Source organism: Diospyros lotus, chromosome 8 (assembly GCF_014633365.1).
Source record: "Diospyros lotus cultivar Yz01 chromosome 8, ASM1463336v1, whole genome shotgun sequence".
Taxonomy (NCBI): Eukaryota; Viridiplantae; Streptophyta; class Magnoliopsida; order Ericales; family Ebenaceae; genus Diospyros; species Diospyros lotus.
Genome location: NC_068345.1, coordinates 34696711 through 34821740, shown reverse-complemented (window position 1 = coordinate 34821740; position 125030 = coordinate 34696711). Strand labels below are relative to the sequence as shown.

Sequence of the window (125030 nt, the reverse complement as noted above, 5' to 3'; positions counted from 1 at the left end):
ATGTTAAATAGATCATATATTGCTATTTTCTCTACCTAATACCTCCTTAAATGAGAATATAATATATGATTGATCACACCATCATCAATTATTATCTTTTTTTTCTTATTAATTTCAAAGTAAATCCATTTAACATTTGAAATCTTAATTTTGTCATTGATCAAGCTTCCTATATATATTATGCATGAAGCATTGGGTGGAGACTGGATGGCCTAAGCACCTTTTGTCCAATAAGGAAGAAAAAGAGGTAATAAAAGGCAATCTTTAATTAATGTTCATACATAGTTATGAATCTTTTTTTTTTTTCCCATTTGGACTTTGTTAAATTTGCTCCTAAAAATGATAAAAAAAAAATTAGAAAATTTATTTTAATATAACTGACAAGTTTGATTTACATTAACAAATCGATCTTATTATTCTATTTGACAATAACTAGTTATTCAACGGGGTTCAATTAACTATATCAATTTGCGTGCATTAAGAATAAAAATATAAATAATTAAATATATTTTTTATTGTCTTTATTTATCATTTATTCATATTATCTTGCAACAATTTTTTAACTTTTTTAAAATTAAAATTAAAAAAACCATCAAATGCATACAAATTGTAATTTTCATCTGTACATAATATAAATGTCGAAATAATACATTTGACTTCATTTTAAAATTTTAATTAAAAATGTTAAATGTAAAATATTGTATGTAGCAAATTATTGTATATAAATTTTTTTATTTTATTTTTATGTGAAATATTTTGTGGAGAAAAAAACAAATATTAGACGACTTGACATTATTTTCTATTTATGCGTGAGTTTATTGTAAAAATAATAAAATTAATTTTTGTCTCAATATGAAAAAATGTTTAATATAATTTGATAGGCAAGTTACATTTTTCATTTTCATGTCGTTTTCCTATTAAACATGAAATAAATATTTATTACAAATTTGTATATCAAAACAAATGATGTCGTAATTATAAGTGACCAAATCCTGATCGAAAACTAGCCAAACCTCGATCCATCTATTGGGTTTAATTGGTTTTTATTACGGGTATTTTTTGCACCACTTCTTATGGATTGAACTCGACCTAGTAAACCGGTCCAATAGGCCTAAGGTCGAGTTTGTCGTTGAGACCGGAGCTCAGACTGTGGAACCAAGCGAGCTCCCAGCGATGCTCTTAACTCGCTAGCCCTGACCAAGTGAACTCTCAGCGATACTTTCAACTCGTTGGCCTAATCGCTTAGCTCCCATAGCAACAAAGACTGCGAAACACCTAAAGACGATGATCCACCTACTTTATTTAAGGCAAATCAAATCATTGGTAATATGGAACCCACTTCTAGTTTTACATAATTGATAAGAACATCTTACTTCCATGATATCATCATTTCACTTTTAAATTTTATGTAATTATAAACACCTCTCACTATAAAGATGGGTAAAAAACACCATTGTAAAGGGGGATAAAAATAATGATATATTGTTACTCTGTCGAAATAATCATAGAACAGTGGTGGAGTAGGTATCGTTCTGACCGAACCATATTAAAATTCCCTATGCGTAACTTATTATCTATTCTATTTTATTTCTCCTTTTGACCTTTGGACTCATTATTTCATTGCGGGCCTACGAATCACAATCGACTAATTATGAATATTGACAATTTTCGATTTCATCCAATTTAAAACTAGTTCTAGATCGAAAATTAGTTGTAAATAATAAAATATTATTATTTGTTAATAATATTTATATAATATATTTCAAAATTTAAAATATAAATATCACATAATATGTGCATTTTTAAATTTTATATATTAAAAATGAAAAAATATATTAAAGACCATATCAAATTAAATCAATCAATTACATCTTATTCCAACCAAGTTAAACATACCATATTTATAATGTCAATTTATTTTTAGAAATTACATTAATAATATGAATATAGATAAAAGATTAATATGAAAAGAATCATACATCAAATGCCCCCCTACCCAGTAATGGGTAAATGAAGAGACAAAATTTTAACACTATATACAGTCACTTTAAAAAGTTTGATGAGATGACAATAAATAAATATGAGTGTCACTTATGAAAAATAGCAACAGACCATTTACTTTTCACCTTAACATCGAACAAAAAGGAAAATTTTAACCATTTTATTTATTTTTTTCACTGTTTTGGAAGTCGCAAACATAACCTTATACAGCAGACATTCGTCTTAACTCTTCTAGCCAAAAATAGTAGAAATTTGACCAAAAATAGTTGCAAATTCCATTGAATGAAGTGGCTTTCAGTATGGCAATTCCCAGACCATAGATATAGCAACTGAAGCATGAATCTATAGAGAAATGGCAAAAGTTCAAAGGGGCATTGGATTTGACAAGAGTACATAGATGTGTATGGGGATAGACGGTGCAGCATAGAAAAGAAAGAGGGAGAGAGAGAGAGAGAGAGAGAGAGAGAGAAAAAGGCTGCAAATTTGAGAAGAGAAAAAGCAGTCTCCCATCATCAAAACCAAACCCAGTGTGGCGGAATCCATGATCATGGGGACTGCTGGGTGATGTGATGATGAAGTTTGTGGGAGAGAGAATTTTCTCGCTCTCTCTCGCCCTTTCTCTTCTTCGCATATGGGAATGGGAGGTGGATGAGAAAAAGGAAAAGGGAGAAGAAAATTTTGGGGAAGTGCGAGGGAAGAGGGGACATGCGTCCGGAAGATCCACGTGGCGCGCGGCGAGTGGCTGTGAGCTTTTGGCTTCCCACAACAACACCAACTCCTGCTGCCTTATGTCAGTGCTACGCCCGGTCCTATGACCCCGGCGAATCCGTATCGTATGCGCTCTCTCTCTCTCTCTCTCTAACTTTCTCTCTCTACAACTCTCTATTTATTTCTTTTGTCTCCTCTCGTCTCTCTCTCTCTCTCTATTCTCGCGTCTCTCTCATCGACATACTTTCTGTGCCCTAATCTATTATCCCCTCTCCACACTCTCTGCGTATCTCAATCCGATGGCGTGTATGAATTGATTGTTTCCTCCTATTTCTTATATCCTGATCCCTGGAACAGATTGGTATGCTTATTTCTCCATCTGGGAGCTCCTTCTTTTGTGTGTGTTTTACTCTTCCGTTGCTGGGTTTTGATTTTCCATGCAATTTCAGCTGATTCTTGTGTGGTTTGGCGTGGGTTGTGATGCAAATGTTGCTTGATCCCCGTGTTTGCTGTGCTATTTGTTTCAAAATTTGGTTCTTTGTTAGTTTGTGTGGGAATTGGGTTTTGGAGCTTCTTGTATTATGATTTGAGGTTTTGCCTTCAGTGGAAGTTGAATGTGCTTGATTGCTTGAGTTATTGTATTTTCTTTTGTAAATTTTACGTGATGGTGCGAAACAAATTCAGTGACTCAATGTCGTGGTGTTTTATCCTGCTATTTAGCTTGTGGCTTTGCATGCTTAAAATGTCTCTCCATCTTCAATTAGAGCTGGGAATGCCAACATTATTTTATACTCCTTCAATTGGCCTTAGGTATTTCTCATTGATTTAGACTTGTGGGATTGTTGGATCACTGCCACAAATTATGTTTCGCTTAGGGAAAATGAAACCTTCCAACGAAATATGGTTCAAACTTCAATAGGTAATTAGGTATGTTTGTATGTGTTACCTTAGGGGTCTGGCTACCCTCTTAAGTAGTATAATGAGAAGTTAACGAGCTAAAATGAACTAGAATTTTGTATTCTGGTAAGTGGTTTTACTTTTGGCTACGTCTCTATAAATGTATATGTTTTGGCTTTGACTTCGTTTTCCATTATGGTAAAACTTATAGCCTGCTATAAACGAAATGGATCTAGTGGCTGTGTTAAACTGGTTTTTCCTGCTTTATGAATGCTTCTATCTGTGGAGGCACTTTCTTCTTAGTGTTCCCATGGATAGCATTAATTGACTTTTATTCTGGTTTTCATCGAGTTTGAGTCTGTATGGTTTTACAAATGCTTTTGTAACATAGTACTTCTTCAGACAATCTTACTTGTATAATTATTGTCTAAGTACTTTATCTTTATTTAAGTGGGTGGACACTTTGAGCTATCATGTGACTTGTGACTGGTCTCATGGTATCATACTAATTGAATTCCTCTAACATTTTTTTTTTGTTTGGGGCAAAGCAGCCAAATTTTCTTAAAGAGAAAATATCAATTTTTTAAAAACGTATTGCAGCAATAAACTGCATCCCTTTTTCTTTGTTAACATGTGGTCACATTTATTTTTGACTAATTTCCTTTCTTTTATCTGGTTAGGGTGGCGATCTCGTCTATCACCCTTTTTTAACCAAAAGGGTTTGCTGATCGTCACCAGAAACCTTAGTCATTAAAATGATGCCTTTTTTGACCAGGGACTTCCAAATTCTTGGCTTCAGCATCAGTAACATGTGCTCCCTCTGACATTTTTGTTTCGTTGTCAGTTTATAGAGACAACTTATTTGCAAAGCAAAGGTAAGGCTATGGACAAAAACTATCCTCTCAATCATTGCAAGGTGGTGGGCCTTACTTTCAAATGCTATCTCTAGATACCTGATGCAGGATGCTTTCGATCAATTACTGCAATAGTTATTTTCAAGATCTTCATTATGAACTGAAATTTAGTTGTTAACCCAAATTAAATCTGAAATCTCTAGAATACAAGATTCTCATGCAATTCCCAGCCATGTTATTTCTGCTGCTAATGGAGAACTCGTGTTAATCTTTCCTTGTTCTACTTCATAAGCATCTGGTTCCATGACACTGCTTTTGTTTCAATGCTGTGTATTGATGTCTTCTTCTATGTTGTTGACTATGTTTTCATTTGCTATGTTTTGCATGACTTGGATTTTGTTGTTTTCGGATTTTGTATAGGGTTAATTCCATGCAACCCTGTTGCTCGATATACTTGCTGCACAAGCACACAAAATCAAATAGAGAAGGTTTGCCTCAAATTTTTATTTTGATTTTTTTTTTTTGTAATTTGCTATAGGAAATGTATACGCTTAGTTTTTTTAGTCAAGAAAATACATGCTATGTTTTCAAGATCTGGTATTATTAATGTGCTGATATTTTGCCTAGATCATTTTTTGATGTGCCTTTTCTAGAAGTGGCCTCTCTTGTCTTGTATCTTCCAAAATTTGAAGTATAGAAACAGAATTTAGAGGATTTGATGCGTGAACTTCTCCACTGACTCACGAATCTTCCTATATGGTAGGTTAATGCAAGACCCAGGTTCCAAATATGAAGGAGGGCAGTTCAACAACAAGTAAAATGATTAACCGGAACTGGGTCTCGAAGCGCAAAAGAAGAAAGCTTCCGTACAGTGTGGATACACCCAACATCAAAGAAGACAGTCATGTGGCCTTGGAATCCCCAACAAGTGTTTCTCCACCGAAACGCAGGTTGAAGAATGAAACAAACTCTGATCATTCTCCTGGCAAGAAAAAAGGAAATGATGGAGTGAGTTATATTCTTTTTCTATCCTTCATTCATTTTTTTCTTCTTATTCTCCTCTTCCTCCTATAATGAACAAGATAAGGAGATGCATGAAAGGAAACTGCAAAGGCATGTAGAACTGCAATGGCGATCCTATAGCTCCTTCTGCCATCAATTCTGATCCTTATAATTGTAATTATTTTTTACTTGTCTATCAATTTTTAAGTACGAGTAGGTATTTCCATCGCTATATAGTTTCCCTAATGTGGGTGGCATGTGCCTGTGACAGTTTGGCAGTATTCTGCCCTATTATGCATGTTGACCGAGTTGTAAGCATTTTAAACTGCATGTTACTTTTTTTCCCTCCCCCTGACAATTAAACTACTTGTGACTCTGATGATTGTTCCTGTTGTTGTGCAGTACTATTATGAATGTGTGATCTGTGATCTTGGTGGGAACTTGCTTTGTTGTGATAACTGTCCTAGGACGTATCACCTTCAATGCCTTAATCCTCCCCTTAAGGTATGCCCAATAAGTTAACATTGTAGGGGATGTGTTTCTACTTTTGGTTAATGCGTAATACTTAATGCTAATTATCACCTTTCTCTTTCTTTAACTTGTGCCTCAAGCGGATCCCAACCGGAAAGTGGCAATGCCCAATTTGCTGTCAGAAAAGCAATTCAAATGGTGCCACAAATCATTTAGATCCCACCTCAAAATCAATGTCGACCAAAATTATTATTGGAAAATCGAAAATTGCAATTAAACCTTCTGCAACTGACAATGTCTCCCACATATTTGGAAGCTCTATTCATGGAAAGAAAAGATCGACAAGCAAAAGAAAATCTTCCTTATCTCAAGGTGTACAGTTTGAAAAGCATATGAATGCATCTGCTGAACCTAGTGATCTATTGTGTACTGAGTCTGTGGAAGGTAACTTATCATCCATGATTGAGGACAATGTGAGAAAACCTGAGCCTTCTCCAGTAGATAAATCGTTAGAAGAGAAGTCAATATCTCGCGTGGCGGAAGTTTCAACTGTTTCAAAGACTGCAGATTTGAAATCAAATGATGAAACTCCCGAAAGCAAACCTGATATTTCTGAGGATAATAAATCACCAAGAAAAAAAGTTATTTGTGTTTCTGGTACAGCTAATAGGAAGGACAAGAAAAGAAAGCGCAAGGGTCATATCAGTGACATTCAAAAGAAGCCTTGTACTGATGAAGATAAATGCAGTAAGAATGCTTCTTGTAAGCATAGTTCAAAAACAAGTTCTTCGCTGCCCAAATCACAACGGAAACGTAGCAATGCTGACAATGGGGCTTCTACATTTGGGTCAAAGGAGGACATTCAGACCAAGAGTGTGGATGTTCAGCTAAAAGATGAGGTATTTTCTCTTCACATTTCTTTGTGTTATCTTGTGGTGATGATTACGTTTAGATGTTGTTTCTTTGCTGATTAATTTCACTTTTTGATTCAACTATATGCAGCAAGTATCAAAGCTTCCTATCTAACTAATTACTTTTTTCATGGACTTCAAAAAGATGTATTGTGAATCACTCTCTCTCTCTCTCTCTCTATATATATATATATATATAGGAAAATATATCAAAGAAAAATTAGTCCTGGAGTGACTTAAAGAAAGGTAGCAATCCTTGAGTGTTAGTTAATGTAGCATTATGTTTGCATTTTTAATTCCCTTAGTTGTTCTGGATTTCTCCTTGATCTTAGTTTTATGTTGGAAGTCATTGATTAAAATTTGAGGGGTGGGCTTACACACATGGATGATTTATCATACCTTCTAAGGTAATTTTTTTTTTCTATAGATTCCATTTGATACCAGGTCAAGTTTGGTTATCATGAATGCTTATGTATGCATAAAAATTTGGGGGGTTTTACATGCAAGGCCTGTGATTTTGGGTCTTTGATATACTTCATGTTTGGAGTGCTTTTCCAGCAATGTAGGATTAACTGCTTGGAGTTTACTATTTTGAAGTTCAATAATTTTAATAAATAATATACAATTTTAATAATTTTATCACATTGTTGAAGATTGTCTCGAGTTAGTGATAGGATTTTGTGCAGTTGTTTATATGTGGTTAAATGGTTAGTTGATAGACGTTGGGTCTCAAGTGTAATTAGTTCAAAGTTTGGGGGTCAAACTGTAAATATCAATTATGTGCCTAGGAAATTTCACTGTTGTCTATAAATAGGGAAGTGAGGGCTAGGGGTTAAGAGGCCGCATGTTCTCTTCCTGTTTTTCATGAGAGCTTTGAGAGTGGAAGGCTATATGTGTGTGTAAGTAGTCTTTGTACATTCTTGGGAGAGGCTTGTATCGTGAGAGAGAAAGAGCGGAGTTGCTGTACTGATTATCTATCAAATAAAGAGGCTGTGCTCGGGTTTGAAGGCTGGATGTAGGGCTGATTCAAGTCGGCCTGAACCACGATAATCTTTGTCTCCTTGTGTGGTTTGATGTTTTCATTTCTTGTTCTGTTCTTGCATTAAATTTCTGTTCTTTAGTATATGGTTGTGTTGTGGTATGTTGGCTGGGTGAGCTGTGAGTGTGTTGTGAGGTGTTTGAGTGGTTTCTTGGGTGATTAAAGGCTGCCAGTGTTCCCAATTTCTAACACACACCATTAATAGTTTAAACAAATGGTATATGAATCATTGTTTCCTTAGCAGAGAAAGAATGAGTTTATGGAAATATATTTTCTTTTGGGACAAGGTTATAAGCAATTTATGTCTATAATTTTAAATGCACTTGCCCCTAGTTACACGATAAGATGAGAGAATATTCAAAACTTGATAATCCTCCTTGAAATATGGAAAAAAACAATAACTATTGTTTAAGTTGTGACCCAGCAAAGCAAGACTTGCAAGTCTTACATCCTTGATATTCAGCCTAGGACCTTAAAAACCTGTTGACAGGATACTTTGTGAAAAGCAGACCTTGGAATGCCAACCCTACATGTCTAGGTATTGAAATTCCATGGTGAAGAGGGCAAGCCTGAATATAGGTCAAACCTGGTCTTGAATTTCTGCCTAGCTGTTGAAGGAAGAGTTTAACATATTAAGAATAGTAGCTTATAGGTGTTATACTTCAGTACTATAGTGCTGATGTGTACTTGTACCTAGAATTAGTTAGAAGTCTTCCATGTATATATACTCACATTACTGAATAGAATACTCATTTGGTTTTCCCTCATCCCTGGTCTCTCTCTCTCTCTCTCTCAATTTCTTCATGGTATTAGAGCTAAATCATAGAGAAGCTTCAAATTCTGCCAGATTAGGGTGCTTTCCAGTAGAGAATTTGCCTTTTGAGATTGATCGGTGTTTTGTCGGATTTGACGTAGTATCTTGGTTGACTGATTTGGTGATTGAATTTTGCAAGATAGGGTTTTCAATTTTCTCTGTTGGAGATTGTGATTGTGCTGACAGTGATGACTGAGTGTTGTGCCTAGGGTTTCATTTTCCAGTTGCAATTGCAACTGAGTTCTGTATGAAGATTGGAGGTTTTTCTGGATTCCAGTTCACGTTTGCTAGGGTGGCTTGTGATTATCAAAGCTTGTGACTGCTAGGGCTTGCAATTGCTAGGGTTTTTTTCCCTTCAATTGGAGATTGCAAATGCTGGAGGGATTAGCAACTGCTGGTGTTTGCTTCAATTCATGCGTGATTACTCCAGCCTTTTCTTCCAGTTCTGAGGTTGTTCATTCAGTCTCTGCAGTTACTATTTCATTCTTTCTGGAACTCCAGTGATTACTACAGAGAAATTAAGTGGTAAAAAGTATTTGTCATGGTCTTCTTCTGTTAAGATGTGGTTTAGATGCCATGGGGTAAGTGATCGTCTTTCTAAACATCTCTCTGATATACTTGAAGCTGATAGAAATATATGGGATAGAGTAGATGCACAGCTGGTCACCCTATTGTGGCAGTCCGTTGAGGCAGATTTGGTTCCTTTGTTTCATGTCTATGAGAATTGTGCAGACATTTGCTCTCATGCTCAGTGCCTATATACTAATGATATAGTATGCTTATACACTAGCACTAGTACCCTTTTTAATATTCGAAAGGGTAATTCAGATATGGCGACATTTTTAGGGAAGGTTCAGTCTGCAGTTACTAGTTTTAATATCATGCTACATCACAGTAATGTTACTAAGCAACAGACAAAGAAGGATAGACTTTTTATTTTACTGACCTTGCTGGTCTTGGAGCTGATATGGAGGCCGTTTTGACTTAGATTCTGAGTAGTTTGACTATTCCTACTATGGGGGAGGTGTTTGCTCGGCTTCTTCATAAGGACATAGACTTTTTCAGACTGTTCCATTGGAGAGAAGTCTATCCTAGCTTCCCAAACTTATACTCCCTCATTTGATATTCAGTCTAGAGTGTCATGTACCTAGGGTTTAGCCTAGGGTTGGATTGGCAATCGGAAGGATCCGATTGAATATAATTGAGAACATAATGATTGGAGAGGGAAATGGGGGAATAAATTAGAGGGAAATGAGGGAGAATTGCCAAAGGGAACAAGAGGGAGAATGGAGATAATTCTAGAGAGAAAAATAAGAGTTTCATATATCAATTCTAGCATGAGAAATCCCATCCGTTTACAACAGCCTTATATAGTCATATCTGACTCCTAACAACATACACAACTCACTCATGTGCTCCTAACCAATTGTTAAAATATTTCCTAACAACTATTATTAGCCTATTACCATATTGCCCCTTTATTGTTCCTTGGGTCATGACAATTCCCCCCTTCTTGAGAGAGTTATTGTCCCCAAGAACTTGCAACACATAGCTTTGGCTCGTCATCCAATGCCCACTTTGTCAATCTATTTCATTCCTCTTTCCATCTTGCTCCAAGTCTCTTTCTTCTTCATTCTTAGGTTCCTAGGATCAATTCCAGGCCTAAGCTTCCCCAAAACTTCCATAGGAGAAACTTTTATCGAATTCAAGCCCAATACAACCATCCCTTGTAATAGCTTTCCCATCAAGTTTGACCTCCAATCTGAGGACATGATCAACAACTTTCGGATAGACATATTTAGTAGCTGAAACTTGGAGTCTAACGTAAAGACTATTTGTGTTCATGACTTCTGTTAGCAATTCATTACCGTCCAATACAAGTAAAGGTGGCAGATCTACATCCACAGTTGCAGTTATTGTCTTCCCTTTCAATCGTCGACAACCATGCTTTGTTGTAAAAATATCAGCAACATCCTGGAATTGCAACAATAGAGAATTGTAGACTTGCTGTCGATACTCAGACCAAGACTGTCTGTGAGCATTAGAATTAGGAGCTGTTGCAACTTCAATCCCAGCCAATGGTTCCTCAATGGTTGCCATATAGCCCCCATCCCGATCATCTTTCCCAACTTGATTTACAACTTTCTTATCAACTGAATCCTCAACGTTGTTCGGGATCAAAAGCAATAGAACAATGTCCTTAAGAACTCCAATATCCGTATAGATTGATGGTCCTTCAGTCTGATTTTCTTGATCCAATGTTGTTCCATTTCTCGCAAACTTCCGATCCGGAACACCACCAAATCCTTTAGCCCATGCACTAGCCACCGGGGCTAACAAGTTGGCCTTGGTTTCCTCTGTCACTTCCTCAAATGTTTCCCCATTATTCCCTTGCAACCTTTCAGTAGGTGCATCTTGAGAGGTTATTTTTTCTTCTAACTTCTCCATCTCAGCAAGAGAATTCCTTTCCAATTCCAAAAACTCCTTGCTGCCTCGTGTTATCCCTGTCATCCGACTGGTTACATGATTCAACTCTAGTTTAGGACTTCCATGATTATTATTTGGAACATCCTCATCAAGAACTTCTTTTCCAGAGGGATCAGTGTGTTCCTTTAATTCTCCTTTTGCCCACACACCCTAGACCAAACCCTTGGGATTTCTGCGGTTGCTGCCAGCACTATCCTTACAGTCACCTTGTTAATTCTGCCTAAACTAGTATACTTCTTCCACTCCACATTGGAGATAAGCAGTGAATCAGTTTCTCGCCACCTTTACTTCTCCTTCAGCTGCTCCATTTTAAGAAATTCCTCTTTGTTAAAACTTCTGCGATAATCATCAAAGAATTTCGTGGGAAAGCTGTAATGATATTTTTTAGTTAGTATCATCGCAAACTCCTGCAACTGCTTGTGTAACATATGGCCAAATTCCTTGCATTGTACATGTATCCCACTGCTTGTTCCCCTGTTAATTTGGCTAGACTCATTATCCAACCTTTTCCATCCCTGATTCTTCTGGCTAAACTACTCATGATTCCTGTTGTTGCCGATTGAAAATGCAGCCTTTTTCTGCTACCATTGAGGCTCCAATTGCCTTATGCGTGCACTACTTCCCATGGCTTCATGAGCAAGACATCCCATTGAAAATGCAACATCCCTCTGTTGCAATTGAGACTCCGTTGGTCTCATACGTGCACTACTCATCTTGGACGAAATCTCACGGGCAGGAAAAGCAATAGGCCAAGAAATCGAAGCTCTTTCCATCCTAATTCCCACACTTCCCTACTATGACTACCTCACAACAGTCACCTTTGAAATTGATCCAGTAAGTGGCAAATTGCTGTCACTTTTGAAATTAGCCGTCGAGGGTCACTTGTTGGAACTTCCAATTCCATTGAATCTGCCACTGGATCACCTGAGTCGCCGGAAACACCGCCCGGCCAAGTCGCCTTAAGCTTTCTCAATCTGGGCCAGAACTGCTCGTCCACCTCCTACCACCCAATCAATCTTGCAATCTTGGAATTTCACCTCTTGTAATTTGGCTGAGACCTCACAGAATTTAGCGGCAATAAGAGGAATCAAAAGCCCAGAACTAATTGCGTTTGTAAACCTAATCCTCACTTGAAGTCGCCCACCACTGGAATCGCAAATTAACAGCGGTTAGGAGGAGTCGCAAGCCCAGAGCTGCTTCGTCCTTCAATTCCGACTCCAGATTGCCTTACTCCACCACGTGTAGGACTTAATCGGCCCTTGACACCATCGTTGTCCTTGCTTCAGAATCGCGCCTTAAGATCGCCTGGAATTGAATCACCCAATCATCGATGTGGCTGAAGAACCCTAGCTCTGTTGCAATCTTCTTGGAGCCACTGTCAGAACTCTCTTGGCCTGCTTCACCTTCAGGATTAGAACAAGAATTGCCCGAGTTTTGGCCTTCGAACGTTGCTTCATCTTTCAATTTCAAACCGCTTAGGATTAAATGATGTAGTTGGCGAGAACTACTTTGCTCTTTCTCGGTCACTATCGATCTTAATTCTATTATTGTGCAGGGCAAGGGTATTGGGCAAATGATTAGCACCCGATATGAGTGTGAGTGTCTTTATCATCTTGCTCTACCATCCTCTTTAGCAACAACTTGTGTTACTATGACAACATTACCTCTTCATGTTCATTGTTAACTTGGTCATCCTTGCCCGTGCTAAATAAGATGGTTCCTTCTTTGTTATCTCTAGATTCATTAGAGTGAGTCTTACCAGTTTGGAAAGCATATCCATACATCTTTTCCTAATTATATTAATAAACGAGTTGATGCTCTTTTTTCCCTTGTACATTCATACATCTAGGGTCCCAGTAGAGTAAAGTCCAAATAGGGTTTTTCCTATTTTGTTACGTTCATCGATGACTACTCTCGTTGTACTTGGCTCTACTTAATAAAAAATCATATTGAATTATTGCCTCGTTTCATTACTTTTTGTAATGAATTTACTACTCAATCTGATTGTTTTGTTTGTATTCTCTGTAGTGATAATGCTAAAGAATATTGTTCCATTGCTTACCAAACTTTCTTATTTGGTATTGTTCACTAAACATCTTGTACTTATACTTCACAATAAAATGGGGTAGTAGAACATAAAAATTGCCACCTCATTGAGACGGCTAACACTCTTCCACTACATATACATGTTCCTACTTCATTTTGGGGTGTTGCTATTCTTACCTCATGCTATTTGATCAATTCTATGCCTTCTGTTGTTCTCAATGGTTCTATTCCACATTATTTTTCATGAACCTAAATATCTTGTTCCACCTTGTATCTTTGGTTGCACTTGTTTTGTTCATCTTCTCTTACCTAGTTGTGATAAATTTGCTCCCTTGGTCCATTAAGTGTGTTTTGTTGGGTTATTCTCATCTTCAAAAGGGATGTAAGTCTTTTTTTCTCTTGATCTTAATGGATACCTTCTCTCTTTTGATGTTACCTTATTTGAATCTACTCCTTTTTTCTCCTCCTCTTATGTTTCCTTCCCATTTTGATATTGTTCTTCTTGGTCCATCTTCCTTCTCTCCTATGCCAGATTCTTCTATTGTTCTTGTTTACCCTCTCCAAACTTATCATTGTCACCATCAACCACCTACTAATACTACTGTAGTAGATCTAGCGCCTTTTCTTATGGATGATATTGTCCCTTCCAACTCATTTCTTCCTCTAGATGGTGTAGTTGTTTTGCCTTACTTTGGACTTGTCCATGGTTTAGTTCATCGAAGTACTTGTTCCACTCTGAATCCTCATCCCATTTATATTTTTTTTTAAGGTATCATTGCTTGTCATCTATCTATTATGCGTTTGTCTCTACTCTTTCTTTTGTTTCTATTCCTAAAAGAGTTGTTGATGCTCTTTATCATCCTGGGTGGCGTCATGCTATGGATGAGGAGATGTCTGCCTTGCTTGCTAATGAGACGCAGGTTCTTGTTCCTCTAAGGAAATCCTTGGTTGGTTGTAGATGGGTGTTCATCGTTAAGGTTGGTCTTGATGGCTTTATTGATTGTTTGGGGGCTCGTTTGATTGCTAAGGCTTATACTTAAATATTTGGCCTCGATTATGGTGACACCTTCTCCCTGGTTGCTAAGATTGCTTTAGTTCGTTTATTTCTCTCCATTGCTGCTTTTTGTTGATGGCCTCTTTACCAGCTTGATATAAAAAAATACCTTCATAGTGATCTATAGGAAGAGGTTTATATGGAGCAACCTCCTAGGTCTGTTGCTTTTTTTTTTTTTTTTTTGGGGGGGGGGGGGGGGGGGTCTACAGTAGTTTTTCAACTTCAGAAGTCATTATATGGTCTAAAGCCATCTCCTCGATGTTGGTTTGGTTGCTTCAGTTCTGTTGTCCATTCTTTTGGCATGACTACGTTAAGCTAATCCCTATGTTTTTTGTTTGCCATTCTATTGGTGGAGTTATATACCTAGTTGTCTATGTTGATGATATTGTGATTATAGGTGATGACGAGCTTGGTATTTCACAGTTGAAGGTCCCCTTGCATTCTCATTTTTAAACCAAGGATTTGGGCTAGTTGAGGTATTTCCTTGGTACTGAGGTAGCTCAATTGATGCATGCTGCAAGCATATCTCAATGCAAATATGCATTGGATATCTTGGAGGAGACTGGCTTGCTTGATTCTGGGCCTATAGATACTCCTTTGGATCCTAATGTGATGCTACTTCCTGGTTAGGGAGAGCTTAGATCATATCCTGGGAGTTATAGGCGATTGGTGGGGAAGTTTAATTACCTCACTGTTGTTTGCCTCTTTTGTTGTTAGTGTGGTTAGCCAGTTTTTAGATACACCATGTGAAGCAAGCTTATCCCCCCCCAACCCCCCCCCCCAAAAAAAAGGAAGGACCTTAGTGCTAGTGCTTCACATTTTTTCTATTCCATCCCTTTCCATTTTGAGTAGGCGGCAAATACTAATATAATAAGTGTAATAGTCATCACCTAACTAGGACACTAGACCACTCGTGCCCACCCATTTTGTCTCACCCTAAATGGAATGGCTCTCTTAGTTACGTTGCTTGCAACCCAAGAAGTTGGCTTTGCCAACACAACATACATTAGGGTCGTCCCCTTCATTCTATGCTAACCCAAGCCCAGGTTGGCTTTTTGGGAAGCCCGTTCCCACTACGCTCATGGCCTGTCAGCGGTAGTGGGAATTCTCTTGTTCCCTGGTTAAAGACTTGGTTGGATGCAGGATCTACTCCACAAGAAGCGATACAAACATAGATGACATCATCACAACCTCTCTTCTCGTACCGCTAGGGATGCTTAACCCCACTTTGCCAATTGGTGTTTACATAGTCATTGGCATGCCTTAGTTTGCATTTTGAGATATATTAAGAGCTCTCCTAGTAGAGGTTTGTTATTTGAGAATCGTGGTTACAAGCAAATAAGTGGATATACGGATGCAAACTGAAGGTAGTCCTTAAGATAGATGCTCTACTTCAGGTTATTGTATTCTGGTTGGAGGTAATTTGGTTTCATGGAAGAGCAATAAACAAATGTTGTGGCAAGATCTAGTGCAGAAGTGGAGTATTGGACTATGGCTCTAGATACATATTAGCTTATCTGGCTTAAGCAACTCCTCATGGAGTTGAGATTTGGAAATTCAGGACAAATGCAACTTATATGTAATAATCAGACAACTCTTCATCTTGCGTCCAATACAGTTTTTCATAAGTGGACTACACCCATTGAGATAGACTGCCATTTTGTGAGGGAGAAGCTGATTTCTGGAAAACTTAATGCTTCTTTGTTAGTTCTAATGATCGGTTGGTTGATTTGCTTATTAAGGCGCTTTGAGGTCCGAGGATTGACTATATATGTACCTTGGTGCATCTGATATGTTTGTGCCTCCTTGAGGAGGGGGAGTGTTAAGAATAGTAGTTTATAGGTGTTGTACTTCAGTGTAATATAGTGCTGATATGTACTTAAACCTAGAATTATTTGGAACTCTTCCATGCATATAACTCAAAATAATAGAATACTGATTCGGTTTTTCCTCATTCCTAGTTCTTTCTCTTGACTTCTCTCTCTCTCTCAAATTTCTTCGTAAGGATTTGATAACTGTAATGTTTTTTTGAGAGACGTGCATCACAAATGATGGGCGCATAGTGAGGAGGCCTTGACTGGAAAGGACATTCAAGAATACTTCAATGACTTAAAAACAGTAAGCATTCTTAGCAACAATTCATAGTAGGTCTCTTTTGTTTTTGATATTGGCTACTAATCTATTGATCATGGGATTCAGATGTTTAGTACTGAAACATAGGAGGAATGTAGGAGTATTCATTGTTGTTAGTGATCCTTGATGAGTATTTAGGAATTTGATGAACACTGTTGCATAAGTTACTTTCTGCTGACAAATGAGTTAAATCCGTCTTGACAGCCTTTTCTGCTTCCCACTCATGGTAGAGTATTTGAGCAAGTCATGAGTAACCATGATCATTTGAAAGCAAAATGAGTAACTACCAAATATTAGGGCATCCTGTCATGTACTGGGACCACTTTCCTCAATGTTTTAACTGCATCTTGTTTAGGGCAGGCCAAGATTGTTAATTGTTACTAACTGGAAGTTGGATTATTTACCATGTCAGAGGTAAGTGGTTATGGACTAATTTACTGTCTTGAATAGTTCAAGTATAGAAGCTTCCAGGAGGTTCAAAAATATTGTACACTTTTGACAGCTATAGTTTAAACTTATTATCTCCAAAGACTCGATTGTTTCTTATTTATATGATTGTGTAGAGAAGGGCACCTCCCAAGCTTCGGGGTCACACGTTTCCTTTTCTGTTTCTTTTCTTTTTTTATACTTCTTTTTTGGGGTTAGGAGGCAGAGAGCATTCCAGGCGTATGGAAGTCAAGAGAAGCTCACTTGCCTAGCTAATGAAGATTAGTAGGTAGAGAATATGACTATAGTGTGAAGGTAGTTTTTTATTGCTGACAATTGCTACAGATACAGTTGTTAAATGATAGAAGATTTGAAATTTCAAAACTTTGAAATAAGTGGCTCTAATGCCAGTCTAACTGCCCTCTTGATAGTACTTTTTTTCCCCCTAAATTCATTTACTTGTTTATTGATATTGCAGTAGGGATGGCATGCCCGCACTAGTAATACCTTACCATTAAAAGAATAAATTGTTTTAGCAAAAATGAAAGAAAGAAATTATTGTAAATCTAAAGGAAATAAAAGGGTAAACACATATGATCTTGTTGTACTTTTGTGCCATGGGTTATAGATATTGGGTTTTAGTGACATTTATAGTATTTTCATTTTTATATCTCAAAAAAGGGGAAATATATCTTCTCTTATTGTATTACTGCTATAATATATTGAATCTGGTTGGAATCCTAACTAGTAACTATCCACTTATAAGAGGATTGTCTTTCTTGAATTCTAAGTCAAGCCATAGAAAACATCGCTTTCAATTGGATATTATCTGCAACATGGCTAGAGGGTGGCCGTAGACAACATTGCCTTTGGTTAGATATTAGTAGCAACACAGCTTGAGGTTTGATTGGGGATCAAAATGGCTTGTGATTTTGATTTTATCTTGTAATTCTTAGTTCTTGCATTTCACAGATATATGTTCTTGAATTTTTGTATTCTTATTCCTCGTATCTCTGTATTTCTTAATCAAAATTTTTCCCTGAAATTTCTGCTTCTTCTCTTATGTAGTAATCCGTGCTATGTGTTTCACTGGACTCAAATTCATGGCTTCCTCATAAATTATGGCAAGACTGCTGTGGCCTGTTTGGTATAGGGATAGAATTTGGGCAATCGAGTGTGTGGTCAATACGATATTCTGGACAAAAGGATTTATGGGATTAGCTAATACCGGGATTATTTTATCCCAAAGGGGTGGGACAAAGTTCCCCCCCCCCCGGGCCACCGATATAATTTAAGTCAGGCGTGGGGATTAGCTTGCAATTTTTGTTGTGGACAAATTTACCCCTTCATATATAAATGGATGCCCTTGTCTCTCTCTTCATTTATTACATCTCTCATCCTTTCTCATCATCTCTCTTTGCTACCCTTTCACCACCGCCACCGCCTCTACCATCACCAACCACCGCCACCGCCTCTACCATCACCAACCACCGCCACCATTTCTGCCATCACCAGCGACCGCCACTGCCACCATCTCTTCCTCTCTGTGGTGATCTAACCAGCGGTGCTGACAGCCTTATTCATCGATGTTTGCCACCGCCATCGACAACTACCGCTCCTCTCTTCTCTGTTACTGCAACCGAAAGACACTGGCTACTGTCCCACACCTCTCCGTCGCTATTCCCCTCCTCTGCCACCACTGGCTTTTCATATTCTGCATCCCTTCACCGCATCGCCTCGTTTAGCTGTTACTGTTGCCAATCTCTCCCTTTCATCTTTGGTTTTTCCAGAATCCGGATCTTCCTTTGATCTTCAATTTCCCCAATCTCCCTATCGTTTTTGATTTTTCCAGATCTGGGCAAATAGGTAAGCGTACTTCATCTTCGATTTTTCCAGATCATTATTGAATTTGGCAAATTGGTATGCTAGGTGTTGACAGGTGCAGTATATGGTAAATTAAGAATTAATTGTAGGCAATACCCTGTTCACAATTTCACATACCAAACATGTTATAGTTATAACCTCAGATGATGCCTCATTTACCAAACGTGGGGCAGTTTTATTTAATATCCCTAACTTTATCCCATCACCATTCAATCCATATACTAAACAGGCCGCTAGAATTCGAGCACTTTTTTCCTCATCTGAGATATATATATATTTCTGGTTGTGTTGTCATGCCATTTTGAATCTGTTCAACTACCATGTTTACATCTTAACTTGCTTCCATGCTTAACTGGTAATTTTGTCAATCAGTTATTTTTTTCTTTTTGATATTTTGATGTCACTGATCTAATTGAGATCTGTTATTATCTTTATAGCATACACCTGTTACTGTTCTGTTATTTTTAGTTTAGATTATTATTATTACTATTTTTTTCAATAATGCAGTACATTGGTGAGGAAGTAGGAGACATACCACTTCAATTGCAAGAAGCAGGAAAGGCTGCAGATGGAACAGTGACATGTAAAGGCCATGTTCCTGGTAATCTTCCACAGGTAAAAATTGAAATTTTAAAGTTAGATGTTAAGTATAATTGTACTGTGTTATTATGTAGAAGGCCTTTTTTTTTTGTTGCCATTTATTTATTTCTGTAGGTTTATCTTGAGAGAACAAAATGGGCATCCTTCTTTTTATCTTACTTCATATTCATTTATATTACAGGTTGACCGGGTCCTGGGGTGCCGTGTGCTAGGTGATAACAAGGACTCCTGTCCAACATCGATGATGGTTACAGGTGACTTGCCTTTGGAGAATTTGTCACTTATGGACAACCAAAGTAGACTTGCAGAGGAAAATCCCAAAAGTGATAAGGCTGGAGATGGGGTCACTGTTGAAAAGCTCACCGAGGGCTGTCAGAATGTCATGAGCCAGTGTGATGGTGAAAAAAGCTTAAAAAATGATACCAGAGTAGCAAAGTTACATGTATACAGAAGATTGGTGACAAAAGAATGCAGAGAAGGGAAGGCCATGGATTCAGCAAGGAGACAGATGAATGGTTCCAGTTCTACAGGCGTAGATAATAAAAGTGAAGACGGCTCAACTGTGAATGCAGATGCCATGGAGAAAACAACTGAGAATATTTCCACTGGAGAGGAAACTAATGTTTGTTTAAGAGATCACGGTGACAATGAGGTTTCAAAAATTTGTCAAGAGCCTGTTTCCCATGAAATCAAAGATACTGAGGAGGCAAATATAGAAATGAGAACAAACAGCAATGCCGACATCACAAAACAGACATCTAGTTTGGTTGAATTGGCAACCTCTGATAGAGCAACAGTTTCACATGAATTTTTAGTCAAGTGGGCCGGAAAATCTCACATACACAACAGTTGGGTACCTGAATTGCAGCTGAAAGTTCTTGCAAAGAGAAAACTAGATAATTACAAGGCAAAATATGGGACAGCAGCAATAAATATCTGCGAGGAACGATGGAAGCAGCCTCAGCGGGTGATTGCTCTTCGTACCTCTGAAGATGGTGTAGCTGAAGCTTTAGTAAAGTGGACTGGTCTTGCTTATGATGACTGCACTTGGGAAAGAATAGATGAACCTGTAATTGAGAAAATGTCTCATCTGATTGATTTATTTAATTGGTTTGAGCACCAGACATTGGAAAAAGATGCTATGAAGAATGAGAAGCTGAGAGGAAAGGGTGATTGTCAATTTAGTGAGATAGTGACTCTTACTGAGCAACCTAAGGAGCTGGAAGGAGGTGTACTGTTTCCGCATCAGCTAGAAGCGCTGAATTGGTTGCGGAAGTGCTGGCATAAATCCAAAAATGTTATTCTTGCTGATGAGATGGGTCTTGGGAAGACAGTATCAGCCTGCGCTTTTATATCATCATTGTATTTTGAGTTCAAAGCTACATTACCTTGTCTAGTTTTGGTCCCTCTTTCTACAATGCCTAACTGGATGGCTGAGTTTGCATCATGGGCTCCTAAACTTAATGTTGTGGAGTATCATGGGTGTGCAAAAGCAAGAGCGATAATTCGCCAGCATGAATGGCACGCTGTTGATCCAAGTGGGTTGAACAAGAAAACAGTCTCTTATAAATTCAATGTCCTTTTAACTACTTATGAAATGATTCTCGCTGATTCCTCTCATCTACGAGTAGTTCCTTGGGAAGTTCTTATTGTTGATGAAGGACACAGGCTGAAGAATGCAGGCAGTAAGCTTTTCAGTTTGCTCAATACATTTTCTTTCCAGCACCGTGTATTGTTGACTGGTACTCCTCTACAAAACAACATAGGCGAGTTGTATAACTTGCTAAATTTCTTGCAACCTGCTTCATTTCCTTCTCTATCATCATTCGAGGAGAAGTTCAATGATCTTTCCACTGCCGAAAAAGTGGAGGAGCTGAAGAAACTTGTTGCTCCACATATGCTTCGCAGGCTTAAAAAAGATGCAATGCAGAATATACCCCCCAAGACTGAACGTATGGTCCCTGTCGAGTTGTCATCTATTCAAGCTGAATATTACCGTGCAATGCTAACTAAGAACTATCAGATTCTACGAAACATAGGTAAAGGAGTTGCCCAGCAGTCAATGCTGAACATTGTTATGCAGTTAAGAAAGGTTTGCAACCATCCGTATCTTATACCAGGTACTGAACCTGATTCTGGGTCAGTAGAGTTCCTTCATGAGATGCGGATAAAAGCCTCTGCAAAGCTGACTGTGCTGCATTCAATGCTTAAGCTGTTACATAGAGATGGTCATAGAGTCCTCCTATTTTCACAGATGACAAAACTTCTTGATATCCTTGAAGACTATTTGACCATTGAATATGGGCCCAAAACATTTGAGAGAGTGGATGGCTCTGTTTCCGTGTCTGATCGTCAAGCAGCAATTGCACGTTTTAACCAAGACAAAAGTAAATTTGTCTTCCTCTTATCAACACGCTCATGTGGTTTGGGGATCAATTTAGCAACGGCTGATACTGTCATCATATACGATTCTGATTTCAACCCACATGCAGATATCCAAGCAATGAACCGGGCACATCGAATTGGTCAATCAAATAGACTTTTGGTGTACCGGCTTGTTGTTCGTGCTAGTGTTGAGGAACGCATCTTGCAGCTGGCAAAGAAGAAGCTGATGCTTGATCAGCTTTTTGTGAACAAGTCTGGATCACAAAAGGAGGTGGAAGATATCCTGCGATGGGGAACTGAAGAGCTTTTCAATGATTCTTCAGGTGTTGGTGCAAAAGATGGTGAAAACAATAACAGGAGGGATGAAGCAGCTGTAGATATACAATACAAGCATAAGAGGAGAGGTGGTGGTCTGGGGGATATGTACAAAGATAAATGTACAGATGGCAGTGGCAAAATTGTTTGGGATGAAAGTGCAATCTTGAAGTTGCTTGACCGTTCAAATCTTCAGTTTGGCTCACCTGATAATCCTGAAGGAGATTTAGAGAATGATATGCTTGGCTCAGTAAAGGTAAATTACTGCACTTTATCTTATCTATTTTTCTGTTCTTCAAAACGGAGATTTGATGTGCTTGCCTTAAATTACTCATTTTGATGAAAATGGATAGCAAATGCATTCTCATTTTGCCAGGATTTTCTAATGAATTGAAGCATTTGAACTTTATTTGGGTAGTTTTGGATGAAACAGATGCTTAGGCCTGCTATTTTGGAGGATATCTTAGCTGAACCAATATGCATATATCAACTGTTTTCTTTTTTATTCTTTCCCTTCCTAAATTATGTATTTTTGTGTTTCTGATGTCAAAGTTATTGGGTCCCAATTGGTCAATTTGTAAGTTCAAATAACACATTAAGGAACATTTCTTATGTAAATATTCAGGATCTCTGTCTCATTGCAATTTGAGGTCTTCTTATCTGAAAGGCCATGTTCTCTTTTAGGAGTCTTCATTTGCCTAGTTTGCTTACAATTTGATAACACTAGGAGAAAAATGGAACTTGATTCTGAGTGCAATTGCAAGGAAGTTAGATGATTTCCTGATATCTTTTATTCTTTTCTTTTCCAGTTCATATCCCTGAATGAGGAAGTAGTGGAACCATGAAAAATGGCTGAAATTACCCCCCCCCCCCCCCCCCCCCAAAAAAAAAAAAAAAAAAAGAAGAAAGGGGATGATGAGATCTGATGCAAATTCTTGAAATCAACCCTTCGGGTTTGATCAACTGATAAATAGATTCCTTTTCACAATTGCAATCAGACCATAGATCCCTATCTGCTCTCTCTTCCAACCCCCCTTTTTTCCTTTTTGTTTTTCATTCCTCTTTTTCATCATTTTCTTCTTTTACTTTTTTCCCCTGGTTTATACATGATTCCCAAGTATACTAGATGTTTCCTAGTGTTCTTCCATTTTATTGTTAGTGAGATAGCTTGCTAAATGGTCACTTGCTTGCTTGCATTGCCTAGGAAGGTTGCTTCGCTCCTGACTTTCTGCTCTTAGTTAAAAATTATTCATCCTCTGTTCTCTTATTCTTTTGGTTCTGTTATGCATTTAGTTTTGTTCTTGTTTTTGGGTTGTGTTTGAAAGTAATATTTGTTGAATGATTATTAGCATTTTGCTTTTGTCCTTTTTTTTTTGGCTGCCATGACCAGGTTGCTTTAGTAAAAAAGTTGTTTTAGTGGTTTTCTATTCTTAGTTTTATAAGGTTGATATTTTTTTAAGGGCTTGGACCACTTGGTACTCTCATCCATAGTTGTGATTTCCAGACTGTATTAGCTGGCACATATTATATGAGATGAATAATAGTATAAAATTAAGCATATTACATATCGGCTTGCAAAGTTTGTATCAGTTTGTGGGCCATACAAACCAACAGAAATCCATTTTCAGGCCCGTCATTGGATATTTATGATTTCTTATCAAATTTTCTATTTTTATTAAAAGTTGGATTTATAGCATGTCAATTAAAAATTTGACTCCCTTGCAAAAGTATTTTATATTATCATCCCTTTATATATATATATATGTAGAGTCCTGCTACTTGTACATCACTTTTGTACATCTTGGGCTACATAAAGGGGTATTATGACTAAAATACCCCTCGCCTCCACGCGCCTCATGAGTGACTTTTTTTATCATTGGTACATCTTTGTGTAGCCCAAGGTGTACACAAAGGTGTACCAATAATATTTTTCATATATGTATGCTTATTTTTTGACATAAAATTAACCTTTTTAAATTTATTTAATTGTTAGAAATATAATTGTTTTACCATTCTTAGAAGTGAACCAAAATTTCACAAAGTCTCTTACATCACATGTTTAAGTCAATAAGATTAATTAATAAATAACAAAGAGGAATATTTAAAAGATATTATTTGTATTTTGTATTTGTATAGTTAATTATATAAACTTTAAATTGTTTTATCTATATATTTGATAATGCAATTCTATTATTGTGAAATAACTTAAATCAATATTAAAAATAGGTGATATTATATTAAATGGGTTAAATTTTATGAATACAATCATACATCTTTCAAAAATATAGTGGATATAGCAACAAATCCTAAATGGTGCACTGAAATATACCATCATGGGTACATTCCATACCTATAAGAAAAACATTATGCTGTCTGATTTAGGATTGAAAGCTATGCTGTCAAGTATACAACTTCATGGACTATCAAGAAAATCTAATATGCAGGATTTATGATACCCCATTCATATATTGTACCTGGGGATTATTCCCTTCTGCCTCAAAATTGTTCTTGGTGCACATTGATTGTTATTTTCATTTCTCACAATTCTTGGGTAAAATATTAGCTCTTTGTATCCCATGCCATTTTTTGTATCGTCCAGGTAGCTCAATGTCAGTTATGTCATGCTCTCCTTTATATTTGTGACTGTACTGCAGTGCCAAAGTTTGAATTCTGTGGATTGCTACATAATCATAGGACAGAATATTAACTATATTTTCCTATATTGATGTTTCCACATTTGCCTTTTCAAGCAGTCCTTGGAATGGAATGATGAACCATTGGAAGAACATGGGGGATTGGAATCACCTCCCATCCTCGCTGATGATCCCTGTGAACAAAATCCCAAAAAGAAAGAAGATACTCCGGTTAACAGTACAGAAGAAAATGAATGGGACAGACTTTTGCGAGTGAGGTAAGTGCTAATGTTCTCTTCAGTGCATTATGTAATCACCATCTTTCTTTGAGAGATTTTCATATGGTTTCTGATGTTCTTAATTAACTCCTGCTAAGATCAGTTGATTGTCAATTCCTTTCTGGATATTTTTTGTCAATTGTTATACTAAACTAGAGGAGGTAATTGTATATGATTTATGTAGAGATCCCCATATGCCTAATCAAATTGATCGGTGTGACCTGACCTAATTATATACTCTTAGTGAGCTATAATATAAAGCAAATAAAGATTGGATTCTTTTCCTTACTTTTCTTTAAATTAGGTTTCCAACATGCATGAGTTGGTTGCCTTTAGTTGTAGAAAGACCATGGGGGCTGAACATCATCAGGACACCCTCATAGGCTGGTTGTTCATGTGGCTGTTAGTTTTAAGGTGTCTGAATTTTCTATAGAATGGGGCTTGCACACGACAGTGTTATTGTTTCTCTACTTATTTGTATAAGCACATTGATAGTATGCTAGTAAGAAATTACTCTTCTTTTTCCAAATGTCAGGAGAATTAGGAGAAGCCCTAAGATCTATTTTAGAAAAGTCTAGTCACAATCAAGTTGGCAAATGCACTGTTTTTATATTCTATCAGTTCTCTCTGTTTTTTTTTCTAAATTTATTTTTGGTCTCTTTTAAAACTTGTAAAGTAGTTCTAATTTCTTAATAGATGTATATATGATCCCATTATGGAGACATGAATAACCTTCAAGTGTCAAAAAAGTGTTTCTGAGAACATAAACATACTAGTAAACTAAAGAATATTAGGACGATTTTGACAAGTGTATGTGTATATATATATGAAAATTCCCTATAAGTATTGGTATTTGGCATGGTGTTCAACATGGCAGGTTATGTTGCAATCTCACTCCCAAATCATGGAGGAGCATACAAGTACTAGACTGCCCCAGTTCTAAGATAAATTGAGGACCAGAGTTAAAAATTTCAAATGATCAATTTCTCAAAATAAGCAAAATGTCTCAGATCCAAAACCATACTAGATTGCCCCAAAGTTTTGCATGACAAATTCTTAATTCTATTCTTGTTTGAGTTCTCAACCTTACCCTAGTTGCCTGAAAAGCCTGATGTGAGCTAATGACTCTTTGAGATACTTCACACCTTCCACAATAAATCAAATAGTTCAATAAATTAATAAATCTAAAATCTAGTGATTCTGATCATGCCACAAGTCATGATAACAAAACAATAGTTCAAGCACAACTTTCAAGATGGTGAAAAATGTCAAATTAAGTGAACACATTACTAGAGGTCTGATTCTATTCTCACTGTAGCGTGCTCATGTACATAAAGTAATCATATAAATATTTGCAAAAATCCACTTAATTGGTAACCAAAAGCAGCTTTTTTGTAAATGTGTTTAAGTTTTTGAAACAATGGATGCTTGTATGCATTATGTAAGCATAAAATTTTCTCGGTTTACAATGCACATTTTTTTACTCGTTTGGAGGGAACTCAAATTCAGTAAAGTGAACTGTGACGTGTTTCTTTTACATTATTTCATTATTTATTGATACTGTAGGTGGGAAAAATATCAGAATGAAGAAGAAGCAGCTCTTGGTAGAGGAAAACGCCAGAGAAAAGCTGTTTCTTATAGGGAAGCATATGCTCCACACACTAGTGAAGCATTAAGTGAGGTACTGCTATTCTTCAATCTATCCTTGTAATATATGTCCATCGGAAAAGAATCTCTATCTATGTAATATAGCCTTGAAAATTTGTGATCCCTATTTTCTGTTATCCAGGATATGCAGATGTGTGTGTGCATTAGAAGAATTGAATCTTTTTATTAAAGAAGCTTTTGGCATTAATATGTGATTTCTTTAATTTCTTCCAGAGATAGGACAGGATAGCTTTCTTTAATTAAATTGCTTACAAATAATTTTCTTTTGATAAGTGAAAATATTGATGTACCATAAGAGCTTCAAGGTGATGCCATCTGCTTACAATAGCAAGGAGAACAAAGAATAAAAGTATCCCTACACACCTTCATGACCTACATGAGAACCCAACCCTCCCAAAGCAGAGAGCATCATTCATTAGGGATGCTTTACCTTTGCCTTACTAAGAGGCCATTTCTAGAACTCGAACCCATGATCTTCCATTCACATGAAGTCCAAAAGTTAAGGGTAAGTTCCACCCACACCCTTTTGTTTTGGGTTCATTTTCATGGACACCCCATGTGGTTTAAATTTAGCATTTAGGTCCGTGTGTGTGTGTGTCTTAAACAACCCGTTTCTTTAGTTTAGAGTTTAACACCGTTAACAAACTTATCAAATGATGTTTATAATAAGTTTCAAATATTAAATTAAGCCACGTGGGGACTCTGTAAAACTAAACCTAAACCACTGGGGTTCTCTATAAAACTAAGCCTGAACCATAGGGCATATATGTGGAATTTACCCAATTCTTTTTCAACACCGTTGGTAGCTTGACCTAATGGACGGGGTGGTTTACCAACCAAAAAAAAAAAAACCCGCAAGGACCTCAAATGCTAAATTCAAACCATAGGTTTACCCTAAAATTAGCTAAGGTTAGAGAGAACCTAGTCCAGTGATCCATGAAAGATATGTGAAGAAAAGGCCCTTTAACTTGTGCAGTAGTTAGTAGTTGCTCAAACTGGGGAAATACCTTCCTTTTTTTGTTAGGTATTCTGTATTCAATGATTTTTATACGAACCCTGGACTTGGAAGAATCCTATATTTTGCTGAGGAATGTGCAACACTCATCCAAATCTAATTGTTAGATGTCCAAAGTAGCACCTTCGGCCAATGCAAAAATCCATTCATTTATTGATTTTCATCATCCCAAGATGACTTCCATGTTATACCCTCTTTGTTATGTAAGAATTCTAGGAAGAGCAGTCCAATGTGAATTTCCAGGATTATTCCAAAGACCTTCAAAGACACTGATTCCTTTGTCTTTAGCCTTTGTTTCTTTCCACCATCACTATTTCAGTTGTCTTTTAGAGGAAATTTGTTTCCAAAGGAACCAGCATGAGCAGATTCAATAACAGAGTGAGGAGCAGGAGATTCTAGGTTCAAAACTCTTTATGCTTTGCTGGTCATAGAATATCCAACAACTACACAACTAGTATAATGAGGTCTCATCTTTGGTTTTGGCACAATTGGTGTAATAACACGTGCAAGATAGCTTCTTTCCTTTCCCAATTTAATATGGAGGGAAAGAGGCCTGCATAGAAGAAGTAACTAGTACTGCCCAAAGAGTTGTATGTTTTTGTTTGTGAATTAGAATTCGAACATGGGAATAACAGAATCTGGAGCAGTACATGTATTTCGAGCTATAAGGCCGTGTCAAGTTCGTGAAATCTTAAACATTATGGGAATCCAGCTAGAAAATTTTGGCAGCAGCATATTAACTTGAAATGTGCAACCACACACTGACTTCTTAGGTTCCCAAGTTTAGCTATCCAAATAAATAAATATTATAAAATATAAAAATTGATAAATAAGTGGGATAAAGGCTGGATATGTTGTTGTTTATAAAAATTGATAAATAAACCCCTACAAGAAGATAAAGTCCCACATTGGCTGCTATGATGCTTTGCCTTAGCCAAAACATTTGTGGTTACTTTTGTGATTTTATATGAAAATAGAAAAGGGCTTCTCAAAGGAAGACATTTTTTTTAGCTGCATGTTTGTATTTTAGGTGATATTCTGCAAATCCTTCTCTTTGAAGGAGAGGGCATAAGGGCCTCAGGGAATTTCTGGTTCATGAAAATCTGATTGGCCACATCCAAACAGTGTCCAATATAACTTTTCATTATGTTTGAGCATGGAAGGAGAACTTATCTTAGGAAGATTCCATTATGACTCATTGTTTTTACAGGTTTATGTAATATTATATTCTATTCTGAAACGCCTTTGATGCTAGGAGGCTTGGACTTTGAGATAAATGAAGGGGTAAATTAGATTGTTAGTCCTTGAACTTTGCACTTCATAACAAACTGTGATTTTTGTTAAGACATAGTCCTTCTCTTGATTTCTTGTCAAATTCTATTAACGAAAATTGACGTAGCATAAACTAATATAAACCCTAAAATTACTTTTTCACGGGTTTTAGGTTAATTTTAGCATCAAGTAATTTTGATGTTTATATTAATATGCCACGTCAACTTTTGATAACAAAATTTGATAAAAAAAAAAATCAAAAAATGGACTAAATTTTTACAAAAATCAAAGTTTTGTGGTTGTGGTGACAAAAATTATTTCTATAGTGACCAATTTGTTGTGAACAAAGTTCAGGGATGAGCAATGTAATTTGCCCATAAATGAAGTCATAAAATTCGATTTTATGTCATGCCTCTACTGCCAAGGAAGAATGGGAGGTAGCCATTGCCCATTGATTTAATGCATTTGCCAAAACTGTGAATGATCAAATAGAAAACATGTGATGTACTATACCTAAGTATTGAATGTATGTGCTCATGCATTCGTTCCTAAAGTTACTGCATGTTTTAGTCCTGTTTCTTAAATAGTATATGCTTTGTCAAATGTTCTTTGTTATATATTGCTCCGTGTTTATTTATGTCTCTTCAAACTCCTCTTATGGAGCATAGGAGTTCAGTTTTTTGTTACTCTGTTTCTTTGAATATACATGCGGTGCCTCTAAATTAAGTTTGTGAATTTTGAAGTTAAAGGAACTTCACTTCTTGCATCTATTGCAAACTGCACCTGGCTTAGCCTTGCTGTGTAATTTTATTTTCTTTAAAGCAGAGTGGTCCTGAAGAGGAGCCAGAACCTGAACCAGAGCCACAAAGAGAGTACACAGCAGCAGGAAGAGCTCTAAAGGCAAAATTGTAAATTCTCATTTCTTAACATGCATATCTCTATCCCACTTTGCTTTGGTTAAGATTCTGGCAAATGAGTGATTTGAGATTATTTGAACTTAATATGGATATGAATTATGGATATGGCAATTAAATGAGAGTCCAGGCCTCCAACATCTGACATTTGGTTGGCCTTTAACATGGTCTGGCTTAAACCATATATTGACTTGATATCCTAAAAACATAAGACTGAAATGTTAGGACATGCCATTATTCTATCTTAAATTATGCACCTCATAAGAATAATAATGAAATGAACTATCCAAGTTGCTGTATCTAAATGGAAAATTGTATGATAGAGCTCTAAGAATACTGACAGGCATCAGACAGAGAACAATAAGACACGAACATGTTGGTACAAGAATTCTAAAATATTTTAGACATCATATGTCAAGGACATGACTAGAAATGGTTATATGTATTCTATAGTTATAAAAATTTCCCCACTTGGAGGTATTAAGGCTTGTTGATCGATTGATTGATATAGATAAAGAAATTTACTAAAATTTCATTTGTTACATCAGTTATGCACAAAGAGATATGGACACTTCATTTTGAGTATTGTACTTGTATTCAATACATCAATCAAAGTCATCAGACACGGGTGCATATTCAGAATCTTCCTTGTGCCAAAATAGCGTGTCATAATTCATTGTTATTATTTTTATTTTGGACACAAACTTGACATGGTAAGAACATGACTAAATAAAAAATTTCGAAAATCTTGAACAGTGTCAGCAAAGACATGCTAATTAACAAATTGATGACTTCATGTGTGTGTTTTTGAGAATAACATGAAGAAAGTAACTATATTATACATCTGTATTTGTAACTGCAGATTGTTATGATATTTGTATATAACAAATATTATTGAGGCCTTCTGTCTTAAATCTTTATTTTTTGGCTGGGAGTTGTCGTACCATCTTACTTTTCCTTCTCTTTATATATCACTTCCATTTCCTGTACCCACATAGTATTGACAATCTTTAGTGTCTTATGTAGAGATGTTTTGGGCTCATTTAGTGTGTGTCATTCAGACTGTTAAGAATGTTGGCTCTCACTCATTATTAAGGAAGTCACATTAATCTGGATGCATATGGCTATGTGTTATATTGATAGGGCAGGCTTGAGACTCCCGTTTGTGTGTTTTAATGGGGTTGAACAAAATAAATCGGTCTCAAGAAATTAGATCAATGAAATAACTATATATCTATAATAAGTTTTCAAAGAATAGACCCTAAGAAAGTTATTTGTTCATGCATGTTTAGGGCTCAATGAAATAATCCATTGTCTCTTCTAGTTCTACCTTATCTATATACATAAAAGAATAACAAGAAGAAGCCTTAGTCTAATTGAGTGGAGACTATTACATAATTTTAGTTTGTTAATCATCTCTATCTGTGACAGTATCTTCTATAAGGTCATTATGCCCCATGTATTTCACCAAGTTTTCTTTAGGTTTTCTCTACCATATTTGTGGAAACTTGTTCCATCCATCTACTCTTCTCATGTGTTTGTTACACTTTCTCATATGTCAAACCATTTTAATCACATCTTCCATTACAAGGGAATATTTGGATTTGAGTCTCACTTAAAATGGCTCTTTGAATGTTGCAATTTACTATATATTTTTTGTTGTCTAAATAGTGCCAGGCTTCGGGCTAGACAAAAAGATCGCTTGGCTCAGAGAAATGTAAAGGAAACACCTGCTCCTATTGATGCTGTGCCTGGTCCTGTATCACTTCCTCAAATCTCTTTATTCAATTCCAAGGACAGGGCACAAGTGGTGAAATTAGTTCAACTTGTTGAAGAGAAGCCTCCAATGATTGACTTGGAGGATGACACGTGTGGTCAGGGATTGGAGGGACCTAACAGCAAGACCAACTCTCCCTTGAGACTTGGCAAAATTTCTAAACATAAACTGAGTGGTCATCCAGATCTTCCTGTTAGCTCTCTTAGTCATCGTCCTCCTGATATTTTCCTGCCAAGTGACCAATTACCAGGTCCCAGCTGTACAGACTCCATTCCCAGCAGCAATTTATTACCAGTTCTTGGACTTTGTGCTCCAAATGCTAGTCAACTAGAGTCATCCAAGAGGAATTTCTCAAAATCATACAGCAGGCAAAGCAGGCAAGCAATGAGGCCAGAGTTCCCATTCAATATAGGTCCTAGCTCTGTGACTCCAAATGAGATGGACATTAGGGGTCGTGAGACTGCTTTGGACAAATTTAAACTGCCAGATGCATCAATGGAAGCTTTTCCTCTGTGGCTGAAAAATAGCAACCCTAATAATTGTCTCCCAATTAGCACAGTAATCTCTCTCTCTCTCTCTCTCTCTCTCTCTCTTTATGTGTGTGTCTACATGTATTACGCCCTCCTACATCTGCACATTGCCTGCAATGTGCATTTTGCTTTCAAAACAATTTGCTCCACAGGGATCTCATTATAATTCTTGTTTTATTTGCAGCACCCTCCGGCTATTCCCCCACGAAGGGGTTGTGATCGTATTGAGAATTCAGGATCTAGTTTCTCTGAATTTCAAGAAAAGATGGCCCTGCCTAGATTACCCTTTGATGAAAAGTTCCTACCCAGATTTCCATTTCCAGCCAGAAATTTGCCCCACTCCCACCCTGACTTGATACCTAATCTCTCATTGGGAACACGATTTGAAGATTCAAGCAACCCCATTCAAGAACTTCCCACAATGCCGTTGTTTCCAAATTTGAAGTTCCCACAAGACGCATCAAAGCATGTTCAGCAAGAGAGAGAGTTGGCTCCCATGTTGGGTTTGGGCCAGACAACCCCTGTATATTCAACCTTCCCTGAAAACCACCGGAAGGTTCTTGAAAACATAATGATGAGGGCTGGGTCTGGATCGAGCAGCCTGCCGAAAAAGAAATCAAAATTGGATATCTGGTCTGAAGATGAACTTGATTTCCTCTGGATTGGAGTTAGGAGACATGGACGGGGCAATTGGGATGCCATGCTTCGGGACCCAAAATTAAGATTCTCAAAATTTAAAACTGCAGAAGATTTGTCTGCACGATGGGAGGATGAACAGCTCAAGATCATGGATGGACCAGCTTTTCCAGTGCCAAAGCTTCCCAAGCTCACAAAATCTGGCAAGCCATCCTTGTTTCCATCAATCTCTGATGAAATGATGGCCCGAGCATTACATGGAAGCAGATTTGGTGGGGCCCTGAAATTTCAAAGCCACCTGACAGAAATGAAGTTGGGCTGTGGTGATCTTGCATCAAGCTCAACGCATGCGGAGCCATATGATCAACTTGGATTGCGCAACGATCATTTTGGACTTTCTACGACCTGGGGTGCTGACAAATTCAGGAGTGTCCCTGGAGACTCATCAGCTGGGCCCTCTGACAGACCAGGGACGTCTTCAAATGTGCAGATTGAGCAGCAATTTCTGTCTAATTCATTTCGAACTGGTAGTTTTAGTTCCCTTGGTTTGAATTGCTCAAGCAGTTTTGATATACAGCGGAAGGATGAAATGCAGGCGGTAGGTAAGTTTGGGAAGTTGCCAAGTCTTCTTGATAGATCCCTAAATCTTTTGCGGGATTCCAGTATGGGTATGGGAAGTGAACTTCTTAGTTCAGGATTGCTGCCTGATTTTAAAAAAGTGCCTAATGTTTCTGATTTCAAGGGAAAAGAAGAGGTAGCTGGAAGTAGTTCTTCAAAGAACAAGCTGCCTCATTGGCTTAGGGAAGCAGTAGCGGCTCCCTCAAAACCCCCAGATCCTGAACTACCGCCAACCGTATCGGCAGTGGCACAATCAGTCCGCCTGTTATATGGAGAAGAGAACTCAACTATTCCTCCTTTTGTGATTCCAGGTCCACCGCCTTCCCATCCAAAGGATCCACGGAGAGCTTTGAAGAAGAAGAAAAGGAAGCGGAGGGCGCATATGGTCAGACAATTTCGACCAGATATTGCAGGAACCAGCCATAACCTCCATGGTGGTCTTGACAGTAACAGTGCTCTCTCAATCTCGGTTCCTTTGGCACCGACATTTCCTCCAGTCACAAAACCAGCGATGGGAACTCCCGGACTTACTTTGGTTGAACCTAACCTCAATATGCCTCCTCCCCCAAATCTGAATATGATGAATCCATCATCCTCATCTGTATTTCCAGATCCCCAGATGAAAATGGCCACTGGATTGCACCCCTCTCCTGAGGTGCTTCAAATGGTGGCAACCTGCCCTGCCCCAGGTCCTCCTGGCATGACAAGCTCGAACTTCTTTGAAAGCAAGGTCCCTCTTCCTACTAAATCTGTTGTTCAAGTCGGATTGCCGGGGTCATCGGATGCATATGGGAAACAGAAGGCTAAGCAGAGCTCACCACTGGGGTTTTCGGGTCCAACTTCTGACAAGAAACCCGCGCAGACTGAGAGCGGGGATTCGAGCAAGACCCAGTCAGATCCTACTCGTCCTGAACAGCTCGATGTAGAGGACATATCATCTGAGGGGACTGTCTCAGATCATCATGCAAGTGACCATGAACCATAGCTGCGCTATGGTATTCATTGGTTAAGGGACAAATAAAAAAAAAAAGAAAAAAAGAAAGCATATATTTTCTCCATGTTGGTAAATCTTCTGGTTGCTGCTTATGGACTTGGTTGAAATTTTGTAGTCATGATGCGATTAGACTAGCAAATATAGAAACATTTAAGTGATCTATTGTGTAAAAAAGTAAAAAGTCTTAGTAAGAGAAAATGGAGTATATAGATTGTTCCTTCTGTAATTGCTTGGTTTGCTGTGCCTTGCGAAATTTGTAATTGTCTCATCTTCTCAGTGGTGTGGTGGCTTCTGATTCATATCCGTCTCCCAGATTGGTACTTGAATGGTTTTGTGCACAGAACAGTAGGGTTTGCTGCTCATCAGGTGGAGTCAAGGTAAGTGAAGGTTCCTGCCCCATTGTAGAATGGTGTGGCGAAATAATGGCATCAAGTTGCGGGTAAGGCAAGTTTAGGTTTAGAACTCTAATTGCCTGACCTCAAGATCTCTACTCTCTCTGTTCGAACTCTTCTAAGTATATTTGTTCTGACCGACCGATCGATCGATCGAACGCCACCAGCAAGTCCATTGGGATGACACTGTTCAAACGCCCTTTGATTCCGTTCCAGATTTTAGTAATGATTTTCTGTTTGAAGTTACGACAGATCATATCAAATTTATTTTAACCCAGCTGGTGTGAGCCAGCTGTATTTATTTTAACTCGTTAATCGACCAGCTAGCTGTCGTAGCCTGTAAATATATAAGAGGAGGAACACTGAATAATCATTATTATTATTATTATGCTAGTCGTGTCCACAAACGAAATGTCTTTTAATTGGCTTTGTTACAAGACTTTTATAATTTTCAAAATCCTTAAAAATAGTGCTTTTTTTGGGTAATTATTATACCCCTAAAAACCATTTTGACCAGCTCCCATAATAAATATATGCTTTAAATAAAATAAAATAATCGTTAATTGTTACTATTGTCTTTTTCTACAAGAAAAAAAGAAAGAAAGAAAGAAAGATAATTGCACTCGTATTACCATACCATTCTCTTTGTTTCTTCCAGACTTCATCGCAACTTCTTGCCTTTGCACGGGTGGGGGCGCGTGATTTAGCAATATTAAGGAAACGCTTTTAATTTGCTAAAGAAGACGAAAAATTACCCATTTTCTTATATATATATATATATTTATCTTTTTTTATTCTAGGGAGATTATGCGCCGCGCAGCGAAACAAATTGATTAATGTTCCAGTCTCCCGCCAACACTTCACGCGTTGCTGCAACTTACTAATATTCGTAGTAGGTCTTCGTCGGAGATTGATCTACTTCATCGGAACACAATATCGATGATCGTCCATTGGAACGACTATCTAAGGTATGTATGTCACCTCTCCTCTTCTTATATTTTCTGCTATTATTTATGGAAGACAGATTTGATTTTGTTGATTGAAAACTAATCCGCTTCGGGAGTGATCAAAATCACGCCGATCAGCTTCGCTAGCCGATCATCCATGGCAACCAGAATCCCAAGTATGCCGTCTTCTCCTCTTTTCAGATAGCTTGTGCATGGAGGCTAATTCATAAATCAAAATTTCTGCTTATGATTTTGGTTCTCTCTCTTAATTCCGTTTAATATTAAGATGAATGATTTGCAGTAGAGTAGAATTCAGATTATATATGTATATATACGTATGGAACAATTAGGTTTTGTGTGTGTGTTGGGGAGGGGGGGGCTTGTTCTTTTGCGGAACGTTCGAATAGAGGGACTAGTTCTTCAAGGAAAAAGCCGGTGAAGGGGCTTGGTTGTAGACTGAAAGACTGGTTCACTGCACTCGCAGAACCAAATTCTCCACAATTTCACTTGAAACACTTTTGCAAATAATAACACCTGGCAAATAGATTACTTCTCCAAAATTCCTATAACAATCAACAAAGGAATTGCCCACAGACCCAACACATTTAATTTAAGGTCTATTTCAAATTGAAAAGAATTTTTATTCTTTTCAAGTAGAAAGTAATTTCAAGTTAACAGGCATATACATTCTGAGCATCTAACTAGAAATAATTAAAGTTGAAACTTGAAACGAAACATGAAGAGACCCTTGCTATATAAGAGAAAATAACATCATGATCGTGAAAACTAGTTTAAAAAACGACTATTAGATTATAACCTACCTTTTAGATTGGTCCAAAAGTTGTCCTAATTTGACATCATGGATTAAAATTGGAACCCAGGGTTCTGATTGTGAATAGGTATCGACTCTGGCATACATTAGGATGATTTCATAACTTCCACATTAAAGGTATTGGCTAGCCCAAGACCTGTCAAATTAGTAGCACTCTGGCATACATTAGATATGCTAGCCACATGATATATGTGTTTGTTATAAACTTGCTTTGTAAAAAAGGAATAAAAAGAGACTTATTTTGTGTAGATGCATTAAAAAACGCTTCAAAAAAGTGGGAAAATCTGGTCATCGAGATAGACCAACTAGGGTCTATGAATAATCAGCAACATTTGATTCCACCCGTGATTCTCATCTTCTTACATCTCCACTATGCATGACATCAATAATCTTTAATCAATCAAAGCATCTCGGTTTTTATTCCATACATATAGTGGATAATGCTAAACACAAATAGGATGAAGAGAACAAATAGAACATGATAAAACTGCAATGACAGGCGAAAACAGGACACAACAAAAGATAAGTGCTGCACAGATTTAACCCAGATATAAAGCCTGAATTTAGTAGTAACGATCAGTAAAGAGGACAGGATAGGGGCCCCATGATGTAGAGTTGTAAAACCCTGATAACAAAAATTAAATAACAGGTCTTCTATAGCAGACAGAACAATCCATAGAGGCAAAGACCAATCAAACAAGACGAGACACAACAATTTTATCATTCTAGTAGTCAAGACCAAAATATCAAAAAAACATAATCAACTTCTAAGGTGCTAAATAAAAATTTCATACATGGCAATTAGAGTATACTCACAGGACATATGACGTTTATCTAAGTAGAGATGCTACAAATTCATAGTAAGTTAATTTCTGAGAACTCCTTATGAATAAAAACAACACACACTCACTCTGACACCTGTCTTTTGCATCAATCATTGAAAACCCAAAACATGATTTACCCGAGCAGAACCCTATTGCTCTGATGACTTCATTGCTTCCAATACTACTTTTGTTTGCTCGCGGAGTAAATCCAGCTGCTTCAAATAATGCTCAACTTCATGCACTATAACTTTCTTACTCTTTTCCTCCAATTCTAACTTCTTAGGACCAGTAATCAGCCTCAACCCATTCTTTACCATTTTCTCCTCCAAACTTAACTCATCATTGGTTCTAGACCACGGCTTCATTGCATTTTGCTCACTCTCTGCCTTTGTTCCTTCCTTCACATGATCTGGTGATGCAAGCTCATCAACATTCGCCAAGGCCACAGCAGCTATTTGATCTTTGCTCTTCCTTGCTTTCCCATTAACCTTTGTGCTATCCACTCCTACACCATTAACTGTATCACCCCATATCTTTTTTGACAATTCATAAGATTTTTGCTCATGGGCCTTCGCAAAAGTTCGGTCTTGGCCATTTTTACCTTTGTTTGCATTGTTCTTATACTTCTTTTTCAATCTCCGGATTTTATCCAACAATTGAGTCTTGCTCACATCAACATGCAGCGATTTTTTGATAAAATCATGAAAAGCATTCTGGTCAGCCACCGGGTCAGCCCCTTTCTTTGTCATATACTCAATCATACCATTTAAAATGGCAATCTCATCATCTTCGCTCCACACCCTTTGAAACAACTGTTTTTTTGATTCATCGGGAATCTTCTTTTCTTTGTCATCTTTAACACTTCCATCCACATCTGTCAGTTTCCTTTTCACCCTCTTCAACTCTTGCTTGTTCGTAGTCTCACTGCCCACCTGTCGTTTTGCAGGGGTGGTGCCCAACTTCAACTCTGGACTGCCCAAACTAGGCTTAGACCTGGGCTTTTTGGTTGCCTTAGGTGGCTCTTCCATGGGCCTTGAAGCAGCAGGCTTGATATTTGGGCCCGCTGGGGTAATACTTTTGGACGGAGAATCAAGGTCAGAATCAGATTCGGCCTCAGAGTCATCAGAGGATGAGGATTGGGGATGTGCAGAGATCTGACTGGTCCGTGATTTTGTTTGAGCCAAGGGCTTCTTTGGCGAAGGTGACAACGCCACACCTTCAGATTCAGATTCTTCTTGCTCTTCATTTTCTTCTGATGATTCTTCCTCCTCAGAGGAAGAGTCAGCCTGTGCTTCTGCTTGGGGTCGACGATTCTGTGGCATTTCTGCTGAGAGGGAAAGATTTCCCAAAGAAAGTAAGTCAGTGGCAGCTTGCCCAGTTAAGTTGTATACGACTAGTCTCAAACAGGTACCTCAATTAGTACCTACCTAGAACGAATGCCTGTGAGACAATGACCTTGGAAGTTGTCTTTAAAATTATCAACCAAACAGGTGCACAAATGCAAGTGCAAGGTTGTTTGTTACCATTATGGGAACTACTGTCCTACAAGGCATTTCGTCAAGCACACAAAGACCATTAAGAGGGGGAGGAGGAACGCATGAACGGACTCCACAAACACTTACAAACTTCGGTCTCAAACATAAAAAAGACAGACGCACAGAGAACCGGTTGCAATACAATCAAATGACTAAAGGAGCCACGGGATCGAGAAGATAAACCCTAGAAGTACCAAAATTTACCAGATCCAAACCTATTTTCAAACCAAAAAAATAAAAAGTGGAAAAACAGCAAAAAATTGCAACGGTTTCCCAAATCCGTAAAACGAACAACCAGTCCCCTTAAATCTTTACGTATGCGAGTGTGAGTGACTGTGTGTGTGTGTGTGTGTAAAGACAAAGAGGGAGAGAATCAAAGAGTAAAGATTTACCAGATGCCGATCGGAGAAGGGGGCAGGAAAAGCAGGGGAGAAAGAAAGAAAAGAGGAATTTTAGGGCTTGCAACAGTGAGAGAAAGAGGGGCGTGTCCTGGAATTGGGACTTCTTTCTCGAACTTTTTAAAGGTGTAATAAATAACCAATCTGGTGCCGCAGATATCTCTCACTTGGCTCTCCGCTCCGCTTAACCCACCGTCAGTTTTGTTATTATTATGAGTGGGAATTTAAATTTAATTAAAATTAAGATTTTTTATTTTATCGTGATTTTAAATATGACTATAATTAAAATTTTATCAAATATTTAATTTTAATTAAAATTTATCTCATATACAAAACATATCTTCATGAATTATTTTTTGATTAAGATAAAATTTTATATATATATCTATAAATAATTTTAAATTTATAAATAAATGTCTAATATTTTAAAATTAGTTATTGTTATATTATTTTTTTATAATAATATTTATTTAGTAATATTTTGATATGATATTATCATTTTTATAATATCAATTATTTACTTAGTGATATCTTATTTTTTATGTAAATAATTTTTTTATTTTTAATTTCTTACATAAAATTTTTTATTTATATGTGTGATTGATAGTTTGATTATAATTTATATTCAATTTAAATCAATATTCTCTTAGCCCGTTGTGTTTACAAATTAACGTCCAATTACAAAAATTTTAATTATTAATTAGCTTGAACTATTCCTAGATAAGACGCTTCCATACAATTTTTTAAATTAATTTTGAGAAAAAAATTAAGATATCACGTGCATAAAATATAAAAAATGTTATTTCAACATTTAATTGTAATAGTCACACACACATAAAAATATATAGTTTTTTTCACACCATATTAACCTTTTGGCCAACGTTGCTCACGGCGTTTGTTGTTTACTCGCACGACAGAGAGTGGTGATTGTACCCATCTAGCCCCCAGCAAAGGTGTCGAGGCTTCTCTGACCGATTACAGCTTCAAGAGAACTTGGGTATCTGAGCTCTGGAGCAAAGACGACTCCAAATCGAAGAGATTGAAATCACAGGAGAAAATTCTGTTCTCGTCCACGAAGAATATAGGGTTTTCGGCCAAGGAAGGATTGCAGGGAATGTAGCAATGGTTGAAGATGGGAATCAAAAAGGGTGCTAGCGATTTTGAGCGCTTTTTCGAGGTCGAATAGTCTCAGGCCCCAAGCCTTGGACAAGAGAGCATTGCGCGTGATGTGGAACGAGATGGTAGCGATTGGCATCTCGATGGAAGCGCGGAGGTAGAGCCGAGCAGAGCCAGAAGACTGCCAGTTGGGGAACCCTGGCTCAACAAGCAAGCCAACGAAGAGTACGGCCCTGAGTTTAGGAAGGAATGTGAATTTGAACTTTGCTTCAGCTAACGCGAACTCAGTGTTGGACAAGCTGGACTGGGCCTGGATTTTCAAGCTCTTTAGGTGGGTGATAACTGTGTCTGCGAGTAGCAAATGAAAGCAGCCAGTTCTTAACAGGGAGCAGCGTTGAACGTGGTTGAACGACGGTGGCTTTGGTTGATAGCCGGCGGAGGCCGGTTATGTGGGTTGGGTTTAGACTGTTCATTCTCTGTTAGGCACGTGAGCGACAAACTTCGTGAGCAACTCCAGTCAAGGGTTAATATGGTATGAAAATAACTAGTTGGAAAATTCTATTTGTGGCCAAATCTACTCTGCGCATCCACATTTTAAAATTGCTCTTTGCAGCCATTCATAATTATTCTTTGTACCCGTTAGTTTTTTAAAAATACCCTTTAGTGTATACAACCACTTGCTCTTCACACACATCATCATCGCACCCGAACATCATCATCAACGATCATGTTGTGGTCACCATCATCGCAAAACTCCCATTAGCGATAGTGAAAAATGCAACCATTATCATAGCAAAGCCCCTATTGACAACCATCCATCACCATTATTTTTTCCCATCCATCCATTTACACCTCCATGACTTTGGATTTGCATTTCTTGAAAACCTTAAATTCACAACACCAAACATTGCAAAAACATTCAACCAACAACCCCAAAATAAAAAAAAAAAGAAAAAAAAAGAAACAATGAAAAGATCTCGAGAACTAACAAGTGAAAAGGCAAATTAAGATTGAGATTATTGTTGGATTGAGATGTAAGAGATGGAGGATTTGGAAATGGAAAGAAAAAGCTCATGCAACATAGGCATAACGCAAATTAAGATTGAGATTACTATTGGATTGAGATGCAAGATATGGGGATTTGGAAATAGAAAGAAGGAGCTTAGGCGGCACAGGCATGGCGTTGAACTTTTGGGTTTGGGGCACCTTCATGGCCTCTGAACCACTGGGTTTTGGAGTTATGAAAGGCAGTTGTTGCTAATCGGTATAACTGCTATCGCCGACCTTATTCTCCAACCGTTTCGCCAGCAATCTCTTATTTTTCAATTGTGTGTATATATATGTGTGTGTTTGTGTATATATATATATACATATATATGTATGTGTCTATGTATGTATATATATATGTGTGTGTCTTCTTATACTTGAGAAAACAACTTGGAACGTTTTTTTTTACAGGAGCTCGAATCTCGAACCCTAGGGTTCGGGGCATTTTCATGACACCCTGAAATGCTGGGTTTAGGCCGTCTTCATGGCTGTTGAACCCCTGGGTTCGAGGGGCCATGAAGGGCAATCGTCATTGGCCAGTATAGTCATTGCCATGGCTAACCCTCTTCTCCAATCATTTCCCTATCAATATTTGATTCTCTAATTGTGCATGTGTGTATATATATATGTGTGTGTGTGCACGAATGTATGTATATATGTGTGTGTGTGTCTATGTATACGTTCGGATGTATTGCCATTGTTCTTCTACTTTATGGTTGTATTTTCATCCATTTTTTATCTTCACCGCATTGTTTCCAACATGAATTGGTGTGTATGGCAGATTGCGAATAGATTATTGAAGAAGAAAATGGCTGCAATAGTAAGAGTAAATATGAGTTTTTAAATTAAGATATTTCAGGTATATTGAAAAGTGATTATAGAGAAAACTAGGTGATTGTAAATAAAATTTTCCTAACTCGTTTAAATGTGTAAATGGATCTAAGTAAAATTAAGGGTGCCACAATAAAAAAAAAAAGAATTAAAAATTTAGGTGTATATTTATGTATTTGGCCTATATATTAATGTGTTATATTTTTTTTTATCATATTAATATAAATTTAAAAATATCACATAATATTCAAATAACATTTCTATATAAAATTACTTCGCCTTTCCCTGAATTATTTGTCTCCATCATGGCACTAGATGGTGTATCTCTCTTCTCTTTCTTTTTAAAATAATTCGTCAAGTGAGAAATAATTAATAAAGATTGACACTCCCTTTTACTTTTGTAGTCAGATTAAAAATTCCCTAAATTAAAATTTGTATATCTTAGAAGAAGAATTATCATTCTTAAAGATATATTTATTTACTTGTCAAAAAATGTAATTATTTATTAATAAAGATGAGCCGTGCCCAGCCCCCCGCCCGAGATCATAAAATAAAAATTATAAACTTACAATTTAAATGTAGAAAATTAAAATATTATACTGAAATAATGCATGTATTAGATAATATATTAAATTATTTTATTATCAGAAAATAAAATATTGAGAAATGAAATAATAAACATAATTTCATATTTGTATAGTCTCACGTATGATGTTATTCCAATTTATTATTTTTACTTCTTTTACCAAGTGGCCCAACCCGGTCATGAGGGCCCTTCAAAAGCCCAATTGCAATAGCCTGAACACGAATGGGACCCTACAGAACTTATGGAGCCGAGCCCTCGAGATGTTGAATTCACTCACAGCCCACTAGGCCTCCAGACCCATATTAAAGTGGTCACACACGATCTGCCTAGCCCCTTTAACAACTCTAGCCACATTCTTAGAATTTTTTGTTTTGCTACCAGCTACTATTAGGGGAAAGAGGTAATGAATTGATGAAATGTATACCTATCCCCTTGACTTCCTAGATTTTTAGAATATCCCAAAAAGAAAAAGATGCTAACATTTGGGAGTTCATCATAACTTTTGCACAAGTTCAAAGCTCCATTTCAGTCCCTGACCAGCCTGTAGATAAAAAGGACAAATAAACAATTAATGGCTACCTAAAATACCCAAAACAAAAAGAAAGAACAACTAATAGCTACCACTATTCAGGAAGTTGATTACATTCGGGAACACTTGCTAACACGAAAAGCTTAATTCATCAAAAACCATGCACCAAATCTAGGGATAAAACACGCACTCAACCTTCTCATCGATAGCCCCAAAAAAGGAAAAGGCGATCGTCCTTGTTCAATCGTTTTCCCTCGGGTCGAATCACAGCCAGCGCATGCAGAATATTCCTTCTCGAGATCCAACCCAACAACCCAACCCAAGGTCCTGGCCATAGCTGTAATATCTGCAGTTATCCCTTGCCACAGTCGGAGGTTCTGTTGAGAAGAGTATTATCATCGACGAGATAAACGGAAAATTTTAAGTTAGAAACTAAGTAATGAAGGTCAGTGGAGTACGCATGCGCCGGCACATAGTTGAGGGAACAGTGTTCATGAATTTTTCCTCAAATAGCAGGTGACCAGACTTGATACTCCATAACCGTATCTTACAGTCCTCTCCACCTGTAGCGTAACATATCAGTACTGTCCAAAAAGTTCAAATTCCCGATAAATGGGGGAGGAAGACAGGAGAAGAGAACTAACCCGACATCAAAATTCTCTCATCCGGATCAACTGCAAGTTGTATCCGAGTGTGTGTGTTCACGTTCCCTTCATAACATTGTACGGGGCCTCTCTGGATGATACGGTGATCATAAAGCCTGATCTGCATAAATGTGAATAACCGAGCATTAGCTTTACGCCTGTTGCTAACTTCCATCTAAGAAAACGAAGTGTACAAAACTAATAACAATGAACGAACTCAAACTCAATCATGGCATGAAATATTGGGGCTTCTGAAATACGTGGATGCAAATAAACGACATGGCGTTTCAGCAAGAGATTTGATGTGCAAGGAAGATTGAGGAGTTAACATGGTTCAAGAGACCCCAGGAAATCATCCAATCAAAACCCACATCATATATTTTATAGAACTAGAAAAGATCTGTCTTGTTAATATTTTGAAACAATTTATTCTACTATCTAAAAAAACTTTTTTCCGTTTGTCAAAGAAAATATCAGAATATACATGTAAAACCTTTCTGGAAACAAAAACCAAAAACTACACAAATCTTCACACAAAATTCAATAATTATAAATAGTTTGAAGTTCATAACTCCTTTTACACAAGGGCACAAATAGTGCTTGTCTGATCCAATTGCATATCATCACACGGTATTTCTCCAGACATTTTGGGTTTCCACATCTATCTCTAACTACCTGCTGTCTTGTTATACTTTATTATACTTCATATTTACGCCCTCCATTGTATTTAAAACATATCCAAAGCCATACCATTTCATCTAGAGTACCATTTTTCACAAACAGGCAATCACTAATTTACTAGGCAATCCAACTTCAAACCATAAGATAGCATAATTCAATATCAGAACTAACAGCCATGCTAGATCCTCATGAAATCCAACTTTAAAATGGCTTCCAAATTTGTTGCCACAATTTCTCATAAAAAACCCACAGAAAATAATTGACAATGTTCTTGAGAACCAGGAGTATAACATAATTGAATGGACTATCCCCCCCCCCCCCAAAAAAAAAAAAAGGAATAACCGCTCCCTAAAACTGGGATGTAGGAAAGATTTTGAAACGATATTACTAGCATTTGATTTATACAATGAGGAAACATGTTTCTGAATGAATTTGCATGATGCACTGAAGGAAGCAACAAGACTTACTGAACCATCCATGGAGCTAGCCAGGAAGTACTGATCATACATCTGAAGTGATGCCAAACTACAATTTCAGAAAAACACCTTCTTATGACAAAGGACTAAAAAAGATACCAAATGAATTAATAAATGGAATGTAAAGTAGGAGAGCTTAAGATGGTGCTGAAACCCGCTAACCAGGAAATAGATGAAGGCATGGATATGATGTGAGAGTGTAGTATGTTGCCTTTCAGCTGCGTGAGGTAAAATTCAGGATAATCAATGGTAAGAAGAGATTCAACAAAAAGACTGATCAGCAATTACTATTTGTTTGAACATTAAAAATTCTAGAAATGGTCTGAAGGAAAAACGAAAATATAAGAACATTTTGTAAATGTAGTGGCATATAGGAAAACTATTGTGTAAAAAGGTTATCACTAAAAGCTCATGATCAAACATGTAAAAGCAAAGAACAAATTAGTAAGCTAGAGTAGAGTCAGAATGCCCAACTAAACATCGCGTCAATAAGCTATTTACATGCATAGTGGTAAATTTTATTTTGGTATAAATCCAAAGGTAATCCTGGTTGGTTATCTAGCATTTGCTCGTTCTTGTTCTGCATAAGGTTTGTATTGTATCTAGAATGTTGACTGTCAAAACTATTTGTACTTGTCATAATAACATGCATTCATGGTCTCTATAAATTCCATGGTTGGATCATGTTGCAATGATCTAGTACATACTTCAGTACTGCACCAAAGTAGCATGTAAAGCACTGGCCTGGATTTGTGGGGTTCACCCGCTTCAGCAATACAACAGGTGAAGCCTGGATCACTGGGTATTCATCATGGGAACTCACATACATCCTGTCTGTCCGTGATTAAAACTTGCCAATAACTATGACTGTCTGTTGACATTCTAACCAAATTCTGAAACCATTACTGGGACAAAAGACTGTTTTATGCGCTATACGAAAAGAACAATATGAATTTAGTGCTTCGTGTGCTTTAATCTATGAGTACTTGTGTTGGAGAAGATAAAGGAAAAGAAAAATTGATTCAAAGCTGTGAATGAGTAGATAAGGAGATGAGGTTGTTATGAGAAAAGATAAAGCAATGTTTCAAAAACAGATGAGGGAATCCAAGTTCAAATTTATTCTAATCTGTAATATATTATTATTTAAACTTGTTGTAATCTATTCCTGTAATTTAAGAGAGTTTTTAGAATATTTTGTGTATATATAGTTCACCCTACGGATCAATGAAGTGTGAGGAAGAATGTTTTATTTCTCAACTTGATTTCCAATTGTATGAACTTACTGCCTTGGGAGTCTTTTAATTACCATTCCAAGAGATTTCCCATCCAAGAAGACCATAGAATCCCCAATTTCTATTTACACCTCCACAGCTGACAACTTCAGAACTTAACTGTACTAACTATTTAAAATGATGTTAAACATTGCAGTATCTCTAATGTGCTAAAGAACATCATCATCTCATTGAGAGAACCCTTAACAAAGATCAAACACAACTTGATATGTGGATTCAAGAGAATGCACACACAGTAAATCTAATATTGAACTTGATGGAACCTCATATTGCAGATGCACTCTCCTATATAGTATATACGAATAAAGGATATGCAATTATGCTAAATTGTAAATTCTAATTCCCTAGTGATACAATCAATGTGTATAAATCTTATTCTACAATATTTTTGGATACAGCAATGAGATTGGTTTCTTATAAATATTCTGATAATCTTAAATGGGGTTACATGAATAGTTGAATATACTCCAACTAGCAATGGCAAACATTCATGAAATGTTTGCACAATGAGAGTACACAGTGGTTCTTTTCTTTTGGCTAGAAGAAAAGGTCATAATGTCAAATAAATGAATAATCCCCATTGCAACCATCTAAACATTGCAGTTTAGGATTACATTATAGTAAATATGTTCTGGTCCTATTTTAGCATCACAACTTTGAGCTTTTTTACATAAACATTACCAGGAAAACTAAAAAAGGGAATAAGATAGAACTAGATAGAGGTACCTCAAACCATTGTTTACTAGAATTTTGAGGGGTTCTTGAAGATTTGGGAATTTCATGAGATTGATGAGAAATTCGATGTCTAGTGAGTCTATCAGAACGTCCGTCTGATCTTTGGCGAGTATCAACCGTCACAATAGCTCCATTTCTGAGGCCACACAAAACAACCTGTCCTGTCCACGAGGTAGGTAGGTTAAATTGTGACCAAAGGCTATTTAATGAATAGTAGACAACAGGCATACCAATTTGTTTCATTACTCACCACCAAATATGCTAACATATCATAATGATAAAAATTATTGTAAAACCATCTACAAAAAGAATGAAAATGGAAAATAATATTAAAATAGAAGAAAAATATTAAAAGAATCTTGATTGCCAAGCTCATGATGAGTTTAGTAGCTGTCAAAGCAGAACAGTCGGGAGGCATGGGGACAAAAGGGACTGCTAAAAGTAGGGAAATTTTGACTTACAAATGGGCACCACTCTGAATGTGATGAAATTAAGGTTACTTGATGTATACTTTTATTTTTCATAGTTTCATATGCTGATAGGTTAAAGTCTGTGTTTTATAGGTTAAAGAATATTTTTTTAAAAAGTAATAATCAACGGAAAGGGTGCCACTATGATAGCAGTGCTCAACATACTAGGGCCTTTGTGCACCAACTTGATTCTGTTGTTAGACATCTATGTGAAGTGTGAACCTAAAATAGGTTGAAATAAACACTGCTAAAGGGGGTAGGGACTGGGGGGAGGCTGAGTATGAAGGCGACCCTCACAAAGAGGGGAGCCTCATGCACTAGGGGGCACCCCTTTAGGTAGTTCATAAATATATACATACATAAATCATTGAAGTTCAATTCCAAATCCAGCAATTATGAGATGTCACTTAACTAATGATCCCCTCTACTCTTGCAGGAAGAGACTACAAGGTTTCTCATCAAATTTACTTTTTCCTATATAATAATTCATCAATATTTCCACTGTAGTATCTCAGTTTCATAAACATTTTCTAGTTTTACACAGTTTTGATTCAACTCAGCAACAATCATTGAAGTTTTAACAACTAATTGCCTTCAAATTTGAGTTTTTGAAGCCTCTTTCTTTCATAAATTAGACTCACAATTTTCAAATCCCCATTCTTACAGATTTTCCAGAGTCTAAACCTACCAGAAAACCAATTAAAGCTAGCACAGTCCCAAACTGTCAAGTGATTTATGCATCTGTATGGTAAACGGGGTAAATGATCTGGTGCAATTTATATGCATGCAAGTACACAAAAATCTTCCTAGGAAATCAGTTGTTTTAATTTTCTACTTCTTTCATGTAATTATCTCAAGCCAGTTGACAGTTTTGTAAGTTTAGAGTTGTGATATCATAATGGCTGCCATCAGGCACTACTAATTTAGGGCTAATTAACTTCATTTTTTACATGTTTCATGGTGCTCTAGAGGCCCTTATCAACACTATACCTCAAAGTGTGTCTACCTACAATTTCCCCCCTCCTTTTTACATGATTCCTTGCTCATTTTCTTATTTATCTAGGTGCTTCAACACCCTCAGTGTTGTTAACCCCCTATCCAAGTCAAGACTCTTGAAATCTACAACCCAAATCCCAAAACCATTAACTAACCTGTAGAAATTAACCAACTTTTCACATTATCCCTTAGTTTACCATTGTTTTGGTTATGAAAATGGTAGATATTGCACTGCGAAGTCATGATCCAATTACAAGTACCTTCTTTACATTTTCTCCCAATGGTATAACTTACTTCCAACATGATGCATGGACAACAATAGTTTGAAGTGAGACTATAAGAGAACCAAGAATATTTCAGCTGAGTAGAAAAATAGGCCCATGGCTTGACTTAAATCAGATGACACAAGCTAATGTAAGCTGTCCAATAGCTTTTGCACAGCCTCAACACCACCCGTATTGTATTGCTGAATTGAAACATAATAAACTTGCAAATTAACACACACACACACACAGAGAGAGAGAGAGAGAGAGAGAGAGAGACATCGGACTTACCAGGGCACAAAAAATGAGGTCTTATATATAAAGCACATAATGTTGGGAATATGACTATTCTCGTAATGCTCAAGAAAAGAATTCTTCGGTTTGCAAGCAATTCAAATCATTAATTCAGCAATTCTATTATGTTTAAGGACAGATTATTTTTTGTAGAAAACTATGTGCAGAAATATAGGAACAGTTAGGCACCGAGGCAAAATAATAGGGACAGTTTAATTAATTCATTATACAGTTATTGTTTTTCCCAAGACAATTTTTTCTATGTTTAACTATCTCCACAAGGGCGGTTATCATTTGTAATATATATGTGTGTCCAATCCAAATAATAGATTAAGGAGTTTTACAGTCCAAACTTCTTCATGGTATCAGAGCATTTTTGTTTAGAAAATTCATCCGTCATCCCAATGGCGTCCTTCACCACAACAGTCTTTATTTCCTCTCAAATTCCCGCTATTTCTAGTTCTAATGGACATTCGGTTATGATGTTCATACATGGTAGAGGAAAAGATGATTATCTTTTAAACAAGCCTTAGGAAATCGAGAATGGTTGCTTAGATTGATATTGAGAGGACTTTGAAAATATATACAGGTTACAACTTATCTCTTTCCTATAAAGTAGGAAAGGATTTGAGTAATTTACTCGTAAAATCTAGGAACAACTATCTCCTAAAGTTTAGGAGATAAAATAGATATAAAATATAAATTTACAACTGAAACATAATTTAACCAACTTAAGATAATCTGATTTAATCTCTTTGCAAAGCTTCCACACTCCTCTTTAACTTAGACTTCTCCTTCCACTTGGAACCTCATTCTCGTCTAACACTCCCCCTCAAGCTGGTGAATAGATGAAAGTCATTCCCAGCTTACTAATTAGGGACTCAAAACATGGTCTTGCAATTGCCTTTGTTAAAACATCAGCTACTAGAGTAGTGGAAGGTATATAGGACAGACTTATCCCTCCTTTAATTTCTCTCTTTATAAAACTTCAGTCTATTCTCACATGCTTCATTCGGTCATGTTGTATCGAATTTTTAATAATACTGATAGCTGATTTGCTATCACTAAATACCTTTGTTTGTTGAGATAAAGGTATCCCCAAGTCTTCCATTAGTCTTTCCAACCAAATCACCTCACATATCCTATGACCAAATGCACGAAACTCGGCTTCAGCACTACTGCGAGCCACAACCGATTGCTTCTTGCTTCTCCATGTAACTACATTTCCCCAAACCTTGGTACAATACCCTGAAGTTGACTGACTATCTTCTCTAGAATCGGCCCAATCAACATCCATGTAGTCTTCAATTCCCCTATTTTCAGTTTTCTTAAACATCAATCCCTTCCCCAGTGTCCCCTTTAGGTATCTTAAAACATGATGAACATCTCTCATGTGTCTTTGATAGGAGAATGCATGAATTGACTGATTACACTTACTGAATAGGCTATATCAGGCCTTGTTAGTGACAAATAAATTAATCTTCCTACTAACCTTTGATACCTCTCTTTTTCCACCGAAGCATCATCACCATTTTCTTCAACTTTTCTGCCCTTTTCCAAGGGAGTTCCAGCTGGTCTGCAGGTCATCATTCATGTATCTTTTAGCAAATCCAAGGTATATTTTCGTTGTGCGATGAATAGACCTTCTTTGCTTCGGGCCACCTCCATGCCTAGGAAATATCTCATGGTTCCTAGGTCTTTTACTTCAAACTCAGCCTTCAATTGCTTCTTTAGGTTATCAATTTTTTGCAAATCATCCCTTGTCACAATAATATCATCAACATAAACAATCAACATAGCCCTTTTTTTTATTTTATTTTCAGTGGGTTTAATAAACAAGGTGTGATCAGATTGTCTTTGTTTATATCCTAATCGGTTGAGTCATGCTTAATTTATGGAACCAGGCCCTTAGTGACCGTTTTAATTCATAGAGGGACTTCTTTATCTTGCACACACTTCCATTATCAACCAGATGCTCAAAATCGGGGGAAACCTTCATATATTTCCTCATCTAAATCGCCATTAAGGAAAGCATTCTTAATGTCGAATTGGAAGAGGAGCCAATCTAAATTCACAGCAATAGATAATAACACTCGGATAGAATTTAGCTTAGCAACTGGTGCAAATGTCTCCTCATAATCAATCTCATAGGTTTGAGTGAAGCAACCAATCTAGCCTTGTATCTCTCAATACTCCCATCTGCATTATGTTTTATTGTAAATACCCCCCAGCATCCAATTGGTTTCTTGTTTGGAAGCAGTGGAACAATCTCCCAGGTCTTGTTTCCTACTAGGGTAGCCATTTCTTCCATCATAGCCACTCTCCACTTAGGATCACTCATAGCATTCTGAATATTTTTAGGAACTTCAGTGCTGTCAATCTTGGCCACAATCCCCTGAATTGTGGTGACAATTTGGCATATGTTAAATGGTTAGACATAGGATATTTGACACACGACCTTACCCCTTTTCTTAGAGCTATAGGAACCGCCCAATCCAAACCATCTTCCTCTCTAGCATAGTTGTTAGTGTTGTTTCTGAGTGTAGCAATCCCCTCATTATTAACCATATTCTCTTCCGATGAACTAGGATCTAAGAGTAATGGATGGTCTTGCTTTGGTCCTAGCTGACCTTTAGGTCTTCTAGATTAAAAAAAAAAAAGAAGAGGGTTATCAGCTGTCGTATGTGGGGAGGCTGAAATTTAGGGCTAGAACTTGTTTTCTCAAGACCAGAAAGATGAGGAGATTAAGATGTATGAGAAACAGAGGGCGGAACAGAATGTGCAGGGAAGCCACTGGTTCTGCCAATGTGTTATCACAAAGTGCTGAGGATGCTCTTCCTTGAGAACAATGATAGGATAGGATCAATGGGAAAGAAGGAGGGAAGAGGATCAGTAGGGATTGGTTTTGTGCTTGTGATGGGATAAAATGTAAGATCCTCGTAGAAGATAACATTGATGGAAACAAAAAATCTGTGATTGGTAGGACAATAGCACTTGTATCCCTTTTGAGAGGGTGAATACCCAATAAAGATGCATTTGTGAGCTTTAGGGTCCAATTTGGTTCAAGATAGAGCATTGTTGTGAACATACACAATGCATCCAAAGACCTTAGGATCAATGGAAAAAATGTATACAGAGTGCAAAGGATGCTAAGGGAGGTTTGGAATTGCAAAGTTTTGGAGGGTAGACGGTTGATTAAATAAACGGCTATGAGGACAACTTCTTCCCAATAGGAGTGAGGGACATTAATGGTAAACATCATAGCTCTAGCCACCTCTAGGAGATGTCGATTTTTTCTTTCAGCTACCCTATTTTGTTGGAGTGTATATGGACAAGAGCTTTGGTGAAAGATACCATGCTCGGCCAAGTAGTTTGTGAAATCATGTGAAAAATACTCTCGACCATTGTCGGTTCGAAGAATTTTAATATAAGTTTGGAACATATTCATAATAAACTTATGAAATCTTTTGAATATGTTACTAGCTTCTAATTTTTCCTTCATTAAATACACTCAACAAGCCCTAGAATGATCATCAATGAAGGTAATAAACCACCTAGAACCAATGATATTAGGTCATTTAGAGGGACCCCAAATATCATTATGGATCAAATGGAAAGGTTTAGAAGGTTTATACAATTGAATAGGATGATGCGATCTAGGCTGTTTAGCAAAAGTGCATTGTTCACATGATAGAATCTGCTCTTTATTGCTGAAACTATCGGGATACGAAGATTTTAGATAAAGGAAGTTAGGGTGTCCTAAGCGTTTATGCCATAACAAGACTTTGGCATTGGTGGTCACGCTTGGGACAACTTTATTTGAAGAAGAATTAGGGAAATCTCCTGCAAGATACTAAAGGCCGTCCAACACCGTACCATTGCTAATCCTCCTCCTCGAGGCTTGGTCCTGAAACACAATAGGAAGGGTAGAATATTACATTGCAATTCATATCCTTGGTGATTCGATTGACTGATAGTAAGTTATGTTGCAAACCAAGAACATGTAGTACAAAATTGACCCTTAGTTTAGATATATACATACTGTTCCCATTCCGAAAGCCAGTGAGGTGGTTCCATTAGCCATAGATATATTGAGGGAGGAGTTACATAGGGTATAATCAGTCATAGAACATGTAGAATTTGTCATATGATCTGATGCACCAGTATCAACTATCCATATGTTCTTAAAAAACCTTTTAGAAGCTAAGGAGTAGTGCTGGGAATTACCTTGCAAGGCTACTGATGCAGTGGATTGTGGATTATTAGAACTTGATTGGGCTGTACCATGATTGAGGAGAGCCTGTACAAGGCTTGTATCTGATCTTCGGATAGGTTCAAACTAGGTTTAGTTTCTGTTGAAACCTCTGCATTATATGTAGATATGGGGCTCTCCTTCCTGTGTCGTGGCTTCCAATTTGCTAGTTTTCCATGGATCTTCCAGCAGGTCTCCTTAGTGTGATAGGGTTTCTTCCAGTGGTCACACCATATTTTTTTTCCTTCCTTGAGTTTTGGGAAGAAGTTCTCCCTGTTTGATAAAGGCAAGGGCCGAGTTTTAGTGTGGCAAAACAAGGTCGGTTTGGTGATGAAGCATCACCTTATGCTTGCTTTCCTCCCTTCTTACTTCAGCAAATACTTCCTTAAGAGATGGTAAGGGCTTTGTGCCTAAGATTCTCCCTCAAACTTCATCCAAGTCGAGATTAAGACCATGTAGGAAGTTAAAAATTTGATATTTTTCTATCATCTTATTGTATTTATTGCTATCAGCTGGAGATTCCCAACTGATGGTATAAAACATATCCCTTTCATGCCACAATTCCACCAAAACATTAAAATATTCAGTAACACTGCTCATACCTTGTTTGGTTGTCCTAATGGAAGATCAGATTTCAAAGCATTGAGAGGAATTCTCCAAGTCCGAGAGCATCTCTTGGACTGATTCCCAAATCTCTTTTGTTGTTTTGTAGAATAGGTATGTTCTCCCAATTTTAGGCTCCATAGAGTTGATCAACCAAGCCATGATGGTTGAAATCTCTGCCTCCCAAAGGCCATAGGTGGCTGTCATGGATGGTGGAATGAGGATAGATCCAGTTAGATAATTGGATTTGCCCTAGCCCTCGGCCTTGATCACTAACATTACCGATTGAGACCACTCTTTAAAATTACTCCCATTTAGCTTATGTTGAGTAATTTGTAGAGGGTGGTTATCAATAGGTGTTGTAGAGAGATATGATGAAGACGAAAGTGGGAGAAAGGTTCTCGGAGAACTAGTGGCTGAGGCTTCGGTTAGGGCTGGATTTGGGTTTGTTTCGGACATGATCAAAACTGAAAAAAAATCATTGCCACTTAGATTGATATTAAGAGGACTTTGAAAATATATGTAGGTTACAACTTAATCTCTTTCCTATAAAGTAGGAAAGGATTTGAGTAATCTACTCTTAAAATCTAGGAACAACTATCTCCTAAAGTTTAGGAGATAAAACAGATATAAAATACCAATTTACAAAAACTGAAACATAATTTAAATAACTTAAGATAATTTGATTTCTCTTTGCAAAGCTTCCACACTCCTCTTTAACTTAGACTTATCCTTCCACTTGGAACCTCATTCTCATCCAACAATCTTAATGGTGAAACCCCTTAGCCAAATTCAACAGATTCGAAGTACAAGACATGGAATGCATAATACAATATGGTAATGTCATGGCTTGTCAATTCCATGACTAATGAAGTTGGAGAAAATCTCATCCTCCATGAGACGGCACAAGAAATCTAGGATGTTGCAAAAAGAGACAGTATTCTAACACTAAAGACATGGTAGAGGTAGCATCAAATAGACCTCTCAATAATCCAATATTTTAGTCGTCTAACTAGATATTGGCAGTAATTCGACATGTTCAAAATGAGCTAAATAGACAGACACTTCATAAAAAAGAAAATTGAAGGTGGATTTCCTACATATCAAGAATTTACCAAAGACTGTCTACTGAATACTCAGTTTGAAGATGTAAAGATCCAAGCTAAGCTTACTTCACATTTACAACCCAACTTGAGGGGGCGTGTAGAAAACCATGTGCAGAAATATAGGAACAGTTAGGCAATTAGGAAAAATAATAGGGACAATTTAATTTATTCATTACATAGTTATTTGTTTTCCTAAATAAGACAATTTTTACTGTATTTCACTGTCTCCGTAGGGACAGTTACCATTTGTAATATATATATGTATCTAATCCAAATAATAGATTAAGGAGTTTTACGGTCCAAATTTCTTCATTTTTTTATTTTTCTCAATGTTTGCTTCTAAACTGAAAATATCACTTTGCAGGAGTTTTAAAGTACTTTTCAGAACTGCAACCAGGCCATAAAAATAAGAAACTTCTCTTGACTTTCAAACCTGAGCTTTACTTTCCAACTTGGTGGGAGTTGTGACTTTTACTGGAACTGAAACTCTCTCTTCTGTTCAACTAGGCTTTAACGTAAAGACTTTGCAGGCTTACCTTGTAGGCTATCAAATCACAGTAGCTGGAAGAAGTAACTTTTTCTCTTAAGGTACACTCACCAGCCAACAACCAAGTCAATGTGCCATTCCTATCCCTCCCAACAGAGCTTCTAAACTGAAAAGGAACACCTAGCATTCTTCCCTGATAGTTGGTCATCAATGCTAAAAGTGATGAATCCAAAAGTACAGCAAGCTCCATCACAATCCTACAAACTCAAATTTTATTGATACTACAGGAAGAGAAAAATGAGAAATTTGAAAATCAACTCCCTCAACATGGCTAAACAAAAACCTTGAATGGGTTTAGTAAGCTGCGCTGAGCCAGATTGGTTTTGGATCGAAAACTTTCATCTGACCTTAGTTCAAGTTAAGTTCAAATGCAGTTCTTGATCAGAACTATGCACATTGGGCATACAATTAGACTTAATAGTACAAGTTTTCATGTCTTTTCCATTTTACATTGTCCAGTTCTATTGGCAATACTGACAAATTCATTAATCCACAATGGATTCCTTGGTCTTCTACAACTTTGACACCCTGATTTGCAGTGAGATAAAGTAATGTAGTAGACCAGAGCCTAATGTCATAGCAAGTCCAGCCAGGATAATTTTCTGGGTAGCAGCAATAGAAGTAGAGAGAATGAAGGCATTTTGTATATAAAGAGATGCCTGAGAAGAGAATGAAGTGTTGGCTGCACAACCAGCCTATACATGCTCCTTAACATGTAAGGGAGCTACTGGCTGCTTGATGTCAGACCAGGTGTCCACCACTCCCCCCACTACTAATGACCACAAGTACCACCCTCAATGACCTCCCATACTGACTATAGTTAATGAACAAAGAATTATTGAGCTGCTTATTGACTTAAGATCCAAGTCAGTTCTAGACTTCTTTTGCTATACATTTGCATGTTGAAAATGAACCATACACTTGAAAATAAAACCCTTGAGCATAAATCCCAAGTTTAAATCCTCAATCAAGTATAAATGTATGCAAATTTCCTCTGCAGCATGCTAACAGGCATGCAGCTGCAGCCCTTATGCAAAACTTATCTTAGATGCAGCTTTTCCGCAGGCATTTTACTGCATGCTGCCCAACCATTCATGTCTCATGAAAATGCAATGGGCATGCCTACTCAATTCAAGCTAATGCTTAGGCATAAACCCTAAGCATAGAAATAAGGGTTACACACCTCTCTCCTAGCCTAGCCCATGACTAGTTGTGAATCAATATTCTGGATATTTTTTAATACATGGTCCTATTGTCTTTGTTCCAACCATTAACATTTAGCATGCATGATAAAAGCGGGTGATTTATGCAACCCAATAGCGGGCTTTAAGAAAAATGGTTCAAAATAATGATAGGATGACAAATAAAACTGTCTTCTACCATAATTCCATCTTACCCATATGTATTTATGAGTTTATGTCCCTGATCATGAAATTATCAATTAAGCATAAAAACTGTTTCAACAAAATTACCAATTAAGCATAATTACGATCAGGTTGATCCTTTGTGACAAAAAGGTTACAGGTTGAAGATATGGAAACAACTTCTTTGCAAAGTAAGGGTAGATTGCGTACAAAAACGACTCTCCCCCGACACTTGTATACTGGGGAGCCTTGTGTACTGCAAATGCTCTATCAATTAAGCATAATTAGTGTATGATCTATCAAGGTTCTACACTCTGATCTCAGGTCAAAAATGAAACTACATAACTAACCATAAAAGCTTTAGCACTGATGAGCAGACATGTATTACTCCATAGACTTGAAAATACTTTAGAAAACACCTTAAAATGACATTTTATTCGTATTCTCAACTAGTCGAAAAAAGAAGAAAGAAAAAGAAAAAGTCATCCACTTAATTGATCAAACAAGGAACCAGCACACAAAATTGGAAATAATTCCATGGAGTGGATAATTACCGAACCATGAAGTTGTACTGCCATAGCATCACTCTTGCAACGGAACACCCACGATTTAGCACCAGTTTCCAGATTTATCAAGGAAGCTCCAAGATTGGTGCCTATAGAAACCAAAAGTAACAATAAGAATGCTTTTAAGCAAACATGAAATATGATGATTATTTGACAGGGACCAATTCATCATTTTTACTCGAACTACATGATGTAAAAATTAGGTCCCTAGTTCTGATGGACTAGTGGACACTGGACAGTACTAAATAAAGTGAACCAAAATCAATAGTAAAATTTATTCTTAGAGACGGAAAATGGAATATATGCAAAGAAAAAGGAAGACCAACTTTGCACAGGAACAGATTCAATCAAGCATAAGTGCCTCATAATAAATAGAGCTCAAGCAGGAGTCTGTTTGCCAGGATTAAACATGCAAAAGTTCAGAGAATTCATAACCTTATGTCAAATAACCTTTGCATGGATTTCTAGTATAAGGAAATATCTAGTGTTCAATTCACGCCTTTTTTTTTTTTTTATTTGATATTGGGCTTGGCATAAATCTGTTCTATCATTTTATAAGAGAAAAGAAAAAGAAACTTGCAAACTGGTGGAGGGAAGATAGAGAACATAATTTCAGAGGAATACATGATGATAAAAAGCAAAAGAAAAGAACTTACCAACCACAGCTTGACTTCCATCAGAGTTGCAATCAGCCGTCCAAACAGTACAATTTGATGTAGCAACATTATATATTCTCAGCCTCAGCAGTGAGGCGCCCAGAATGTAATCTATGGGTTCTCTGAGGTTCAGAACATGGACAGAACCACCAGATGTTTCAGATCCCAGAGTAGTAATCCTTTCTTATGTTAAAGTCTATCAAATGTCACAAGAAACAAATAACTTGCATAATTTGGACTTCAGAAAAGATTTCAAGAAACACAATAAGTATGAAGGATACACTAAGGAAGTCATATTAACCACAAAAAGAGTGTCAAAATCTACGGAAACTAATTCTAGGCTGATTACATGAATATCCATGCATGCTAACACCAAAAGTAATAGAAGGGAGTCAACTTCTGTAAACTTCTATAAGAAGCTTATACAGCTCAATAACTCTCTATTATTCTCTTCCTATAAAACTTTAAATGACAAATGAAAATGATACATACTCACCTTTGGATTCAACACCTAAAACATGATACTATATAATAATTAACTAGGGAAATTAACAAATAGGTATAGTAGCAACAGTTTACAAGTGAAATTCAACTGTTTTTTGGATATGACATTCATGCTGAGAACCACCAATATCCAAAGATTAGGTGGCAATCTACAACTAGAGCATTTCTGTTAGCAGAATATGTACCTATATCAAGCAATTAAGAAACACAATTTTCTACCAAACAGCAATACAAATTGAGATAAATATTTAATATCCTTGAAGCCTTAAGGATACAGAACATGCTGTGAGGCTGAACCATGAGTGTCAAGATATTTCCCAAACATCTTTATACAAGATACATTTGAAGATAGATGTATTGAAGCAATGGGGGTTCTCCAAAGACGTATAGGTTCTTCCACGAATCCTTGTGTTTCTGAAGTGAGGGGCCATACACAATCTGGTGCATGTTCTATTCCAGAATGAAATAGTTGTGCAACCTTTGAAACTTCATAAAGGCTGTGAGAGCACCAAATTTCAAAAACAATAATTAATTGCTCCCACCATAAATATTAAGTATAACATGAAAATTTGATCAACAAAAAGCAAATAAAGAATGCTACTAATAGAAAGAACATTGACATAGTTAGAAATCTGGTATTAACCAAGAAGACATACAAAACAAAATGTCTATTTTCAGAAAATTAAAATAAATAGCAAGTCTGTAGTGAGCTCCCAAAATAAATGACAAATATAGCACTATATTTATTCGTATTTAACTACCTTTATTATATATTACCTTTCCTTTTTTCTCGTTTTTTTCTTTTTTTTTTTGGCGAGGGAAACCATAGCATCATATTGGGTTGTGGGAGCCATTTGCCTAGGAGAACATTCAAGCTAGCCACTAGACCCAACTCAACAAGCCTTTCACCTTCCTATGAGGTAGCTAGCAAGTCATATGCAGACCATGCTGAATAAGTACAAGAAGATCTTTTGCAAGTATTTTTGCATTACAATCATGAGCTCAAGGGTGGAAAAAGGAAAAATCGGATCAAACCCTCTAATTCAATGTGGAGTGTGTAAAATTGTTATGTGTATTCAAAGAAGGCTAAATTCATCCAAATGGCAGACATAGTTTTCTGGCAAGCTAGAATTCATGTAGCCAACCCCACATAGTAGGACAAAGGTTAGATATGTTGTTATTCATGGTGGTGAAAATAGTTTTATTGGTGATATTTACATATTCCACCTTGGCAAATCATGGATTACTACATTATGCAAATAAACGAAGCTATTAACTTGAAAATTTACATTTTCCAACCTGCAGGTTAACTTTGATTCCCAATTTTGGCCTCTCTCGGGAAAATAGTCACTAGTCAATAGAACTCTTTATGTAATAAGGCTGATGCCCAGAAATACAATTTCCAGAGACAACATTCTGACCTCCAGAAAAACGTAATCCACATCAAGTTACTGTACACGTTGAGTTCAAATTCCAATCTACTACAGGTAGCTTTTCAGATGTCACTCATTTAAAATAGGACAAGAAATTTAGAGTCTCCCAGTGTGACCTTAAACAAACCTCAAGGAGCCATTTGTACTGCCTGCTAATAGAAGGTCAGTTTCAATTAGGCCATCTGGCGTGTGTACACCAATGTGTGCCTCTTCCAAAGCACCATCTGCAATCCTTTCTGTCTCGTTGTACTTCCAAACCTGTGATGCTTCAAATATCAATAGCAAGAAAATCTCATAGGAAAATCCAATGATAAATTGGAGAATAAAATAAGAACAATTTGTATGATACACCAATAAAATAATGCCAATTTAAATAATGAGAATAGGTGGAAGACATCTAAAAATATAATATATAGGACAAACAGATACAAAATAACAAGTAATAGCCTAGTTCTCAGCCAAAAAAAAAAAAAGTAACAGTACCATGTTGATTAATGAAAAAGGGGGTGTAGGAAAATAACGTTCCCTACTCATCACTACTAAGATGTATGTATGCATAGGGTTGTCACAAAATAATACTAGGGTATTACAATGGCATACCTATTATAATAACTCTAAAGGTTCCCCATATGCTGGAGAATGTATATCATATGATCTGAGATTCGAACAAACACAGCTATAAACAGATAAGATGGTGGTTAACAACCTAATGTTGCATTTGGTTGGATGGAATGGTGCATGAGTGAAAGGGAATCCAAAAAAAGTGTGTTTGGTTGCAACATGGGAATGGAATGGACCATTCCCATGGGAATGCCCATTCCCTCCATCAGAAATTGGATGCAATGCGAACCCATTCCATGGAATCAATCAGCCTTTTACCAATTTACACCCCCCCCCCCCCCACTTTGTTAAGAAAATTATAACAAGCCCAATATAAATAGTTGCCAAATGAAACAGGCCCACCATTCTGCTACCAATTCCTCTATCTCCCTGTCACCGTCCACCAATGTCAGGTAAGTTGTCTTCTTCCTCCATCTTCTTTTCCTCCTTCAAACACGACCCTTGCCCGCGTCGCCACCATCCTCACAACCATATTTGCCACTGCCATGACCACCATCCCCGTGACCAAATCTGTCATCATCACTACCCCCCAAGACTAAGTCACCATCGCCAACCCAACCAGATCCACCATTGCCACCACCCTTGTGACTAGATCCATTATCGCCACCACCTGCCGCAACCAAATCTCCCCCCCCCCCCCCCCCCCCCCCGCGGGGGCCCCTACACTAGAACCACCCCCCATAACTAGATCTAAGGGCATTTCCATCACATACCACTTCATTCCATCAAAATCCCTACGTTTCAAACATAAACTAGGAATGAAATGGTCATTCCAGTCTTACCCATACCAAACATGAGAATGGAATGGAATGGCCATCCCATTCCATTAAAGACCATTTTTTCCAACCGAACACAGCATAAAAGCTTAATCTTGTTAACACTAAATTATCTTTTATTGTATTATTTTAACTCTCAACACTTCCCCTCACAAGGGTCAGACTTCATTTGCACAATTGGGCCAAACACATGCAACAATTTAAATGTTGGGTTGTTAGAGTGAGAGGCTTTATCTTTTATAGTATTATTTTACTCAATAATAAATAATGCAAACATATTGCTACTTCATATCTTTTTTTCGAATAAAGTTAAAATCAACTCCAATGGACTTTATCCCTTCACGAAATGCAAGACAGGAAGTTATGCAAAGTGTTGCCCAAGTATCAAATAACAATTGAAGGAAAGGTTGAGTCAAGAAACCAATTACATGAAGTCCTACAACAAGATTAACACAATAAATGTCAGCATCATTGTCCTGTACCCAATTTTAGCACTAGAACTTGCTAACACAATCTGTTTCTTGCTCACTACATCATTCCCAAACAAAGTACAGTATCACATGCCGGATCTTCTATTCAAAGGAATGTATCCCCACTCATCAACAGAAAAACCCTCTACCTTTAAATATTCATTAACCTATACAATAGCCCTAGTTCTCAAACTAGCTAATGGTGTTAAAAAACCACACAAAACATCACCACAATGCAGTAAAAGATGGACATAAATAGAATGGGTCCACATGTTAACTATATATTATACTCATGACACTTGATACTAAGATGATTACCTGAGGATCTAAAAAAAAAGCTCTGATTTGGCCAATTACAAGTTTATGATGGGAATCCAAGTATAATGCAACTAACATTGCCTGCCCTAAGAGTAAGCTTCCATAGTCAATTTTCCTCCCCTTTTAAACAGGAATTCCTCTCCCTGGTGTGGCTTTCAAATACTATAAACAACTTGCATATGTTTCTCTAGGATCATGCATAAATGTACTGACAACCCCTATTGAGTAGGCAACATTACATTGTTTATGAGATAGATAAATTAACCTTCCTACCAATTTTTGATATTGACCTTCATCAACATCACTTCCATCTTCTTGTCCTCCCAATTTTTTATTTTGATCAATTGGTGTACTGGAAGCTCAACATCCTAGCTTCCCTATTTCTTTGAGCAAATCGAGTACGTATTCCCTTTGGGAAATAAATATGCCTTATTTAGAGTAAGCAACTTCAATCCCTAGGAAATATCTCAACCTTCCCAAATCTTTTATTTCAAACTCTTTAGCCCATTGAATCTTCAATTTTCCTCTTTCAATATCATCATGTAAAAAATCATAGGGAAGATAACTGAATGAAACAAACTATTACCATGATTAAATAGGAAGTACATACACGATTTAGACCACTCAAAAACATACTGGACCATCCTATTAATAGACACAAGAGAATGATCTAGACATAAAAAGTAAATACAATAAAGACCTCGAAAACACTCATAGAAACCATCTAATAATTTTCCTGGGACTGCATCACTAGTTAATTTCATAAAGATACCTTGAGAATAGAAAAGGCATGCAAACCATCATAAATATTTCACGAATTATCAAAAAATTAACTTTAATTTTTAACACTCCCCCTTAAAAGTAATTTTTTTTATATTAGCCAAAGCTTTGACCGCAATAACTCAAACAGACCTTTCAAGAGTGATTTTGTAAAAATATCAACAACATTCTCCTTGCTCCTGATCTCCACAGCATCAATCGTACCATCTAATACCTTTTCCCAGATGACGTGGTGTTTAAGCTCGATGTACTTTGTCCTTGCATGGAAAACCAAATTATTCGCAAGCTTAATAGCACATTGGTTATCTCCATGTAGAGGACTTGGCTTGTTAATAGGCATATAGAGATCTTCAAAAAGTCTTCGAAGCCAAACACATTCTTGAGCTACATGAGCTGAAGCTTTATACTCTGCCTCGGTAGTTGACAAAGATATCATATATTGCTTCTTGCTACACCAAAAAATACTTGTGTCTCCACATAAAAAAACATAGCCAGTTGTAGATCTTCTATTATCTGGGTCTCCCCCAAAATTAGAATCCGTGAAACCATGAAAAGAAAAATCAACTCCATTTTTGACAAATAAGCCCATGTCAAGAGCAGAATTAAAATACTTCAAAATTTTCTTTACAACTTCCAAATGTGGTTTCCGAGGTGCTTGCATAAATAGACTAACAAGCCCAACCGAGAAGGCAATATCAAGCCTTGCGATGGTCAAGTAGAGGAGACCCCCAATCATAGCACGATAAGGCCAAGGATCGGATAAAAGAGAACCTTCATCACGATTTAGACTTGTATTCACTTCAAGTGGAGTGGATCGTATTTTTCCTTTCCTTATCCCAAACTTCTCTACACTCCTTTTTGCATAGCTTTGTTGAGTAACGAAAAAACCATTCCTCAAATTCTCGACCTCTAACCTGAGAAAATTGCACAGCTCGCCTAATTTCTTCATCTCAAAACGCATCGAGATTTCTTCTTGAAGATGAGAAATTTCTATGCCATTGTTACCTATGATTATCATGTCATCCACATATAAGAGAACAATCAGGTGGACATACCTTCCATCTTTCTTGATAAATAAGCTGGCATCAAAATTGGAAGCCACATATTCGCAAAATTGCAAAAACTGTGAAACCTTCCCATACCATGCTCGTGGAGCCTGTTTTAATCTGTAAGGGCCTTTTTAAGCTTGCATACATAGTTAAGATGTTCATGAGAAATATAACTAAGCGGTTGCTTCATATAAATTGTTGTATCAACTTCACCATATAAGAAGGCATTTCTAACGTCAAGTTGACATAATTTCCAACCAAAACAAGCTGCCAAAACAAAAATAGTACGTACCAATGTCATATTAGCCACTGGACTAAAGGTTTCTTCATAATATGTTCCGTACTTCTAAGAGAAACCTCAAGCAACTAGCCCTGCCTTAAATCTTTCGATACTTCCATCAGCTTTCCTCTTGATTCGGTACACCCATTTACATGAAATGGGCTCAAGGTTCTTAGTTCTTGGGACCAAGTCCCAAGTTTTGTTCTTCGTGAGAGCACTCATTTCTTCCTCCGTGGCAGCCTCCCACTCTTTTATGCCTTTAGCCTCATCATAAGACGAAGGTTCTTCTTCATTAACCGGGCCTGCAAAGAGACAAGAGTAGGTGCTAATAAAATTATCGTCTCTATATCGAGCAGGCTTAACAATTATTCTCCTCAATCGTTGGTTAGCCAATGTTTCAATGCTGGCCTTTTGACAATCATTCTAATAGTTAGGGCTCCCTTTATCATCTTGCACCTATTCTAAATGATTTTCATCATGGGATAACAACGGTAAACTTGTTACCTCATACTTAGAGAAATCAGAACCTCCATGCCTGAGCGGAACTTCATCATGACCATAGTAAGATGAGATTTCATCAAAAACAACATCACATGAAACAACACAATTGTGTGTCAAGGGATCCATACATCTCCAGCCCTTCGTTTGCTTATTGTAGCCAATGAATACACATTTCTGGGCTTTTGCTTCCAGCTTACTCCTTTGGGACTCTGGCACATGAACGTGGCAAATGCATCCAAAAATTTTGAGATGCTTGACAATTGGCTTTTCCCCATAAGTATCTCATGAGGAGATCTCATATTATTTAGGCTAAGTGGTGTCTGATTGATTACATAAGCAGCACATTTAATGCCGATTTTTATCATGCAGCCAGCTATTGCATGTCTCCATAAGATGCCTAAGTTTCCGCTCTACCACTGGATTTTGCCGAGGCGTCTCTGGGCAAGATAATTCTCTCTTTATGCCATGTTCTTAACAAAAAGAGAAAAACTCATTTGATGTAAATTCACCTCCATTATCAATCCACAGAATTTTAACCCCCCTACTTAGTTTACTTTCTAAAGTGAACTTGAACCCCTGAAACTTGGATAGCACCTCTGTCTTGTGCTTAACAAAAAATACCCAGGTAAATCTAGTAAAATCATAAACGAAGAGTAACATATAATGAAATCCCATATAGGAGGCCGTTCAAGTTAGACCCATCAAGTCACAGTGAATCCATTCCAAAGGAGCTTTGGACCGTGAAATAGATTTGTCAAATGGAAGCCTGTTGAGATTTCCCATATTGACAACCTTCACAGATTAGACCATCACCAAAGCTGGTCAAATTTGGAAGACCTTCAACTAGATTCTTCTGCACCATAACTTTCAATTTGGTCATATTTATATGTCCAAATCTTGCATGCCAATGAGAAGCATTGTCATTGCTACTCATCTTCTCAACATAAGTGCTTGAAGCTGATAAAACATATAAATCATTTAAATGTGTACCAGTGTGAACCACATCTGCTTTTAACACTTTAATATCTCATGGATTAAATATAACATAATTACCGGAATCAACCACATTTGCCACCGAAAGAAGATTCTTTTTCACCCTCGGAATGATACATGCTATTAAGTGTGATTGACTTGCCACCGCTGCCGTTGATGACAACAGTACCTTCCTTCCTGACATGATGACAAGTATTATCTATAGTGATTATGGCTTCTTTTCCTTTATGCAGACGCAAATCAGAAAACTGCTACTCATCTCTAGTTAGATGGTGACTACAACTAGAATCGACAATCCACCCATTGTTAAAGGTCTTGCATGCCATTTTGTAATGAAATGCTAGGGCACAAAAAATAGAGATTACGAGAAAGAGAACTCTCGGTATCTTTACTAATGAGAAGAAAATGACAAAAGCATATATACAAACAAGAGGTGCAGCTACATACATAGCGTAACACCTACAGAGAAATAAAAGCGCCTAACTAACATATGGTCATAAGACTGAAAACACATAACAGCTTATAAAACATAACAGAACATAAACAACAACAACAATACAAAACTACTCATGCTTCCACACTTCCCCTCAAATCAGACTTCTCTGGAGAAGAACACTCTGTGACCTGCAACTTGTTGGAACATGAAGTACCAAAAATATTTCTCTGCACAGGAGACACCTTCAGTCCAAGCTTAGTACATAGAAACCAAAAACGATCTCTGGCCAGACTTCTAGTAAAAATATCAGCTATCTGACATTTTGTAGGAATGTACCGAACTTCCACGTCACCATTCTCAACCCGCTCACGCACAAAATGCACATCAATCTCAATGTGCTTAGTCCGAGAATGAAACACAGGGTTTTCAGCCATACTTTTTGCTGCTAGGTTATCACTCCAAACCACTGATGTACCATGCAATGGATACCAAAATTCAGTAAATAAAGATCTCAACCACAGCAGTTCAGTAACACCAAGGGCTACAGCCCTATACTTAGCTTCCCCTACCAATCTAGCCACCACAGATTGCTTCTTAGATTCCCATACAATCAAATTGTTTCCAAAAAATACACTGAATCCACTAGTTGACCTCCTAGTTTCTTTGCGGCCAGCATGGTCTGCATCAGTGTAAACTTTTAAAGATAAATCACCTATAGATGAAGTCCAGTGTTGCACTTTAGGAACAGACAAATATTGGTTTAGCTTGTTAACAGCAAAGGCAATATCGGGATGTGTATAGGTAAGATATTGGAGAGATCCAATAAGAGTTCTATACAAAGATGGATTGGGAAACACATCACCCTCATCAGTCAAAGAAATACAAGAAACCATGGGTGTATCACATAGTTTACAGTCTTGCATATTAACCTTTTTCAGCAAGTCTAAACCATACTTAGACTGAGTCAAGTACAACCCACTTGTATCTCGAAAAGCCTCAAACCCGAGAAAATAATTAACTGAACCAAGAGTCTTTAATGCAAAATGTGTATCCAAATCAGTAATACAAGATTTAAGAGCCATACTATCTGAACCAGTGAGCAATATATCATCCACATAAACCAAAATAAACAAGACATAGGCTGAGGTCCTTTTAATGAATAAGGACGCATCAGATGTTGCCCTAGAGAATCCCTAGCTCTGTAAAGCCATCCTCAACTTATTGTACCAAGCCTTAGGCACTTGTTTGAGACCATACAAGGACTTCTTCAACTAACAGACATGTGAGGGAAACTTAGAGCTAATAAAACCTTTTGGTTGGGTCATAAACATAGCTTCTTGCAAGTCTCCATTTAAGAAAGCATTATTTACATCTACTTGTTGCACATCCCAGCCAAAAGCTACGGCTAAAGAAAACAACACGCGAATGGTAGGTGCCTTTACAATCGGACTAAATGTCTCACCATAATCCAAGCCAAGATTTTGAAGAAAACCCTTTGCAACTAAACACCCATTTGCACCCAATCAAGTTCATATCCTTCGAAAATGGTACAAGAACCCAAGTATGATTGCGATGCAAGGCAAAAATCTCTTCCTCCATGGCTTAAACCCATCATGGGTCTAATAGAGCCTCATGAACTAAATCAGGTTCAAAAGTGCTTACTAGAGCATGAGGAAAAATAGAAGTGTTTCTGGATTTGGATCGAGTGACCATAGGATGAATAGAGGGTGCAGGAGCAAATTTAGATCTAGGTTAGGAAGGATTTAAAATTGGCAGTGAAGTAGAGGATGCAGAGTTTGATATGGTTTGAGAAACAGGAGAAGACAAAGACAAATTAGGATTAAGATCAGGATTAGAAGATGGTGCTACTTGAGGAGGTGAAGAAGAAAATGCAAAAGAAGAAAATGGAAAAGAAGAAAACACAACAGTAGATCCTCCACATTGAAACTCACTGAAGGTAGACTTCGACACATAAGAAGATGCAAGAAACAAAGTGGGATAAGGAAATTCGATAGGATTAAATTGAACATGTCGGGACACATATACCCTTCCCCAAGGATGCAAGCATTTATAACCAACTTGAGTGTGACTATATCCAATGAAAATACACTTGGATGTATGAAAATCAAATTTGTGCTTGTTATAGGATGTAAGATAAGGAAAACAAGCACAACCAAAAGGTTGCAACAAGAAATAATTTGGTAGCTTGTGATACAACAGTTCAAAAGGAGTTTTAAACCTAAGAGGAGAAGCAGGCAAGAGATTTATAATATGAACTGCAGTTTGAAAGGCTTCAACCCAAAACTTTAAGGGCATATTAGCATGAGCTAACAAAGTGAGTCTCATTTCAGCAATGTGTCTATGTTTTCTCTCAGCCACACCATTTTGTTGATGTGTATAAGGACAAGTAAATCTAGGTTGAATATCTTGGTTTTAAAGATAAGGTAAGAAAGCCTTGAACTCACCCCCATTATCGGTTTGCAAAGCTCTAAGTTTGGAATTATGCTGCAGTTCAGCAAACTTGTGAAAAATGCCAAACACTAATAAGGCATTAGACTTCAATTTCAGAGGATACAGCCATGAATACCTAGTATAGGCATCCATAAAGACAATATAATATTGAAAACCTTCAGTAGATAAAGTTGGAGAGGGTTCCCACAAATCAGAATATATCAATTCTAATGGTTTTGTGGCTTTAATTTCACTATCAGCAAAAGCAAGCTGATGGAGTTTACCAAGTTTACAAGAATCACAAAAAGACAAGTCAGACTTAGAAAAGGGAACACGAATTTTATTCAATACTGTTCTCAGTACATTTGATGATGGATGCCCTAATTTGGCATGCCATTGCAAACTAACAGTATTACATTGAGTATTTGAAGACTGCTCATGAACAAATGAGCTGTGTTTATTACAACTTGAAAAATAAGCTAAATCATTTGACAACAAATGAACATTTGGAGAATGAGGATGAACAGAAATGCTGGAAGCACCAAGAGCAAGAGCTGGTGACAGCCGATATAATCCATCCTTAAGACCTCCCTGAAGTAGCACTTTCTTGGAATTCTTGTCCATAATCAAACAAGAAGTAGCATGAAATTCAGCAACAACATTGTGATCACGAGTGAGTTGTGAAACACTAAGTTCGTTCTTTTTCATACTAGGAACATGCAAAACATTGGGTAATGAAATGATAGAAACAGGTTGTTGGTGAGTGTATAAATTGCTACAACCAATATTTGAGATAGGTAAAGTCTTACCATTTCCTACGGCCACCTTGTCATCACCAGTATAAGGAGCATGAATAGAAAGATTGTTTAGATTAGATGTGATATGGTTTGTTGCACCAGAGTCAACAAACCAGGCAGAATCCGCAACAGATGCTGAGGAATGAGACAAATTATCAGGTTGTGGAGAAGAAAAAGTACTATAGTAAGCACCACCTGAAACTGATCCTAGATCATTCATGTAAGCTCCAATAGAACCACTAAATGCAGCCATATACGCCTTAGAATCTGGCTGACAACCATTATTAAACTGACCAAAACCTGGATTAGGCATTCGCTGAAAATTCCTGTCAAACCTATGGTAGCACTTGTCAACAAAATACCCTGGTTTTCCGCAAAGCTGACAATAAACTCTTCTATTTGAAGATCTACCTCATCCTCTTCCTCCTCTATTACCAAAACCTCCTCCTCTAGGCATATAACCTCCTCTATTAGCAACAAAATCACCGGTTCTAGCTGATTGTGCCACATTAACAGTTTTTGTAGGAGACATATGTAGATTTGAATCTAAATTAGAAGCAACCAAAGGCAAATTCTTAGATGACAACCTTTGTTCATGCATTAACAACAAATATTGCACTTTCTCTATATTAATCTCATCCATTTGATAGGTTATCAAGCTGACAATTGTTTCAAAGTCATGATCAAGTCCATTTAGAATAGAAAGCAACAATTCCTTATCATTTAAAGGTTCTCCGATTGCAGCTAATGAATGTCCTATAGTTTTAATCTTGAGAACATAATCATTCACCGACAATGCTCCTTTCTTAAGAGATCGAAGCTGTTGTTTTAATTGAAAGGACTTAACAATAGTTTGTCAAGAATAAAGATTCTCTAAGGAACTCCAAACCTCAGCAGATGATTTAGAATGAATCACCTATGCTAGAACATCCTTTTCAATCGTGGAGAACAGCCACCCGAGTAGCAATTGATCTGACCGCATCCAAGTCAAATATTTTGGATTAATTTCATCCGCAACTACTCCATCTGACGGTGTTGAATCTGAATTCACCAGATACTTTTGTGGTGGAGACGCCTTATTAATAAAAGGCACTAAATCAAACGCACAAAGAGTTGCAAGAATCTGCGCTTTCCAAAATATGTATTGCTCGAATCGAGCTTAATTGGAATGAAACTAAATGCTTTAGCCACCGCAGAGAAATCAGATTGCGAAGCTAGTGAAGAGGCGAAATTACAAGGAGACGCAGAGGAAGAATTCGAATTACAGGCCATTGGCTCTGATACCATGTAATGAAATGCTAGGGCACAAAGAATAGAGATTACGAGAAAGAGAGAAAGAGAACTCTCGGTAACTTTACTGATCAAAAGAAAATGACAAAAGCATACATACAAACAAGAGGTGCAGTTATATATATAGCGTAACACCTATAGAGAAAAAAAAGCGCCAAAGCGCCTAACTAACATATGGTCATAAGACTGAAAACACATAACAGCTGATAAAACATAACAAAACATAAATAAATAGCAACAGCAATACAAAACTACTCATGCTTCCACACATTTCACATGTAGAGGTAGTCTTGGCCATGAAACACTTTTCCCATTCTTCGTCTTCATGTGAGATACTAGATTATGCCATATTGCCTTCCTTAAACCTAGCGCGGCAGTCCTTAAAATGACAAAGCTTCCCACACCGGTAGCACTTGAAGTTTTTCTTATTTTCCTTGAAATAATCTGCCACGGCTTCATCCTTCTTAGTTGTATTCTTCACCTTGGCTTTTCCTTCAGATTTTGGCTGCCTCCTAGTAATGAAAACATTCCCAGTTCCTTCATGGATCTTAACTCCAGCCATCTGCAAAGCCAAGTACTCTTGTGAAGACAAAAGGTCTTCAAACTCCTCCGAAGATGGTTGTTGAACCCATCCCTAGATTGACATAACAAAAGGTATATATTCAGGACGTAATCCCCAAATAATAGACTGCTTTACTTGAACCTCCGAAATTTGTTCCTCTGGATTTAGAAGATTAATCTCCGAGCAAAATGACTTTACTTTCAAAAAATATTGCCAAACCGAAGACTCCCCTTGTTTTGCATTTGCCAACTCATTCTCAAGCATTTGCAAACAAGCTTCATTCTTCTTGTTGAATAACTGATTAAGAATCTGCCAAATTGAGCTTGCAGTGGTACACCGAGAAATGTGCTCAAACACCCCTAAGGATATTAACCTCTTCAATGCAAATTCTGCCTTAGCATTTCTCCACTTTCGTTGTTTGAGCGTCTCAGCATTTGCGTCATTATCTTTTGGAGGAATGGTGTCATCACCACCCACAGGTCTTCACTGAGGAGATAAGACTCCATGCTTGACTTCCGTACCTAGTAATTGTACTGGTTCAATAACTCCATACCAAGTCCAACTATATGACCCTTGGTATTCATAGTAAGAGCACCAAGTTCCTTCACCCATGTTATAGATCCATACCAAGTTACCACAACCTAGCTCTGATACCATATAAAAAGTTTCAGGGAAAATAACTCAATGAAACAAACTCTTACCATGATTAAACAGGAAGTACATACAAGATTTAAACCACTCAAAAACATACTAGACCATCCTATTAATAGACACAAAAGAAGGATCTAGACATAAAAAGTAAATACAATAAAGACCTTAAAAATGTCAACGATGAGAGATTGATCTTGTCCTCATTCTCAGGCAAGTTCAGATCACTTGATTGGTTTTCTTTCTAAATGTATTGTGTATCTTCTAGAAGATAGGTTGCTGTAATTTCTTTTTATATTTTGTTGTATCTTAAATTGTATAGGTTTCAAATATGAATTTGGAAACTTTTCTATTCCGTTTTTAAAAACTTCCTAGTTTGGTAGGCAACCTTGCACATAAATTCAGCTATCCCTTCAAAGGGAAATAAGATTGAATACCCTTTCATGCCAATCTAGATATGGTATCAGAGCCTTAAGACTCCAATCACTGTCCTTTGTGACTATTGTCGTGGCCTTCATCAATCTTCTTCATAGGACAATACGTCTAATACCCATAATCCTATGCCGGATTCAACTAATTCTAGCGATACAACAGAGGTTCCATTTGTTGGAAACCATGGTGTAGGTTCAAGAGGAGAACTACAGAATATTCAAGCATTTTATCGGTTGAATGGTAAAAACTAATTGAAGTGGTCCCAGTTGATCCGCATGTTTCTAAAGGGAAAGGGGAAACTAAACCATCTTCAGGGAACCGGTCCTAAGGAGGGTGATCCCATGTCCGCAGCATGGGATGAGGAGGACTCCTTAGAGATGTCCTGGCTATGGAACTCCATGGTCCCGAAGATTAGCGATTCCGTTATGTTCCTAACAACAGCCACGGATATTTGGGAGGCAATAAGGCTTACCTACTCCAAGGTTCGTGATGCTGCACGAATCTATGGAATAAGGACTAAAGTTGCAGCTACCAAGCAAGGTACATGGTCTATTACAGTGTATGCAAATTTGTTGTAGACTCTATGGCAGGAATTGGACCATTATCAGTGCCTTAAGATGAAGTGTAGCAAGGATGCAGCATTAAAGAAGAGATTTGTAAAGAAGGAGAGGACATATGATTTTCTATCAGGCCTCAATAAGGAGTTTGCTGCAGTGAGAGTTCAAATCCTCGGTAAGGAAGATGTACCTTCTCTAAATGAAGTAATCTCTATAGTTTGTGTAGAAGAAGGAAGGGGAGTAATGTTGGACAGCTCTCCAATAGAAAGCTCTGCCCTGGTATCCCTGAAGGCCCCTAATAAGAATAAAGGGTCTAGGGAGGAGAAGAAGACTGTGGACAGGGACTCCTTATGGTGTAACTATTGCAAAAAGCCCTGGCACACCATAGAAAAGTGTTGGAAACTCCATGGAAAGTCATCCAAAGGAGGACAACTGAGGGACAAGGACAAGTTTGTGTGGCCAGCAACCATCAACAAATTGAGCAAAGGAGTCCAAAATAGGGAGATGCCCTAGAGCTTAACAAGGCTGAGATTGAAAAATTAAGAAGCCTGTTGGAGTCTCTTGACAAGAAGGCTGAGAAAGATACCTGCTCTCTGGCACTCAGGTATCTCTTCCCCCTCTCTTATTCTACATGCTTCAAAAATAGTTCATCTTAATTCTTGAATCCTAGACTTCGGAGCTATGGATCACATGACCCATTCCTCACATTTTTTCATCTCCTATACCCCTTGTTCAAGTTCTAGAAAAATCACAATGGCAGATGGTTCATTAACCACTGTTGCTGGCCAAGGGGATGTTCTTTTTAATGAACATCTCACCCTAAAGAATGTCCTTCATGTACCTAAATTATTCATTAACCTCATCTCTATGTAAAAACTCACCTTGGATGCTAACTGCAATGTTGTTTTTTACTCAACTTTCTGTGAGTTTCAGGAACAGGACACGAAGAAGATGATTGGGCTTGCTAGAGCTAGGGTTGGACTTTACTATCTTGAGGAATCGGGTAAGCAAGTTAAAAAGGAGAAAGTTTCCCCCGTGTCATACCTTGCTCAGTCCAACAAGGATCAATTATGGCTACACCACTACCGTCTTGGTCACCCCTCTTTTTTAACTCTTAGAATGATGTTTCCAGTTTTATTTAAGGGTCTAGAAGTTAGAGACTTCCATTGTGTGGTATGTGAATTTGCAAAGCATAAGAGAGAGTCCTTTCCTCCAAATAAAAGAACTAACCTTCCCTTCTCTCTAATCCATAGTGATATTTGGGGCCCTTCAACTATCCCCAATATTTCTGGGGCACATTGGTTCATTATTTTTGTGGATGATTACACCCGAGTAGTGTGGTTGTATCTGTTAAAGAATAAATCTGAAGTGAGTAACATTTTTCCCACATTCTACAACATGATTAAGAATCAGTTTGAGGTTGAAGTTAAAAGGCTTAGATTTGATAATGCCAAAGATTATTTTAATCAATCCTTATACGTTTTCTTTCAACATAAAGGAATCATTCATGAATTCTCCTACCCTTATACTCCTCAATGAAATGGAATGGCTGAGAGGAAAAATGGTCACATTTTGGCTGTTACTAGAGTGCTACTATTCCACCATAATGTTCCTAAACATTATTGGGAAGAAGCAGCCTTAACAACCACCTTTCTTACTAACAGATTACCTTCACAAACCCTTGACTCTCACAGTCCAATTCAACTTCTAACCAAGATCTTTTTGGATTTTCATATTACTAGTTGTTGGAAGCCTAAGGTGTTTGGGTGTGTATCCTTTGTCCATCTTCCCACTCCTAACAGAAGTAAACTTGATCCTCATGCTCTCAAGTGTATTTTCATTGGATACTCCTCCACTCAAAAACGTTAGAAGTGTTATCACCCCCCTTCCAAGAAAATTTGTGTGTCAACTGATGTAACCTTTGCAGAGAATACTCTTTATTTTGGCTATCCTTATCCTCAAGGGGAGAGTCTAATTCTGGAGGATAAGGATCAGTTTCTTTCCCTTCCTGACCTATCATCCTATGGAAATAAGAGATCGTGAGGCCAACAGGCAGAGAATATTGCAAAGATGAGGATCCAAGATTCTAGGGAAGTAAGAGATAGAGAGAAAAGAAGATAATTCAGTTTATATAATTTAGTTGAAATTGTATTCCTAAAATTTAGAGATAGCTAGTTTGTATTCTAAATAACTTAGATATCTTGTAAATAGAGTAGACTTCTATAGGAGGTAGATGTCTTGTACTCGTATGTATATATACATCCTATACACAAATGAAAAGGGAGAGTTTTTTCCTTTCTCTTAAATGAGACATGGGATATCACTGATTTACCTCCCAAAAAGAATCCTATGGGCTACAAATGGGTTTTTACAGTAAAATACAGGGATGGAAGGATTGACAGGTTTAAAGCTCGACTAGTGGCAAAGGGCTTCACCCAATCCTATGGTATCGATTACCAAGAAACATTTGCTCCTGTGGCAAAGCAAAATACCATCAAAGTTTTGTTGTCCCTAGCAACAAATTTAGATTGGTCTTTGCACCAGTTAGACATAAAGAATGCATTCTTAAATGGAGAAGAGGAAGTCTACATGGAAATTCCCCATGGATTTGAAACTAAGCCTACTAAGGAGATCGCTCTATGGACTTAAACAATCCCCAAGAGCCTGGTTTGAGAGATTTACAAGGGCAGTCAAGAAGCATGGATACAATCAATGCCAAGCAAACCACACCTTATTCATCAAGCACTCCTTGGAAGGTAAAATTTCTATTCTTGTTGTATATTGACGCAGCAAGAAGAAAAGATTTCAAGCGAAATCTATAAGAAATTAAAGGGAACTGGATTCCACTAGAAATTTTAAAGAAATTTTCAGAATTCTATTAGAAAAAAACTGCCTCTAAAAGAAAAGAAAAAGAGTTTAAATACTACCCTAGCAACAAGCAATCATAATAGCAAACCCTAACATGAAAAAAGACTAAAATAGGCATAATCTAAAATAGAATTATGTTGTAATTACTGTTCTGCCCCTGTGCATTGTTCATCGTTATTGTTCATCGCACGCATTGTTCATCGTCACTATTCACCATACTGTTCATTGCTACTGTTCCCAACACTATTCTACATCAATCCCTCCACCTCCGAGGAACTCGACCCCGAGTTATGTTCTGGATAGAGGGGTTCGGAATCTTCATGGTACTCATACAAGTCTGCCACATTGAAGGTACTAGAAATTCCTATGGAGGCTGGAAAATCAAGAATATAGCCATTGTTGTTAATTCGCTTAAGCACCTTGAAAGGACCATATTTTCGAGACTTCAACTTGTTGTAGGTACCAACGGGTAACCTCTCCTTCCTCAAGAACACCATCACTGAATCGCCCTCATGAAACTGCTTATTTCGACAGTGAGAATCAGCCGTTGTCTTATACTTTGCATTAATCTTTTCTAGCTTTTGCCTTACCTCATCATGAATAGCAACCACTTCTTTAGCCAACTGTTCAGCAGCTTTATTCTTACTCTTACCCTTGAATAATGCTATTGGTACACCTTTGTGTACACTTTGGGCTAGACAAATATGTACCAATGACAAAAATGTCCCTAATGAGGCGTATAGAGGCGCGTTAGGCGCATGGAAGCAGTTTGGATGAAAAAGTTCCTCATGGAACTAGGAGTGGTTCCATCCATTGTTTATCCAGTGCTTGTGTATTGTGACAACAATGGGGCAATAGCTCAAGCCGAGGAGCCAAGGTCTCATCAGCGAACCAAACACATTCTAAGGCGCTTCCACATCATTAGAGAGATTATAGAAAGAGGAGATGTAATAATTGACAGGGTTTCCAATGAAGATAACATAGCAGATCCATTTACCAAAGCTCTTTCACAGAAACCTTTCAAGAAGCATCTTGAGAAGATGGGTATCGTGTATAAGGGTGATTGGCTTTAGGTTAAGTGGGAGATTGATAGAGTTGTAACCTGGGAGCCAATCATAAGAGTTGTGAGTTGGCTGCATTTCTAATTAATCTTCGACATATTTTGATTAATATCAGTATTTCTCTTATAATATGTGGCAATATGTTTATCTTTATATTTTTACTATTTAGATGAGTCCCAAAGAGTGTAGCAATGTTAATCGAGTTATGATGAGATCATACTAATGAGATCGGATGACTAATGCTTCATTCTTTAACTATTCCTGGTCATAGGACTATAGAGTAAGAAGACCTCTATAGTACCGTCAAGACCAGTACACACTATGCATGCTCGTAAAGAGGGTAGTTGATCTCATTGACTACTTGTGTGGTGACACTAATGCAAGTGTGTAGGTGCTCATTAGTGAATGAGTTCACTGAATGACCTGACTTGAGAACACCCAAATGGTAATTCTTACTAAATGTCAATTGGGAGTTCTATGTGGCAACAGGTGCTAGTAATCTCTTTTCCTGAGATACCACAGTTATCTTGTATGAGGAGTGTCATGTTTTGATGCCACTGTACGGGGTCCAGTAAGATGGGTCCTTAATAGGGTGGTTATTGAATATGATCCGAATCATACGAAGGCAGGTGAGTACGCAAGATGGAATCTATCGACCTTAGTAAGATTTAAAAGGTATATGCCTTATGTGAATGATGAAGTCACAACTCGAGGAGTCGTTGGCCAACGCAGATAGTTGAGAATTAATAAGAGTTATTAATTCGACTATATGAGTTGTGGACTTAACATTCATACACATAGTGTTGGTTATTAGAAGTTTGACATTTTACCATACTTTTAGACTATATCGGGGCATTATGATGGAGGGATCGAATAGCACTGAAACTTGTCACGGAAAGGTTCATTAGAAGTGCCATTTGCATTTCATTATGATATAGGGGCCATGATACGTTGCTAGACGTCAATCTTGGTCTAAGGGCAAGATAATAATTTTACTCATGTGATGAAATAAATTAAGGATCATAATCAAAGAGTTTTATTAGGAGTAGGATTCTATAAATTGCCCTTTGCCATTTTCATAGTGAACCTATAAGGTCCCACACAAACAAAGAGGAGTTTCATGAAAATTTTAGTGGGACCGAAAAATGTTTTTGGGCCCCATAAGAATTCATGGATTTTTGGGGCGAGCTAGCACTCGCGAAAAAGTCCATGAGATGTTGACAAAATAAGCAAAAAGTAAAACAAGGTAAGAAACCCACAATTGGGTTTGGGCCTTGGTCCAACATGTTTATAACATGTTTGGGTTTTATTTAAATCCCTAGTTTGACTAGGTTTTGGGTTGGGCCTTAGCCCAACATGTTTATAATATGTTGGACCAACTATAAATACCTAGTTTGACTAGGGTTTGACGAAATGACTCTCCATTTTGCCTCATAACCCCTTTGGCTTTCTAGAGAGAGAAAGTTGATTTTTGAGAAAAACCAACTATATCTCTAAGTGTTGGATTAGATCTTGCATGGTTGATGCAAGGAGATCAAAGGGGCGTGCCCATAGACATCGATTGAAGCATCTCTTTGGTGTGGATCACTTATAGAGGGTGGGTAACACCTCGTGGCACAAAGATTCATCTATTCTTCATCGGAAAATCAAAAGGTTTGATTTTTCGTTATATATTTATATTCTTGAAGTGATTATATATTTGCAAACTAGATCCGTTTATTTTGGGTTTCAAGATTAGCCAAAGAGTTTGGTTGATCCAAATAAAATTTTAAATTTTCACTGCGTTTGGATCCAAGAAACCCAACAAACTCCTCTTTGAGTCTGTGGTAATCCCAACACGAAATCCATTGCAAGATTTTGCCATATGCCTTTGGGAACGGGAAGTGGCATGTACAATCCTGTATTTTGGGCCTAACCCTTCGCCGTTTGGCACGTATAACATTTTCGGACTATGTTGCTAACATCCCTCTTCAACTGAGGCCAGTAATATCGTTCCTCTAAAGTAGCTATGGTTTTGTCACGCCCCAAATGTCCGCTCAAACCTCCACCATGTAGGTCTCGAATCAACTTCTCACGCAAGGAAGAGGTAGGAATACAAAGCTGATTGCCCTTAAACAAATACCCATTGTTGATATGGAAATTTGCCATAGGCTCGTGATTCACGCAGTTGCTCCAAATCTGCCCAAAATCATCATCACCTCTATACAACTCCTTCAAGCATTCAAATCCCACAATTTCCTAGAAAAATGTGATTAATAGAGAGGCTCTTCGGCTGAGGGCATCAGCAACTTGATTCGAACTCCCAAATTTGTGTTTGAGCATAAAAGGAAATTTCTGTAGAAAAGCTACCCACCTAGCATGCATCTTATTGACATGCTTCTAGCTGTTAATAAACTTTAAGGCTTGGTGATCAGTGAACAACACAAATTCCTTCTACACAAGGTAGTGTTCCCATTGCTTCAAGGCTCTCACTACTGCATAGAATTCTTGATCATAAACGCTCTATTTCTATCTGGCCTCACTCAATTTTTCAGAAAAGAAAGCCACATGTCTCTTTTCTTGAGAGAATACTGCTCCAACACCTACGCCACTGGCATCACATTCAACTTCGAATACCTTGTCAAAACTTGGCAAGACTAGTACTGGGGTAGTGCACAACTTCTCCTTGATGAGGGCGAAGCTCTTATCTTGTTCCTCTCCCCAACTGAATCTTCCTTTCTTCAGACATTCAGTGAGTGGTGCCACTATGGTGCTGAAATGTCGTACAAATCGCCTATAGAAAGTGGCTAAGCCATGGAAGCTTCTCACATCGGACACTGATTTTGGAATCGGCCAATCTCAAATTGCTTTTGTCTTCTCCTCATCCACGTGTATACCATCCTCACCAACCACATAGCCCAAGAATAGGAGTTTATTGGTGCAGAACATCCACTTCTTCAGGTTGATGTAAAGTTGATTTTCCTTCAACATGTCCAGGACTATCCCAAATAGGTGAGATGCTCTCATTTCTTCTTGTTGTAAATGAGAATATTGTCGAAATACACAACAACAAAAGAGCCAATGAAATGTATAAGTACCTGGTTCATTAATCTCATGAAGGTGCTAGAAGCGTTGGTCAACCCAAAGGGCATTACCAACCATTCGTAGAGCCCATCCTTACATTTGAATGCAATCTTCCACTTGTCCCCGGGCTTGATCTGAATTTGATGGTAGCTGCTACGAAGGTTTATCTTTGTAAGCATACTAGACCCCGAAAGTACATTCAACATGTCTTCAAGTCGTGGAATAGGGAACCTGTACTTCACAATTATTTTATTGATGGCGCGACTGTCAACACACAGGCGCCAAGTCCCTCCTTTCTTAGGCACCAACAGAACGAGGACTGCACACAGACTCATGCTCTCTCTGATAAACCCCTTCTTCAACAAGTCTTCAATCTGCTCTCTCAAAATTTCATTCTCCTTCAGACTCATTCTGTAGTGAGGCAAATTTGGAAAGCTTGCTCCTGGCATGAGGTCAATCTGGTGCTGGATATCTCGCATAAGAGGAAATTCATTTGGGAGCTCGTCTAAAATCAAAACCTGAAAATCATTTAATATTTTCTGTACTTCAACTGGAATCATGTCTCCTTCCTTCCCAACCACCATAAGCCCTTTTACCACTATTGGGCAGATGCAGTCAGAGTGCCTTGCAAAATTCACAATTTCTTGCTCGCTACTTGTGAGAGTAAGAAAACTTTCTGACCTTTGTTTGTTCGCACTTCCTGTCTATTTGAGAGGAGTCATGGCGATCTTATAGCTGTCCCACATAAATAACACCACATTATCACGTCCCCAGAAAGTAGAGTCAACATCAAACTGCCAAGGGCGACCCAAAAAAATATGGCATGCATCCATGTCAATGACATCACATATCACCTCATCCTTATATCATTTGCCGATGGAGAGCGGTACTTTACACGTCTTAGTAAGCTGAACAGAAGGTCCCCTCTTCACCTAACCAAGGGAATATGGATTGGGATGGTTTTCAGTTGGTATTTGTAACATACTTACTAATTTCTTTGATACAAAGTTTTCACGGCTTCCATTATCCACAATCACTTTGTACATTTTATTCTTAATGGAACAAAGCGAACGGAATATGTTATGTCTCTATCCCTCTTCTTTTGGTGACAAGAGGACTCGCTGCAGCACCAAGTTTAGTCTCTCCAATCCTTCCTCAACTGCAAACTCTACTCCATCATATTCACCTTCATCCGCCACCTCTTCTTCTACCTCTGAAAACTCCTCACGCTCCACCAAGTTAGCTTGTCTTCATTCTAGACAGTTATTGGAATGATGTCTAGATTTTTGACACCTGTAGCAAATATCAACTGAAGGCCTGGCATACGGATTCTCCCTTTGAGGTGAAACTCACCCTGCTCCTCTATTAGCAAATTTGTTGTTGCCTCCTTCTATATTAGCCTTGTTCTAGGAACTAGATGAGCTAGCAGTCGTTTTTCCTTTGTCAATAGCATTGTTTAGTGGTTGTTCAATAGGTGTGGCAGCCCTACGATAGTTGGTCGCCGCTCTCTCAACTCCAATCATCTCAGCCTTTAATGTCATGTTAATGGCTTCCCGTAAAGTCCAAAGATTTTGCAACCCAATTTTATCTTGTAAAGCAATTTTCAGTCCATTAATATACCTGGCTACTTTCTGATTTTCAAATTCGGTCAAATTGTTGCGCTCAGCTAGTTTCATGAACTTGTGGGTGTAGTCTGACACTGATCGGTTGCCCTGTGTGCATCCCAAATACATGCAATATAAAATTTGCTCATAGTCAGCGGGTAAAAACCGATCCATCATAAGCTGTTTCATCTTCCTCCAGGTTCGAACCCTATTCTTTCTATGTCTCTAGTGAGTTTTTTGCAACTGATCCCACCAAACAGCAACTACAGATTTCAAATGAAAAGCTACCATCTTAGCGATTTTCTCCTCTAGGACCTCCATAATCTCCACAAATCGCTCAACTTCCACCATCCAGTCAAGGAACTCTTCAATCCTCAAGTTTCCCGAGAAAGGAGGGATATCCGCCTTAATCCTATAGTCATCACAGGTGCCTCGAGGTTGACGATTGTGGTATTGAGGCGGATCCTCAAAATCCTCTCCGGAATCTGATTCACTGTCTTCAACTGCAGGCCGCCTATTGTTTGCTCGTTGTCTCTCACCATGGGCATTTATATCGCGGTGATTCCTTTGGTTAAGACGCTACGAATTGCCAGTGTTGGCTGGTGGAGGGTTTCCAACGTCGTTTCCTCCACTATTTCCAACAAACTGCAACAGCAATTGGCAAATCTCTGCAAGTTGTGTGGACAAATTGTCGATCCGTTGGTTTTGGGCATTAATTTCGGCCTTCATGGCAGCAATCTCATCACCCATGGTCAATTTGATGGAGAAAGAGAGAAGTCAACGATATGGAGACGGAGAAACCGTGCTCTGATACCACTTGACGTAGCAAGAAGAAAAGATTTCAAGCAAAATCTATAAGAAATCAAAGGGAACTGGATTCCACCAGAAAGTTTAAAGAAATTTCCAGAATTCTATTAGAAAAAAACTGCCTCTAAAAGAAAAGAAAAAGAGTTTCAATACTACCCTAGCAACAAGCAATCATAATAGCAAACCCTAACATGAAAAAGGACTTAAATAGACATAATCTAAAATAGAATTATGCTGTAATTATTGTTCCGTCCCTATGCACTGTTCATCGTTACTGTTCATAGCGCGCACTGTTCATCGTCACTGTTCACCATATTGTTCATCGCTACTATTCCCGGCACTGTTCTACATCATATATGTAGATGATATCATTGTTACGGGAATGATATTATTAAAATCAAAAGCCTTGAAGAAGTACTTGCAAGGGAATTTGAGATTAAGGATCTCAGAAGTCTAAGATACTTCTTGGGCATGGAAGTTGCAAGGTCCAAAGAAGGGATTTTAGTCTCCTAAAAGAAGTATATCCTAGATCTCCTAAATGAGATAGGGATGTTGGGTTGCAAACCAGTAGATACTGCTATGGAATCTATGGCAAAATTAGACAATGGCAAAGAAAGTACTCCAGTTGACAAAGGGAGATATCAAAGATTGGTGGGAAAACTCATTTACTTGTCACATAATAAACCGGATATAGGCTTTTCTGTGAGCATTGTAAGTCAATTCGTGAATGATCCCAAGAAAAGCACTTGGAAGCAGTTTATCGCATCCTAAGGTGCAAGGGATTAATGTTTAGGAAAATGGCAAACCGAGGGATAAAAATCTATGGTGATGGGGTCAATCCTAGATAAAAGATCAATCTCTAGATATTGTTAATTTATATGGGGAAATCTAGTTACTTGGAGCAGCAAGAAACAATTTGTTATCTCTAGAAGCAGTGCCAAGGCTAAGTTTATAGCTATGGCTCAAGGATTTTGTAAAGGAATATGGCTAAGAAGGCTACTTCAAGAATTACAAATACCTATGATAGAGCTGGTACAAGTATTGTGTGATAACCAATCAGCTATTAGTATTGCAAAAAATTTGATTCATCATGACCGGACAAAACATGTGGAGATTGACAATCATTTCATCAAAGAGAAGATAGAAGAAGGGGTATTCCAGTTAAGCTACACTCCTACTAATAGTCAAGTAGCTGGCATTCTCACTAAGGCTCTACCAAAAAGAATATTTGATGAATTAAGCTGCAAACTTGGGCTTAGGCTAAATAACATATTCATCCCAGCTCGAGGGGGAGTGTGAAAATAAGAGATCAGGAGGCCAACAGGCCAAAAATATTGCAAAGATAAGGATCCGAAATTCTAGGGAAGTTAGAGATAGGGGGAAAAGAAGATAATTCAGTTTATATAATTTAGTTTAAATTGTATTCCTAAAATTTAAAGATGGCTAGTTTGTATTTTAAATAACTTAGATATCTTGTAAATAGAGTAGACTTTTATAGGAGGTAGATGTCTTGTACTCATATGTATATATATATCCTATGCACGAATGAAAAGGAAGAGTTTTTTCCTTTCTCCTAAATATTTTCTACCCATCCTTCTCTCTCTCGATAATTATCCTAGAGGACTCGTCGGGTATGACACTAGGGAAGCCTTCACCAGATACTCCCCGACCACTTTAGGTATACTCAAGGAGAAAAGGGTCGGTTCCTTCTCCTATGTAAACCTCGACATCCAATTCAAGTCCTAGTTATGTTACAGCCAGCACTAATAGTCCTAACATCACTCTTGACAACTCACTAGGTAATTCATCTACTGAATCTTTAATACCTGATGTTGAACCTATTGAGCCTATTGAATCCATACCTGAAACTAAAACCTCTATGTGTGATAGGCCTATTGCACCTAAGAAAGGCACTAGAACCTGCACAAAACATCCCTACACTTGTTCCTATCCTATTCCAAATTGTCATCTCAACATAAAGCCTTTCTCACTAGCCTTCATACCATTCATATTCCCAAAACTTTTTCTAAAGCAGAATGAGAATTGGAAGAATGCCGTGGAGGCTAAGATGGTAGGCCTAGAAAAAAAAAAAAATCAAACCTAGGAGCTTGTTCAATTACCTAAAGGGAAACACCCAGTGGGATGTAAGTGGATCTATACCGTAAACTATAAGTCAGATGGGTCCTAGGACAGGTACAAGACAAGGCTGGTGGCTAAGGATTACACACAAGTGTATGTGGTAGATTACCTTGATACATTTGCATCGGTTGCAAACTTGAATATAGTTAGGGTACTTTTATCTTTAGTTGCTAATCTAGGCTGGCCATCACAGCAATATGATGTGAAAAATGCATTCTTGCATGGGGATCTAAAAGATGAGGTTTATATGGATTTACCACCAGGTTTTGGCCTAACCACCAAGGAGAAAGTGGTGTGCAAGTTGAAAAAGACCCTACATGGACTAAAGCAATCCCTAAGAGACTGGTTTAGTCTTTTTACAAAGGTGATGCTTAGTATGAGATACAAGCAAAGCTAAGGGGATCATACCCTATTCATCCATCACTTCGCAACAGGGGGAGTGACAGTGCTATATGTGGATGACATTGTAGTCACCGAGTATGATGAAGAAGGCATGAATAAACTGAGGGAGCATCTAATTAGAGTGTTAAATCATTTGTATTAAATTAGTTGGTTGTCTCGGTTAAAACAGTTTATGTCAAGGCTATATTTGTTATTTCTCATAGCTGTTTGTTTAGTTAGTTATATCCCTAGTGTGCGGTTAGTTAAATCCTTGTAATGTTCGCCCTTATGTTCTATAAATAAGGGGTCGGGGTCGGGTGTTTTCTCACCGGTTTTGGTTGTACTATCTTGGGAAATTCTGAGCGAGAATGTGTTGTGATTGAGGAAAGCTTCTAAGGGCTTTGTAATCTTTTTTTTTTTTTCTTCTCTGTATAACCTGGGTATTGGGTTGTGAGAGAGAAGAAAGTTGTGAGCAGTACATGTAATCGATTCAGAGGTTCTTGATGGTGGAGAAAAGGCATCTAAGCAGTCTAGATGTAGGTTTCCTTAACGGAAACTGAACTAGGATAAATTGTGAGTCTTTGTGTGTGAGAATGTTTTGTTAATTTCCAGTTTTCTTATTCTGTTCTTTAAGGCAGTTCATGTGTGAGTATTTTCTGATAGTCTTGAGAGTATTTGAGTAAGATAGGAGATTAGGTCAACATAGAGAATTTGAAATTAAAGAATTGGGGAGATTGAAATACATTTTGGGCATAGAAGTGGCACACTCAAAGGAAAGAATCTTTATCTCTCAGCAAAAATACATAGTGGACCTACTTATTGAAACAGGAATGCTGGTTAGTAAGGCAGTCGACACTTCAATTGAACCTAACCATAGGTTAGGGGAAGTTTCGGAAGATAGTATGGTTGATAAGGGATCCTATCAAAGGTTAGTTGGGAGGCTTATTTATCTAGCTCATACTCAACCAGACATTGTCTATATAGTAAGTGTGGTCAGCCAATTCATGCACAACCCAAAAGAGACTCACCTAAAGGCAGTGAATAGGATTTTACACTACTTGAAAGGAACCCTCGGGAGAGGAATTCTATTTAAGAAGGGAGAAATTATATCACTTGAGGCTTACACAGATGCTGATTATGCTGGGTCTATGGTAGAAAGGAGATCTATATCTAGTTACTACACTTTTCTAGAGGGTAATCTTATGACATGGAGAAGCAAAAAGCAAAATGTAGTGGCTCGGTCAAGTGTTGAAACTGAATTTAGGTCCATGGCTCTAGGATGTGTGAGTTATTATGGCTGAAAATATTGTCGGACGACCTTAGAATCAAGTGGACAGCTCCTATGAGACTCTACTATGATAATAAATCAGCAATAAGCATTACTTACAACCCAGTCTAACATGACCAAACAAAGTATGTTGAAGTGGATAGGCATTTCATTAAAGAGAAATTAGAGAGTGGCCTAATTTGTACCCCATATATATCCTTAAGTGACCAATTGACAGATGTGTTAACTAAAGGATTACCTGCAGCTGTATGTCATAGGTTGATCAGCAAAATTGGAATGTATGACATTCACTCAATCTTGAAGGGAAGTGTCAACGGTGAGAGATTGATTTGTCCTCATTCTCAAGCAAGATCAAATCACTTGATTGGTTTTCTTTCTAAATGTATTGTGTATCTTCTAGAAGATAGATTGCTGTAATTTCTTTCTATATTTTGTTGTATACTGAATTGTATAGGTTTCCAAATCTGAATTTGGAAACTTTCCTATTCTGTTTTTAGAAACTTTCTAGTTTGGTAGGCAACCTTATACATAAATTCAGCTATCCCTTCAAAGGGAAATAAGATTGAATACCCTTTCACGTCATTCTAGACAAAATATTTATTATTCCATATAAAAACAGCAGTTAATGGTGTTTGCAGCAACAAAAATGACTGGTTCATTAATCAAAGACTTGCAGAACTATATGTTCATCATTGCAAGTTTATCCACAGCAGATATACCAGAGGCTGAGATGCTTGCATCTTGTGATATTCCTCCTGAAAATTGCACTTCCCTTTCCTTGAAGTGATTACATTACCATACAACTCTCTGTCCTGGAGTAGCTTTGCAGCTTTAATCTTGATTCTCCTAGATGAATTGTTCGACTGCAACAGAATGGATTAGAAGGGGAAAAAAAAATCCTACTTCAACCAGCTAAGGTAATACCAAGTTAATGTAGGTATAGAAAATTTAAGAAAGCTGCCATAGCGGTGCCAAACCAAAGGATTCAATTTCATTGACAAATGTCGGTATAAGAAACACACTATTTGCTGTAAGATCATTGCTTGCTTGTATTTAGAGGCAAAACACACCACAATTCCTGAAGTAAATTTAAACACACATAAATCTGTAGGATTTCTTGAGAAACAAAGGAAAGATTGTCTATGGCAAACCATATTTCCTGTTGTTATAGCATGATTAAGGCATGAAAATTAAACTAGGGAGTATTTTATGCTATTGCAAAATCCCTTTAAAGCTAAAAAGGAAGCTTTGTCATACGGCCACAAGACCAGCTTTGTCATATAGCAAAGAATACTGGGAAGTAAAGCACCAATATGTGTAAAATATGAGCATAATTAATATGTGAATGTTACAATGGATACACAGCCATACAAGAAATAACAAAATTAAAAACAAGGTTATATGTGATAAGGTTTAAGTGGCTCCTAGAATAAGATGTGCAAGCAATGATGAAAATGACTTAGTCGTGAAAAAAAAGACCAATAAATTGTCCTAAGACTGGATGGGATGAAAGAAATTCATAGTAAAAGAGGAAGAAAAAGGCCCAAAAATTTAGCAAAAACTCTTAGGCATGACATAAATACATAAGATATGGTCATAAATAGAGACGATTGGCAAGCTACAATTCATGTAGTCAACCCCATCTTGTAAGATTATGGCTTCGTATGTTGTTATTGTTGCTCTCTCTTTTTTAGTTTAGCAATCCTATGGTAAAAGCTGTAACTATCAAGAACTTGAAATTATGCATCAAGGCTTGCTATGCAAACCAAATACTAAAAGAACAGATCAAATAAATCTTTTTTTCTCTTCTTCAAATAAGTAGGCATTACATTAATCAAAAGTACCAAAAGAGGTGAACCATGTAAAAACATAGAGCATACTTGCAAGTAAACTTCATCCACAAAAAATAAATAAATAAATAAACTAGGTGGGAAATTCTTAGTGCACAAAATCAAGGAAACAACAATGATTCCCTTAACACTATGAATGTGCCCTTTTGTACTCTTGAAAGTTACAATTACTCCCCCTCCAAAATCCAAATAAATCATATAATACAAAAAGGAGTGGTCATGTAACAAACTAAAGAAGGCAAACATGAAAATCAACCAACTTCCCAATCCTAAAGATTACATCTAAATTTGGGATGTTGAAATATTTGCCCAAGGATTAGTCACAGGAGAGCAAGGACGATCAGAAGGTAATAGATTAAATCTTCTAGAATTCTGTTAGTTAGGGATATATTTGTAACTACAAGCAGTTAAATGGAGTCCTTGTAAATCCCGCCCTCTATAGTCTATAAATAGAAGGGTTCGGGAGTCTTATCTCTCTCATTTTGTTTTGCGATCTATCTTGAGGAAAGAGAATGTACTGGGTATGTGCATGAGAGTAAAGGGTATTACTTTGTAATCTCCGGGTAGTACAACTTAGTAATAGGGCTGGGAGAGAAATCAGTGCATGTAATCTTTGTTTTCCGGTTTTAAGATAGTGAAGAGAAAAGTCATATCAGTCTGGATGTAAGTTCTCCTTCTAGGAGTCCCAAACCAAGATAAATCCTTTGTCTTGTGTGTGTGTGCTTTGATTCTGTGTTAATTTCTTGTATTCTTATTTTTGTTCTAACTGTGAGAGAGATTGTATTTGTCTTGAGGGAGAATTGAGGGTGTGTTAGTGAGAATTATTACAACATGGGAGACCCGCCATCATAAGAGAGAAAGACTATCCCTCACTAAACCAAATTGTTCCTAACAATGTCCAAAAGGTCATAGAAAGCCTCACATAAAACCTATACACACACCAATATCTAGGGGTCTAACCAAATACATCTGGTCTCCCAAATGGCTCACTAGCCAACAACAACAACCTATCTAGCCCTAGCCTTTTACGTGCACCGACACCCCTGGCCTTATCGGATTGAATGGACAGTAGATAGAACTTTATGATGTAGAGGTTCCTCAGAAGAGGCAACTACAGAGTATACTAGTGCCACTACTCTGTTCATGGTTTATTCATTTTTGCAGAGAGACAAAGTAAAGAACCAGAGAGAGAACTTAGAAAGCCATGGATGGATGAGAAGATTGGTAAAGATTTTATATATGGGGATTTCGTGCTTACAATGGAGGAGAGGCTCTCCTTATATAGAGGGAGGAGGAGCATTCTTACAATGAGCATCAGATGCTCCTGGACAAAGCATAAAGTAAAGCGTACAATGTCACATGCCACCTTTGACTAAAGGGGCAAGTGAAGACAAAATAGGAAAAAGACGACCTAACAAGTTCACGTGTTACATTTGACAAATGGGGCATGTGAGGACAAAACACAATAATACATAGGGGACATGGTCACATGCTGCTTTTGACAAAAGGGCATGCAAGGACAAAATTTATTAAAACACTCTAATAATATAGATAGGGTGACATCATGCATGACATCACTTGAGTTTTGGGCTTGACAACTAGGCTAATATGCTTGAAATGGACTTGGGCCTGATTATGGAGTGCCGAGATTGCATTATGGACTTGATTCATCTGAATCATATGTGTCGGATAGCATACCCATTCTTTTCCACCATGGATCTTCATCTTCTTGGGTCGGACTGTTGCTTTGGGCTTTGTTGCTGGATAACTGAGCTGGGTTTGTTGTTGTGAGATCTGTGAGATAGTCAGACTGGGCTTGTTGGATTTGTTGTTGGTACTCAGTTGGGAATTGTTCCCAAGGGACATCTTGCGAGTAGGAATACCAACCTGTATGAAGGTTGAATGGAAAGAAAGCATACTCTTGGAATGTGGAGGTGTATCTGGTCGAAGCTGCAGATGGAGTATCTGTTGTGAACCACTTGGTTATGGTAAAGAGGAGAATGATGTACCATTTATGTGGGGTACTATGGAGGCTGTCATTCCTGAGAGAGAACATTTCCAGAGCAGGAATGTTGTGTAGAATCTCACACAAAATTCCTCTCCAAATGTTCCTCTCTACTATGGAAAAATGAAGAATTCTTCATCAAGTTGCCCTTCAAAAAGAACGAAGATGTCAATCCTACCAAGGCCACCCACTTAGGAATGACTCCATAACACCACCAATTTGCTGTTCAAGAGCCAGCTAGCCTAACTCAAAGCAGAAGGTCCTATTGAAGACACCTCTTCAGTGTGCCAAGCATTCTATGTTAACAAAAGAGCAGGACAGACTCAATGCAAGCTCCGATTGGTAATTAACTACCAACCCCTAAATCACTTTCTTGCAGACAATAAGTTTCCATTGCCAACCCGCATCAATCTCTTTGCCCAACTAGCCAGTGCAAAAGTCTTTTCGAAATTTAACCTCAAAGCAAGATTTTGGCAATTAGGAATCCACTTGAGGAAAGATTTAAAATTGCATTTTGCATCCCCAACTCTCATTACCAATGGACAGTGATGCCCTTTGGTCTCAAGACAGCCCTCTCTCTGTTTCAAAAAGCCATGACCCAAATTTTTGAACCAATCCTCTCCAAAGCCCTCATCTACATAGATAACATCCTCTTATTCTCATCCAACATGAATGACCATCTTGAGCTCCTTGCTCAATTCCACTCTCTCTTCAAGAAATATGGAATTATGCTCTTTTCAAAGAAAATGACTCGGAGTTGACACCGTTGACTTCCTTGGCCTCACCATTTGTAAAGGACAAATTTCTCTCCAATCGCACGTTGCCAATGAACTTCTCCAGTTCCTTGAAGAGAACCTTACCCGCACCAGGTCCAACAGTTTCTAGGCATAGTCAACTACCTTGTTGACTTTGTCCCTCGCCTTACATTTATCATCAAACCCCTTCTAGCCATGCTCAAGAAAGATCCCCCACCTTGGTCCAGCCTCCACACCAAAGCCATCCAAGACTTAAAGCAAATTGTTCCACACCTTCCACCTTTTCATATTCCCTCTGATGGAACCAGGATACTCCAAACAAACACTAGTGACCATTACTGGTTTGTCGTCCTCCTTGAAGAGAAAGATGGAAAAACCCAAGTCGCATACAAGAGTGGTGCATTCAAAGACAATGAACTACATTACCACTCCACCTTCAAAGAAATCCTAGCAATTAAGCGTGGCATCCAAAAGTTCCAGATACATCTCATCAACCACCACTTTCAAATCCAAATGGATATGTCAACCTTCCCAAAAATACTTCAGTTCAAGCAGAAAGACCTCCCTTCCATCCTTCTCCTAAGATGGCAAGAATGGTTCTCTAACTACTCTTTTGATGTCAAACATATCCTAGGGAAGAAAAATTTGCTCACAAATTTCCTATCCATTCTACTTTCCCCAATCTTACCTACCCTACCTCTTCCTATACCCACCATTGCCACGGTCAATCCAGCTCCAACACAGCCTCCAGAATGGCCTAATGTATTCAACTCTCCCACAGAAATCCAAAAGCTTATGGTACACTACCAAACTCAGACCATCTGATACTATGGTTCACAACACCTTGGTGGACTAGGTATCCATCCAGAATATCCATTTTACACCATGTTTTCATGGCTCCCACACATGCCATTCCCCCAAGAGTTACTATGGTTCTTATGGTACTTACTGGACAGATACACTATAGGCATCCAGTTTCATGTTTAGACAAGGTAGCAATGGCTCAAACCATCTCGCCTACCCCCTTATGCCATCCACTTCCTAGAATGGTTCCACCCGATCTCATATTGGAAACATTATTTCAATAGCATCTCTCCCAGGAATGACAGCCTCTGCACTACCCCACAAAAATGGTACATTATTCTCCTCTTTACCAAAACCAAGTGATTCGCAATAGATACTCCATCAACAGCTTCAACCAAATACACCTCCACATTCCAAGAGTATGCATTCTTCCCATTCAACCTTCATACAGGTTGGTCTTCCTACCCGCAAGAGCTCAAAGAATTCCAAAGGCAAGTCTCTGTCATTAACCAGGTCATACCTCCACAGATATAGCCCAAGATTGAAGAAGACGTCCCTTGGGAACAATTCCCAATTGAGTACCAACAATAAATCTAGCAAGCCCAGTTCGATTATCTCAAAGACCTCACAACAGCAAACCCAGCTCAGCCATCCAACAACAAAGCCCAAAGCAACAGTCCGGCCTAAGAAGATGAAGACCCATGGTGGAAAAGAATAGGTATGCCATCCGACTCATATGATTCAGACGAACCAGGCCTAGAATGCAATCTCGACGCTCCATTATCAAGCCCAAGTCCATTTCGAGCATATCAACCCAGCTGCCAAGCCCAAAGCTCAAGTGATGTCATGCATGATGTCAACCTATCTATATTATTAGAATGTTTTAATAAATTTTGTCCTCGCATACCCTTTTGTCAAAAGCAGCATGTGACCACGTCTCTTATGTATTATTGTGTTTTGTCCTCACATACCCTATTTGTCAAATGTAACATGTGAACTTGTCATGTCGTCTTTTTCCTGTTTTGTCCTCACTTCCCCTTTAGTCAAAGGTGGCATGTGATAATGTACGCTTTACTTTATGCTTTGTCTAGGAGCATCTGATGCTCATTGTAAGAGTGCTCATCCTCCCTCTATATAAGGAGAGCCTCTCCTCCATAGGTTAGGGGTGGCGGTGCATGTAAAAGGCCAGGGCTAGATAGGTCGTTGTTGTTGGCCAGAGAGCCATTTGGGAGACCTTGTGCCCAGGCATACCTCGTGCATCATTTATCTGGTCTATTTGGTACGTAACTCCCTCAAAAGGCTAACCCTATTAGGGGTTCTAACCACCCTCCACCCCCCATGCTCGGTTCCACCCTACAAAAAAAAAGAACAAAGAATAAAAGAGAAGGAAAATGTGATATTTATTCCTATAATGGCAAAATACACATTTTAACCCCCGTACTTGCACCTTTTTTTTCATTTGGATACTCAAAATTTTTGTTGTTTTAATTACACCCATGAACTATGCAATTTCAAGTCAATTGCACCCCTAAACTTTTTGTTGTTTTAATTACACCCCTAAACTATACTTAATTCATTGTTCTCAACAAATTTGCCGAAGTGTGCAATTAACTCCAAATTGCATAGTTCAAGTGTATAATTGAAACAACAAAAAATTCAATTGTCTAAATGAAAAAAACATGCAAGTACAAAGGCTAAAATATGCATTTGGCCTTCCCATAATTCTCTACAAGAGGCCATCCATCTACATAATCCCGCATGACCACTTAATTGAAAGGGCTATATTTAGAAGCCAGCATTCTAATACCTAGACCATGCCTACAAAGAGGTAACCAAACCTGAGGATACTTAAAATTAGTTCCTCAAACTACCCAAATGAAATCTCATTGTAACTTATTCGACCTCTTAACTAGCAAAGCTAGCCACTGCAACCAAAAAAAGATGAGGGTGAGATACACATGCAAAGGTAAGAAAAGGTACTTCTAATTAAGGTAAATCTACTAACCTAAAGGATGACTTAAAGTAGGTAGCAAGAAGAACGACGACAACCTGTATTGTTTATTGCTAAAGCCCATCCTTCCCAAAACATGGATAACAAAATTCCATTATACATTCTCAAGATTGTTTTAGTATGTAGTTTGCATGTAAGTCCCCAAGGTACATTCTTAGGTTTCTTTCAATATGCAATTTGCATGTGTCCACCGCATTAGCCCTCCGCCTCATATGCAGGCACCGGCATGGGACTATATGTTGAATATGCTATCTTTTACAAATACACACAACCAATTTTCAGCATATAAAGAGTTTCCTACTCTCCTAAATGCAGCAACAAATATTTTGATACACAACCTATGGATGTCAGTGCAAGAGTAATGGATGTAGCATCATTTAGGTAGATCATCAGGCTTTTCTAGAAACTTAGCATGGAGATGACATTAATTATGTTATATCTAGGGTTGCTGGAACTAATTTCTTGGATAGAAATTCTACCACACTTACTCTCACACACTAACGGATTTGATCTAAGAAACAGATTTAATAGAATCAACAGAAAATAAAATAGAAAACAGAATTAAACCAAACAAGAAACACAAACCACACATCCACAAGAACATCAAGATTATCCTGGTTCATGCCATGTGAATGGCACTACATCTAGCCTCTAAGATCCTCCCGAGAGCAGTCTTTATTTTCATAAATCAATCAGTACAGTAGCGGCCCTTCTCTCCCTTCTATTCCCGAGCGCCCCAATTGTTTTCCCCCAAGATTACAAAGCTAACAGCCCTAGCTTTTCTCTCAGAAACAATCATCACTCGTTACAAATAGAAAAATGAGAACTCTCTCTCCATTTGCTACCCCTTGCCCTCTATTTCTAATAGTGGGTGGATATCCCAATGAATATTATTAGATATTTACAGTTTAACCCCCAAACTATAACTAATTACAGTTTGGGTTATAACTTCTATCTAAAATCTTCAAAAGGAACTCTAGCGAATTGCCATCATTCACTGCTACTGCCATCATCTTCTTCTTATACCATATACTCGAGACAACCTTTAACAAATTATATGCTCAAACTCTCTTCTTATCAAGGTAGTGCAAAGTTACGGTTAGATCACCCCTTAACTACTCACAAGCACTGTCTATGTGAAGCCTATAAGCATTCCTTTAGATGCTAGAGCCTTATCCCTACAATAGTCTTCAAATCTTCCATCACCCCTAGCCCCTCTTTCCATGAGCAAACTTTCCCAATAAAACTAAGATCTCTAACTCTTGGCTACCATACCAAGATCCCTTAAAAAACCAAAATTGAGAACGATTGATTTGATGCCTATTTCATGTGTTTATATTCTCCTCCAAACAGGTTGATAGTTAAAGGAATTCTCCGAATTCTTGTATATTCAGCACATATTTATAGTCATATTTAAGGTGAGTCTTGAAACCTTCATAAGGAAACTATCAATCTATCTTCTAAGGAAACTAGCTATTACATAAACATAAACAATTAGGAAACTAACTAATTAGGTAGCTAATTTATACAGAAACAGCTAACTGTACATTCTATATCTACATTAGGAAACATAATTTTCTGCATTCCTTGTTGAGCCAATTTGCCAAGTAATTCTTCTAGTTCCTTTATTCCAACAATAGTGCCCTCACAAAGAAATACTGATCTAGTCCAATACGATACACATTGAGGTGTAATTGGATAAGTTATCTAGAATACCTATTTAGAATCATGCAACCTTAATGAAGCGTTACACAAGATTCCTTCAAGGTTAGACTGTCTGATTCTTAAGTTAGAAAACATCACAATGTAATGGAAGGTGTAAAGCAAGCACGTGCACATGAGAATGAGAGAGAGAGAGATTCAGTGGGAAGAATGAGAGTGCAATCTCGTTCCAAGGAATTTTCGCCTTCTATATTATAACTATAGCTTGAGTACAGCTTAGTCTTGTCATTATTGTCGTGTTTCATCAATTAAATCCATGATTTCTCATGGAGTATCATGCGCTGGAGTTCTACCGAGATGATCAGTGAGCTTGACAGGCTATTGAGGGCCTCACATGCCTCCCTACAATTTGCCTTACAAAGCTATATAGCATGTGGTAAATAAGTTACGTGGCATGACATGATCTATTCCACATGTCTCCTCCCATCCAAACACCCACACCAAACAAACTATTGGATTCCCCCCCCCCCCCCCCTCCTCGAGCTCAACATCCACATTCTCTCACTTTTAAGGGAACAATCGGTGTCCTTTACCTCCATTGAATTCAAGCTATCTACACAACAAAGCTAGAACTAGAATGAGCATGGAAGGGCAAAATAAAGTTGAGTAGCACAAATCATTAGAGTCCCAACGAGAATGGATCAAATGGGAAGAAAATTAATGAGGAACATAAAAAAGTAGGGGCATGCAAGACATACCACTTGGAGTCACCATCGTTGGGAAAACTAAACATTGAAGGAGCACATTGTAAAAGAAATGCCACTGAGATTTGAGTAGGCACTCTCGTCAAATCACATGAACACACATGAGCCTGTAAGTAGAAAGAAGGTTCTACTTAAATAGAACCAAAAAGATGGTCATACTTAAATAGAGCCTCGGCGCCCAAGCCAATGACCACGCCTACACAATTTTCCATAAGGTGCAACAAATATCAAATCTAATGGTTGATACGATGATGCATACCTTCCACCATTTCTCCTTTGAAATAGATAACAAGACTAAAATTAATTGTGTCTGGGCAACTTAACTTCCCACACCTAACGGACTCCGAACATGCAAACTAGAGGACCATCTAATGCAAGTGTTTGGACAAAAGTCGGCAAGTGGTATGGTAGACCCACTAACCTAACATGCAATTAGACATGGTAGACCATGCCACATCACGTAGATCATTCTCACATGCTAAATAACCGTGCAAGGCAAACCATAATGAGACATGGGCGAGAGTAAGGCCCTCAACAATCTTCCATGTTCATTGAACATCTTGGCAGAACCCTAGTGTGCACGATACTCCACAAGAAATCATGGATTTAATTGATGAAGCACAACAATAATGGCAAGACTAAAGGCCTAATTTCCTTGAAAATGGGATCCTCCCTCCTCTTTCCCTCTTGCTTCACGTCTTTCATTATCCTCCAACATCTATTGACTCAAGCATCAAATAGTCCATCCTGAGGACTCTAGGGCAACGCTTCATTGTGGTTGCAAGATTTAAAATGAGTATTCCAACTAACATTATACCTTGATGTGTCTCCCACTAGACTAAGTCACTATTTCTTGAGAGTTCTCATAAGGGTACCATCACTGGCATTAGCAACAAGATTGAAAATGCATCTAATCCCTTAATAAGCATTAAACACGTAATTACACAAAGAGATTTATTTTTGTTTCATTACCAAATGGACCAAGACATAAATACATAGAAGTCTAGAATTCATGTAGTCAACCCCACATAATGGGATAAATGCTGGATATGTTGTTGTTATTTATTACCAAATGGACCGAACATAAGTCCTGATACTTCTTGTGTTCAACTAATTTTTATGCAACGGCTTCAGTTACATTAGTTCTAGTTTTCCATTCATTTCTATCTATAGCCCTATCTTTTCTAAAAGGCCCATATAGTTAATTCAAACCTAAATATTCCCCACCAAGTTTTTCTTCGTTTTCGTCCATCTCTTTTAATAAATACTTGTTCCATTACATCCACTCTCCTCGCAAGAGCCTATATATTAGTCTTCTTTTCACATAATCAAACCATGTTATCTGCGTCCCATGCATCTTATCTTCAATAGGAGCCACGATAACCTTATGACAAACAAACTCATTCTTAATTTTGATCGTTTATTGTATGATCGTACTTCCATCTTAGGATTCGCACATTGGTTACGCTCACATTTTGCATGTGTTGGTGTGCTACTACCCATTATTCTATGCCATACAACAATGTTGGTCTTATCTCTTATAGCAATCTTATACATTATTCTTTTAGTCTTAATAGAATCTTTCTATCACATAAAATGCCAGATGCGCTTTTCCATTTTGACCATCTTGCCTCAATTCTATATTTTTACTAAACTTACATCCGATACATTTAGTTTTTTCCAACCTTGAGTTAATAACGATGTGCACAACATTCACTTCAAATGTTCAGCTATATAGCAAATAGATGACTAAATATTACACAGCAGACAGTTCTGTAACCATTAATTTGACTCGGCAGAAGTCATGATGCATCTTGTTTAATTTAGCTTATTTTTATTCATTTCAGAGACTCTAACAAGTCATCTATACCTTATTAGTGAAGAGCAACAACTATTCATATGGCTTTCACTTCTAATTCTCAAAATTTTAAAAGGGACCGTCACTACCAAAGCGAGCGGATCAGTAATTTTACCAGGTTGGGCTTGGAAACAGAATTTGAAGCGTTGGCAGTAGAAGACGAAGGTGCAGTGTTCGAAGCAGCGGACGAGGAGTTCCGAGCAGATCCTGGAATGGGACCCCTGATAGGGAAGTACCTGTTCTTATCCGCATCGAAATACAATCCCGGAAGATCTGCACCACACCACCAAACCCATTAACGCGACATACACACAGAATAAATATCAATTCCCTCTATCGTTATTATAGAGCATGTATAACTGTTTATGAATATATCGGTGTCGCTAGCATTATTAACGGTAACGTAACGATAAACCAGATAGGATTAGAAAGAACCTTGTGGCATGTCTGATTCGGAGAGCAGTGGACGATATACGATGCGATAACTTGGAGAAGGGGAGACTGAACGGAGAAGGGCAGGGAATCGATTGGACAACAGAGAGAACAGACACTGCTGCTATCATTACTTAATTATTGACGGAAAACGTAGAGCATCCCAGAAGAAGATGTGGCGGTGGCGGTAGCGGTGGCGGTGGCTCCCATTTTTTTATTATCAGACATCTTTCAATGTCCTCGGAAGAGGCACCAAATTAAAGCCCTACACGCGGGAGAGCCGACTTCCCGAGAGTATTTTTAATTTTTTATTTTAATTTTATAATTAAACATATTTTAATATTTGTATTTTAAAAACCAATAATATTCCATTTTTTAAAAAAATAAAATATATTTTGTAAATTTTTTCCAATTTATAGAACCAAATTGAAATAAAAATAATTTTTATATTTTAAATTAAAATGTTGATAAACTTTTTGAGTTAAAAAATTATATTTATAACCAAAAAGAAATTCACCTAGAATATTCCTAAAAATTAGTTTTTTAAATTTTGAATAATGAAAAAATAATATCATGTTCTCTTTATTATTTTTAATTTTTAATTTTTTAAAACAGTGAAAATTTGTTTTTTAAATATTTTTAACAATACATTTTCAAAAATAATGAAAATTATTATAAAAAAATTCAAAATAACAAAAAATTATTTTAGTTGTTTTCATTCCAAACACCCTCAAATTTCCAAATGCGAAAAATAACAAATACGGATCTTCTCTTCTTTTTTCAACATATAGGTTTAAAACTTATATTATCTTCTATATTTGTTATTTCATCTATTTTATTCAAGACTCGCCCATTGATTGTGCCTGCCACTATTGTCGATCGCCTATATCTCTCATAGTTGATGTAGTTTGCTCCCCTTGCAATGCGACCAGCAACTCAAATCCATCGCCTCCAACAATCGTATGATCGTCGTCGTTCACATCCAACCACCACCATTCGAATTACAATCTCGCTTATCCATCACTTAGTCATTTCTTCTTCCTCTTTATCATTCACCTACGTCGTCCATCTCTGCTTCTCATCTAGGTCAACCATCAACAACCCACCTTGCTTCGATTGCCTTTTCGACCACTAATTGCAAAAGTTAATTTATTTTTTGTTTGTATTTTACTTTTATAACAGGAAAAAAAAATTACAAGATTCACCAACTTCAAAATGTATATATATTACTTAATAATATATTAGTATTAAACTGTTTCAATTTACTAAATAATAAAATTAATTGAATAAAATATCATAAAATAATTTTTTTAAAAATTTCAAAATACACGTGTTTTTCAGTTTTATATTTTGAGAAACAGTTTTTTAGAATGACAAAAAAATGTATTTTTAGCAATCTCAAAATAGACACTTAAACACACAAAACTATAAACGAATTCAAAATTCAAAACTGAAAATTGAAATACAAATAGAACAATCCCTAAATGCAATTTATATAACAAAACTGCAAATTAAAAAAAATTCACAAATAATTTTCATTTGATTTTTTAACACAATTTATATAACAAAAATTAAAACATCTCTCTTTTTTAAATATATTTATATATTTCCAACATTTAAATGCATTTTCAAAATTTTTATAAAAATAAAAACTAGGGACTTTGTAAAAAATAAAAGACTTAAAATTAAAAATAATTTTTCACAACTAAGCAGCCCCTTAAAATTTTAAGAGGGCATTTTGATTTTTTATTTTCTCAATAAAAAAAATTCGTATATCAAGTATAAGCTCTTTAAAAAGGAAAATTATAATTAATTTTTAAAATAAGTGGAAGGTTTGGCAAGACGTCACACAAAACTATTGTATTTTTAGAATTATGACCTCTTTTATTGTTATAATTAAAAATAAAATAACTAATTTCTTTATTTTTTAAAATAATTTTGTTTTGTTTCTTTTATTCCCTCTCCACTGTGAAATAAATAATATTAATTTGACAATAACCAACTACACTACTATTTGAATTTGAATGGCAATTGTTAGTTCTAAATTTTTCTTTGCTACCAGAACAAATGACTTTGATCTATGTATTATTTTTCGACTAAATATATATATTTTATCTCTATATTTTAATATTTTTTTATTTTATATAATCACATAAGCTCGTAATTGTTTTGATTACACAATTTGAATCATATATTTTCGAATCAATCATACACCTCAAATAGAAAGTCCAACACCATCGCATTAAAATACCCAAATTACTCTTTACACGTGCAAATCAACCACCATCTATGCTACAAATTATTCATTCAATGACCGACAACGAGGCAAGAAGATGCAAAGGCCATCATTGGTAACGGTAGAAAATGGAAGACAAAGCATTGGCGATGGCAAAAGGTGCATCGTCAATTGTGGAAAGCGAAAGACAATGAGGCAAAAGGTAATTTGATCATTTTAGTACGTGCGTATTGTATTTTAACTTAAAAATTTATAATTTAAGGTGTAATTGAAATAATTAAAAATTTAGAAAATCATACGTAAAAAAGTTGAAACAAAAATATATATATAACAATTATTTTTACGTATTTAATTGGAAGATGAGCATTGAGCATAAGGCTCGTGGACTTGATCCATATGAAACTTTTATTATATATGTTTCTTTTTACATGATAGCCATATTCATTATTCACACATTATTATTTATGGAATCAATTATTGATTCTTGTGTTTATAATTAATATTGTCTGTTGCTATGCTAGTTTAGTAAAAGTTTTTTTTTTTTCTAATTGTTGTCAACTGAGTTGTGATTTGACATATTTTCAAGCTAAACCATATTTATCATATGTTCAAAAATTGGAACTAAAATTTGAAATTGTCTATGGAAAAGAAAACCAAATGAAATCGAATAATTTGACAAATACACATTCATTTTCTTCTCATTTGCTATGCAAAAGAAAATGTGTAAATAAATAAAATTATATAAAAAGATTCTTTGAATTCCTTCATCTCCAAATAAAAATAATAATAAACAATAATTTAAAGAGGGTTAACATGTAGCTTGACGCAAATTCCAAGGGGAGTGTTGCACTAAGTGGGGTGATCGGGGTGTGTGTGACTTAGTGTCGAGTAATATAGCTAGTGTTTGAGAGAAGAAATTATGGATATTCTTTTTCTTTTTTTTTTGTTTTTTTTAAGAATACATTTTGATGGTGAGTTAGCCTCAACTTATTGATTCTAAATTTGAGTGATTGTCATTAATTAAGTGACTTTAAACTAAAATTTTATAAAATCTAAATTTTTAATATTTATTATTATCTTGATTAAGATAAATTGTTAAGGTAAATCTGAATCAATCTGCCATTCTTTTATTAATTTAAGGTCTTTTTGTATTCTCATTTTCGTACTTTGCTGACTCCTGATTAACAGTAATTTGTCGGATATAATAGATATATAATTTTTTATTTGTGACAAATTAATAAACCTTAAAGATGAAAAATGAATCAAACAAATAGGTATACCATGCCATGAATTAAAAAGGAGAGTGAAAACACTTGTGTTTGATAGAATGAAAAATTTATAGAAAATGTCATATCCAAGAAATTAAATTTTATTTTTACTATTTGACACATTACATTTTTCATAGAATTGAATTTCATAATACAACCATTAAAGTATACTTTGACCTATTTTTCATAAAAAAAAATTCATCTAAGAGGTGATTTTTATTTTTCATATAAATCAAAAAATATATATTTTTCAATTAAATGCTATCAAACCTTACCTTATTTTCTCTCCTTCTAGGCCCTGGAAAAAAAATCCTTATTTAGTCAAATCCTTGGTTAGTCTTGTATGCTTTCAAAGTGAATGAAAGATTTGTCTAAGCAACACGAGTCCCATATAAGATTATGACCTCAGAGGAATTGATCGAAGACATTTCACGCATAGGGCTCTTTTCTGAACATCGTCAGTTTCATAATGATTTTGGTAAATTGGCTGTGTCACAAGGGTGCATACTCCGCATAGTTTTTATGCCCAAAAAGAGTATGAAGAAGCGGGCACCATGGCATGAAAAGATTAAATTGGCTTCACCCGCTGGTCGCCAAAGCACACCACTAAAATATAAAGGTCTCATAAAACCTCATTCTCGAAGTCATATTGGTATCAATCAGAGCTTGCACACCCCAACGACGAAAATATAAAGCAAAGAAAAGGTTACATGCAAAAATGAGTAAAGAAAAAATAAAAGAAAGGTTACATACAAAAACACCCCTCCAACCTACTCTCACCAAATAAGAAATCTCATACAGTGATAGACACCCTTTTTAACCCTAAATCCAACTTTGAGTAAGGGAAGGCTCATGTTTCCCTTCGAAAGTTCGTTCCTCAAACTGATCTCTTATAATGATAAAATAAGCACGAACATGAGGTACATAAATGAAGAATGAGCCACACGATGCGTCCCACCAAGGACTAAAATGCTATAAACAGTCAATCAGTGAGTGGTGCGATGATGCATCGAGTTATGCTTCGGTACCAAGTCATATATTCTCCGTGGGCAGGAAGATAGTCAGACCCCGCATCATCCTTGACCACAGTCTTATGTCGATCATCCCACAACTTGATGTATCGCTTATGTGGGACCTCCCCGTCAAATGCATGCCTACCTTGCTTGTTTTGCTGATGCAACATTATATTTGTATTGACATCCTCAGGAATACATTGCACCATTCCAAATTGGCGCATAACACGGGATGGAAAGTGCCACTCGATAATGTCAAAACAAATGAGTGGCACTTCTGAACGCCACACGCCCTGCCCTTCGACACAGATGTCAGGCAGCTTGAAGAAAATAATATCTAAGGTGTATGGCTGCCAAATAACCTACAATTTCCAAGCAATAAACATATCAGTTGCATGTATAATGTAGTAGCAATGAAATTGAAAATATAATGAATGAACTATGTACTTGATAATTGGTCAAATTGTCTAATTTGTCTCGGTAAAATCTAAGAGAGCATGGCCCGGGGTTTTGGTGGTGCGATAGTTTGCCCTTCCAGCGACAACCCCAAGGATCAACCTCACGGTCCATGGGCAATCTCTCTATCTTGATGGGTCGTCCTACGTATAGCCTCTCCCAAGACCACAGATGTAGGAGCAACAATGGCCCAGTTATCTTGGTAGCTCGACGATGGCTAGCATGACAAAGTGCTCGATATAAACATGCCAACACTGCTCCACCCCAACTAAGTCTCCCGCAATGATCCAGGTCACGAAGCAATGGCAAGTACACGAGTTGTACTGAAGAAGCTAACCTGTCAGGTAAGAGGGGTCCACTGATGAGGCACAGGATATATGCCCTGGCATGCATTTGCACAACATCCTCAGTCGCATCGTCAGGTAAGGTAGTAAAATGTTGTTGTACCCAAGTGAATTGGAGTGATGACCCCTTCAGATGCTCGTCCAATGGTCGCACTCCCAAATATTGCTCGCATAGGGTCGCCCAGTCGTGCACGGTCGACCCTGTCACCGCAGGCCCATCAACCCGTAGTCCCATGAGAATAGCAACATCCTGTAACGTGATGGTGGTCTCGCCCACAGTTAGGTGAAATGTATGGGTCTCTTGTCTCCATCGCTCTACTAGGGCTGTGACCAAAGCCCAATCCATTTGGAAACCAACACCTAACCTGTGAACATGAAAAAAGCCAGCTTTTTGCAAGTATGGGATAATGCGGGGATGAGGTACCCATTGCCTCATTGCATATAACAAACTATTTTGGCAAGTAAGTGGTCCCGGATCCTGACCATTCCATATATCCTCCGATCGATGCTTGCCCTGTAGATATAACACATCTTTATAAAAGGGCCCTGGGCCATGCATACCCCTAACTGCATCCATAGTACTGCAAGACCACATATACCATAATTAGAAATGAAGTAGAAAATATTGACATAAATGAGAATTTGGCATTGACACACACATAAAGAACAATAAACAACAAAACACAACATATAGTTACATAATGTCAAATCACACGTACAAAACCCCATGCACATCACATGTCATTGCCTGAATATAAGTAGTGTCATAGCCAATTGATTAGAAGACATGTTCCATTCAATGGTGAAGCCAAGATTTTGGGTCAAGGGGGTAAGATTTCCTTGGTTGAGGAAGGTGGGTGTGGGATGAAGGGGCAACCTATATGCTGTTTGAATATCACAAGTATGTCAATAAAACAACTTTATAAGAATTTTCAACTACATTATAGAAATTTTTATGTAAAGTCAACAACATTAAATAAAAAATATTATTAATTGTTGAGTAGTGCAAAATTATTAATTTTTAAGTCTTCCTTTCCTATTCAAATTTGGTTATTTAATATAAAATTAAGATTGCCCATATGAATAATTAAATAATTTATTTTTGGAACATTACTCAATTAAAAAGCCAAAATTTTGAACATTACCTTCTAAAGTATTTTAATTTTTTAAAGTTATATTTTGTTTCTAGGTATATTAGTTTTTTTTGTCAAATTTCGAGGAAGAGACAATATCAAATAATTTTATTATTTTTACGTAATTATCAATAGGCCCCATGTAAGTGTCAAAACTTGAGGAAGAGGGCAATTGATGCCTGGACCCTTCCATTCCCCATTGGTTCCATTCATCCTACATTAGTCAAATGCGCAAAGAGCGAAGAGTGTTTGGGGCCTAGGGCCGAGCTTATCAATATTTTTAGTATTTGACAAAGCAAGATAAAGTGTTTTAGACAAAACAAAAAATGTTTTATCAAACAAAAGGCACATGAGGCTCATGCATGAGAGATGTGCACCTTCACAATGCCTTTTGAATGGCATTGCACCTCCATACTATTAAGGTGTGCAAGGGTGAGCCTTTGTGTCCCTCATCCTTGTGCCTTTAACAACTATGATAAACATGCGAGATTTACATAAAGAACCATCAATGATTCACACTCCAACTTAAGGAGCCTGCGAAAGACAAGGCACAAGAGATAGTTGTGTCCTTGTATACACAATCAACATCTCACATAAGCACATCCTTCTTTGGTACCATCTCGTTACGCAGTCGTAGATGAACTTCAGCATCTTGTAGTGACCTTTCTTTTATATAGATAATGTCAAAAGCTCTTGTTGTTACTTTGGGGCCAATAGGACTTGTTTGAGATTTGGCTCAAACTATGACCCATGCTTGCATGCATGTGTCCTTGCTAAAGAAATAGCTCATAACCACTTCTAGTACATGCACATGCTTTTGTAAGTGGCCATGAATGGGAGCACAAATACTTACACAATTGTCACTTTTGGCACATGCATGTTTATGTAGATTGACTTGTTTGTGCTTGTAATCCAATTATTTCTATTGTCCTATCACCAAATATGCCTTTCCAAGAGTTAGATGCAAAGATGATTTGGAAGTTACACTTGTTATATGATGCTAACAAGTCATCCCTGTTCATTTGGCCATCAAGGTGCTATTGATAAAAATATCACACCACATGGTAGAATGTGAGTTGTACAAGTGTAATGACAAGCAAGCTTCAAACACCCTTGAAAAGACCTTAAAACTTCCTCATGTTGGGCAGGAAGGATTTCCTCCTCTTCATCATTATCAAAATATGTTTGTTCCTTCAAGCTTCCAACATCGCATCAAGTTCATCAATGACCTCCTCATCCTCATCACAGACTCTGTTGAATGCATTATTATCAATAGGCACATGTTCTCTCAACCACAAAGTTGCATTCTCAATGAACCATGTTCTCAACATTATAATAGGCATCTTAGTCCTAACCACCCACATCCTTCTCTAAATTCTACATGCGAACTACCATATGATTGTGTACATTGCACTCCCCATGAGCAGCCAACAGTAGCAACATTTCAATACTCGAGGCAAACCTCTAATACTTCCTAGTTGTAATGTCCAAAGGTTTGAGCTAGATAAAAGCTCATTGACTGAATTCTAGGTTGGTTAGCAACTTTTTACTTCTATTAAGTCATTGTATAGGTTGTCTCAAGTTTATATCCAAGTAGATATGTAGCCACTTTGATGGTAAATCATCACAAATTTGCATCTTCATTTTCCCAACTCAAATGGTATGCTTTTTTTTTTTTTTTCCACCCCCCTATAAATAAGAAATAGATTAACCCGAAAAAACCACCAGGCATCTGCAGCTTATCTTGGGGCCTACACAGGCAAAAACAACACAAGCAACACCAAACAAATGAACAAAACAAGAAATGCGGAAAGCAACACAAAACGCACATCATAAGAGCGAAACAAGGATCTAACTCATCATGTCGAATCCATAAACACAGGACCAGTATCACCAAAACCGTGCTTGGCCCGAGCGAGAGCATTCTTTTTCTTCCTTTCTTTCTTCAACTGGGACTTGGACTTCATCGAGACATAGTCGAGGCTAGAACTATCAGCCTTAGTAGATGAAGAATCCTCATCCTCACCTCAATCTCTTCTACCCCTATTATCAATCACCATTTCTGCCTCATCAAGACACCCTGCCCCCATAGGAAGATGCAACTCCTCGGAGAGGGAATATCCATGTTCTCCACCATGAGGGAGCCAAACCGATTCTCCATTAATGACCCCACCTCACTTGGTTTGCTTGGAATAGCCTTAGATGTATGCTCGACAATCTCCAAAAAAGACACATAGGATTTACTAGTCATTTTCACTTGCTACTTAACCTTGTTTCCTTTAGCACCTGCAACCCCATTACCTTTATGACTCACGGGAGACTGGACCCCTAGGATCGTAATGGGCTCATTTCGAACCAAAAAAGGAACCTTCGAACATTTTGATACACTATGATCAAAAACTTTACAATGGGTACACACAGATGGCACCCATTGATACTCCACTGGTAAACAAGTAACTTTGGGCTCACTTGTGAGTTCATCCACTCCCTGATCCAATAGGATATATGCTGGAAAAGAAGAAGATACATGCATCATCACACAGACTCGTGTATAACCCAACCTTGTTATGTCCTCGATCATCGACAGGTTTACCCAACCCATTGGCAATAACAGAAATCCCCTTAACTGAGCACCCCTCTAGGGGTAGATTAGAGATTTTGAGCCACATCGGAATAGAGGTATGGGATTCTAGTGTAAGAAGCATCCCTGGCTCCCAACATTTCAACAAAATAGGCTGACTCGCAAAATGCCATGGGCTCGCAACAAACACCCCCTAACATGTGATCTTGTGTGTCAAAACAAAACAAATAAAATCCACAATTATTAGAGATTATCTCGGTAAGGTTGTACCACTTCCATAACTTCATAGCAAGGGACCGAAGCACTGAAAAAGGTAAACTCCTTTCAATAAAATAATCCACGAGCGTACTCATCTAATATGCCATATTCTCATCAATAATTGTTGACGTGAGAAGATCAAGAAGAAAAGGAAGGTAGTGTTTAAGGAGAAAAGGAAAGAATCCTTTCACGCATCTGCTTCTAGAACACTATGTTTTTAGGAAGTTTCTAAAATTCTTCTAAATCTTGTTCTTTTGGATAGTTTCCTAATCTCAAATTAGGATATTTTCCCAAGTGTATTTTATTGTAATCTTCTTTCTGATAATATTTCCTAAAGATGTAAATATTCAACCCTATAACTAGGGTTGTTTATGAATAAGATTATCAAGCTTTTCGTCTAAGTTTACATGGTATCAGAGCCACGACTCAGAGAAAGAAGAATTTCTGGCCTTCATTGCCCTTCTAGTTCTGTGTGCTTCTTTCGGCCTTCATTGCCATTCCCTCAATTAATACCTATTGTTCTACCCTCATTGCACTTCTCTACTCCATCTATTTCTTTCAAATCATGTCAGAGATCTCTAAGATTGCTCCATCAATGACCTCGGGAGAAACCAACATCTTTGATACTTCACTAGGAGGTCTACCTACCGGCGACCTACCCAGAATGCATCCATCTTACTGGTTGGATGGACGAAACTACCTGCAATACGCTTAGTTGGTAAAAACCTTTCTAAAGGGAAGAGAAAAGCTCCCATCACTCAATGAAGTGTTTGTTGTTGTCCAGAGTGAGGAGAATAAGAGAATAGCCATGTTAGGAGAAATCTGTTCCGAATGATCTACCATGTTAACTAATAGAAGAGAGGGATCAAAGTTTAGATTTCAACACAAAAGGGTAGATGGGCAATCTAAATCACAAGAGAAGGAAGGTCTGTGATGCTCCTATTGTAAAAAACCTAAGCATACTCAAGAAACCTGCTTCAAGTTGCATGGGAAGGAGACTGTGCTACAAAAAATAGGTGGATTCAAAAATATACCCTCTCGGAATCAAGAATATCTCTCCAACAAGCAAGAAAAGGTTGCAGAAAAGACAGATGTAGTGGCTGAACAGGAGCTTCATTAACTAAATGCTGATGAAATTGGAAAACTTAAGGTGTTCTTGAAGACTATTCAAGATGGATCATGTTCTATTGCCCAGCAAGTAGCCCTAACAACTTTCAGTTTGGTTCTTTAACTGCCACAAAAACTACTAAGGATGACATTTGGATTCTAGACTCAAGGGCTACAGATCACATGTCCCATAATCCCCATGTTTTTTATACCTATACTACTCTTGAAACCCCTAAACAAATCCTCATTGCCAATGGGACATCTATACTTATAAAAGGCCAAGGCAAGGTTACTCTTAGCCCTACTCTTGCTATCAAATAGGTTTTGCATGTTCCAAACTTATCAACCAACTTGATTTATGTCCATCAACTCACTAAAGACCTTAATTGTCGAGTCATTTTCTCTCCTTCTACGTGTGAGTTTCAGGAAACAGACACGAAGAGGACGATTGGTGCTGCTAAGGAAAGGAATGGGCTATATGTTCTAAAGGGGAAGACTTTGTTGCCTAGTGGGAATAAGCCTAAGCTAGCCTGCACATCTCGGTCTCATCCAACTCTCACTCAAGTGTGGATTCATCACTATCGGCTGGGACATCCACCTCTTCAATTATTGAAATCTATGTTCCCTGACTTATTTAAGCAATTAGATTCTAGTACTTTGCATTGTGATGTATGCAAAGTCTCCAAGTACCATAGGGTTTCTTATCTTGTTAGTAATAAATTGTCTTCACACCCTTTTGCATTAATATATTCTAATGTTTGGGGGTCATCTAGGATTCCTAATTGTTCTGGGGCTAGATGGTTCATCTCTTTTATAGATGATTGCACTAGAATTACTTGGATATTTCTTTTAAAAGACAAGGTTGCTGTTAGTACTGTTTTGCCTCATTTTTACTCAATGATTTTGACTCAATTTGGCACCCCCAATCAGAAAATTAAGACTGATAATGTGAGGGACTATTTCAACCAGCATTTGCATCAATTTTTCCAAGAGAAAGGGGTTATCCATGAGTTTTCTTGTATCAACACTCCACAACAAAATGAAGTGGCTGAGAAGAAAATGAGGCACCTCTTAAATGTCACTAGATCTCTCCTACATCATCATCATATCCCTATGAATTTATGGGGGGAAACAGTCGTTACAATAACCTATCTAATCAATAGAGTTCCTTCCAAAATTCTAGGTCATCAAAGCCCTTTCCAATGTCTTTCTTCTCACTTTTCAGATTTCAATCAGCACACACCTCTTCCCCTTCAAGTCTTTGGTTGTGTAGCCTTTGTCCACATTCCTAAGCAAAACCAAGACAAGCTGGATCCTAGGGCCCTTAGATGTGTCTTCCTTGGCTATTCTCCTACCCAAAAAGGCTACAAATGTTACTATCCTCCTACTAGAAAATTCTTCGTTTCAAAGGATGTCACATTTGTTGAGTCTCAATCCTTCTTTGGTCCCTCATCCCTTGGTCCCGAGGGGAGACTCAATTGATAGGTGACAAAGGCCAAGGCTCATCCTTCTCGAATCTAGACTTAATTCCTCTTGAGCCATCTGAACCTAATACTTCTACAGAGGCAGAGCCTATCCTTGACCATTTTTATCAGAACAACCATCATCACAGCCTTGATCAAGCAAGTAAACTCGAGGCATCAACCCCAATCAAGCTCAAAGGCTCTCCCTTTGTGTATCACATAAGACAACAACCTGTCACGACCCCAAGGAATCTCAAGGATATATTAGTAATACATGTTATGTGTTTTCCTTATTAGTTGCATTTTCTGTTATTGTTAGCATCTTCAATTGTAAGCCTATAAATAGGCTTAAATAGTTAGAGGAAGGCATCTTAATGAATGATTTGAATCTCAATTCCCTCTCTCAATACTATCCCACGGCTTTTCTCTCTCTCCCTCAATTCTGTTCTGTTCTTCCTTGCCCTCTTCTTGCTCTATCTTCCTCAACATCTTATCCAAATTCCTTCCTAGACCCTAGCTAAACCCTAGGGTCATGACATTTGGTATCAGAGCTATCGTCCTCGGCGATTTTCTTTGTTGAGTGATTTCGACAATTATCGGCAGTGAATTTTGGCCATTCTAGTTCAACTTTTGAAGCAAAAGTAGACCAGGTGATTTTCGAATGTGATTCCGACACTTTCTAATAGCCAGTACAGCAAAGCAGAGCAAAGAAATTCTTGGCCAATATTGAGGCGCATCAGAATAGCAATTTCGTGAATTTAATTCAGCAAATCAACAAAGAGAATCGGTTCTCAGGAGACTGCTATGAGTATTGATCGAGGTGAGTAACGGCAAATCAGAAGACACCACTTGCGTGGAAGTGGATCGAACTGGCCAGAGTGTAAGCGACTTCTGACAATTGATCAAGCAACGATTTAAACGGAGATTAAGGCATCAAAGAGAAGCAGATTGGAGCGATCGGAAGCTACAACGATCGCAGTCGAGTTCGAGCAATCTTGAATCCGTTGTGAATCAAACGTGGAACAGGGGGACCGTGATCTGCATGCAGCCATAGGCTATTGCTCTCAGTGACGAAATCAAATCAAGTAAGGAGGAGTTACGCAACGGAAGTTGCTTTCAAAAGCAAGACGTTGGACAGTGATTGGGTGCCGACTCTGTTGGGGCTAGCCTTAAATCAGTTTGATTCTAGCAAACTCGCTGCATGTGATTGAGGCGAAAGGCAGGAGTGATCGGAGACGGTTCAAAAGTTAATTCCACAAGCGGCGATTCTCAATTGCTCGATTTCAATTGTGATTCTCAATTCAGATTTGGAAGTTAAGCGAGAGGTGAGTTCTAGACAAATTTTAACTTGATTTCGGCACATTTTATGGGTTGCAGCAGAATCAACCAACATAGAAGGTGGAATAGGCCTAGGCTTCCGACTTGAGAAATCCAGGAAGTATTGTTCGATCAAAGAAGGCATGCATGTGGCTAAGGCGATGAAGGTGACCTCGGTTGTGGAGAAGGAGAAGCGGTTGGGGACTATCGTTGAATCTGTAGTGATCACGAGCAAGGCCAGAAGGTGTTTATCCATTGTGATTATTAGATATGTTCGTGAGTAGATAGCGAGAAGTAAGGCGAGTATTGGAAGCAGATCCTTGAGCACGCTGATCATCGCTCATTGCGAATATAGGAGGTCATGTACAATTGATTGAGGCAAACTCAGGGTTGCTGATTTCGATTTTGAGGAAGACGACTTAGATCTCGGTGAATCTTGAGCCGTTAGATTAGGCAATTTTCGGAGGCAAATTTGGAGCTGATTTAGGTACAGAAATGGCAGGCGAAGCTTTTGGTCGGTGATTGGGTAAAAAGGGATATAGGCTCAGGTGAATTGAAGAAAAGCTGATCAATATGTGATTGTTGCGATTTTGGAAGGTGAAGTAGACCAACGATTTCAATTGTGCGATTCCAAGTCTAATCGTTGCGTGTGCAATGAGTTTGAGCGAACTTAGGGTGTGGAATTTAGATTCGAGAAAGGCAAATCAAAGTGGCGCAGCGGGTTATTGGATCGGAAACGGGTCCAGAAGTTGAGATTAAGAAGCGACGGTTCTTAGCTATTGCATCTTAACTAAGGCAAAGTTGAAGGCAACGTGAGGTGAACTAGATGGAATTCCGATGGGAAGCTATTAAAAGCGGAAAATGCCAGAACCAAGTGCAGGTGGATGACTGTTTGGAGACCTTAGAGATGGGGTGTCAGCAAGCTCAAAAGAGATCAGTTGGAGCCAATCGGAGTATGCGGATAATCTGGATTTACCCTTTAGCGGGCTTCGTGAGGAAATTGCTAGGTTCCTCCAGCAGATCAGCCAACAGTTGAACGCCTTGAGCCTGTTAGCTAGGCAACCTAATGTCCGCCTTTCGAGGAAATTCACTCCCAGGGCTTCTTCGGCACCCATTCTAACTACGCCAATGCATAGACAGAGGTTACAGAATCTGAGGGAAGCAGAGGACAAAGCTGAGGCAGAGAAGGATAATTGGGACCAAGGGGTTGGCAGTAATCACTCCACCATTCCAGAGTCACAATTGGACATTCCCCCGTTTGAAAGAGAAAGATCTTAGTGGTAGATCAGACAATGCGAACGGATCTTCTACCAACACCGAGTAGTGGAAAGGGAGAAAGTGAAAATTGTTGCAGCTTATTTGGATGTTGTTGTAGACGCTTGGTTCCAAAATTGGAGCTAGGGAAGGGTAGAATAGAGCTAGCCACAGTTTGTAAACGACTTGTATACTCGGTTTGGAGAAAGGCCCAAAACTAATGTTGTCATAGGAGTTCCTAAGGCTGCTCATCAAGTAGTGCAGGAAGCAGATGTAATAGCTATGGAAGGGGAAGTTGGAGTTCATGCAGCTCAAGAAAAGTATGAAGCTGATAAAGACCTAAGGATCAGGACGATAGCTGCAAAGAATGAGGAAAAACCTGAATTGGATCAGGCAATTCAGGCTGCCAAGGAAGTAATGGTAGTTGTTGAAGAAGCTATCAAGGTTCCATTGACAGAAAAATCTGCTGGAAGTGGATTTTTAGTGTACACCAACAATCGGGAAGTTAAGGATACCCCAATAGAGGATACCTCTACTAAAGAGAAAGAAGATATTGGGAAGATCGTGGGGAAATCCTTTGTGGAAGGAAACGAGACTTTCACTGCTTTGATAGTCCTCAATTTCATTGGAAAGCAGCAGCACCAAACCAAATTTTAGCCTGCAAAGCAGTTTGACTTACTCTCCACAGTTAGAGTGATTATGGCAGAAGGCATGATAGGTCAAATGGAATTGATTTTGAGAGCAACAAGGAATGGGTGGATGGATGGAACAGGTGCTGTAGCAAATCATGGTACTGCTGTTTTCGAAGAAAAAGACATGGAAAGACATAAGAAAAGAAAAGTAAGAGATAAGAACAAGAAAATGCGAAGAAGAAACCATATTATTAAGGTTGGAATTGGCTGAATAATAAAGTCAGCAGTAGTCAATTCTTGGGGACAAGAATTGTTTGAAGGGATGGGAATTGTCACGATCCCAAGGAACCCCAAGTAGTCAATTCCATTGATAGAAAAATCTGCTGGAAGTGGGTTTTTAGTGTACACCAACAATCGAAAAGTTAAAGATACCCCAATAGAGGATACCTCTACTAAAGAGAAAGAAGATATTGGGAAGATGGTGGGGAAATCCTTTGTGGAAGGAAACGAGACTTTCGCTGCTTTGATAGTCCTCAATTTCATTGGAAAGTAGCAGCACCAAACCAAATTTCGGCCTGCAAAGCAGTTTGACTTACTCTCTACAGTTAGAGCGATTATGGCGGAAGGCATGATAGGTCAAATGGAATTGATTTTGAGAGCAACAAAGAATGGGTGGATGGCTGGAACAGGTGCTGTAGCAAATCATGGTACTGCTGTTTTCGAAGAAAAAGACATAGAAAGACATAAGAAAAGAAAAGTAAGAGATAAGAACAAGAAAATGCGAAGAAGAAACCATATTATTAAGGTTGGAATTGGCTGAATAATAGGGTCAGCAGTAGTCAATTCTTGGGGACAAGAATTGTTTGAAGGGATGGGAATTGTCACGACCCCAAGGAATCCCAATGATATATTAGTAATACATGTCATGTGTTTTCCTTATTAGTTGCATTTTCTATTATTGTTAGCATCTTCAATTGTAAGCCTATAAATAGGCTTGAGTAGTTAGAGGAAGGCATCTTAATGAATGATTTGAATCTCAATTCCCTCTCTCAATACTCTCCCACGGCTTTTCTCTCTCTCCCTCAATTCTGTTCTGTTCTTCCTTGCCCTCTTCTTGCTCTATCTTCCTCAACCTCTTATCCAAATTCCTTCCTAGACCCTAGGGTCGTGACACAACCCATTTCTCAAGCTCAGCAAGGATCAACATCTGATTCCCAGCCAGGTACTGAAGTTGTTTCCTCACTAATGCCTGTTCATTCTAATCCTGACTATGTTTCTTCTAACCTGAATGATTAGGACATGCCTATTGCCCTTAGAAAAGGGGTTATACGTTGCACTCAACATCCTCTGGCCCACTATATATCCTATCACAAGTTGTCCTAAAAACATAAAAGTTTCCTAACTTCTCTAGATACCATTATCATCCTTAAGTCAGTGGATGAGGCTTTAAAGGATCAGAAATGGAAACTGGATATGCAAGAGGAAATGAAAGCATTGGAGAAAAATAACACATGGGATCTGGTGCCAAGACCAAAGGGGGTAGTTCCAGTGGGTTGTAGATGGGTTTTCAACTTGAAATACAATACAAATGGGACTTTGGAGAGGTACAAGGCTCAATTAGTAACTAATGGCTATATTCAAACATATGGGATTGACTACTTGGAGACTTTTGCCCTAGTAGCTAAGATGACTATTGTGAGAATTATCTTATCCCTAGCAGCCCACTATGGTTGGAGATTACAACAGCTAAATGTGAAGAATGCATTTCTTCATGGTGATCTAAAAGAAGAAGTGTTTATGGAAAAGCCACCGGAATTCAAGGAAGGAAGAGCAGATAAAGTATGTAGACTTATGAAGGCCCTCTATGGCCTTAAACAATCACCAAGAGTCTAGTTTGATAAGTTCTTCAAAGTTATGAAGCTGATGGACTACCAACAAAGTAGAGGAGACCATACACTTTTTTTTAAACACTCAATGCAAGGGAAGGTGACTGCTCTTTTAGCATATGCGGATGACATCATTGTGACAGGAGATGAAATTGAAGAAGATAAGGTACTTAAAAGTCAATTGGCTCAGAATTTTGAGATTAAAGACCTGGGATCACTCAAAAATTTTTAGGTAATAGAGGTTACCAGTATCCAAAGCAAGTATCTTTATATCCCAGCGTAAGTATATATTGGATCTCTCAAAGGAGACTGGTTTGCTAGGAGGAAAAGGAATGGCTACTCCAGTGGAACCTAATACTAAGTTAGGAGAAGAAACCAACAATCCACCAATAGACAAAGGGAGGTATTAAAGGCTGTAGGCCAGCTAATTTACTTGTCACACACCCGACTAGATATTGCCTATGCGATGAGCTTGGTAAGTCAATTTATGTATAATCCTACTAAAAATCATATACATGCTATGAGAAGGATATTGTGCTACCTGGAAACTACCCCAGGCAAAAGAATTTTATTCAAAACAAGTGGTTGTTTGGATGTACAAGGCTATACAGATGTTGATTATGCTGGATCATTGGTGGATAGGAGATCTACTACTGGATATTGTGTGTTTCTAGGTAGAAACTTGATCTCTTGGTGAAGTAAGAAGTAGATCATAGTGGCAAGGTCAAGTGTTGAAGCCGAATTCAAGGCTATGAAACTTGGTTTATGTGAGTTGTTGTGGCTAAGGATTGTTCTAGAGGACCTTAAGATTGTTGTTAATGAGCCATTGAGGTTATTTTGTGATAACCAATCAACCACAAGCATTGCTCATAATCCTGTGCAACATGACAGACTAAGCTCATTGAGATTGACCAGCATTTTATAAAGGGAAAACTTGAGAGAGATGTAATTCAAATACCCTATGTGCTGTTTGAGAAACAAGTTACCTATATTCTAACAAAAGGATTGGCAATTAGAAGATTAAGAGACTTAGCATTCAAGTTGGGAATGATGGATATTCATTCACCAACTTGAGGGGAAGTGTTGATGTAAGAAGATCAAGAAGAAAAGGAAAGCAGTGTTCAAGGAGAAAAGGAAAGAATCCTTTCACGCGTCTGCTTCTAGAACACTATGTTTTTAGGAAGTTTCTAATACTCTTCTAAATCTTGTTCTTTTGGATAGTTTCTTGTCACGACCCTAGGGTTTAGCTAGGGTCTATGAAGGAAATGGGATGGATTTGGGAGAGAAACGGAGAAGAATTGGACGGAGATATAGAGCATAAATCAAGAAAAATGAGGGAGAGAAAGTAAGGAGAGAAAATATGAATTCACAATATTATTTTAAAATACATTTCTCTACATGCTATAGCCTATTTATAGGTTATTAAACTGATAGAATATTGTAGAACAACACCCATGTGCACTTTAATCAGAATGAATAGCATCTCCTAACAAACAATTGCAACTAATGATAGCGTTGCCCCTCTAATTCCTCTTGGGTCATGACAATTCCCCCTCCTTGAAAGGTTTCTTATCCCCAAAAACTTATTACCATTGAGCCGTTGTTATTCATCCGATGCCCATCTTCACCAATTGGTTTCTTCTTCACCTTTTCTTGTTCTCCTCTCGTATTACCTTTTTCTTTTGCTTTCTCTTTCCTTCTTCCTTAACAGTACTACGACTAGTTGCAACACCAAACCCAACCATCCACCTCTTCCTTATTGCCATTGAAAATGGTTCCAATAGAGTTGTCATTATTGTAACCATCTCATTTCCAATCATAGGAAGAAATTCAAACTTCTCTTTAAGCAAATCAACCCTTTTTGCAGTTGTTGTCCTATTTTGTGTGCCCGTGCTAATGACATAAGTATGAGATGTCCCGAACAAGGTACCCAATGCAATCCTTTCCTCTTCCTCAAGTACTTGGTAAAGAGGCTTTTCAAACTCCTTCCTCTGCTACTTTGGGAGATCAATAACATCAGGAGTCTCAACACTAGTGGGAGTGCTTGAGAGGCTATCAACTGATTGAATATCACCCTCCAACTCCTCTTCCTCAATCTCTTCTGCAACAATTGCCTTTTCTTTCTTGTCATTCTGAATTGCCTGATTCAATTCAGATTGTTCCTCATTCTTTGCAGCTACCATTCCCATTCTTAGAACCTCATTAGCCTCATACTTCTCATCAGCTGCATGAACACCATCTTCCTCTTCCACTGCTACTTCATCAGCTTCCTGCACTACTTGATGAGCAGCCTTGGAAGCTCCTTTGATAACATCAGTTTTGGTCCTTTCTCTAAACCGAGTACACAAGTCGATCACAAACCGTGGCCAGCTCAATTCCACCCTCCCGTGGCTCCAATTCTTAAACTAAGCATCTACAACGCCCTCCAAATAAACTGCAACCATGTTCACTTTCTCCCTTTCAGCTACTAGGTATTGGTAGAACACCCGTTCACATTACCTAATCCACCATTTAGGCCTATCTCTTTCAAATGCAGGAATGTTCATCCGCGAGCCCAGGGGTGTGGAGTGACTTTCCCCAACTCCTCGACCCAAGTTTTCCTCATTTGCATCATCCATTCCTAATCTTAGGGACACATCAGCCTTAGGAATACCTTCAATCTGCTAGCTGCTTTTAATATAACCTTCAGGCCGTAGAGTATGCTTTTCATTGCAACTCTCATCTCCAATCTGACTTAAGTAGGCAGAATATTCTTTTGAAAAACATTCAGCTGGAATACTAACCTGGAATTTGTATGAAAATAGGATCAAAAAATCATCCAGCTGTCTACTAAGGTCCTTGATTCCTTTTCTTGTTGCAGCACATAGTCCTTGGCCATCTCCTCAATTCAATTCCTTAAAGAATTCACCACTACAATAGCCTCTTGATTAGCTTCCAAGGACCACTCCAAAAACTTATTCCGTTACTCAAATTCAGCAACCTTGGATTCCAAAAGGCTAAATTTGAATCAGCATTTAGTTGTTGCTAATGGCCTCCAAATCAATTACCCTTCAAACAACTTGTTGGCTTTGGATAATTTCAAAAGACAATCTATTCTAATCAGCTTCAGAAATCTATCCGCAACTTTTGAAACCAACACTTCCTTTGTGCAACTCTAAAACCACAACTCTTGTTGCACAAGTACTTCCAAAGCTGGATTGAATCTGTTCGGCCTCCAAATTCACTAGAATTCAGTCATTGAAATAGCTTTAATAAATCGCCAAGACCTTCTGATAATCGATCGCTTCCAAATCCGCAACCTTAACAGCTTCAAGTTTAGCCAACCTAATTCCACCTCAAACGAAATCCATTGAGATCTAGATCTAGATCTGCTTGATTAACTCAAGCAAGAGTCAGCGGCCAAGGAATTGCTTGATTACTTCGATCAAGTCAATTAAGAATTTCTCTAGACTGAATCGCACTCAAATGTTCAGCGATTACTCAATATCCACTTCCACTATGCCCTTGATTTGCATTCTAATTCCACTCGATATCCCGTTGGAACTCTTTCGGCTTGCGCCGTCTTCACTCCTAGGCTAAAGTTGCTTTGCTCAGCTTCACTTTTCAAATCTGAATTTGCTTTGCTCAACTACGCCTTCCAATCTGCGCTCAATTCTGCCTTGCAACTGGTCGCTGGGTTGGATTGCCTAGCTCGCTCAATTTCGGTTCATCTCTTCTACCTTCGAGTCAACTTCTCCAAATTGATAGCATGAGAATTGCCGCTAGCGAAAATCTACTCTTGGACGGTTTCCGATCTCAATTGCCCAAGGCTTTGCTTCTCATTGTGACTTCCTTCTCACCGGATTCGATGCCTTCTTCTCTCACCCGATCATCGTTCAAGGCTTGGAGAACCACTAGCTTTGCTGCAATCTTCTTGGAGTCATTGTCGCCACCCAATCACCGACCACTAAGTTGGAATTCACCTGAATTCTCTACTCTATCGTTTATGCCGAGATTCGTCAGAATCAGCTACTAACAACTTCTGAATTACAGTTGAGAATCGTCGGCTCTGATACCAAATGTCACGACCCTATGGGTTTAGCTAGGGTCTAGGAAGGAAATGGGAAGAACTTGGGAGAGGAACAGAGAAGAATTGGAGGAAGATATAGAGCATAAATCAAGAGAAATGAGGGAGAGAGAGTAAGGAGGGAAAATATGAATTCACTATATTATTTTAGCATACATTTCTCTACATGCTATGGCCTATTTATAGGCTATTCAACTGATAGAATATTGTAGAACAACACCCATGTGCACTTTAATCAGAATGAATAACATCTCCTAACAAACAATTGCAACTAATGACAGCATTGCCCCTCTAATTCTTCTTGGATCATAACATTTCCCCCTCCTTGAAAGGTTTCTTGTCCCCAATAAACCTTTCAATTCCCAAATGGCTCTTTGGCCAACAACAACGACCTATCTAGCCCTAGCCTTTTACATGCACTGCCACCCCTAGCCTTATCGGATCAAATGGTCAGTAGATAGAACTTTCTAATGTAGAGGATCTTCATAAACTTATTACCATTAAGGCGAATTAGCATTAAACCTGGTCAGAGATGAGAGGTGCAGTGAAGAATTCAATAACCTAAAGCAAGAAGGCTCCGTAACGGATTATAATGTCAAGTTTGAGGAATTGAAAGCACTATTGCTCAATTCCCATCTGACTTTGAATGAGTCTTACTTTGTGTTGAGATTCATTAATGGTCTTAACAATACGCTAAGGCCTATGGTGAAAATAATGTGCCCTGCCACAATACAACAAGCAGCTGAGAAGGCTAGACTGCAAAAGTTGGCGCTAAAATCCATTTACAGAAAGCATGGGTTGTCGCCTAAAAGTTATCTTAAAAACAGCCAACAAATTGAAAGAGCTTCTAAGGCTGCAAATCAAGTAGAGCAGGAATCTAAAGAAAAATTGGAGTTGGACTAGCCAGTTGTAACTAAAGACTACAACAAGGAAGAGAGAATGGACAAGGATATCGATGAGGATCACATTTTATATTCGCAGGAAGCTGAGGAAGCCGCATTGGAAGATGAGGATGGCAATGAAGATAGTGCTCATGAAGCTGATGAGAGGTATGAAGCTGATGCGGTCTTGAGAATAGGAATGGTAGTTGCAAGGAATGAAGAAAAATTTGAATTGGATCAAACAATTCAGGATGACAAGAAAGGATTGGCAATTGCTAAAGAAGTTATTGAGGTTCCACTAGAGGAAAAATTTGTTGAAAATGAGCCTTTGGTGTACACTTGCAACTAGGAAGAAAAAGATGTTGTCGGGAACAAGACTCTTGTTGTCTTGATTATTCATATTCCAATTGGAGAGCTGCAATGTCAAATAAGGTTTTGGCTTGCAAAGAAGTTTGAATTCCTTTCTATGATGGGAAATGATATGGTTGCAGGAATGACAGATCAATTGGAACTATTTTCAATTGCAATAGGGAAGAGGTGGAGGGATGGACTTGGCGTAGCAGCAAATCATAGTATTGTTACTGTTGAGGAAAAATAAAAGGAAAAGCAAAAGAAAAGGAAAATAAGAGATAAAAACAAGAAAAGGTGAAGAAGAAACCAGATAGTGAAGATGGGAGTTGGATGAAGAAACCAGATAGTACCCTAGAGCCAACTCTGCACCACACGGGCAAAAAAGAGGCACACGAAACATCACTTAATCTTACTTGCCTTTCCTTTTATTATGCCTTCCCCTCTGTTCTTGCTTTCTTCTTTCTAAAATAAGCATTAAATAGCCTTGCTTGTTAAACAAGTGGGTCTATGTTGGACTGTAAAATTGCTTGTCTAACAAGCAAGTTCACGCAATCCTAGCCAACCACACTGATCATCTTTCCAACGCGACATCTTGGGGGGCAAGCAAAGAGGTATTTAGGTAAATATTTTGCAAAAGATAGTATTTTGTTATTTTTTTAAAAAGTGGTAAATTAGCAAAGAAAAGAACGTCGAACCAATGACATTTCGGTCTTTCCATGCATCAGAGACCAACACCTCCTACCACCTTGCATAGTTGCACTTCCCTCCCTCCAAGTGGTGGTTGACACCAAAACCAAGAACCCTAGAGCCAACTCTCCACCACACGGGCAAAAAAAGAAAAAGGCATTTGAAACATCACTTACTCTTGCTTGCCTTCCTTTTATTCTTTTTTTCCCTCTGTTCTTGCTTTCTTCTTTCTAAAATAAGTTTTAAATAAGCATTAAATAGCCTTATTTGTTAAACAAATGGATCTATGTTGGACTGTAAAACCGCTCGTCTAAGAAGCGAGTTTGCACAATCATAGCCGACCACATTGATCATCTTTCCAATGCGGTGCCTTGTGTGGCATGAAAATAGGTATTTGGGTAAATATTTTGTAAATGGTAGTATTTTGTCAATTTTTTTTAAAAAAAATGGTAAATTAGCAAGGAAAAAATAAAAGAATGCTACAATGACACTGTTTCAATGTTTTCGTGCATCAGAGACCAACACCTCCTCCCACCTTGCACAGTTGCACCTCTCTCCCTCCAAGCGGTGGTTGACACCAAAACCAAGAACCATTGAGCCAACTCTTCACCACACGGGCAAAAAAAAGGCACCCATAACATTACTTACTCTTACTTGCTTTTCCTTTTATTTTTCCTTCCCCACTGTTCTTGATTTTTTTCTTTCTGAAATAAGTTTTAAATAAGCATTAAATAGCTTTGCTCATTAAACAAGTGGGTCTATGTTGGATTGTAAAATCGCGTGTCTAAGAAGCGAGTTCACGCAATCCTAGCCAACCACATTGATCATCTTTCCAATGTGGTATCTTGGGTGGCAGGCAAAGAGGTATTTAGATCAATATTTTGCAAATGCTAGTATTTTGTCAATTTCTTAAATAAAAAAATTAAAAAAAAGTGGTAAATTAGTAAGGAAAACAAAAGGGACGCTGAAATGACATTGTTTCAATGTTTTTGTGCATCAAAGACCAACACCTCCTACCACCTTGCACAGTTGCACCTCCCTCCCTCCAAGCAATGGTTGACACCAAAACCAAGAACCCTAGAGACAACTCTTCACCATACAGGCAAAAAAAAGGGCACCCGGAACATCACTTACTATTACTTGCTTTCCCTTTTAGTCTGCCTTCCCCTCTGTTCTTGATTCTTCTTTCCGAAATAAGTTTTAAATAAGCATTAAATAGCCTTGTTTGTTAAACGAGTGGGTCTATGTTGCGGGTTTGTGCAATCCTAGCCAACCACACTGATCAGCTTTCTAATGCGGCATCTTGGGTGGCAGGCAAAGAGGTATTCAGGTAAATATTTTGCAAATGATAGTATTTTGTTAATTTTTTAAAAGAATAGGTGAATTAGGAAGGGAAAAACAAAAAAAAAGGATCTACGCAACTCCATGATTTTCAGAAATCAACTCAACGTTAAATTCAAGCATATTTTAGCTAATTATAACATAGATAAAAACACATCAACGATACAGAATTACTCCAAGCATATTACAGAATTATTTTTAGTGCAAATTTTCTGTGCAAAATACAATGTAACAAAAACCATACAAAAAAAATAGAAAAAAGCTTCACATCATGTCGCGGATATACAGAACATGCAACAAACACCTTCCATGCAATTTCTAATTTCTGATTTGCAGAACCATGAAATTTATTAGTTTCTGTGCACACAGAGAACATTTACAGATAATTCTAATTCACGGATAAATATTATACAACAGATCATTTCTAATTTACAGATAATTTCTGTGCACATTTAAAGCACGTTACAGAATACAAGCGTACAGACAACATTTTCACGGAATAAGAGTGGCGATTTAGGATATATACAAGCATATTTACAGATAATTTCAAGCACGTATGGGTTACATATATACAAGCGTATGTGTTACAGAGTATTGCTACAAGCGTAAAGAAATACCTCAGTAGCTTGCAGCAATCCGTGCGGGATAGCGATAGTCGCTATGTAGGAGGCTTCCGTGAAATGTATAGATCGATCGATCGATCGAGAGAAACAGAGAGAGAGAGAGATTGGGGAACCAACTGGTGGATTTTAGGGTTTTAAGCGATTTTTTGTTTGCTATGAGGGTTTTAAGGGAGTCGACAATAGATGGCTGTCCTTTATATTTATCGAAGTTTCAAGGACACCCTTACAAACAGATCTTTGAAACTCTCGGTAATTTTTTTGCTTTTGCTTAGACTTCTCTGTTAATAGTTCAATCTTTGATATTAAATTACAACTATCAGCTCTGAAAAATTAAATTAACTCATAAAATTAATGTCAAAATGGCAAAATTACATGAAATTTGTGTCATTTTTTAATAAATCATGTGAACTTCCCAGGACTTTTAACTTAATAAACCAACCTATATGTGTAAAATTAAGTGACTATTTATAACTCTAAATTTAGTATTTGTTTTTTATATTATAATAGAAACTATAAATAATGATTTCTCTATGACTTGTTAAATTTTTGTCATTTAACTCCAACACTTTTTAAATAAAAAATTTATCCACTAAAATTTTAAAAGTATCATAGATAAGATGTCATGATTAATTTTAAAACACGTTTAAAATAAGTAGTCAAAATTCAATAATATCATAAAGACTAGTCTTTTATAAGTGCGAGTAACTATATATCTTTAGATTTATAGCAGTTTGACCATTACAAGTTTTTTAAACTTGCGAAAATCGAGTAAGTGAGAATAAAAAAACGTAAGTATCATTAACAATTTGAAATCGTAAGCATCAAATTGGGCAAACCTAATTTCATACTGATCTACTTCGAACACAACTTATTTTGTAACTATTCACTATCATCAAATTGAAAAACCCCAATTTAATACTCGTTTTCTTCAAAGGTAATTTTCATTTTGTGTAAATTTTGATATCAATCTCTATCTCATTTATTAAATTAATTTTCATTTATTATATGCACATACATATTTAAATATTTAATAGGGTTAATTGAAAGACATAAGGCACTAAGATTTATGATTTGGGCCCTCAAAAGGGGACCCAACAAAATGGCACATTAGAAAAATGATGAAATACGACGAATAAGATGCTAGAGGGAGAAGACGACGAAGAAAGAGAGAGATGTCATAGGAAATAGATTGTAGATGTTGACAGAATGAGACAACAAACATTGATGGGAGTTAAGAGACCAAAATACACGGTCGCCAATAGAAAAAAGAAGACCAAGAGCGAGAGACGATAAATGCGCAATCACGAATCAAGTGACAGTGATATTATTCAGTATTGGCACAATACGAGAGAAAGAGAGAGAGCTACAATTGACTACATCATTAGTGCCTACCACTTGCCACCCAAGGCCCCCACCAACACTTAGTCCCCCTTGATACTTAGTGAGTTGCCATGTGATTTTTTTATTTTTTTTTGTTATGATTTAGATTTTTAAGCTTCACCCAATTAGTCATGATAAAGAGCAGTATTTCTTTTTGGT

The 125030-nt window shown here is 37.6% G+C and overlaps 4 protein-coding genes across 19 annotated transcripts; 1 reads left to right on the top strand and 3 right to left on the bottom strand.

Annotated features, from left to right (window-relative positions):
• Nucleotides 1-2265: 2265 nt before the first annotated feature.
• On the top strand, nucleotides 2266-34622 carry LOC127808966 (protein CHROMATIN REMODELING 4). 12 transcript variants are annotated; one of them, XM_052347724.1, is made up of 13 exons: nucleotides 2266-2834; nucleotides 4382-4481; nucleotides 4881-4948; nucleotides 5224-5468; nucleotides 5865-5966; nucleotides 6074-6832; nucleotides 19235-19342; nucleotides 19509-22283; nucleotides 24781-24938; nucleotides 26505-26619; nucleotides 29716-29801; nucleotides 31479-32142; nucleotides 32299-34622. In XM_052347724.1, the coding sequence occupies exons 4-13, from the start codon at nucleotides 5250-5252 to the stop codon at nucleotides 34351-34353; spliced, it is 7041 nt and encodes a 2346-aa protein (XP_052203684.1). In that variant the 5' UTR covers nucleotides 2266-2834; nucleotides 4382-4481; nucleotides 4881-4948; nucleotides 5224-5249; the 3' UTR covers nucleotides 34354-34622. The 12 variants fall into 12 exon arrangements, with proteins under 12 accessions (XP_052203684.1, XP_052203685.1, XP_052203687.1 ...); XM_052347722.1 differs by lacking the exon at nucleotides 2266-2834 and adding an exon at nucleotides 2857-3070; XM_052347725.1 differs by lacking the exon at nucleotides 4382-4481.
• Nucleotides 34623-37162: 2540 nt separating this feature from the next.
• Nucleotides 37163-39440, bottom strand: LOC127808846 (probable transcription factor At4g00390). 3 transcript variants are annotated; one of them, XM_052347510.1, is made up of 3 exons: nucleotides 39285-39405; nucleotides 38785-38899; nucleotides 37163-38681 (listed from the first exon to the last, which is right to left on the bottom strand). In XM_052347510.1, the coding sequence occupies exon 3, from the start codon at nucleotides 38677-38679 to the stop codon at nucleotides 37507-37509; it is 1173 nt and encodes a 390-aa protein (XP_052203470.1). In that variant the 5' UTR covers nucleotides 38680-38681; nucleotides 38785-38899; nucleotides 39285-39405; the 3' UTR covers nucleotides 37163-37506. The 3 variants fall into 3 exon arrangements, with proteins under 3 accessions (XP_052203470.1, XP_052203468.1, XP_052203469.1); XM_052347508.1 differs by lacking the exon at nucleotides 38785-38899 and having other exon boundaries at nucleotides 37163-38684; nucleotides 39285-39440; XM_052347509.1 differs by lacking the exon at nucleotides 38785-38899 and having other exon boundaries at nucleotides 39285-39420.
• Nucleotides 39441-42991: 3551 nt separating this feature from the next.
• Nucleotides 42992-98851, bottom strand: LOC127808690 (uncharacterized). Of its 3 annotated transcripts, XR_008024960.1 has the most exons (14): nucleotides 98598-98850; nucleotides 98278-98435; nucleotides 87173-87316; nucleotides 60409-60539; nucleotides 59124-59345; nucleotides 58345-58523; nucleotides 57677-57777; nucleotides 47219-47383; nucleotides 45363-45418; nucleotides 45192-45249; nucleotides 44044-44164; nucleotides 43858-43962; nucleotides 43595-43776; nucleotides 42992-43411 (listed from the first exon to the last, which is right to left on the bottom strand). XR_008024960.1 is itself a non-coding variant. In XM_052347260.1 (13 exons), exons 1-13 carry the CDS (start codon nucleotides 98605-98607, stop codon nucleotides 43664-43666), a joined length of 1563 nt encoding a protein of 520 aa, XP_052203220.1. In that variant the 5' UTR covers nucleotides 98608-98851; the 3' UTR covers nucleotides 42992-43663. The 3 variants fall into 3 exon arrangements, 2 of the variants coding, with proteins under 2 accessions (XP_052203220.1, XP_052203219.1); XM_052347260.1 differs by having other exon boundaries at nucleotides 42992-43776; nucleotides 47219-47388; nucleotides 57682-57777; nucleotides 98598-98851; XM_052347259.1 differs by having other exon boundaries at nucleotides 42992-43776.
• Nucleotides 98852-102788: 3937 nt separating this feature from the next.
• On the bottom strand, nucleotides 102789-123649 carry LOC127808954 (serine/threonine-protein phosphatase 7 long form homolog). The gene is made up of 3 exons (XM_052347705.1): nucleotides 123486-123649; nucleotides 103559-104492; nucleotides 102789-103473 (listed from the first exon to the last, which is right to left on the bottom strand). Exons 2-3 carry the CDS (start codon nucleotides 104486-104488, stop codon nucleotides 103081-103083), a joined length of 1323 nt encoding a protein of 440 aa, XP_052203665.1. The 5' UTR covers nucleotides 104489-104492; nucleotides 123486-123649; the 3' UTR covers nucleotides 102789-103080.
• Between the last annotated feature and the right edge of the window lie 1381 nt (nucleotides 123650-125030).

Excerpts from the sequence above, each read along its gene's own strand:
- LOC127808690 (XM_052347260.1), bottom strand. Across the intron at positions 58,524-59,123 it reads TCAGCCTCACAGCATGTTCT|GATTACTACTCTGGGATCTG; the intron begins GTATCCTTAAGG and ends AACATAAGAAAG. Across the intron at positions 47,389-57,681 it reads TATGGCAGTACAACTTCATG|GACAGGTTGTTTTGTGTGGC; the intron begins GTTCGGTAATTA and ends CCTCGTGGACAG.
- LOC127808966 (XM_052347723.1), top strand. The coding sequence starts at position 5,250 with ATGAAGGAGGGCAGTTCAACAACAAGTAAAATGATTAACCGGAACTGG. Across the intron at positions 26,620-29,715 it reads CTAGTGAAGCATTAAGTGAG|CAGAGTGGTCCTGAAGAGGA; the intron begins GTACTGCTATTC and ends TTTTCTTTAAAG. Across the intron at positions 29,802-31,478 it reads AGAGCTCTAAAGGCAAAATT|TGCCAGGCTTCGGGCTAGAC; the intron begins GTAAATTCTCAT and ends TTGTCTAAATAG.
- LOC127808846 (XM_052347508.1), bottom strand. The coding sequence starts at position 38,679 with ATGCCACAGAATCGTCGACCCCAAGCAGAAGCACAGGCTGACTCTTCC.
- LOC127808954 (XM_052347705.1), bottom strand. The coding sequence starts at position 104,488 with ATGGATGCAGTTAGGGGTATGCATGGCCCAGGGCCCTTTTATAAAGAT. Across the intron at positions 103,474-103,558 it reads ACAATTTGACCAATTATCAA|GTTATTTGGCAGCCATACAC; the intron begins GTACATAGTTCA and ends TGGAAATTGTAG.